Source organism: Pinus tabuliformis, chromosome 4_2 (genome assembly GCF_031772625.1).
Source record: "Pinus tabuliformis cultivar Carrire ecotype Pingquan chromosome 4_2, CPIR1, whole genome shotgun sequence".
NCBI classification, from domain to species: Eukaryota; Viridiplantae; Streptophyta; class Pinopsida; order Pinales; family Pinaceae; genus Pinus; species Pinus tabuliformis.
Genome location: NC_142304.1, coordinates 145,097,896 through 145,242,074, shown reverse-complemented (window position 1 = coordinate 145,242,074; position 144,179 = coordinate 145,097,896). Strand labels below are relative to the sequence as shown.

The following is a 144,179-nucleotide window of genomic DNA, read 5'->3' as shown; positions in this document are numbered from 1 at the left end:
GAAGCAGTCTTTTGTTGCTTTGTTGATTTCAGAAAAACGTTTGACTCGGTTCCTAGGGATGAACTTTGGCAGAAAATGGAGGAACTTGAGGTTCCTAAACATTTGAGAGCAGCTGTGCATAGGCTGTATGAAAAGGTGAAAGTCAAAATTAGAACTTCAGCAAGCATTTCTGAAAGTTTTAGAAGTGATATCGGGGTTAAGCGAGGTTGCCCACTGTCTCCTACCCTTTTTGGTTTATATATCGACAAGCTTGAGGAGTGGTTAAATTTGCAAGGGGGTGATGGTATCTATTTGTGCAAGTTTGTTATAAGGCTTCTTTTGTATGTAGATGACCTTATTCTGATTGCTAAATCGGCTCTTAGTTTGCAAGAGCACTTACTATCCCTTGAGCATTTTTGTAGAAGTGCGGGGATGCAAGTCAATAACAGTAAAACGAAAGTAGTGGTCTTCTCTAAGAAAATAAAACATAACCAACGTAAGTTTTACTTTAAGGGAAACATTCTGGAAGAAGTTGCGGATTAGAAATACCTCAGAATTGACTTCAACAAAAATCTAAGCTGAAATGGTTGTAGAAAGAAAAGAACTTTGGGGGGTTGGAAAACATTTTATGCTTTTCAAAATAGGTGTAGAGAGGCAGAGTTATGGGACTGGAAGACCACTCAAACTCTTTTCGGGCTTCTAGTGATTCTGGTGATTCTCTATGGTTGTGAACTGTGGGCTAGCAGTACCTTCGACACGCAGTGGAGACAAATTGAGAAAATTCAGAAGCGTTTGATTACAAACAAATTTAAGATTAAAATTGCAGTTTCTTATGATATCTTGTTAAGTGAAACAGGGACTGCTCCTATTGAAGCAATTGCTATGGTGCGAGTCATAAGGGATTTAAAAAAATTTGAGCAAATGGAAGAGGGTAGATGGCCTAAGGTTGTCTTTAATGATAGATTATGCAAGAGCAAAAAAACTTGGGTGTAACAAAATAACAAATGGTTTAGTAAATGGGGTATTTGCTTGAACGCGTGTCCTATAAATAGCAAAGAGATAAAATCTTTTGTTATGGAAAAGTTCCACCAACGTACTTGGGACAAGGAGCTAGAAAGAAAGAAAAATTACTATATTGAAGTGTTTAATCCCACTCATAATCATCAACCAAAAGCATACATAGAGACCAATATCTTTTGGAGAGTCAAAATTTTTATTGCTCAGTTAAGGACTAATTCTTATCAACTCCGTTGTGAAACGGGGCGCTGGAAAAGGCCAAAGGAAGTGTGGGAGGAAAAGGTATGCATTTTTTTGTTCTTCTGGAAAAGTGGAAAGAAAAAAACATTTCATTTTAGAATGTGAGGCATTCAAAGACAACAGAGAAAGTTATGCAGGTACGCTGATAGCTAGCTTTTGGGATAATCTATTTAGCGAGGGGTTTGTCGAGAAGCTGGGAGCATTTATTGCGAAGCTTCACAGAAAATGGCCGAATACATCAAGCAGATGAAGAGGAAATTTGTCCCATAGGCTATCTTTAGCCTCATGGATGTTAAAATAATTTATTTCTTTCTAAAGGCATCGGGCCATAAAAATGACATATTTTTAGATTAGTTTTCTGAATTTCGGTTTTGTTTAGGTTCAAGTTATTGTTTAAAGTTAAAATAAGTTAATTATTCACACATGTAGAGTTGGTTAAATTTAGAGAGTTAAGTCAAGTCATTGTTGAATTTAGTGTGTGGTTGCATCTCAAGTTATTTTAAGGCTACTCAAAGTAGTTTAAATACTCTTCATCAGGGTCATTGTAATAATCAAGTTCTTGTGTGATCAATAAAATAGAGATTTAAATACTTTTCATCGAATTCATTGTAATAATTAAATTTTTGTGTGAAATTTGTGTTTTGGTTCTTTTGTCTTTCCCAAATTGGTATTGGAGCGGTGGAAGAATCACAAGTCCATGGTGCCAACAAAACTAGTGAAAAATAACAACTTCAAAAATCAATGATTTTTTTGTCATATAATTAGCGTGCAAAATCATGAAATTATTAAAATACTTTTGGATCAATGCTCCTCTCCTGTCACGCCTACGTTGAATTGGGAAAACTTACAATTCTTTATTTTTTTTGTCGGATCAACTGTCACACCTTTTTTATGCAAATCAACTGTCACGCCTGCGTTGAATTGGGAAAACTTACAATTTTTTTTTTTTTTTGGTGGATCAACGCTCCACAGCCCGGTCGAAAGAAGCGTTGTCTTGGCCTAGGAAAAAGTTGAAACTTCGTAAAACAAGGACGAGTCAGTTTTTTAACGCTCAAAAAAGTCACGTGGGTTATCACAACCCGTTAAAACATTAAAGGTTTTGTATGTCACGTGGGTGGTGACATTAAAGAGTTTAACATTAAAGGTGTTAATGCATGCCACGTGGGTGGTACAAGTTTGTAAGTGTCTTTTTCGGAGTATTTTTTATAAAAACAAAAACTCTTGCTTATTAAAAAATGTCTTGAAAAGTTGTTTTTTTTGAAGCATAAAGTATTGGAAAAGATTTTAATATAGCCTTTCTTTAAAAGGTTTTTGAAAAAGGTATATTAAAGTTTTTTGAGAGGAATTTATTGATGGGTTTATAAAGTTTTCTAGTAAATTTAGGGTTTTATAAGGGATTTTTTATTTTTTATTATTTTTTTAAGAAAGATGATTTTTCAAATTTTTAATTTCAGTTCCCACCATTTACAGGGAAGAATTATGATGCGACTCATGATGTTTGGGATTATATCTAGTTTGGATTTTCAGAATCTAATAATGAAGAAGAACTAGTTTTCACTAATGCAGAGAGAACTATGGAATAAAGAAAAAGAAGAATGCACAAGCGTTGCAACTTATTCAATAGGGAGTGGATTGTGAAGTGTTCTAGAAGAGTATGATCATGTCTTCAACAAAGACAAGATGAGAGAACTTGATGACAAGCTATAAAGGTATGACCAAAGTTAATATTGTTAAATTATAGAATACTAAGAGATTTTGAAAGTCTACAAATGAAGGAGACAAAAGATATCGATTATTTCACGAATTGGGTCATGACTGTCGTAAATCAGTTAAAAAATTATGGTGAGGAAATTAAAGATCAAACAGTGGTTGAGAAGGTCCTCAAATTTTTGTTTACCAAATTAGATGTTGTGGTGGCATCCATAGAAGAAGCCAAGGATTTGACATCTGACAATTGATGAGTTGATGGGATCACTTCTATCACATGAGGCAAAGATAGAGAGGAATAAGGATTCCACTTTAGAAACCACTTTCAAAAGCCATGTTTATATTTTAAGAGATAGAGGTCGAGGCAGAACTATATCGAGAGGCAGAGGACGAAGCGGAATACATGGTTAGAGAGATGGTTGAGAAGAATCTGAACATGAAAGTGGAAGCAACAACAGAAGCTTCAACAATTATCAAAGAGTTGAAAAATTAAAGGTGAGACATTATTATTGTAATAAATTTGGTCACTATGCCCGTGATTACAGGAAGAGGTGAGCTAATCAAAGGAACTAGAGAGCTAATGTCACTGCAAAGAGTGCTAACTCCATGTTCCTAGCTTTCCATACCATGCATGAACCTTCTGATAATGTGTGGCTGTTAGACAATGGTTGCAGCAACCAGATGACAAGCAACAAGAAGTTGGTTGCAAATTTGGATCAATATGTGAAGATAGAGGTAAAGTGAGGACTGAAAAGACTATGGATGTAGATGGCAAAGGAGTGGTCAACATTCTGATCAAGTGGGGGTCGGGTGGGGGGGGCGGAAGACAATATCAGAGGTATATTATGTTCCTAGTCTCAAACATAATTTGATTAGTGTTGCTCAATTGACACAAAAAGGATACAAAGTTATGTTTCAAGGACAACAGTGTGTTATATATGACAAGCCCCCAAGCAAGCAGCTGATAAAAAAGGTGCACATGATGAGGAACAAAATCTTTTTTCTAATTATGAATTACAATGATTAGTTCAGTTTGTTTACAATTGCATGTTCTAATGGATATTGGTTATGGAAATTTTAGTTTGGACACTTGCATTTTTTTGGTTTAAGATTGTTGCAACAGAAACATATGGTCAGAGGATTACCTCCCATCAAAGAACTTGCTAGTACTTGTGAGTGTTGCATCTTGAGAAAGGAACATTGTGATTTTTTTGCAAAGGGAGTTGCATACAGAGCAAAGCAACCTCTTGAGCTAGCGCATACTGACTTGTGTGCACTTATGAGCACATAGTTGATTAGTGGAAGTTGTTACTTCCTCACTTTCGTTGATGACTATAACATAAAGACTTGGGTTTACTTCTTGAAGAAGAAGTTTGAAACTTTTGCAAAGTTCAAAGAATTCAAAGCCTCAGTAGAGAACCAAAGTGATCGACATATCAAGGTATTGTGGTCAGATCTTGGTGGAGAATACGATTCAAAGGCATTCCATGATTACTGCAAACAACATGGAATCAAAAGACAATTTACAACCAGGTACACACCGCAACAGAATGGTGTAGAAAAGAGAAAGGACAAGATAATTATGAACATGGCAAGAAGCATGTTGAAAGGAAGAAACTCATCTAATGAGTATTGGGCAGAATCAATTGCATGTGCTGTTTATGTGATAAATAGATCTCCTACAAAGGGTGTGATGAATAGGGGACCAAAAGAAGCATGGTTAGGTATGTCTTGCAGCATATCTCATCTTAGAGTATTTTGATGTGTAGCTTATGCACATGTGCCTAAAGAGCTAAGAGGAAAATTGGATGATAAAAGTGAGAAATGCATATTTACTAGTTATAGTGAGCAATCAAAAGATTACAAATTGTATAACCCTGTCACCAAGAAGACCATAATTAGCAAAGGTGTCGTGTTCAAAGAACAAGAGTCATGGAATGGGATTGTAGACAAAAAAATTGATGCGCAAGCACCATTGATGGAAGAGGATGATGTAATAGAAAATGAGTAGCATGGAACAAAAGAAAAAACACCAAACAAAGTCACACCAGCAAGGAATCCAAGATTTTTTGAGCATCATGTATCTTCAAGCAGATTAACAGATCAAGATTCTCCCAACAATCAATTAGGCGATGAATGAAGCAATGGTAAGAGAAAGATGAGAAGTCTGAAATGAATTTATGATGATTTGGATGTTAGTGAAAATTTTGCATTGTTTTCATTCCAACCTTCTTCGTTTGAAGAAGCAATCAGAGATGAAAATTGGGTGCAAACCATGGATGAAGAAATGATCCAGGTGGATATTGGTGGCCACCTGCCAAGTCCACCTAGACCCCCACCATTGTCTTTCTCAGCATTTTCAGTTTCCTTAATTGTAGCACAACTTACTATTTTTAGCAGTTTTTCGGGTCCTGAACTTCCGGAGCCGTTTTGAGGCCCTAAACGACGTTTTTTGGGAAATCTACCGCCGGCGATTTTTCTGATAAAAATCGCCTTTTCCATCGTAGTCCTCGGAGAGATCTTTCCAACGGGCTATCATGCACGTCAAACGGAGATAGTATGACCAATTCGCGACCCCGGGAAGTTGATGTACCAACTTACCCAAAAATGGGGCCCACAATTTGGCGTTTCATCTTCTAGGGTTAGGTTTTGGAATGTGAAGGGTTTTCTATTGTTTCTCAACAATAAATAGGGCTCCGAGCCTCATTGTAAGACAGTTCAGAGGCATGTAGCCATCACATCTCTTCTCAGAGATAAGCTACCATCGCCCTAGCTAGTTTATTTCCATTTCTGTTGTAAGCATATTTGAGTATTTTCCATTAATGAAATGAAGTATTATTTCCGCTGCATCTTTGTGTATATGGTTATCTCTGTAATTTGTTGCGTTCTTGTTTAAATCCGGATCAGTGGTATCAGAGCGGTCTGCTTTTTCTCTGTTTTCTTTGCATGTCCCCAACAAGGTCGGGATATAAGGAGTTAGGGCTTGAACTGGTTGAACCTTTGCAAGACCAACCTCGCAAATCCCGACGGCCTCCCATGGCGGACGAGAAGAAAGACGAGGGGGCAGGAGATCCCATCAAAATCTTGCTCGAAGAAGCCCTCGAGCGACAACGGAACGCGATGATGGACAGTTTTGCCCAGATCCTTCAGCGGCTACCGAGAAGCAACGCATCGGCTTCCAGTAGCTACTCTGGAAACGCCACACCCTTTAAGGTACAAGTTAATTTTGAAATCCCCATATTCGAAGGTCAGATAGACGTAGATGCCGTAGATAAATGGTTAAATCTGCTAGAGGGTTATTTTTCTGTTCATGAATTTTCGAGTCGGGAAAAGATTGTTTTTGCTCTCCTCAAAGCAGCCCCCCACGTCAAGGACTGGTGGGAAACCTACTGCGAGCAGAAGGATGAAAGTACTGGCTCACTATTTTCAGCCGCACCCACCTGGGATTCGTTCCGGGATGCTATCAAGGAGCAGTACTACCCTGTCGGGAGCTATGAGGATGAATACATAAAGTGGACCACGCTGCGGCAGGGAAGGGACCAAGACGTGCCGGAGTTCACCAATCTTTTCCATACCCTTCGCACAAAGTTGGGTATCAAGGATTCAGAGCAACATTTGATACTCAAATACCGTGGCTGCCTGCACAAGTACATCCAGGAAGAAATACAATTCCTAAACATCCCCTCGCTCGGCGCAGCATACCGGTATGCCGTCAAGGTCGAGCAGAAGTTTAAACAAAAGAAGCGAGACTTTGGATCTGCGAATCCAAAGCAGGGGAAAGGTGCCCCTAAACCACAGAACAAAGGACAAAGCCAAGGCGGGACAGCCCAAGACAACCAGCCGAAGCTGCAAGCAAAGAACAGCGCCGCGAAGCCGAGAAAGGACACTGGAAAATGGTGCGAGTTCCATAAGAGCTCCACTCACAACACAAGTGAGTGTCGGGCCAAGCAGTCACTGGTGGCTGAGCTAAAGGTTTCAGAATCAGATGCATGTTCCGACTCTGAGTCAGAACCCGATAAGGGGTATGAAAAAGGGAAGCAGATCATTGATGCGGACCCCAGCGCCACTGTTGCTACCGCAAAGATCCAGAAAAATGAACCCGAAGATCCAGAGGAGGAGGAGCGTCTCTTCCACTCCCAGATGTGGGTAAAGGGCTCCCCGATACAGTTCATTGTTGATAGCGGGAGTCAAAAGAACCTCATTTCGGCAGAGGTCGTGAAGCGGTTGGGCTTACCGACCACAGCACATCCACAACCATACACCATTGGGTGGCTTCACCAAGGACGAGATCTTCGCGTGAGCCAGCAGTGTCGCCTTCCATACAACATCAAGCCCTTCACGGATGAGGTATTGTGTGACATTGCTCCCCTTGAAGTTTGTGATGTATTACTAGGACAACCATACTTGTGGAAGCGACATGCTGTGTATGAATCAAGGCCCCGTGCTGTTATTATTACATTGGGAAATAAGTTGTTCAGGATACCAGAGGTAGCACCACCTGCCGCCATCTCTTTGATTACTGCAAAACAATGCAGTAAGATCATTTCCAAAACCAGGAAATTTGTTTTCCTGATGATACGCCCTCAAGGAAAGAAGAAGACAGTGGCCGCGGCCTCCAAACGGGGACAAGATTGTGGAGGAGTACGAGGACATCTTCACCTCCCCGGCAGGGGTTCCTCTGCACTGTCAAGTCAAGCACTCCATCGATCTGACCCCAGGTGCACCGCTACCCAATGGACCAATTTATCGGCGCTCCGTTCTGGAGAACGATGAAATCAAGAGGCAGATTCAGGAGCTCCTGCAGAAAGGTCACATCCGTCCGAGTTCATCGCCCTGTGGGAGCCCGATCGTGTTGGTACAGAAGAAGGATGGGACGTGGAGACTCTGTATTGACTATCGGGCGCTGAACAAGATCACTGTCCGTAATAGGTACCCGATCCCACGGATTGATGACCTCCTAGACCAACTAAAGGGGGCGAAATATTTCAGCAAGATCGATCTGAAGTCAGGATATCACCAGGTACCAATCGAACCCTCAGATGTGTGGAAGACTGCCTTCAAATCCAAGGAGGGCCTCTTCGAATGGTTGGTCATGCCTTTCGGATTGACGAATGCTCCTGCAACCTTTATGAGGCTAATGGATGACATCTTGCGGCCATTCACCAACTCCTTTGTAGTAGTATACTTGGATGACATTCTGATCTTCAGCCAGAGTTGGGAAGAGCACCTCCACCACATCCGACAGGTTCTCCAAACACTGCGGCAACACAAGCTATGTGCCAATTTGGAGAAATGCACTTTTGGCATGACCGAGGTTCAGTATCTGGGATACATCATTGATGAACAGGGGGTGCATGTCGATCCAGCCAAGGTCCAAGTCATTCGGGATTGGCCCTCTCCAACCACTCTAACAGAGCTCCGCAGCTTTCTAGGTCTTGCCAACTTCTACCGCAGGTTTGTGTTGGGGTTTTCTCATATTTCTTGGCCCTTGAGTCAAGTCACCAAGGGCGGGGCGAAAGCAAAATTCTTTTGGTCTGAATCTCAACAGAAGGCATTCAGGGAGTTGAAGGATCGCCTCTGCACGGCACCAGTGCTCGCGTTACCAGATTTACAACAACCATTTGAGGTCGAGACAGATGCCTCTGACTATGCTATTGGGGCAGTCCTTACTCAACATGGACATCCAGTGGCATATCACAGTGAAACACTTTCAGACACAGTCCGGAAGTACCCCACTTATGATAAAGAGATGTATTCCATTGTACAGGCCTGCCGACAATGGAAGCATTACATTTTGGGGAAGGAAACGGTCATCCACACAGACCACCGACCTCTGCAGTTCATACAGACCCAAGGGAAATTGCAGAATGATCGCCATCAGAAGTGGTCTACATACCTGCAACAGTTTCACTTGAATATCAAGTACAAAAAGGGCAGCACCAATAATGTTGCAGATTGCCTCAGTCGACCACCGATCATGGCGCTAACCACCGTGCTCAACTCCTGCGGGCACGAGACTTCTGATTGGCCACTTCTCTACAAAAGCGACCCAGAATTCGGCCACACATACCAGACACTCTTGGAGGGTCGGCAGGTTGCAGATTTTCACCTCCAGGATGCCCTATTATGCCACCTCGGTCACCTTTGTGTTCCTTCAAGCGAGCGTGCCAAGATGATTTGGGAAGCACACTACAGTCGGGCTGCTGGGCATTTCGGGTCGAGAAAACAGTGGCAGTACTGCAAAATTATTTCTATTGGCCGAATCTTCGACAGGATGTTGGGAAGTACATCCGATCATGTACTGCCTGTGCCATTGCCAAACCGACCATTAAGAAGCAAGGCCTCTACACCCCGTTGCCTACCCCTAGTCGACCTTGGGAATCCATCTCCATGGATTACATGTCAGGCCTTCCTTCCACTAAGCATGGAAATGACTGTGTTTTTGTGGTCGTCGACAGGTTCTCAAAGATGGCCATTATGATGGCCTGCAAGAAGAATATCACAGCAGAAGCCACTGCTAAACTCTTCTTTGAACGAGTGTGGGTGCACTTTGGCATCCCACAGTCTATCATCTCAGATCGGGACAATCGGTTTCTCAGCACATTTTGGTCCAGTCTCTGGTCAATGATGGACACCAAACTCACGAAGTCCACAGCCTTCCATCCTCAAACTGATGGCCAGACAGAGGTTGTCAATAGGATGATTGTGCACATTCTGCGCATGTATAACTCAAAGCATCCACGCACATGGGACGAGAGCCTCCCCTATGTTCAGCATAGCTACAACCGAGCTCTTCACAGCTCCACTGGCCATAGCCCTTTTCAGGTGGGTTTGGGATTCCAGCCACTATGCCCCATTGATGTGGCCATGCCACTTGCAGCTACTCACATGAATTCAGCTCATGTCCAGTCCGAAACAGATAAGGCCACCAGCTTCATTGAGCGCATCCAACATATTCGCCAGCAGGTCCATGAAATTCTTGAGAAATCAAATGCCAAGTACAAGCATCGACATGATCAACATCGGGTGCCACACAAGTTTCAGGTGGGCGACAAAGTCTGGTTGCATTTGCAAAAGGAACGCCTTACTGGAGCCTATCGGAAATTGAGACCACTCCGATATGGTCCTTACACCATTACTAAGGCTATGGGAGACAATGCATTTGAGCTCAGCATTCCCCCATTCCTTGGCCTGCACCCAGTGTTCAATGTGGACCGCCTTCGGCCATACTTTCCACCATTGCTAGACACATCCGACATTGCAGAACATCTCAAACCCACAGAATTAAATCCAGATTGCATGGAACAAGCTGCAACTGATCGGATCATGGACACACAGATCAAGAACACTCGCCAACAGAATATCCAACTGTATCGAGTTGTCAAAGCAGGCCAACTCCTTCAGCAGGGCAAGTGGCTCACCAGGGAACAAGTTCAGCAGAAGTTTCCTCATCTCATGGAGGATCTCAACGCAATGGGGACCATTGCTTCCTAAGGGGGGAGGAATGATCCAGGTGGATATTGGTGGCCACCTGCCAAGTCCACCTAGACCCCCACCATTGTCTTTCTCAGCATTTTCAGTTTCCTTAATTGTAGCACAACTTACTATTTTTAGCAGTTTTTCGGGTCCTGAACTTCCGGAGCCGTTTTGAGGCCCTAAACGACGTTTTTTGGGAAATCTACCGCCAGCGATTTTTCTGATAAAAATCGCCTTTTCCATCGTAGTCCTCGGAGAGATCTTTCCAACGGGCTATCATGCACGTCAAACGGAGATAGTATGACCAATTTGCGACCCCGGGAAGTTGATGTACCAACTTACCCAAAAATGGGGCCCACAATTTGGCGTTTCATCTTCTAGGGTTAGGTTTTGGAATGTGAAGGGTTTTCTATTGTTTCTCAACAATAAATAGGGCTCCGAGCCTCATTGTAAGACAGTTCAGAGGCATGTAGCCATCACATCTCTTCTCAGAGATAAGCTACCATCGCCCTAGCTAGTTTATTTCCATTTCTGTTGTAAGCATATTTGAGTATTTTCCATTAATGAAATGAAGTATTATTTCCGCTGCATCTTTGTGTATATAAATATCTCTGTAATTTGTTGCGTTCCTGTTTAAATCCGGATCAAGAAATTGAAGCTATAGAAAAGAATAATACATGGGATTTGGTTGATTTGCCAAAGGATAAAAATATCATTGGTGTAAAATGGCTGTACAAGATAAAGTTGAATGGGAAAGGTGAAATTGACAGATTTAAAGCAAGACTTGTAGCAAAAGGATTCTCGTAACATCCGAGAATAGATTTTGGAGAAACATTTTCTCTGATAGCTAGGTTGGATATTGTAAGAGAAGTTCTAGCCACAAAAACTCATAACAAGTGGAAAGTATATTAGATGAATGTGAAATCAACCTTTTTGAATGGAATTCTAGAAGAAGAAATCTATGTGCAACAACATCTAGGTTATGAAGTTGAAGGTAAAGAAGATAAAGTTTACAGGTTGAAGAAAGCGCTCTATGGACTCAAGCAAGCACCTAGAGCTTGGTATAGCATAATTGATAGCTACATGATCAAGAATGGATTTTGCAGAAGCAACATTGAGCCTACCTTGTACACAAAGGTAAATGAGCATGGAAAATTTTTGATTGTTTGCTTATATGTTGATGACATGATTTATACAAGTGATTTTGAATTGGATGAATTTAAAGTAGCCATGATGAAAGAATTTGAGATGACAAATCTTGGTCTCATGAAATATTTTCTTGGCATAGAAGTTGAGCAATTTGAAAAGTGAATTTTTATTTGCCAAAATAAATATGCTAGAGATTTGCTAAAAAGATTCAGGATGGAAAATTGCAAACTTGTCCCTACACGAGTTGCAATAGGTATAAAGTTAAGTAAGGATGTTGAAGGATCATATGTCAATCCAACTATATTCAAAAGATTGGTTGGCAGCCTCATGTATCTCATAGCTACAAGACCAGATATTATGTAAGGAGTAAGTTTTATTTCCAGATTTATGGAGAATCCAAGAGACACACATTGGAGAGCATGAAAAATAATTCTGAGATGTATAGCAAGAACTAGAGATTGTGGCATAATGTATGCAAGCACAGAAAAGAAGGATTTGATTGGATACACCGACGATGATTTTGTAGGTAGTTTGGAAGATAGGAAGAGAACTTCTGGTTATGTGTTCCATCTTGGTTCAGGTGTGATTTCATGGGAATCTAAGAAGCAACCTATTGTGACACTTTCATTATTAGAAGCAGAATATGTAGCAACAACATCAAAAACATTAACAATTGCACTATCCAAGAATAGTGTGTTTCATCAATAAATCAAGCATATTGATACTATATATCACTTTATTAGAGAACTTGTGAGCAATGGAGAAGTTCACTTGAAGCCTTGTAAATTTAGTGATCAATTAGCTGATATATTTTCTAAGTCATTAACAAAAGATGTGTTTGAGTTTCATAGAAGAAACTTGGGTGTTGTAAGCCCAGCTAAGACATAGACCATCAAACATGTTTGAGTTATCATGAGTCATGTCTTAGTTTAGAGGTTGTAATTAAGGGGGAGTGTTAAAATAAGCTAATTACTCATGCATGAAGAGTTGGCTGAATTTAGGGAGCCAACTTAAATCAAATCAAGTCGAGTTAAGTCATAGTCAAATTTAGTGTGTGGTTGCATGTCAAGTTATTTTAAGCGAGTCGCTAGTCGAAAAGGTATAAATACCCTTCACCAGATTCATTGTAATAATCAAGTTTTTGTGTGATCAATAGAAGAGCCGCAAATCGTGTGTTTTTTGTGAAATTTGTGTTTTGGCTCCTCCGCCTTTCCAACATTCAATGCACTAGGCTATGCTCAACGATTCTGTTCAAGCTACTGCTTGAAATCTCTGTTCCCTACACTTGCCCATGCTCGATGACACACCTGCCAATTAAGAGTGTTAAAGAACTTGATTTTTGTACTACTATGAGCTCTAATCTGGTAGCCTCCAAAAAATAGGTTAATGACGACATGAGAATGCAGATTAAAATTCTGCATATCCAATGAAATAGAGATATGCATGAACCAAATTATCGAACTCCAATCTACCCAAATGCTTAGCTGAATGGAATTCAACCATGAAAGTTTTAGCTCCATGTCTTCAACCATAGTGGCAACATGACTTGCTATTTGCAATAATACAAAATATGAGTATTCTTTGTAGGCCCTGCAAAAGAAAAATCATACAAAATGTTTTGATATAACATATAATGACTAACCAAAAAGATAATCAACATATAAACATTAAGAAATTAAGGTTAAAGGATGAGGATTATACCTAAGAAAAGCCAAAAATGTTAGTTGAAATTTTGGTTGGGTTTGTTTTGTTGGTGGTTGTTCTCAACATCCAGTATCTCATTGTTGGCATTTATAGTGAAGATACCATGGATTTTAAGAGTGTGTAACATATAAATTGTGTCTAGTTTTTTCTGTAGATACTCTTGGTAGGACATTTGAGCTAGTGTGGGTAGAAGTTGCTTTAGAACTAGTCTGTTTCTAAGGCAACATCGCACAATGTTGTTGTTAGGAGTTCTTAAAACACAATTGACACAATGTAGATAGAGGAAGGGAGATTTTTGTTTGCATTTGACACAAAAGATTGACATATCTTCTATGATTGCAGATGGTAATATTGGACAGTTGCAAAGTGCACAGATGACCTCAAATGGTGTAGAGTATGCATTTGTAGCTAGGAGTGTTCCTTCTATCTGTTAGAAAATAATACTAGTTAGCATATAAATAATGAAATATATGTGACTATAAAGAGAGTTGAAGATGTAACAATGAATGGATTATTATATGTGTGCTTACCTTCAATTGTTTGTCAATCATTTTCTTGAGATCTTGTTCTATCTCTGTGTGTAAATGTGTGATGAACGTGGATTGGGTTGTATGCAATGCTTTTCCCTTTAGTTCCCTTTTTCTTGTAATATTTTTGAAGAGCATAGTTGGCATATCACCATTTTTCAATCTTTGTTTCAGCTTCATTGTAAACAGGTGCAAAGTTTTCAAATAGTTGAAGTTGTGACATAAAAGAGCCAAAATGTTGTTGTTGTCATTGCATAAAGTAAAAAAAATTGGAAATAATAAGATTAATGGGTAAATGATGCAAGTGTGAGAATTTTACCATTGCCTTGTCATCTTCAGAATTTCCATCTCTAATGTGTAATAAATATTGCATGCCAAAGTTTTGAGTTGCTGTGACAATTGCTCCAACTGTGCCTGTTGGGAATGTTTCTGTGCTTTCTGCCAATTGCTTTATTGTTGTGTTGGGAACAAATTTGTATTATGTACATACTAGAGGAATGTTTTCAACAATACTTGTTTTATCTAACACCAAAATGTAGTCACTGTCACCATGTTCATATCTTGTTTTTGGTAGAATACGAAAACTTGTTATAATTAAAGCTAGCATCATTGTTCCAATTAGATTTTCTGATTGGATTTCAAATTTGGTCCCGGTACAAAAGAATACCGGAGAAATAAGATTGTGCATAGATTTCCAGAACCTCAACAAAGTATCTTTAAAGGATAATTAGCCACTTCCTAAGATGGACCATATTCTGCAAAGAGTAGTTGGAGCATCATGGATGTCACTACTTGATGGTTACGCAGGCTATAATCAGATCTTGGTGCATGAAAAAAACCAAGAACTGCCTTCATAAACCTTGGGGAACTTTTCAGTATGCCAAAATGCCATTTGGATTGAAGAATGCTGGAGCCACTTTGGACATATCTTTTGCTACTGAGAAGGATGTTTTATTGGTAGTTTATTTAGATGATTTGATGGTATTTTCTAGTTCTCATGATGAACATTTGCACCACTTAAGGATTGTCTTTCAAAAATGTAGGAAGTTCGAGATTTCTCTAAACCCAAAGAAGAGTCCTTTTTCCATGGACGAGGGTAAACCCCTTGGTCATATAATTTCTAAAGATGGTATCTGTATTGGTCCTTCAAGGGTGGAGGCAATTCAGCATAAAGACTTCCCGCGCAACAAAAAGGAGATTCAGGCTTTCAATGGTAAGATGAATTTCTTACGTAGATTTGTACTAAATTTGGCTGAACATTTATGTGAAATAACTAATATGTTGAAAAAGGACAGCACTGTGAAATGGATCGAGGATGCCATGAAATCATTCAACTTGGTAAAGTTTGCTTTGACCACAGCCCCAGTCTTGATTAGTCCTGATTATACTCATGATTTTATTATATTTTCATTTGCATCCGAGCACACCATGGTTGCGGTGTTGATGCAAAAGAGGGATCAGGTGGAGAAACCCATTGCTTTTTTCAGTAGGACTATTCGAGATGCTGCCTTGCGGTACAATATCATTGAAAAACAAGCATTGGCTCTTATAAAAGCATTGAAGGATTTCAGAGTATACATTCTGCATTCACATACTATAGCATATGTTCCTAACGCAGCAGTCAAAGATGTTCTCATGCAAACTGATCCGGAGGGAAGAAGAGGTAAGTGGATAGCAACAATGTTGGAGTATGATCTTGAGATTAAATCTACCAAACTGATCAAAGGACAAGGCTTGGAAAAACTGATGTCTGAATCAAATCTGCATGCTCACATCTGAGATACATCTTGTGAAAAATTCAAGTGAAAACCTATATCTTCATGATACAACTATTGAAATACATCTCTATAGTGTCAGTATCTGCATACTTCCACCAGGGATAAAAAACTTGCTCTTTGCGTTTTCATTTTAGGGGTCCCATACTGAAATTTTTGCATCATTTCATTAGGTCATGCCAAACTGATCCGTTGATGGTTGTATTATCTTCTGGAAGTCCAATTTCTCCCTCATAGAATATACTTGCTGACCCTTCTTCAGGTTGTCTTCAGTTATGGTTTCATGGTCAATTTGTAATCATGCTTTCATTAGGTCATAGGGCATGTTTTCATTAGGTCTTAGGGTTTCATCACCAAGGTCAAGAGCCTGATTTTAAAGTGTAAATAAAGGTCAGCAAGGGTATGAGGATGATAAATAAGTCAAACATGATGGCTTGTAGGTCATAGCCACTGAATAATTATCTTTTGACCTAATGTAATTTTCACCTCAAAACATGTTTTTGAGGTGAAAACAGAGTATTTTTGAGTTTATTTGTATTTCTTATGTAATTTTAAGTCACTATATGTAATAAATGATCCCAGCTGCACCAGAGCATCTCTCCTTGCTGCAAGACAAAGAAACACTGCAAAAATCAGTTCAAGTTGAGCATTTATCCACCTGCAAAGACACAAAGAAGAAAAGGCATTAAAAACGGAGTTTTGAAGAAGGACAAGAAACATTAGAAAGTGGGTTTTTAAAGTGAAAAATCAAAATCAAATCCTATTTAAGCCCTCACATTTCATTTTCATGTTCATCATTCTCATTTGGCAAGAAAAGAGTTAAAAAGTGAGAAGAAGAGGCAAGCTTGAGCGAGTTTTGGGTGAAGAAGAGTTGGCGCTGTGCTTCTAGAGGGTGGTGCTATGCTTCTGGAGTAGTAGTGGAGTGGCAATGCGCGTTGGCAGAGTTGCACTGCACATTTGAGGCATACAAGGTTGGCGCTGCGCGTTCAGAGCTTGGCGCTACGCGTTCAGAGCTTGGCGTTGCGCGTTCAGAGCTTGGCGCTGCGCGTTGAGGTCGACGCTGTGCATCTGGAAAAATTTCACAGTGTTATTTTACACTAGCGCTACGCTTCTAGGGTGGCACTGCACGTTTGTGCACCGGCGCTGCGCGTTGTGCAGGAGGGCTAGAAAAGCCTCAAATCTTCATACAAACCTCAAATTTTCCCTCTCTCACCTGCATACAAGTAAGTTGACCTCCTTTGCTGCAGTTTTGGTTTGCATATCAACATCATAAGCATCATTCTCCATGATAAATATGAAACCCTAAAAATCTCCCTAGTGATGCCTAAAACCCTAAACCCTCATTGTTCATCCTATCACCTATCCCTACAACTCTAAATCCCCTTATCCCTTTATCCCTTTACCCCTATTCCATATCATTTCCATCCCTTTATCCCTCTTCCCCAAGGGCAATTTCTCAAACAAAACAAGCCCTCCCTCTCATTTCCTACTCCCTCATTCATTTTGTAGCCTCTAAGCTCTCCCATCCCCTCACTCCTAAAACACTTTCACTCATTCCCTTCATACAACCTTAACCCTGCAAACATGGACAGAGAGGACCGAGACTATGAGGAGGAAAACACAGGCAGTGACACTTCAGCAGACAGAGCTAGGCAATAGAGAAAACCTCACAAGGGAGGCAGGATTATCAAAAAAGAGCCATCAAACCTTAGGGAATTGCAGGCCTCTCAGTTGGCTATCACATGTTTCAGATATCTTGGCTGCTATGAGTTCTGTGAGTAGGTAGAGAGAGTTCAACACCACCCTGAGCTCACTAGACTTTTTGTAGCCCATCTTCAGGACAATAGGGTGACTCTTGCTGGGGTAACCTTCACAGTTTCACCTTCCATCATTTCAGATGCCACCAGGATTCCAAATGTAGGGGAGAAGTGGTACAAGGCCCAGGACTTGGATGAACACTACTATGAGCCTTATATCAAACCCCAGCACATAAATGAGGTGAAGAGACTTTTCCTTTCAGATTTCTCGAAGACAAGTATGTCCCCATGATGAAAATCATCATGAAGTATTTCACTTGTGAGGGCAGATTCTCCAGGTTGTACACTTATCACATCAGGCTCCTCATGCATTTTACCAGGGTGAGGATGTTAAACCTCCCTTACTTCTTGTTCAGGAATATTGAGAAGATGGCTCATTTTGTGCAAAAGAAGCCATACCCTCAGTAGATGAGCAGTCTCTATCACTACTCCCTGATCAAGATCATTGTGCTTCATCATCTCAGTCTCCTCAACATCTCTTGGGAGACCTTTATTTCTCATGACATCTTCAGGGGTCCTCAAATTCCTCCACCAGTGTCTCAAGAAGCAGGAGGACCTTCTAGAAGTGCTCAGATGAAAAATGCTGAGGAAGCCAAGGAGACTAGAACCACTGAGGTGCCTATTTACATGACATATCAGAGGGGCACAAGGAGATTATTTGCAGCCGATAGGCAAGTGTTTTCTCCACGGGATGTGGAAGGGACCTTTTCTTCTTCATCAGCCCATAAGCAAATGCTAGCTCCATAGGATGTGGAAGGGGCTTTGCCTTCTTCATTGACGCAGTAGGTACAGGTGCAGCGGCTGCACAAAGGGAAGGAAAAGATGTCAAAGGAGAGTTGTGATGATGAGGAGGAAAGAGACTTTGACTCGACTGAGCATGATGAGTCGGAGCAACGTTATACTCATCATGGAGTGGAAATCATTGACTTAAAGGCTTATGACGAAGAAACCATAAAAGACATCATCATACAAGAAAAGGAGGCTCAAGTACAAGCTTTGGCGGACAATTTGGAGAGGGCCAAGAATGTCATCACATATTTGGAGCAAGAAAACAAGTAGTTGAGTGACAAGCAAGTCCTCATGGAGATGGAAATGCTCAAGGTAAAACGACAAAGTGGCAAAGAGGCACAAGTCACTTTGACTCCTATTGAGAAAGAGAGTGAAGATGATAGAGAGACTTGGCTTGAGAGAGTCAACTTGCACCTTGAGAAGTTGCTACAGAAGGAAAATATAGACAACTAGATTATCAGACACATGGCCTATCATTACAGGACCCGAAACAAGATTTGCAATATGAGGGTCAAGAAGGTGAAAGCTAGGCTAAGGCTGGCTTTGAAAGGAAAAAAGGAGGAGGATAGGCTTAGGATGTTTACTGAAGCTTCCTTGGCTCATCAAGACACTTGATGATGGTGCTTCTCACCAATTTTGGGCAAGTTTAGAAGAAATTTTGTCACTTGCAAATTTTGAAATTCTACACACAGGAAAATTGCCTGGCGCTGCGCTTTTCCTAGGGGCACTCAATGAAGAAATGGTTTGAATTTTTGGATTCAAAGTGATGAGGAAATGCACCCTAGAGATTTTCAAAGTTTTTGGGGCATAACTGGTCCACCAAAAGGTCAAGAAACACCCTAAAAATGACCTTTCTGCCACTTTTTGGACACACAGAAGCAGTCTTGGGAGACTCAAGTTTTGAGGGGACAAATGAGCATAAAATGCAGAAATTCTAGGTGTTTTGGAAAGTAGACTTGAATACCTTTCCAATTAGCTATCATGAGCTCAATTTGGATGCCGGGAAGGCCTCTAAAATGGACCTGAAAGTAGCGCTGTGGGTTGGGCCATTGGCATTGCACGTAGGGCAGTTTTGCTCAGGATGGCTAGTTTTCCAGTTTTTGACTGTGTTCTTGGATTTTCTCTCATGGAGGATGCTTTAACTTTGTAAATTATGACTTGGCATGTAACTATGATTGATAAATAGTAATAGAGGGTAGATTCATTGCTTTAGAAGTCAATTTGAGCTCAAATGAATTAGTTTTTCACTTTTAGAGGCAAGTTGTTGAGATGCCTATATTCCTGTTTCTTGTTCAGTATTAGTTATATTAGCTCCTCATATTAGGGATTCGACCCTTGAGGATGGGAGGAGGTTGAATCCATGTCTATATCTTCTTCTTCTTTCTCATTGTAAAGGGTTGGACTCAGCTGGATGCTCAGACCTTGATTGTACACCTTTTGTAAGCAGTTTAGCAGGAGATTAATAAGAATTGTAGCTATTTTTATGGGATCCATGTGGTATGGAGTTTTAGTACAGTTTCTTCTTCTGTGATCATATGTTAATGTGTTTTATGTATTCCGTTAATCATTTCATTGCTTCTAGTTGAATGTTTTCAAGTTGATAGGTAGAATTCATTACATTAGTGCTCTGCCTTGGGAAACCATTCACCATTTCATGTTTTCTGTAGTCTAGGAAGGATCCATGGTTTTCACATGCTCTTCTTAGCTTCTCACCAATCTAAAACATCTCACCCCATCAAGCCCTTGAGTGCTAAGGCCTATGCCTACCTTGCCCAATTGAACACCCTGCAATGCTAACCTAATTCCCTAGCCCTAAATTGTCCAGCTCCTCTTGATCCAGAAAAAATCCTTCAAAATCCAATCAAAGCTTCATGCTACTATACCTAGCCTAATATCCTTTACCCGATCCAGTCATCTTTGCTGAGATCCTCATGGAGAGAGCCCTCACCCGGCCTAGTAGGGCTAGCTACTTGGCTAAGCGTGGTTTGTGGTTACCTGAATAAATATAATTGCGTTGAAATTGAAATCATTGAGAGCAAAATGCTCATGTCATTGATACTATGATTCCACTTTCAATGTTCATCCTTGAATCATAAAAGTTCAATACTATCTAGCATTCTAAAGAATTAAGACATACTGTACAATCAATTCAAGTATGTACAATCAATTCATATCGTTTGTTTGAATTATTTTATAAGAAAAGTCTTCAAAACAAGAAATGTAGGTCTTCAAAACTAGTTGTGGTTAGGTATATGCAATAAGTGATGGTATTTAATCAAATATTATTATTATTATTTATTTATTTGGTTTACGAACTTCAAAGATCAATGGTCGCTATGTCCATGGAATATTTGTACTAAGCAGATTCACCTCAAGGAATCACTCCTTGCCGTTTCAACCACGAAACTTGACATCTAGGGTTTCAAGAGAATTCAATCCATGAATTCTCAATAGCAAAGGTGCTTTAATGATGGGCACTCGACCAATTAAACTAATAAGTGATTGCAATATTTATATATTTGTTTATGTAATATTTTTATCACTTTATTTTATTTTTTTTGTTGATATTGTAATTACAATTAATTATATTATTAATCCTTATGGACATGCGAATGTAAACGGGTAAAAGTTCCAAAAATATTTTAATTATAATCTAATATCAACAATATTTCCACCACTTAATTTAGTTGATTTTGTAATTGTAATTAATTATGTTATTGATCCTTATATGGACATGTAAATGTAAATGGGAAAGATCTCGAATAATAGTAATTATAATCAAATACCAATTGATAAAGAGGGGAAATATTGATACGATACAGACCGTGTGAAGACATGAGGAGAAAGGAAGGCAACAAATGAGGAATTGGAGGATTAATACTTGTCAATAGATTATTAATTGAGGCAAATGTTAATAAGGATAAATATTGTCAACCTTTCCCAAGAAAAATTCTAATGGGAATGATGAGAAGAGTGGGAATTAGTACCATAACTACTCAAAGGTATGGATTATGTATCATTGAGGAGACTTCTAGAATCTAGCCAAAATATTTTGATATGACCAACATATGCATACCCGACAATCAACTTTCCAAAGAAGAAATCCAAAGAAGTTGACTTGTGAAAGACAAGTAAAGCAAGAGAAGGAATGACTCTCGCACAAAAGAGAAGTCAACCTTGGGGAGAGAATGGAGTATTCTCTCACATAGAGAGATATCACTCGTGTATGTACAAAGTGAACAAATACACGTGTGTGTGCAAAACAAAGAAGAAGCACTAGTGTAAAGGTAGTGTAGAATAGAGACAGAGAGTGCAAAGACACAAATAAAAATAACACTTGCAAGAATATGAGCGTAGGTAGACGGAATGAAAAAAGGACTTATGGGTTAATTTGATGAAGGAGAATGGCCTTTATGACTTGAACCTATAACACTAAGTAGTACTTCCCTCATGGTTTCTTGGTCTAGCTCCGGGGTGGGCAACTGCATGAAAGAAAACAATGTAGCTGAGTCTATGGCAGGGTGAAACATAGCTCACGCTTCATCAATTCCAGGGACTATTTGCTTGTAATTAGTTAAGTGCCCCTTGATATTTGTAAATTTTGTAAGAAATATTGAGTAAATAAATAGAATAAATGTTGATGAATTGTGTATCTATGAGCCATTTAGATGAATGCCTATCATAGCTTGTGTGTTTCTTGTTTATGTTATGAATTCATAAATTGCTAGTGATGTCTATTTATGATGTGAAGTGGTGGCTTAGGATGGAATGGTTGTATAATGATCATATGCTCCATGCTCAATATTTAATGTATTCTCGTGCCATTCCTTTCATGTTATGGATAGGAAATAAATGACACCCTATGCATGGGATTGAAGGACTTTTAGTCCTAGTCATGGATGGTGTCCATGGTTTGTTATTAGACATGCTAGAGAAAATTTGGGCATGTTGAAGGTTTAGAACAACCATCATGTATATTGGTGTGGAATACTAACTAATGGGAAGATTTTCCTAGGAGGGAATGAGAGGCTGGAGACCTCAGAAGGAGAAAATTGAGTATAGCAGTTTATTTGGACTTCTTAGAAGGAAGACCCAATAATTGGTAGTAAAATGGAGGTTTTCGGTTGATGTTGTGGCATGGTGGATACCTGTGTGTCATCACGAGTCTTCTCTTTCGATCAAAGCCTTATCAAAAGTATCTCTTCATTGTTTGGGATAAGGTAAGGAATTCTCTTTGTAGTCAAGCCCTGTTTAGGAGGGAATTTGGGGTTTGAACCTTATCTTTTATACCACTGCGAAGTTTAGAGATGGAGCCTTCACATAACTTTCTATGAGAATAGGGGTTTTGAGTCCTTGGCCTTAGCCCTTGGTCACATGGATGACATAAGGGATATGCTTGTGAGTTAGTCAGAATGGGTTTTATTAGAATACCTGATCATGAAAGAATGAAAATAAATGCCTTTGGGATATGTTTGGTATGGCACATGCAATGTCTCGGACAAGGATAATTTTAGGGGCGAATGTTCGCCCTTTGGCGAAATTAAGGGGTTTTAAATTTTTAGTGGGCGAATATTTTGTATCATAGTACATTTTTACAAATCACCTCAAATAGCTCACCTTATTTTAAGGGAGAGGGTAAAAAAGGTAAATTTAGCCCTTGAAATTAGGACTTACAACCTTCCATTCGCCCATTTTCAAGAATAGGTTTTATTTAAGTGAATCCATTCGCCCATTTTCAAGAATAGGTTTTATTTAAGTGAATCCTATGGGCCAAATATCATATTTATAAAAGAGGTATGGTAAATTAATAAAAATATAAATAAATGAGAGGTATGGTAAATAAATAAAACATTTTTTATATTTACTCCATAAGTCACATTATATACATGTAACGGTGTAAACAAATAAAAATATAAGTAAAGTGGAGGTATGGTAAATAAATAAAATGTCTTTTTATACTTACTCAAACGGTATGGTAAATAAATAAAAATATAAATAAACTAGACGTATCGTAAATAAATAAAACCTCTTTTTATATTTAGTCCATAACCCTCGTTCTATTTATGAAGGCTCAAGAAAGAGGTTTTATTTAAGTGAATCCTATGGGCCAAATACCATATTTGTAAAAGAGGTATGGTAAATTAATAAAAATATAAATAAACGAGAGGTATGGTAAACAAATAAAACATTTTTTTATATTTACTCCATAAGTCACCTTATATTTACGAACACTCAAAAAATGGGTTATATTTAGGTGAAACCTATGGCCAAAATACTATGGGACAAATACCATGGACTAAATTGTTATTAATACCATGCAAAAAACCATTATTAACCCTAATATTATAATTAATAAAAATAAAAATGGAACATGGTATTGACCCATGGTATTCACCAAAATGGCACATGGTATTGACCCATGGTATTCACCTGGAATGTAGCCTATTTAAATGGGGGAATTAAACCAGCATGTAGCCTATGCTAAGATTCACTAGGACTTTACAAAGTTTTATTATTTACTGAAAGACTCGCCCAGATCTTACAAGATTTTATAATTGAGTAAAATATTCGCCATGCCTGGTGAGGGATTCGCCAAAAAATTATATATACATATTATATTATTGATAAAATCGCCTTCCATTTTTCCTATATACCATGGAGATTCGCCCATTTATTATATTTATAAATTTAGGGGGGGTTCTTAAAATTTTCCTCGGATGAGAAAAATTTGGAGCAAGATCTTCATATAAAATTATCATGCATTTACGAGAATATTGTCATGTAAAAACCAAAGCATAAATCCATAAATTACACAAGATCTCATTAAAGATCACCACAGGAGGAACAATGAGACATGCAACAACAAAATCCAGCTTTACTATAGAAATTTATGCTAATACAATAGTTGGGAATGACCCTCCAAGATATGTAATAATGCTGACACCAACCTACGAACTAAACATTAAATCAATCACTACACTTGTGGTTTCTGAATGAATCCACCAAGGGGATATGGGTGCTCACCCAATCTCTTTATATCACCAGAGGGTTTCCATCACGGGGCTACCAATGGAGTAGAGAACCATGTTATCAACCTCACATACAAGAAACAATATCAACTCCAAGGTATCTCCAAATGTCCTCCTACTCCTTTTTTAAAGATATGATGGATAGATCTTCAAGCCTCTAGAAGCATCTTATTTTATTATTATTCTAGAAGTTCCTCCATTGAATTTATCAAGTGACCTTTTAATTTAATTTTATTTTACTTAAGTCACTTTTGACCCTTTTTTTCCATTTAGTTATTTTTCCTTAATTAAATGACTAATTAAAGTCATTTTTAATTAAGGAAAATGGAAAATGACCCACCATACTTTCTTCGGCCACTAGAATTCTCTTCTCAGCATCCCATCTTGCATATCTTCTCGTTCTAGTTCCAACAAGCTATTACACTGAGGCGTTCCATCAATTAATCTCCCTGGAGTTCCACCTCGAGTATAACTAATTAAATTATGCCCAATAATAATGTTGATTTATGAAAGTTGTCGGAATGTGAAGGAATGAAAGGAAAACTGAGCGGATGATGGAATATTCCAAGTGAATGCCATCAAGTCCCATAAAAACTCCTCAAAACTCCATAGGAACCACTGATGACATAAACCTGCTTCACTAACCTGGCCATCTCTTGCCCTGGAAATCCACCCTGGTTGTACTATAAAGAAGAATAAAAATGGGGACATGACAGTGCTCCCGCCCCAAGATTTCTTGGCCTCAAGAAATCCAAATATGTGGACCAATCTGGTGGCCCAACGCAACTAAGACCCAATGCTTGGATCCCATATAAACCACTGGTCACGACTCCAAGCTATCGAAACATCACTAATCCTCCATTACCTGGATCCCATATCCATCTCCGACTCAACCTGCTACTAGTAGACCCCCCTGCATCCCAATGCCACCAAGAAGGAGCACCAATTCTCCATGGCTCCAACTATGCTATAACTCCGGTTGTGAATGTTGTCCCACCAACTTCGTCCCATCTCATCACTTCCCTTCAATCCAACCTCGGGCATAGGCTAAGGTCATCACCACTCTGCTGATGTAGGGAAAATGTTATGGAAACACTGGTGAACTGTTGATCTACCTCCCACTTCTCACTTAAACATATAGTAAGCTCCTCATCTAGGTGCCCTTGCTGTACTGTGCCCTAAGCCAAGGTTGATACTCCATCAAAAGGATACCAACTCATGATCTCTCGCCAATCCAATGCATGGACACCTATGCAAGGGATATGTCTGCTATGCTGAAACTGGTCCATGATCATCTCCTGATTATGTACATGTTGAAGAAATCCTACCTCTCTCCCTCTTAGGGGAAAAGTGGGCAAACCGTCCTACAAGCCCCGTCTATGTACTCCTAGAGAGGGTTGCTGTTGAAAATGCTGCAGCTCGTATGATCGCCCTATTTGCATCTCATCAATAGGTAGTCCCAAATATGGATGCACTTCAATCTCCCTCGCCTGGTAGGAAACTCCACGCTCCTCCAGTCCACCAATCTCCTACCAAACTGTCCTATCATACTCCAACATCTTGAGGAAAAGCGTCAGCGAATACTGTCACCTTGCCATCTATTTGTACATCTGTCTACTCCCCATCAATGGCTAACCCCAAGGGTGGATGCTCATCCTCCACCATCACGGGTTCAATACTCCAACTGGCCCTCCTTAGAAGGTTCACCATGCATACTACTCACATCATCATCCTCAACCTACTCATGATCCACCATATACTGCTCATGTTGAATCGCCACTTGCGACTCATCATCCTAAATGTCTCTCCTAGGATCCACCAAAGGCTCATAAAACGCACACCGAATATAAATATGGGTTGTCATCAGCATCTCTATAGGTCTCCTCAAGCTCCCCTATGTGCTCACCATGCTAGATTTCCACTGATAGCTCACCTCCCCGGTCTGCTCTCCACATGGGAATAATTTGCTGCTCATTAAACCAATCCACAAGATAGTTATGCATACCACGGCCGCTGCCATGATCCTATCCTCACATCCTTGCTGTCTTCAGAAGAATCCTCACTTGAATGGACATAATGAGTCTCCCCTTGTTCTACCTCTATCAGTTCTCCCTTAGCTTTACACCTGTGATCTAGTGTCCACTTTCCCTGACATGTAGAACATATCGCTGCCCTTCTCATTTGATTTCGGCTCTTCTTTGGGGGTTCTGGAGACTGCTCTTTCTTTGGCTCCTCATCTTTTCCAGATCTGAAACTTCCCAGCATTTTTCTCATAAAATTTCTCTTGGCTAGAGGATCAACACTAATGGTTGTGATTTGCCTCAATGACTCATCCAACTTCTGTTGGCCTGCCACTAATTTATTCCAATCTTTTGATAGGTTATCCATGAGAAATCTAGTGACTTCTTCCCAATCAGCCAAAAATTCTTCTTTTTCAATGGACGCTGCCACAAACAATAGTATTCCATCTTGCTATGCCTCCCAGGAAGTCACATTCTCACACAACAACAAATACTCAGATCTCAACAAACACAACTTGTTATACAAATGACTAGCTGACTTAACACCAACAAATTTAGCGGGACTCTAACTCAGCGACACTGGAGACAACACTCTTCCTAAACCATCCCTCAGTCACACTCAACAACTTATAATTTCTGTCATAACCCTCTTCCCTTAAATCTTTTTAGCATATATGAAAAGGACATCCATGTCAATTACATCAAGCTTTTTTTACTGACAGACTTCTCACATGGCATTCACCCATATCAATGGTATAGCACTAGCAATGATTACATAGCCTTGCTGACATATATTAGTAACATGAATCTGACCTCAGTTCAATAACACATAAAGGAGAGCTTGGTGGGATAACACTCAACAATTCATGCAGGATACACGCAACAGAGTGCAAGTTACTGACCCTTCTTGCTCAACATGATAGGTTATAGGGCCCTTTGGAATATTGAGGTATATTAATGGCACAAACCTTTGAGGAAGCTATGAAAAATGATTCTATCCTCTATGGAATCAAACAGAATTAAGTGTAGAGTGTTGTAGGTGACTGCCCATAATTTTTGTTTCTAGAACAGTTCATACAATATCACTACAGGATTACAGAATAACTTTCACTACCCAGAAATTTATAAATATGACTGATAAATTCTTATGACAATGGATATATGTGGGAAGAAAACATAGAGTAGATGTAGGAGAACCTCGAAAAATGTAGTCTAGTTGTACAATTAGGCTTCCTTTTCATCAAGCTGCTACAGGTACTGTCTCAAGAGAAATGAAAATTCTGGCGTACGAACATACAGGTGTCCTTCAAACTCAGAATTCTGTGCTATTTTACCAGTGATTGACCATCAGAAGGTTAGTACCCAGAACCACCCCCAACTTGTTCTACTTTCTTGACTAATTCGATTCTTCCAACTGTTTGTAGTTATTGCTTCCAAGAACAAGTGCTTTCTGGCAGAGATTACACTTCACCTTCAGATATTTAAGATATTTTTAGGAATGAGGCACAGGTGCAACAATTCGTCTAGCAGATTTCAGGAATGTCTTATTAGTAGTGAACTACGTGATCTCTTTGTTTGACACATCGTTCGCTGTTGCCCGCGCGCATTCTTGATTCCAAATCTCACACCATCGCACCACTCGACACACAACTACAGGTTGCTATGCACACAAGTCACACTGTCTAAATAATTACCAGCTATCTCTTGTTTGTCCATGCCGTCACCATCACACTAGTCTTATGGTAAGTCCTATCATAAACATCGACCAACTATGTGTTACATACTTCGTCGCACTTCTTTTTATGCTCACAGGTTTCCGTAACTGCTCGCACAACGGAGGGATCTAACCCAACCTCCAATCGGCTCCCACAACAAACACTTGATTATACGCACGGTCATTCTTATTTCAGACTCATATGCGCAACGATCATGCAACGTCACTGCTGCAATGATTCATGCAACTGCTACAACGATCCCCCTTTTTGCAACAACAACGGGTATTTAGTTATTATACCCACGAACTTGCCTCGTGCCGTAAAATTTATTCAAATGTGGCTTGAAGGTTGTCAAAAATCAAGAGCTCTGTAATATCCCCTTTTAATAATTTTGACTTCAATAAAATTACCCACAACTTTTCACAAATACGACTCCATACATCTACATGATTTCGGCTCAAAAAAATATTTCACGACTCAAAAAAATATTTCACGACTTTAGACGCTTTAATAATATCGATCCAGTAGTCAGTCGATTGAGTTTTAACTCACTTGCACCATCAAAAGGAAATCACATTGCGTGGATACCATGAACTGCTCCGCTTAGCCGACAGAGCTACCCCCTCTGTGGCCTGTACAGTATTCACTATCTCAGTTAAAACTCGACCAGGTGCTTCGATTAGTTGCTCAGGTTGTTTACTCAGAAATCACACATTGACGACTCGACCCCCGACCTAGACAGTGCACCCGTAGCCAACTGCACCTTTGCCCAGGGTCTGAGCAATGCTTCAGACAACATTTGATCTCAGCGATATTGATTTTGTTAGCTGCTCAATGTTCGATTTTTCTCCATCACATGATAACACCGACAACCCCAATATAACTTCACACAGGCTCCTCGCACGTCGCAACACCGTCCACTAGTAGACAGGGTATTTTTAGAACGAAATAGTCTATAGCGACTTTTTGAAAGCCTTTCCGGCGGGTTTTTCCGGTCGAAATCCGGCAGGAATTTATTGGAATCGCAAGTTTGATAGCTAGTTTCTGCACAATGAAAGTGTCCCAGGGGTTTTCGAGGGTGCTGAATCCAAATATGCAGTTAAAAAACCATTTTAACTGCAACAAATCAAGATTTAACCTCAATTTCTTCCGCCGGATTCCGTCACCGTAATCTCCAAAAAGTCGCATTATAGACAACTCCTTTTTAGAACGGTTCTCCAGGTAATATTTGGTACAACAATTTTCTAATCCAGGGCTTCCCTTTGGACAATTGCACATGTCACGGCCTGAATGGAAGGATATTCTCAGCCTTGGAAACCCCGATCTTAAACTCGGTTGCTCCTTTTCTTTGCATGCCAACGACCTTCAAGAGAGATTAATTTTCGACCTCTCTATTGAGATGAACTTTTGACAAATATACATGTAATCTGGCACTTGCTTCCTTAACGTTTAATCAGTGATTCAATATACCTTAAGTATCTGAAGATCCCATGCAAATGAAGATAATAAGCCTTGAGCACTAGAAAACTTATGCATATACAAAATAATTATGGCAAATGTAAATCCACAAAATGGTCTACAATAACCCTCAAGAACCAAAATAGTTGCTACTAAACACGGGAAAAAACTCGCAGGTTGAGCCAAAAACTTGGCTCTGATACCACTGCAATGTCCCAAATGAAATAAATTTGAAACAAGAAAAAACTTTCTTCATATTCTAGTTTAAAATTTCTTCAGATAAGAAGATTTCCATGTAAAATTTAAGCCAATAGAACAATGCAATCCCATAACACACTAAACAAGAAATTCTCAGCTTTACTATATTAGATAAATTGGAGTTTACATGCACATACAACCCATATAGGTGAGGTAAACGAGCCTCAAATAGATCTACAATAATGCCGCCTCCAAAACAAATTGAATAATAATACACTGCATCCTGTGAACCCTGAATGGATTCACCAAGGGAAGAGATGGGTGCTCACCTACTCTCATTGAATCACCCGAGGGTTTCCGTCTTGGGGCTACTATTGAAGTAGAGAACCAGGTTCTCAAACCTCTCCACAACAAATAAACACAAATTGAAGATCCAAGATCAAGTTCACCAAGTGGTGTGAATTACCAAGTTCACTAATAAAATGAATTGATGAAGGAATACTAATTTACAACCCGCATACTACCCGGAAAATTCTGAAATTTTAACCATGAACGCCTCTCATAAGACCTAGAAAAACCTAGAATTTTTTTGGGTAGATTCCAGAAAATACATAAAGCCCCAATTTAGTGCAAGTTTCCTACTTCGCCCAACTCTGCACACTGCAATGTCCCTTTTAATAATTTGCACAAATAATAAAAGATTTGGCCTCTAATAAATTTGATGTCTCAATGAAAAACCCTTAAATCATAATAGCTGCAATTGAAAACTGAAAGCCGAGATCGATGCTCTGATACCACTGTAATGTCCCAGATGAGAAAAATTTGGAACAAGCTCTTCATATAAAATTATCATGCATTTACCAGAAGATTTTCATGTAAAACTCAAAGCATAAATCCATAAATTACACAAAATGTCATTACATATCACCATACGAGGAACAATGAGACACACAATAACAAAATCCAGCTTTATTATAGAAATATATGCTAATACAATAGATGGGAATGGCTGTCTAAGATAGGTAATAATACTGACATCGGCCTACGAACTGAACATGAAATCAATCATTACACCTGTGGATTCTGAATAAATCCACCAAGGGTTGATGGGTGCTCACCCAATCTCTCTATATCACCCAAGGGTTTCCATCCTGGGGTTATCAATGGAGTAGAGAACCACGTTCTCAACCTCACATACAAGAAACAATATCAACTCCAAGGTATCTCCAAATGTCCTCCTTCTCCTTTTTTAAAGATCTGATGGATAGATCTCCAAGCCTCTAGAAGCATCTTATTTTATTATTTTATTATTATTCTAGAAGCTCCTTCATTAATTTTATAAAGTAACCCTTTAATTTAGTTTTACTTTACTTAATTCACTTTTGGTCCTTTTTCTCCAATTAATTATTTTTCCTTAAATTAATGATTAATTAAAGTCATTTTTAACTAAGGAAAATAGAAAATCACCCACCATACTTTCTTCGGCCATTGGAAGTCTCTTCTCAACATCCCATCTTATATATCTTCTCATTCCGGTTCCAACGAGCTATTACACTGAGGTGTTCCATCAATTAATCTCCCCGGAATGCCACCTCGCGTATAATTAATTAAGTTATGCCCAATAATAATGCTGATTTCTAAAAGTTGTCAGAATGAGACGAAACGAAAGGAAAACTGAGCAGATGATGGAATATGCCAAGCGAATTCCATAAAGTCCCATAAAAACTCCTCAAAACTTCGTAGGGACCCCTGATGACGTAAACCTACTCTATTAACCTGACCATCTCCTGCCCTGGAAATCCACCCTGGTTGTACTATGAAGAAGAATAAAATGGGGACATGACAACATGACTCTAGTAGACAGACCAAACCTTGATGGAAAAATAATTATTGATCATGAATGTCAACAAATGGCATCAAAGAACGAGAGTATTAGGAGACTCTAGAGAGTTTCATCATGATGCTGTCACAAAGGATGATGTTTTGATGCCATGTGTACAACACATGTCACTCAGATTCAACCTATTTGGAATAACAATTATGAAAATATAAGTGACACATGGCACACATTAGTAGTTCCATGTGGCATGGGACATGTCAACATTTTCCATATGTCAGGTGGTGATTGGATGTTGGAGGATGATGTGGCAAGCTAAGCTATCATATCAACATATCAAGATTTTTGTGAGGGTTATATATTGGAAAAGTATTTGATATCTCAATATTCCAATACACACATCAATAGTGCCACATGATAGAGGACATGTAGGCATTCGACATGTGTCAAGATGTGATTGATTGATAAGAAATGAAGTGGCATGTTGAGTTGGCCATCGACATATTGAGAAATTGCTAATATTTAAGGTTATAGAAGATTCACTAATACCCCTAATATTTTGGTATTCGCTTCAGCTATATTAGGCATATTGGTATATCAACATTTTGGGACACTGGTGTACATAGTTTTTGGAATCCCAGAGGAACAAACAATGTGGTTTTTATGGAAATCATCGATATGATGAGGCCCCGATATGAAAGTTAGACCAATGACATGGACTAGTGTAGGGGTGACATGTGGACAAGGGATCCACGTGTCAGCCACATGGCTTGTATGGAGGTTGATGTGCCCTTAAAAAAGAAGATTTTCAAATGGGCATAACTTTGTGCCCAAAGCTCATAATGAGATGAAATTCTTATAATTGGAAAGTTCCCGATGAACTTAAAACAATGGAAGTATCAGAATTGTGATTTGAGCTCAAGGAAGAAAGAGGAAATATGATAACTCATCTTCATATAAACCTTAAAGGTCAGGGCTAGTTATGCCTTACAACCCTAGTACGCAGGGAAAATTTTAAGGATGGAATTTTAACTTAAAGTTTAGAAACCTTTGTGAATCTTACTAGTCCCTAATATGCAAATTGTAAAAATTTTGGTGATATTTTTGTAGAAATATTTAGATTTCAAATGATTTTATATTAGTTGATATAATATTTTGGTGATTTTTAAGGTAAAATAATGGTGTACTATAAAGTTTGGGCGAATCACTTTAGAAAAAAATGTAAATTGGCGAATCTTTTTTTTGGAAAAAGCATGGAAAATTAGCCCACCCATGAATATTAGCCCCTAAAATTTTCCCTGCTAGTACGACATTAGGGACTTGGGTGTGTTACAAAGTGGTATTACAGCCATGGTTTAAACACTGGACTTAAATGGGCTAGAGATATACCACATAAATGAAATTGGAGCTAATTTCAATATTTGGACTGAATGGCTCTAAAGGTACAAAATTATCATAAATGAAATTACAGCTCGAATATAGAATGACATTAGAGTTGTGGTTCAAAAATTGAGTTTGGAGTGCTAGAGGTGCACCACAAGGATGAAAGTTCTACCATAGGGTGATCTCTACTACAAAGTAGTATCATAGTGGATGACAAAGGCACAAGTCTACTACAGAGTGGTATCTACTACTACTACACTATAGAGTGGCCAAAACAATGTAAACTATCAAACGAGTACTGTAAACTCAAAATGATAACTCTAGCCAAAAAACTCTCAAAAACATGAAAAACAACCCAAAAATGAAAAGTATGTATGTCAAAAAAATGTTTTTTTTAAGGGCACATTTTCAATATTTTTTAAAAAAATGGCAGTAAAACCATTTTTTTGTGCAAAAAGGATTAAAAAACAAATTGAAAATGCTACAATTTCAACATTTTTTAGCAATGACGTTAAAGATAAAATAATATGACCCAAAAACCTTAAAATTCCAACAATTTTCAGGCATGAGTTTAAGGATAAAATGTCACATCTTTGAAAAGCCTTAAAATTGCAACAATTTTCATCTATGTCGTTAAAGATAAAATATCATGACGCTAAAAAACCCTAAAATTCTAACTATTTTCAACCATAAAGTTAAAGATAAAATACCGTAACTCAGAAAAACCTTAAAATTTTAACAAATTTTCAACCATAAAATTAAAAACCTTAAGTTTTCAACATATTTCAACCATGACATTATGAACAAATTATATGACTACAAAAAACTTTAAAATTGAACACCCGAATGAAAGAATCATTATTCCAAAAGTGTTTTTATTTTAAAGGCTAAAAGTGTTGCTCTTTTCGAATCTTAGCCTAAGACAACTTATTCCATTGCAACAAAAACATAAAAATCAACAATCAGAATAAAATATCCCATTTTAATGATGCATCAAAATTACAACATATTTTTTTTTTTACTATGGTATATCAAACGATAAAAAGAAATAATATCATGGCAATATCATTGTATAATTTAAAAATTCAACATTAATTTCTAATAATTTTTTACTTTTAATCAAAATATAAATACTTGTAGATTGAATGAAACATAAATTATTTCTCTAAGTATTTAACATTGCATTGTGGATATTCTAAACAAATGAATTCGTAATAACTAAAACATACAATCCAACAAACATAGAAATGACTCATAACTTCATGTAAGATCATATGGAAGTTAACATATTTATTTCATGTTGGCCTACAAGCATCATTTACATAAAATTTCTTAGACAATTATTCAAAATTACTCATACGTTTTGCCAAACCATCAGAATCTATAACATCTTCAGATGAGTGACTGGATGTGTTAGCACTCCTTAGTTTTCCCAAGGCTGAGAAAGGAAACCAAAGAGGTAACCTTATACCAGCTTTTGACTTGGTACCTAGTGCTACCAAATCAAAGATGACTCTCTCTATATCAAGCTCACAACCAATGGAAGTGACTGGAGAGTATTAGGGTTTTAGGCTAATTATTTGCATAGTAGGGTTTGATTAGGGTTTTCTGGATAGAGAAGCACCAATTTAGGGAACTAAGCCAAGTATTCCAAATGATCAACTGCAGACATAGAATGAGGCAAGATAGTTGTAATCAATGGAACAAAGTGAATTTATCATTTTAGTATGGTGAGGAGGAAAGAAGAAGAAAAATGAGCATATAGGTATGAATTCATTTGCTTAGAAGAAAAAACACTTATATGAAAATCTCATACGAAACAGAGCATATTGATAATGAAATCTTCTTTAAAACTTAAGAGATAATCACCAAAAGAATATAGATGGACGCTGGAAATACTTACTCATCATATGCATAAAGAAAAATGGAGAAATACAGTGCCACAAAACACATCATAAGAATCCCATAAAAATAGCTGCAACTATATTATATTTATGCAAAAATGTCTAGTACACTAGTCCAAGAGATGAGCTTCAAGTATCCAACCCTCTCTCTGATTTATTTCTCAATACATAAATATGAATAACAAAAATTCCCCTCTAAGGGGTCAAATCCTGCTTCATAGGAACCAATTCATGAACCTATCTAACCACTACCAAATCCTAGGGGAATCAAAAACAACTTTTCTCCTTTTCAGCTAACTAAATGAGCTTATCCCTTAAGGCATTTATTACAAGATTCTTAACAACAATGAGCATTAACAAAACCATTTACATTAGATAAACTCAAAAGATAAATATTCACGTTAACCTAATTGACATTTAACATTTACCATTTAATGCAGTGAAAAAGTTTAAGGCATAGAAACGTAGCAAATAACCTAGAAACGCAACAAATTTCCTTAACAGAAGAGCAACAAATTTAGCTTGATCTTTTGATGACTTAGAAGAGGTTCTGAATGTTGTTGAAGGATTGTGAATAAAGCTTAGGATGTACACTATACCCTGGGACCATTAAGTCATCCAAAATCATCTTTTTAGCCCCCTCAAAATTGATTTTAAAACAAAGTGTCCAGAAACGCAGCGAATCTATGAAAAGGTGGCAGAAAGGTGTAGGAAAGGCCTTGTTTTATCATTTTATTCAAAATCATTACTCTAAAAACATTCTCAAGTGATTTTATGGTATCCTTATACCATTATGCATTCAACCATGCTTGAAATTTTGGATTTGGACCTTCTGAAGAAAAGCGCAACAACTAGTTGTTACGTTTCTGTAGGGTCAGATTTCTACATTTTTGTAACAATAAGGATCAAAGATGGAGTGATATATATTTAACCATAACACGTTTTACAACACTGGGATAGGTTTTTGTAGATAATGTTGTTTTGAAGAAAAACCTCTCTTATTTTTCAAAAATATTTTTCCATTTGTTCAAAATCCAAGTTTGAAGTTGGTTGCTAAAAACATAACAAATCTTGCAGAAACACAACATATTACCCATAAACGCATCAGAAGTTTGGAGTGTGATTTGTAGGCCTTCCCGAAGGAATTTTTGGCTGAAAATGATATTGTTGGAAAGATGAAGATGTATACTAAACCATGGAGTCATCAAGCACTGGAAAACTCTGCTCCAAACCCATGAAAAACTACCTTGAAGTCAAATTGTCCTATAAGCGCAACGAGTGGTTTGAAATAGTGGTAGAAAGGTAAAAAATAGGCACTATTTTGTCATTTCATGAAAATTTATGCATCTACAAGCCTCCTAAAGTACTTTTCTGATATCCTTGCATCATTATCCATCTCCACATGCTTCAAATTAGGCATTTAGATTGCCTAAGAAAAAGCATAACAAGTACTCGCTGCGCTTTTGTAGGATGATTTTTGCCAGTGCACACAAAAACTCTAAAATTTCAAAAATTTGCTTCTTTTATTTTTCTCTTTGTCCTGCATTAGACCACCAGAGATGCTTCAACCAAGAGATCAAGGTTATCCTTCTTTTTGAGTTGCCTTAAGGATCTCTTGAGCTTCTTTTCCATGTTTTTGACCCTTACTTATTCAATCATGTTTCTTTCATAGTAGTGCCTTGCCATGTTCATTTGCATAGTGATATCCCTGTTTTCCATGTTTGACATTTATTTTGACAATGAAACCTAGTTTCAAGGAAGAATGCACAAAGGGGACTTATCTGCAAAACAAGGGTAAAAGCACTGCAAGTTTGGGTGAGGAAATGAAGGGGAAGGGGGATAGGATAATTCCTGAAGAAATTATGGGGAATAGGGAAGTGTTTTAGGAAGACAATAAAATTGGAATTCCTCAATTTGAGTGAGGGAAAGGGGGTTTGTTGGCTTGATGGGCCTTGACCCAGGTTCAACGTTAAGCAACCAAGAAAATCCCTACACTACTGGCCCTTTCAGCATCAATCCGCGGAGCGCGGACTGAAGTCTCATCTGAAGCAGTATAGGGGGATGAAGGAACAAAGTTTTGCACCCTGAGATGGTTGTGTTGTCGGTTATATTCCCTAATCCTTCCTTCATGCAGAACGATAAGCACTTTAGGGCTTATGAAAGTATTTCTCTTATTCATCCCTGAAGCCTCCGTGAAAGTCTTCGATCATCCTTTGCGGTCCCTAAATGGATAGATTAGGCACTTACACACCTCTGTAATTACTCTTAATTCTGTATTTACTCAGATTCGCTTAAGTATTGGTTGACTTTAACATGCATTATGATTATCTTCACGTAAATAGACATTCTTACTTGCGTTCGTATGACAAAGTAAAATACATAGATTCATGTGTCAGTATAACATTAATTCATAACCCCAGTATTCAACATAACATAATTGCAACATTCATAACATAAGTAAAATAACGTATACACAGATAATTCTAGAATACTTGTCTTTATTGATAATCCAGATTTCCAGTACAAACTCTGAACACCCTGGTGAGCTCCAGTATTGTAGCAATAATGCTACAACCCCTGGGGCTTCCTGTCTCTTAATTTTATCAACCCGGTAGTTCGTACAAACTTGGAAGCGACGGTGCTGTATGCACAAGTACTAGCTCTTGTCGCAGGTGTCACTTGGTCAGCTGGCACAAGTCCGCTAGGGCTCAAGCCAACTTCTATAGGCTCACAGAAGAAGCTTTATCAATGATGGACGAAAGCTAGCTCAAAGAAGACTAATCTACTTGGCAAAAATGAACTAAAAGCAAATCAAAACATGGAAACCCTAATTTAACTAGTCTAACCTCTATGATGCAAAGAATGTGAAGGAAACTTCTACCAATGATGCCATTACTTCTAACAAGTGAAAATGCATGAATCTAATCTACTTGCAGCTTAAAAGACATGTTTTTGTATTTTTTCTTTAAGTGGATGGAGTGATTGTGATTTTGTGCTTATTAGGGTTTGGTTGTGCAGATGTGATGCGGAAGGAAGGAAAGCTTGGGAAAGGTTGGGGAGGCTAGGAGAGGTCCCCAGAGATCCTTAGCATCAGTCCACAGAGGTTCCTCACGTTCAGAGGCTCAGCAACCGAGTGAGTGGCCTCCTACAGGATGTCTGCAGGGGATTCTACAGGAAACGCAGGGGTTTCTACAGGAAGTCTACAAATTGCTACAGGATGACCTACCGTGGATGTTTGAAGTGATGGAGGAGTGATGGAATGGTAGGGGAAGATGTGTAAGGTAGGAATAGGGCTGGTGATGGCTCAGGAGTGGAGAAGTAGGATGGAGAACGAGTGTGTGAAGTGGGTTGATGGATGAAAGGTTATAACAACGAAATGTCTAAAGAATGAAGTTACGTGAGGAGTGGAGGAGTTTGGGAGATAACAGAGCGTAACAGAGGTCAAGAATGTGGTTGTATGCGTGATCAAGACGAAGAAGGAGGTAATAGAATGATGAAAAGCAGTGTAAATGAAACAAATGGCTTATGACTGTCACCAAGATGAAAATTCATTAACCTAAGCTACCTGAACTCAATGAATAGCAAGATAAAGCGTGTAGAGGAATGTGCATGAAGCAGTGATGAAGGTGTATGGTGCAAGAGTGAAGTGCATGGAAAGATCTATCATAAACGAGACTATGTTGCAGCATGTATAACGTGAAGAACTGCGTATTTTTGTGGCTGGTATGGGCTGCACTCCAATCTCCAAACAGAGATGGCAGTGGAGACCTTTCTCAACCTTTTTGCTGGAGCTCCAATGTATTATCAACCTGCTAATCTAACTAAACAACCGAAATCAATTCAACCATAAACTAGTCCTATCTATGCTCATGAAAACGACTAAATTACCAAACTGTGAATTCGAATTGCATGTGAAAATAAACAAACTCAAAGTGCTGGAACGAAATGCAAACACATTACAACACTGAGGAGATCTATTGCTCTCAAGTTGGGCCCTAACCTGAGAGCTATAGCTCCTTGAGAAAACTCAGAACTAGATCAAAATCTGCCTTCTTTATTCATAATCTGATGTCATGCCAAATTGGCTTACAAAAAGGAACAAAGACCGAGCTGTGCTCAAAAATTACAATAGTAATGCGAAAGTTTCAACAACCTATCAAAGGCTACGGCCTCCATACTTATGCAAAACGATCATCCAACAGGTGTCCTTGATTTTAGGAGCTCGGCTGTCCAACTGAAGTTTAAACTGCTGATCCAGTAGGACAGTCATAATTGCTGTTCTTGTAGAACAGTTATAACTGCTGTTCCTGTAGAACAGCTGGCTGCTTCTAAGCTCGGTGGGGAGATGGATTGGAGCTCGGAGTTCTTGGTGGGAATCATGAGGAAGGTCCCAAGACTGTGGACATCCTCTCCTAAGAACCAGCAGTGCCACCTCATTGTCTCCTTGTCTCCTTTTCACGTGGTCTTTTCTCCCTTTTAATGCAAAAACCTGAAATCATAATGCATTAGTCACGTAGATAAAGTGTCTACCCTTCTTCCTACAAACAACACGAATAAACTAAGAAATGCATGCATAAGCAGTAAAAAGTGAATGGTTTGAGCAAAACAAGTAGGCCAAATGAGCCCAAATTATACCAAAAATTGGGGCTCATCATCACCCCCCAGCTAAACTATTTGCTCATCCTTGAGCAACTTTGCCCTGGCTCCTCGTCTTTGGCCGAGAACTAGAGCCCGGAGCACGCTTTTCCTCCCCTGATTTTGGTGGTTCTGCCTTTTCTGCCGAGGGTGGTGCTTCTTCCTTTCCCGTTTTTGGCGGCTCTGCCTTTGCTGCCCCTGGTGGTGATGAAGGTGATGCTTCCTTCCCCTTTCCTATTTCCTTGAGCCGGGCTTCGGAAGGCGACTGGCCTATCTTTCGTGTCCAGGAAGTTATTTTTGGGCTCCCCTTTTCGGGGGTTGCTGATGTTTTAGAAGGGGTTCTTGCACTGGGTGAAGTAGGGACGTCCCCTGAAGTGGTTTGGCTGCTGGATTGGGCCTGTGGCTTGCCCGTCTTTATCCTAACACTTCTCCGAGCCTTAAAGTACAGAGGAGTCTCCCTCTTCCTCTTGTCTTTCGGCTTAGGTGGCGTATTGAGGCCAGCTAATACAGCTGCTGCCTCCCGTGCCAGAATATCCACCTCCTTTTCTTTGGTTTTTACCTTTTTGGGGCTTCCTGTAGAAGCTTGTTTCTGCAATTTCGGGCTTCCTGTAGAAGCCTGTTTCTGCAATTTCGGGCTTCCTGTAGAAGACCCTTTCTTGACTGGTTTTGGGCTCCCTGTAGGAGCCTTTTCCTTTAGCAGCTTTGGGCTTCCTGTAGGAGCCTTTTCTTGAGTCTTTGGGCTTCCTGTAGAAGCCTGTGTCTTTGTTTCCGGACTTCCTGTAGAAGTCTGTTCCTTAGTGATTTTCGGGCTTCCTGTAGAAGCCTGCTTCTGTTTTCCTGTAGGTACAGGTGTCTCCGTCTTTGCTTGCTTACCTGCCTGAATTTTGCTTTTTGCTTTGGGTGCAGGTGCTGTGGAGGTACTTGGGCTGACGTGGGCCTCCTCTGCTTTGTCCATTCTGCCTTTCATCCTCTTTTCCCTTGCTGACAGGATTGGTGTGCCACCCTTTTCTTCGTCCTTCTTTTCCTCAGCCACTGCTTCCTTGTCTTCACTGCTGGAGGAGCCACTATCTTCGATCAACATTTTAATGTCCCCATCTCGTGTTAGATTCCTAAATGACTCCCAGGAGAGGGGAACTTTATATGAGTGCAGTGCATCCTCCACAAGCAATTTTATTAACCCATGGTGGGCTATCTGATCAGGTATGCCCTCTCTTAGCTTTGTAGCACATTCCATTAGGGACTGCAGGAGATAATAAGGGATGCTCAATTTTTGCTCTACAGGAAGGTCAATTCGGTGCCTCAACTCAGTGAGTAACCGAAAGTGATATGCATACACGATGCTGAACCGGCCTTCACAAGTAATATATTTCATGATCTGCAAACTGACTTCATTCCAAGGTGGTGATAAACTCGTTCTTCTCACCCCGTTTTTATCCTCCGAGAATTCTTCCTCAGGTGGAAAGAATTCTTTCTTTGCTTGCTGGCTCTGCTTTCGCTCTTCTTTATCCCACGGCAGACCCATAGGAAGTTCTGTGATCCGACTGATATGTTCTGGGGTGAGTTTGAGGCTTAGACCTCTGAAGCTTACTGTGGCCAGTGTCTGGGATTTAGGCTTCAAAGCCTGCAAGAATTCCTCGGCTACTTCATCATCGTAGCCCTGCAGCTTATCACAAAAAGACATCCATTGTGCTCTGGTAAAGAGCTCTACCACTGCCGGGTTTCTCCTTAATTTGGTGGAATCTGTGGGTTCCCGCCTGATAAACCCACCTGGCATGATGAACACGGGGGTTTTGACTAAAGGTGACAAATGCAAAGGAGATTTGGTCTATTTTAGGCAGACCATGCATACAATTCACAAAACACAGTCTAATTATACTGCTATCCTGTAGAAGCGATAGTATAGGCACAACAATCCGATATTTTTATGACCAGACTGTGAATAATGATCTTGCCACCTTTGAAAGCCAATTGCGGAAGGAGTTTCAGGGTTACCTTTTTTCTGCCACCTTTTCTTACGTGAGGAATTCAACTTCCTGTAGAACCGCGTTCCTGTAGAGACTGCTTCCTGTAGGACTGCGTTCCTGTAGAAACTGTTCCTGTAGGAGCAGTGTGTAAACTTCGGGGAGGACTGTAGTTGGCCAGCGGTCGAGATGTGCTTCACCGGCGTTCTGGTAGCCGAAAGCTCGGCGTATCAACGTGCAGAGGAAATCAGAAGAGCCACTCGAGTTTTGAAGTGGAGGTTGATGAATACATGCGCATAATCTAGCCGATTAGATTTTGAATCGGCGCAGCTCGTGGCGTGGGGGGTGAGCTGTCCCCGCCGGACCGTTGGGCAACGTCACCCATCATTCACCTGCATATTCACTCGCTGCCGCATTCATTCCCACAGATCTGCCGCCGCCCTTTTCGGTTAAACTCGTTTCTCGGTTGACGGGACTATCCTCACGTGCGTGCTGCGTATTTTCTTTGTCGTGGCTGCCACCCAAGCATCCGACTATACCATAACTGGCCGACGTGGCCAGTCAACTGGCCATACGGCCGCTCAACCATTCATTTCTACGCCATGCAAACAAATCAAAGTAATACTCATGCGATTTGGTGGAAGGAAGGGTTGAGACACTTACCTGCGCGCGGCTGCACACGATCTTTCGGTTTTTGGATGACGGGGAGCGGATCTACCTACTGCATGCGGCTTACACAGTCCCGGAGGCTCATGGTTACAGGATGCTGGCGATGGAGTGGATGATCTGGTTGCCTGCGCCTGTGTTTTGCTTGCAGAGGGCGGTGCTGTGAATGGTATCCACTCATGCAGGTTTGACTGTTACAGGATTCCCGCGGGGTGCCTTGTAACAGTCTCGCCTCCTTGGGTGCATGCTGCACGACGATGGATGGAGTCTTCTGATCACGCTCCCGGAGCTTCTGATGCTCGACATGGATGTGGTATGAGCTCTCGGTGCTTGTTTTTCTTTGAAAAATGGCTTTACCACGAGAACTCATTGATCTGGTTTGCTGGTGCAGGGATCTTGGTTGCATGGCGACGAGGATGGTGGAGCAAGGTTACAACAATGTTCAGGGGTGCCAATTAGTGACATGCATGCATCCAACCCATTCCTCAGCCGCTAGATCTCCGTTTGAAACAAATTTTTGGCCGTCCCAAACTTCTACAGGAAGGTTCCTGTAGAACACAGAGCTTCCTGTAGAAAGTTCGGCCTTCCTGTAGGAAGTCTGCACTTTCCTGTAGAAAATCCGTGCCTTCCTGTAGAAAGACTGCGCCCTCCTGTAGAAAGACTGTGCCTTCCTGTAGAAAGACAGCAGCTTCCTGTAGAAGATTCAAACCATGATAAAATTGCACATACCTTGAAAAACATGGGTGCTCTTGGAGGAGGTACTGATGAGGTTCCTTGACAGCATGATAAGGACCCTTGGCTGTGATTGAAGAGGCTTCTTCTCCTCCATAGAACATCTGCAACCTGCATGCAATTTTCATATTGTGCTTATTATTTTTTCTTTTTTCTTCTTTTTTTTTTTTTTGAAAAGATAACAGGGGCGCCCCAAAGGGGTTTTCACCCTTGCTACCTGCCCTGAGCGCCTCAGAGAGGTTTTCACTCAAGGATCTTTTCCAACCTTTTCTCTTTTTTTTTGAAAAAGTAATAGGAGCGCCTCAATGAGGTTTTCACCCCTACTACCTGCCTTGGGCGCCTCAGAGAGGTTTTCACCCAAGGATCTTTATTTCTTTTTCTTTTTTCCTCGTTTTTTTTTTTTTTTTTTTTTTTTTTTTTTTTTTTTTTTTTCAGATCTTCTTTCAGGGTGTGCCAGAGGCAGAGGCAGAACCCTTCTCTATGACTAATACAGATTTCTCCATAGTTTTGATAAACTCTTGTCTTGAGAGAGGTCTCCTGTAGATCTTCAATCGATGCCCATTGACAAGCATGGGAATGGCTTCCTCATCAATGGTTCGAATGAGGACAGATCCATTGTCATGGCACTTCTCCACTGTATATGGTCCTAGCCATCTGGTTCTCAGCTTCCCCTTGAAATCTTTGTATCTGGAATCATACAACAAGGCCCAATCTCCCGACTGAAATTGCTTGTCATGGAGATGTTGGTCATGCCACACCTTCCTCTGAAGTTGAACCACTTCTGAGTGAAGGAGGGCCTGCATGCGGTGCTCATCCAGGCCATTCAGCTGCAGCAGCCTCTCTTGTTGTGCATGGCTGAGATCTAGGTCCAGCTGAGCTGCCATCCTCAAGGTGTTGTATTCAAACTCAATGGACAGCAAAGCTTTCTTCCCATAGACCAGCTCATATGGTGTGAAACCGGTGGTGGTCTTCCAAGTGGTGTTGTAGGCCCATGTGGCCTCAACCAGGCGATCTGCCCAATCTTTTCTGTTGCTGCTCACCACTTTGGTCAAGATCCCTTCTAATGCTCTATTGGTGACTTCCACCTGCCCATTTGCTTGAGGGTGATAAGGGGTGGAAGTCCTGTGCTTGATCTTGTGATGAGCTAGGAGATCTTCAACCAGGTTGGAGGTGAACTGGCTCCCTTGATCGGTGACCAGCTCTCTTGGATAGCCAAACTTATAGAAGATGTTCTCTCTTAAGAACTCGACCACCTTCTCTTCTGTTGCTGCTTTGATTGCTTTAGTCTCTGCCCACTTTGTCAAGTAGTTAGTACACACAATGATGTAGGATCTTTGCCTCGAAGAGGGATTGATTGGACCCACAAAGTCCATGCCCCACTTCTCAAATGGCTCAAGAGTCACTTGAGGTTGGAGAGGCATCTCATCCCTTTGGGTTGGTTTCCCCATTCTTTGGCATTGGTCACACTGACTGACATATCTTCTGACATCTTGATGAAGTGTGGGCCAATAGTAGCCTGCCTGCAGGATCTTGAAGGCAGTTCTCTTTGCTGCAAAATGCCCTCCACAAGGCCCATCATGACAAGTGAGGAGGATATCAAAGACTTCCTCCTCCCTCACACAACGCCTTAAGATCTGATCGGGGCCAAGCTTGAACATATTGCCCCCGATCCAAGTAAATGAGGCACTTTTTCTGATGATTCTGCTCTTCTCTTTTGAAGAGAGGTGCGGAGGGAACTTAGCTGAAACAAGGTAGTTTGCTATATCAGCAAACCATGGAGAGAGTACTGAGATAGCAAACAGATGCTCATCAGGCATCTGGTCATCCACCGTCCCATCTTCATCTGCAGACAAATCCAATCTAGACAAAAAGTCAGCAACAACATTTTCTCTACCTGGTTTATCAACAATGGTTAGATCAAACTGCTGCAATAAAAGTAACCATCTAATAATACGAGCATTCACATCTGGTTTATTCATCAAATATCTAATAGCAGCATGGTTAGTATGTACAAAGGTCTGGTAACCGGTAATATAATGTCGGAACTTGTTCAATGCATGGACCACAGCCAAGAATTCCTTCTCGGTTACAGTGTAATTCAGTTCAGCTTTGGACAAGTTTTTGCTAACAAAGTAAATGGCATATGGAAGTTTCTGCTCAACTTGTCCTAAAGCTGCACCTCTGGCTTTGTTCGAGGCATCAGTGTGGATGTGGAAAGGTAGGGCCCAGTTTGGACCTCTCAAGATTGGTGCTGACACCAACTTGTCCTTTAACTCATTCAAACTCTTCTGACAATCGTCAGTCCACTTAAACTCCACATCTTTTGCCAATAGGCCAAACAATGGCGAGGCTAGCTTGCTGAAATCTTTAATGAATCTCCGGTAGTATCCTGCTAATCCCAAGAAACTCCGGACATCCCTTACCTTTTGAGGAGGTGGAACCCTCTTGATGAGAGCAATTTTGTTAGGATCCACCTGCAATCCTTGGGAGGAAATGGTATGGCCTAGCACGGTCCCCTCAGTCATTAGGAATTCACATTTTTCAGGACTAAGGGACAAGTTCATCTCGGTGCATTTGGTTAGGACTTTCCCCAGGTTGGACAATGCTTCCTGGAAGTTGGCCCCATATGGAGTAAAGTCATCCATGTATATTTCCACTGCATCATGGACCAGCTCCGAGAAGATGCTCAAGACAGCTCTCTGAAAGGTAGCAGGAGAATTGCATAGCCCAAAGGGAAGGACTCGGTAGGCAAAGGTACCCCAAGGACAAGTGAAGGTGGTCTTATCTTGGTCTTCCGGGCTGATTTGGATTTGATTGTACCCGCTAAACCCATCCAGGAAAGAGAAGAACTTCTTTCCTGCCAGTCCATCCAACACTTGATCTATGAAAGGTAGAGGGAAGTGGTCCTTCTTGGTAGCTTTGTTCAGCTCACGGTAATCCACACAGATTCTCCACTTCCCATTCTTCTTGGGAACCAACACTAAAGGGGACACCCATTCACTATCTGAGATGGGGTAGATGAATCCGGCATCCAACAGTTTCTGCAATTCTTCCTTGACAATGTCCTTAAGGGCTGGATTCATTCTCCTCTGAGGTTGCCTAACCGGTTTACAATCCTCTTTGATGTATATATGATGGGTACAGACCGAAGGATGGACTCCTTTCATTTCCTTATAGCTCCAAGCAAAAGCATCTAGGTGGTTGGCCAACAGACTACACAGCTCCTTTTCCTGAGAAGGAGATAAGGAGGAGCTGATCTTCAATGCTTTCTCAGGGCCGAACTCCACATTCTTGACTCTGGGAGTAACAGGGTTGGTTGTACAGAGATCCACTAAGGTGCTAGCTTGGGCATCCTCCACCAATTCCTCTAAGGGTAGTGCACTAGAAGGTGGATTCTGGATCAAGGTCTCGATCAAGTCATCCTCGGTTGGAGGGTCTTTTCTAGTGGTATCTAAGGTGCACAGAGGTGCTGAGTACACCTCGTCTTCTTCTCCTTCTTCCAACCAGAGTGGTAAATCATGCTCTAAAGAAGGTTGGGCAGGAGGGTATAGGACTAGCTGCTTGGACATGGGACCATTTTTGATGGTCATGTTTCCTGCCCGACAACTTATGTAAGCATCTGCAGTAGCTAACCAAGGTCTTCCCAAAATGAGAGGATATCCAGTAAGCTTGGCCTTTGGTTGCAGAACCAGGAAGTCAGCAGGGTATTCCCAAGAATCGATGAAGACCATGACATCCTCCACAATCCCTTCGGGAGTCACGGTGGAGCGATCTGCTAATTGCAGTACTGTCGAGGTCTTCCTCAAGGAACCCTGTAGATTGAGTTTAAGCATGGTATCCCTGGTCATCACATTAATGGCAACCCCCAGATCAATCAAGGTGTGAGGTATGATGGTGCCATTGATGTGAACATCTACTACAGGACTTCCAGGATCTAGGTACTTTGGGCAGATGACTTGTCCTAGCATAAGGTCAGACAGTTGTCCTATGACATTGATAGTTGAAGCATCTTTCTTCCGTCTGCCTGGGTGTTTGAAACACTTCTCCTTAATCAGCTTATTATATATTGGCACATCCTTGATGGCTTGGAGAAGTGGGATTTTTACACACAACTGCTTGAGCTCACCCAAAAGCTCATCTTCTTCTGGGTTAGGTTGTGTGGTGGCTGTTAGTCTCTCAGGAAAGGATGGAATAGGCTTTGGTTCACTCTCCTGATGGTCTTCCTCATCCTCTGGGGGAGGAGGCTGGCGATCTGGAAGAGTCTTTCCAGATCTAAGATTGATCTCCTGGATCTCCACAGCATAGGTAGGGCATGAGGTTTCCCCAGTGTATACCTGCTGGGCCTGTCTATTGTTGGGGTTCGGGTTCGGTTGAGCAGGCATTTTAGGTTGCCTTGGAGGAGCAGGAGGTAATGGTTGAGGTTGCACTGGTGGTGGAGGCAAAATGGCGGGAGGAGTGTTGTATTGGGGCCTCCACCCCGACTGAGGTGCATTCCATTGAGGCTGTGGCTGGGTATGTGAGTGATATGGATGAGAAGTAGGTTGAGTGGGGTACTGAGGTGGATAAGACCATGGAGGAGGCATGGACCATGAAGGATGAGCAGGGGGACCCCAGGAAGGCATAGGAGTTGACTGGTTGGGGTTGTAATAAGCTTGAGATGCCCCTTGCATCCCCTGCTGATAAGGTCTAGATCCTTGTGGCCTCCTTTGGTTGAGGTAATAGAGAGGCTCTGTGGGAGCTTCGGTCCCTTGGTACATGGCTTTAAACCCTGGTAAGGTTGGACACTGATTTGTGGGATGGTCCTCCTCACAAACGAAACACACTTCAACCGAATGCAATGGACATTCGTTCTTAGGGTGCCTCCTTGTGCACCTAGGACAGAAGACAGCCAAGGCTCTCTCAGCCTCTTCTTTCTTTTGCTGAATCCTGAATGTATCAAGCTGCATGGCAATGGTTTGTCTCACCTCACTCTTAAGATCTTCTAATTGGTTTGCAAGCTCATGTTTGGAGAAAGGGACACTAGTTGAGAGGTGGTTTCCTCTACCTCGTTTCCGAGCTGCCCTGGAGTGGTTTCTAAACACAGTCTTGATGTCCTCATAAGGCAGTTGGTAAATGTCCCCCCCAGCTAACATGTGAAGGGTATCTAAGAGGTCCTCAGGGGCTCCTCGGAGTAGGACCAACTTGAGGGATTCAGGGTCAAGTGTGCACCTGGCCCGCTTATAGCTTAGTTGGAACCTCTCCTCATAATCCTCTAAGGACTCATCAGTCCCCATGGACATCCGAAAGATTTCCCCCTTTGTTTCCTTGGACCTACAGTAATCCCGGTACTTGGTGTTGAAAGCTTGCTGCATCTGAGCCCAAGTAGTGATACTATTCCCAGGTAAACCCATGAACCAGCGTAGTGCTGCATCCTTGAGAGTGGAAGGGAAAAGTTTCAACTTTTGCTCATCTTCAGTATAGTCATAGGTTCTACAAAGGACAACAAACTCAAACAGGAAGGTATCTGGATCTTCAGTGGTCAACCCATGGAAGTGAGGTAAGGCGGAGGGGCTAATGTTTTTCATTTTCATCTCTCCATTGGTCTCTCGGATGGGGAAGGCACCTTCTATTCTCTCATCTTCTCTTCTATTGTCAGCCATAGCTTCAGATGGATTGGTCTCTAACTCTTCTTCTACTATAGGGTCTTTGGATATCTCAGGTTGTTCACCTATAGGTTCCTCTGGTTCACTGTCACCAAAGAAGAGAGAAGGGTGACTCAGTGATGTGGTGGGGGTGTTTGGTAGGAATTTGCCTGATCTATCTCGGTTCCTACGAGGCATGAAATGGAAAAGACTTTCTTTTTTCTTTTTGCTTGCTTTTGCTTTTCTTTTCTTTTGGTACCTGCAAAACTGAGATAGATTGATCTACAACTAACTATGAAAGATGTAAAATTACTGAAAGCAGGAAAGAACTAATCTACTTTGCTCAAATGAAATTGCAGAAAGGAAATGCTAGTCTATGAAAGCAGGAAATGCTAATCTATGAAAGCAGGAAAAGCTAATCTATGAAAGAAGGAAATGTCTATGCTACTTTTGCAGAATGGAAATGAAGTAAACTACTAGCAGAAGGTAAGAGTAAGAAAGTAGAAGAAAAGCAACAATTACTAATACTCTGACGCTTCCCCGGCAACGGTGCCAAAAAGATGGTGAGCTCCAGTATTGTAGCAATAATGCTACAACTCCTGGGGCTTCCTGTCTCTTAATTTTATCAACCCGGTAGTTCGTACAAACTTGGAAGCGACGGTGCTGTATGCACAAGTACTAGCTCTTGTCGCAGGTGTCACTTGGTCAGCTGGCACAAGTCCGCTAGGGCTCAAGCCAACTTCTATAGGCTCACAGAAGAAGCTTTATCAATGATGGACGAAAGCTAGCTCAAAGAAGACTAATCTACTTGGCAAAAATGAACTGAAAGCAAATCAAAACATGGAAACCCTAATTTAACTAGTCTAACCTCTATGATGCAAAGAATGTGAAGGAAACTTCTACCAATGATGCCATTACTTCTAACAAGTGAAAATGCATGAATCTAATCTACTTGCAGCTTAAAAGACATGTTTTTGTATTTTTTCTTTAAGTGGATGGAGTGATTGTGATTTTGTGCTTATTAGGGTTTGGTTGTGCAGATGTGATGCGGAAGGAAGGAAAGCTTGGGAAAGGTTAGGGAGGCTAGGAGAGGTCCCCAGAGATCCTTAGCATCAGTCCACAGAGGTTCCTCACGTTCAGAGGCTCAGCAACCGAGTGAGTGGCCTCCTACAGGATGTCTGCAGGGGATTCTACAGGAAACGCAGGGGTTTCTACAGGAAGTCTACAAATTGCTACAGGATGACCTACCATGGATGTTTGAAGTGATGGAGGAGTGATGGAATGGTAGGGGAAGATGTGTAAGGTAGGAATAGGGCTGGTGATGGCTCAGGAGTGGAGAAGTAGGATGGAGAACGAGTGTGTGAAGTGGGTTGATGGATGAAAGGTTATAACAACGAAATGTCTAAAGAATGAAGTTACGTGAGGAGTGGAGGAGTTTGGGAGATAACAGAGCGTAACAGAGGTCAAGAATGTGGTTGTATGCGTGATCAAGACGAAGAAGGAGGTAATAGAATGATGAAAAGCAGTGTAAATGAAACAAATGGCTTATGACTGTCACCAAGATGAAAATTCATTAACCTAAGCTACCTGAACTCAATGAACAGCAAGATAAAGCGTGTAGAGGAATGTGCATGAAGCAGTGATGAAGGTGTATGGTGCAAGAGTGAAGTGCATGGAAAGATCTATCATAAACGAGACTATGTTGCAGCATGTATAACGTGAAGGACTGCGTATTTTTGTGGCTAGTATGGGCTGCACTCCAATCTCCAAACAGAGATGGCAGTGGAGACCTTTCTCAACCTTTTTGCTGGAGCTCCAATGTATTATCAACCTGCTAATCTAACTAAACAACCGAAATCAATTCAACCATAAACTAGTCCTATCTATGCTCATGAAAACGACTAAATTACCAAACTGTGAATTCGAATTTCATGTGAAAATAAACAAACTCAAAGTGCTGGAACGAAATGCAAACACATTACAACACTGAGGAGATCTATTGCTCTCAGGTTGGGCCCTAACCTGAGAGCTATAGCTCCTTGAGAAAACTCAGAACTAGATCAAAATCTGCCTTCTTTATTCATAATCTGATGTCATGCCAAATTGGCTTACAAAAAGGAACAAAGACCGAGCTGTGCTCAAAAATTACAATAGTAATGCGAAAGTTTCAACAACCTATCAAAGGCTACGGCCTCCATACTTATGCAAAACGATCATCCAACAGGTGTCCTTGATTTTAGGAGCTCGGCTGTCCAACTGAAGTTTAAACTGCTGATCCTGTAGGACAGTCATAATTGCTGTTCCTGTAGAACAGTTATAACTGCTGTTCCTGTAGAACAACTGGCTTCTTCTAAGCTCGGTGGGGAGATGGATTGGAGCTCGGAGTTCTTGGTGGGAATCACGAGGAAGGTCCCAAGACTGTGGACATCCTCTCCTAAGAACCAGCAGTGCCACCTCATTGTCTCCTTGTCTCCTTTTCACGTGGTCTTTTCTCCCTTTTAATGCAAAAACCTGAAATCATAATGCATTAGTCACGTAGATAAAGTGTCTACCCTTCTTCCTACAAACAACACGAATAAACTAAGAAATGCATGCATAAGCAGTAAAAAGTGAATGGTTTGAGCAAAACAAGTAGGCCAAATGAGCCCAAATTATACCAAAAATTGGGGCTCATCACACCCTGCACACACAACTGCAGGGGTCCGCGCACTCAGCTGTAGAATTCTACCCTAGGCCTCTGCGCACTCAGCTTCAGAGCTTCTTCCTACACTAAGGCTCTTCACTCTTAGCTCTCACAGACCCATAAAATTACTTAGAACTCTACTAAAACTTATGAACTACCTTAGAATCTTCTAAGACTCCCTTTTTATACAATCCCATGGTCCGCGGACCAAGTGCGGATCTCATCAAGTCGACACAAAATATCTAAACTAAGGGCAGAAACCCTTTTTGATTGTTTACATCTTCACACTCTATGACCACAAAATGTGGAGACTTTACATTCTTTACACAAAACTTGGGCCTTTAGCCCCAAAACTTGGGCTTTTAACCCCAAAATTGACCCCAGGGGACCCATTCCCAATAGGTCCCCAACAAAATCTGGTGACTTTCCCTCAAGTCACTATGCTGGTGCAAATATCTTGTCTCAAAGACCTCCCAGCTCTACCTGTACCACTGTGACTTCGACGATGCACTGTGTTGCCGCCTGCTTCACCTGCTCGACCAGTTGCTCTGTCGCTAACTCTTCCCTGTCTGCTTGTATTTTCTGCTGTGTCGCCTGCAGAATCACCAATTTCCCTTCAATGGAGGCAGTGAGTACATAGGCCTCCTCTAGCTAAGGCCCCAATCTAGCCTTGAGTATTGTCTCCTTGCACTGAGCTGCATCCACCTATTCTTTCAGTGCCTTTGCTTCCTGCAGCTTCACTAACCTTTGTGTAATGGCGACGGTGCACACCGTCACTTTAACCTCATCATATTTCTGCTATAGCTCTTGTGCCTCTGTTTCCAACCTCTGCACATTGGGATCCTCCTATAGGCTGGTGACTACTTTTAGCGATTGCTCAAAGAGTACAATGCACTCCTTCACGACAACATCTACAACTGCTACTGCATCTTTGACAGCGGCCGTGTGTTGCTCTTTAATCTTGGGTGGAGTCGAAGGCTGGGCCCTCAATCCGAGCTCTGTAGTTTTAAGGTTAAGTTCAAACTGAACCTTAGCCAGTTCTGTTCTTGCTTCATGCACTTTGGCAGCGAGCTTCCAAATTCTCACATCCACTGGCGCATCTTCAGGAATATCCAGCTTTGGCGCAGTCCTGCATGCCCCAGCCACCACCTTGGTCATGTGCTCATTCTTGTTCATGGTGGCCTTAAGAAGATCAATAGAAGAATTCTTATGGGCAAACAACTGAGCATTGTTCACCTTCTTCTCACTGATAATGTTCAGGGCACACTGTTCGCGAGCCCAAAGTTCCGTGATCACACCATCTTGCAAGGCGTGAAGGGCTTCATTTGGAAGCACGACCAAATTTAGCCCAACCCACTTGAGGGCGCTGACAGTGGCCATGTCAACTTCTGCTTCTACAGTCACCGCTCCATTCGGTAGCAGTATGATCTGGGGATCCAGTGTGCGTACCATTTCTAGTACCTCCAACGTTCTAAGGACCAAACTAGTTGACACAACGCTACTTCGCCCCAAACTGGTTTGTACCTGTGATGCCTAGATCTACAGCTCGCGCAAACCCATTTGAATGACACCTAAGGCCTGTTGCTGCTGCTGCTTGAACTGCTGCAGTAGTTCCATAGTCACATCCCTCACCGCATAACTAATGTCGTTCAAATCACCCTCTGTCAAGGTGACTGGGTCAAGGGATGTTTTGCTGGCCTTGGACTTCGTCCATGTCCCTACTTTCTCCTGCTCCCTGTTGTGCTTAACTCGAAATAAATTAGTCTCCAGGTCTGCTCCTCCCTGGTCGGATAGCTGCTCTTCCTCTTCTATCTTTGGGGAAGGAAATTTCTGACTCCTCTCGGAGTCACACTCCTCCTCTTCTTCCTCCCCTTCTGTCTGCTTTTTGGCAGTGCGCTCTGCTTTGGCTTTATCCTCAGCCTCTTTATTCCTCTTCTCAGCCAACTGTTCCATCTTTAGTCTGGCCTCTTCCTTCTTACGCTTCGCTTCAGACTTGCTAGACCTAGATGTCAAGTTTGAGGCTGTGCGCCACTTGTTAGCCAGCGATCGAGGACCACCATGATCGTGTCATCTATGGTGAAGTATGGAAGGTCATACCACTTTTTCTCAGGGTCCTTTCGCGCTCGCATGGAAACCAAGTGGAAGTCTGCCTTAAACTCCACATACTCTGCCAACTGGTCGAAGACAGTCAGTGACAACCGCGATTTGCAGTTGATGGCCATGTTGATACTCATCTCCATCAAGATCCAAAAGATCTTGCTATCCTTGACCCTTTGGGGGTCCTTGGTGGCCCAAAGCGAAGCGAACTTCGCTGCTTCTAGTAAATCCTACATGATCGGAGGAAACTGACTATCCTCCCGTAACTCCCATGCGACCAGTACTATGGATAATAGCAACCGTTCATAGTGAAAGGTTTTGCTGTGGTCCTACGCCTCTCTGCAGTTCGTGAGGAACTCGCTGCAGAGGTAGTGCACCCAGTTGAATTATATGCCCTCTATGCACTGGGCCGCTAATGATACAACCGGTGTTGGGACTTCATCTGCGTGACACTTCCTCATAATTTTCCCAGCCAGGATCTGGGTGGCTACTTTGATCGCGAGGTCAGTTATACTGGAAATGGAGTAGCCACGCGGCTTCTTGACGAGCTTAAATTTGTCCTTCATTTACTCGGTGAGGTCGTGCTCACCTGTATTTCCACCAAATTCCATGGTCGAATTTATCCTTGAATGCAGTAGCTGAGTGATCCTATGGATCAGCATGTCAGTGATCGGTATTGGCTCTTCCAACCACAGACACCCATCGTGCACCAAGCATAGCATTTTTTTGATCACTATCATAGTTATGGGCGCGCTTTTTTAATGAGGCACCCATAGCATGTTTAGCAGTCCTGCCTTGTCCACCCCTTTTATCAACTTCCTTGGATCCAACGTAGTCACACCAGTGTCCTTATAGAAGACACGATGCATGAACTGATCAGTTTCTAAGTGGGGAAAGTGCTCTGTATTGGGCAAATCCCAATCCTCCAGCTTTAAAAGGGGGACGCGTGCTAGGCACAGTCTGTGAAATGTGATATTTTCCGGTAGCAATGGTGTATGCAGCGTGACTTTGCTCTCGTCAATGTCCTTGGGGACCTTTGCCTTGCCTCGGTGCAGAGCAATGTATTCAGGTAGTTTAGAGATAGTGTCAGACCCTTCAATGTCAACGTACTTGGACCCCATGTCGATGTCATCCCCACCCATATTGATTTCTTCACTGTCTTCTTCAGGTTCCAGGTCAACTACCTTGCCCTTCTCCTATGCAGTGGGATTTTCCTTCTACGAGTGTTTTCTGGGTGACGCTCACACCGGCGGTGTCGCTTTCTGCTTATATTTATTCGTTTTCGGACCCTCTTTGGTTAGCGTAGGCCTTGGCTTGGGCGACCTCGGCGATTTGGGTACCCCTGCAGGTACTTCAACACTTGCTATCTTCAGGGCAGTTCCCTCAGCTGCCATTGATTCTGCAGGACTCACGGTTTCTTCGGGGGCCGACATGATACTAGACAACAACTCCTGTATTTCCTTTGGCAACTTCTAAAATGCTGAACTTGCTATCAAAGCTTCAAAGTACTCACGGTTCATACGCGTATGAGAGCTCAACACCTCAATTCTCAAAATGCTAAGTGTTTTCCATTAGGTAGCCACCTGTGATTTATAGGCATTTTCGAATTCAAATTTGACTGTTCCCCCCGAAATTCGTTCATAAATGCTGGATTGGCAGCAGATTTTCAAATATCTTGCCCTTAAATTTTGACTTAAATGCCGCGCCTCCCACTCCATTTAGCCATTTTCCCACTGTCAAGTCATGAACAATGACCATAACAGTCACTTTCTAGCTTCCCTGCGTGGTCCCTTCTTCGATAGCATAGCTCCCCGCGCGTTTCTGTTGATACTGTGACATTCCTTCATTCTGTGTAGTTTCCCAATCACACAGCTCCACAACATGGGCAGTGTAGTTTATAGTCCTGTGCCTCATTTCAGCTGCCTATAGCACTAAGACTGTGCTTCTGTCATGTAGTCATCTAGCCGGATTGCTGGTGTGTGGCATCAATCGGCTGCCATTCACCCTCCCTGGGAATGAATCTCCATTCAACTTTACCAATTGAACTACTCCACCATCGATAATGTCCTTGATGACATATGGCCCCACCCAATGCATCTTGTATTTTCTTGGAAATTTATCAAACTTGCTGTCATATAATAGAACTAAATCATTTACCTTAAAGGTGCGCAATTTGATGTGTTGATCATGCCATGCCTTTTCGCGCTCCTTTTGAACTTGTTGATGGAATCCAACTAGAAATCCATCCTCTTCAAGCTCTGTTAGCTGCGCGAGCCCCTCCTCTAGGGCTTCGTGATCCGCCATTCCTATGAATGCCGCTATGCGTAGACTAGGTACAATGTACTCCATCGACATCACAACTTCTACGCCATAAACCAGTCTAAACGACGTTTGTCCAGTCAACTTCTTGCAAGTCGTTCTATAATCCCATAACACTGTGAGCATGTGCACATCCCAGTCATTTCTTTTAGCATTACAAACCTTTTTTAGCATGCTCTCCAATATTTTATTAAATGCTTCCACTGTCCCATTAGCCTGCGGATGATATGGCATGCTCTTCTGATGGTAAACCTGAAATTCCTCCGTCATTGCGCTAATCTTGTCATTAAGAAAATGTGTATTGCGATCGCTCATTAAAATTTTTGGATAGCCAAACCTTGTCAACATGTATTCAAATATGAATTTTGCTTCTGTCGCACTTGTACAATCCTTCATAGGCTGTGCCTTTACACATCTGGTTAAGTACTCAGTCACGGTGATGATGTATTGCACACTTGTCTTCTTTCCTGGAGGCTGAATTGGTCCCACAAAGTTAATCGCCCACTTCTTGAAGGGTTGTAACGATATCTGCGGATTCAGCGGAAGCTCATCCCTGCACGAGGGTCTGCCAGTCCTTTGGCATGCGTCGCATGCCCTACAATACGCTTTTGAATCCTTATGCAAGGTCGACCACCACAACCCAACGCGTAGAATCTTCTACGCTGTTGCTTTTCCTGCATAATGACCTCCCGCGGCTCCGCCATGAGCCTTAGAGAGGATGTTGTTTCATTCAAACTATGGCACATAACGTCGCAATACCCATTTTGTACAAGTTCCCTACAATGACAGAAAATTATGTCGTGTGCACCACCAATTCCTTCTTCTGTTGGCATGTATATCCTTCCAGAGTCGTACCTGTCGTCAGGAAGTGTATAATATCTTCAAAGTGGCTATCCACGATGCACACTGCAAAGAGCTGCGTGTCAAGCAGTCCTTCCTCAAAATTAGTAGGCTCTTCTCTAGTTTCAATGAGTGACAGATGATTTGGTCCTGCATTCATTCGTCCTGGTTTCACAATGACTTCAAAATCATATTCCTGGAACAACAACAGTCAACTGCATATCTCCCCCCCCAACACAGGCTTGTTGACCAAGTATTTCAATGCAGAATGGTCTGTATACATCTTAAAATGTCTGCCCAATAGATAATGCCTAAACTTCTGGAGCACGTACACCATAGCTAATCCTTCGCGCTCTGTCGTGGAATAATTTTTCTCAGCTTTGGATAACTTCCTAATTTTGAACGATATAGGGTGATCCAAGTACCCTTCACTGGCCTATGTCAATACTGCTCCCAACGCAATACATGACGCATCCACATGCACATGAAATTCCTTCTTCCAATCCGAGAAGACTAGGATCGACGCGATGACCATTTTCTCCTTTAGCACATCCAATCTCTTCTGGCATTCTTCATTCCAACAGAATGTAACATCCTTCTTTAACAATTTTTCCATCAGCACGGTGATCTGGGCATAGCTCTTGATGAATTTCCTATAGTATCCTGTATGCCCCAACGTTGCGTGCAATTGTTTCACACTCCTTGGCACCTCCAAATTGATTATGACCGCAATCTTCGCAGGGTCTACCATCAAGCCTTGTCTGCATACCACATGACCCAGCAAGATCCCAAAAGGGACAGAAAAAAATATTTCTTTAGATTGAGCACGATATGGTACCTCTAGTATGTATCTAGCATCAAGTGCAGACTTTCCAAATAGCGCTTTACCAATCCAAACACTGTCCAATCGTCAAAGTATACCTCTAGAAATTTGTGAATGAAATCATTGAACACTACGATGACTATGCGTGAAAAGATCGTCGGTGTGTTCTTCAGCGCAAAAGGCATCACCGTATAATGGAAGCATCCCCATTCAATCGTGAAGGTCGTATTACTTCTATCCTCTGGTGTGATCTTGATCTGATGGTACCCAGAGAACCCATCAGTGAACGAATATGCTTCTTGGCCGCCAACATTATCCAAGACCTCATCGGTGAATGGAGTTGGGAAGGGATCATGCACGCAGGCATCATTCAACTTCCTGAGATCTATGCATATCCTTATTTCTTCCTTCTGCTTCTTTTCCTGAACTACTATTGGGCTCACCCAATCAGATTCTTCCACCGGTTCAATAATACCTGCCGCAAGCATCTTATCTAACTCTAAGCAGACCCTTTCTTTATACTTCGCATTGAGGCAGTAAGGTATTTTCTTCACAGGTTTCGCATCCAGTTTTAGGGTGATCTTCATGACACCCAGGTCCCCTATTATCCCTTTCAGATCTGAAAACTTCATGGGAAACAGATCCTAATATTCATGGAGTAGTTTAGTGACCTTATCTACTGTTGCGTCGTCCCAGTAGTCCCCAATCTTTGCAAACTTCGGCTCTACCTCCATGTTCACTGATGCAGGAGCATCCGACACTCTTCATTAAAGGAAGAATCCAAAGCGGAGCAAGGAGGACATGGACCATCAGAGCAAAACAGGGGACAAATTCTGTTTAAAATAGAGCTAGTTTGATGGAACTGATAAGTCTCTAGAAGACTGTTGTGCTGTACAACCCCCCCATTTCTATAAAACTTTTACATAATTTTTTTAATAAGAAATGGGTCCCTTTTTAAATAAACTTATTTAGATTTGTGAGTTGATAAATAAAACTGGTATTGACCTCTTTACAAGAAAAATATTTATCAAAAGGCCCGATGTAAATAATTCATTTTATAAAGCCTTTTGAAAAGAACAAAGTGTTCCTTTAAAAGATATCAAATATTCTACATTGTGATAAAGCGATCAGAGATCACATATCGCAATGACAAAGGGACACACACAAACAAGGCCTCATCAAATCCTCCGATCCGATGAAGGAAATCACAATCGGCAATCAGAGATATCATATGACAAAGGGATAAAAGCGCAAGCCAAACCCCGATTGCGATCAATCAATTGGGCGTGCATCTCAAGAAGAAAACATACATTAAAATGGTTTGCATGCATAATACTCCGCTTTATTATAATATCACTTTTCGGCAATCAGAGATATTCGTTGCAAGTAATAAATCCTCTCCCTTTGAAACTCCTGATCATGATTTGCGATTTATCGCTCATCGACGATCAGGGAAATCTGAAGACACGATTAAGATATATGATTGATGAGACGGGTATTTATGGTATTTATTCATCACAATTGGTGGCTTGAACGACTATTAAATTTTCCAGTTAAGAGTACATCCTTCAATAGATTTCATTCGTGGTAATTCTTAACTACATCCGATTTATCGTATGACAATCACCCTAATTCTGTTCATTTTTCATATTAGCTTCTAGCGGCATATCCCTGTATTACGGTTTGAAATTGTCTGTGCAGAGTTTCTTCGAACCCATGAATCTAGAGAAAATGGGAAGAAATCTAAGAAGGCCAAAGCAACTCCTGTAGCCAAAGAACCAGGACCGAGCAAGAAGGGATTAATATCAGATACAACATGTCTCAGTCTAGGAAATGCTAGCTGGGAAAGCATTTATAATTTGATAGAAGCAGAGGAGCCCGAAGAATTAGAAGAGGAAGCCACAGCCGATTCAACCAACAAGTCAGAGGGAACTCTCAAAGAATTGGCCTGTTCATACCTTCACAGGATAGCAGCGCGGGCCAAAATTTTTCCATACACTGATGTGGTTAGATGGGTTGTCGAGAAAATCCCAACTTTAGATAGAACATTTTCTACAGCTAATGGAAGGATATTTAGGTCATTCAAACCTGAAGATCTCAGGCAAATGTACCATCTACCTTTGCCCGAGAAGTGCTATAACAAGGCATTCCTGGAAGCATTTGCAAAGGAAAACAACTTGGAATCAGACCCGATCAAGCACTGGAGGCATTTCCTGGAGAAACATAAGCACGAGTCATCGGGTAAGTATTCTGTCGACTCATTAGCTTCTCCTTATTGCTATGCTAGAGCTATGATGTGTAGACTATGGGGACAACATGATTCTGCAAAATTTTCTATAGATATGGTCCCGTTAATGGAAGCTGCGATTAATGGTTATGTTATGGATTGGGCAAATATTTTATCTGATAGACTAGCCACTGAGATATTAGAATACAAAAGGAAAGCATATACAACTTCCCAGATCATTCCTCCTTTCTACTACAGTGCATATATTCTGGATATTATTTGTTTTAATTATGAATACCCGGTACTCGGATGGAAGTGGACTTCCCAAGATCCTAACGCTATTCATATCTGTCACAAACAGTTGTGGAAGGCACACTATAAAAATCACCTGTACAGAATTTGCAATCGTTTTTTTTTACCTGTATATTATTCTATTTTCAATAAGCTTGCCCCCAGAATATCTCAGGAAGCAACAATTGACCTGATAGCAGTAGATAGCTGGTTCGGAGAGGAGAAATTTACCTATGTGAGGCTTTTTGGCAGTCTCGCTAAACCCCATGTTCTTCCTCTATATGTTCCTGATAAATTGTTAGCCCGAGAATTGGCATATTAGATAACAATGGGAGGAACATCAAGAACCCTTAAGGATTCCAAGAAACATATGTGGCCTATATTCCCCCTACGATGTGGCATTTTTACCTTACATGATTACAAGCATTCAGAGAAAGAGGCAGACAAGATTCAGATGCTGAATTTTGCCACCATTCCGAATAGGAAATATGACCTAAGGAAAGCTGCCTATAATGTTACCGCTGAAGCTAAACTTGCCAAATACGATCATGAAGAAGATGACTTTGATGATTTATTTGCTTTAGCTGAAATATTTTTTCAGGTTAAAGGATTGGGTAGGATCAGGTATGGAGAAGAGGGGTTAGAAACATTCAATAGGATCAGAGCCCAGAGGTTGCAAACTCTGCCTTTGGACCTATTAGCTACAACCCCGATAGATCAGCCACAGAGTCAAAGTGAACATAAAACTGCCGAAAAGACTCCTGTAGTGGAGAAGATTCCCGAAAAAGAAAAATTGCCTGAGTAGGAGCAGGGACAAGGAAAAAGTAGTGAACTCATTGATTCAAGCATTTATGTTGATCCTAAACTGATCAAGGAATGACAACAATTTTATTCCATTATTAATAATATTGAGAGCCTTCAAGGATTTAGCACAACTGAGGTGACAACTGGTCAGAAATCAGTAACCAATACAGTTCTGACTAAAGGAACTAGTGACCCATCCATAACTCACAAGGATGTAGAAATAATCCCCGAAAATCCCTCCGATGAAATTGTTTTACATGTAGAAGAAATACCACCATTGGATGTCTTCTATAGCCCTAAGCATAGGGTTGTAATAAAAATACAAAGGAAAAAGAGAAAATTTGATCAATCTCCTCTTTTGACTTCACAAATGGAGATAACAAATGTGGTATGGAGAGAAGAAGTTAATCCTTTTGAAGATCTAACTAAACTTTCTCAGTATGCTGGAGCATACACAGCAGCCACAATGGGCAAAGCATCAGAGGTTAGTAACTTACTCAAAGAAAAATACCAAGAAATCATTTTGCTGGAAGCATAGGCACAAGAGAAACAACAAAAGATAGAGCAATTGGAACAATAGTTAGCAGTCCAGAGGCAGTTAAATGACCAATTGAACGAGCAATTTCTCAAAGAAAAACAAAGGATTGATCAACATGCAATTCAGAAGCAACAAGAATTATCCCAAGCATTGAGCAAGTTGTAATCATTAAATGAACAATTGAGTAAATCAAAGGAAGAACAGATCGCTCAACTATCACTCCAGATAGAAAGATTCAAAGAATATCCCCAAGTGGGAGAATTCAGATCGGAGGCTCTACAAATTACCAAGGCATTGTCTAGTTAGTTGAGCCTATTGTGTCATAATATCTCACTCGCTCTTCCTCTGTGTGAAATTTCATCATCCATGATTGATAAATTAGTTGATGCGAGACTAAACTTGGAGCAAGCAGATGAAAGATTAACAAATTTTCTCTCTTGGCAAGAAACCGAAGAAGGAAAAGCTACTAATCTACCACAAATTCTGGAATTGCATAAAGAAATCCTATTCACTGAATGGCAATCTCAACTAATGAAGGCAGAAAGAGCGACATCAAGATGCAGATCGGCAACAAACAATCTGGTTGAATTGATTAATGATACTCTTTATTTATCAAATTTAATTACAGAGTGTTCTCCAGGGAAACTTCCATCAGTAAAAGCATTAGAACAGACATGGAAACAGGAGTTGGAGTAGAGGGAAAGATTGATTGCAGGTATTCAAACTTTAACATGGGAAACCTTTTGGTTTTTCCTTGTTAAACCACATAGTCAGCGGATAGCGATGAAATGCCTCATCGATGCAATCGGCCATATGATTCTCGAACTTACTGATGCCACATACACTGCTCAGTTACACTCACGCATGAGTCATCCACCAGAACTTCAACCGATGCTTGCCATTTGTCAGCTCAAGTCACAAGATAAGCAGCCAATATAGTGAACCATTTTGACCGACTGCAGCATGCCTATTTCAAGAAGATTTTCACATATTTGTGATTTGTTTATACCAATGCATAGCATATTTATTTCATAGTTTGTTAATCTAAATAGTATTTATAGACCCTTTCATGTTTTTAGAAAGGGTCGTCAAATTTTTGTATTAAGACTTGGATCAGAAGTTGCACTACTGTACTTCCAATATATTTATTTTTATAAAAACTGAACCTGAATTCTGAGTTTTGATGGAGAATGTTTTTATATGATATGCACTATTGCTTCTTGTGAAAGCATTTCCAAGTTAAAAGGTGGTATCTGAATGCGATTTATATCAGGGGAGACTCAAATGCACATGGTACTACTATCTATGTTTTTGTTTCATGTTTTTATGTGAATCAACATTTATTTAATTTTGGTATTATTGATATATGTATATGCTCTTACATACATTCTTTCACTTATCACTATTGAATGTTTAAGAGTTGTTATTTTTCATATGTATGTGTATCAGTAATATATAAAGATTAGTGTGATAAACTTTTAATTATTACTTTGTTCAACTACTTGAACAAAGTAATTATCATATGAATGAATATTTTTGTTTATAAGTAGAGTCATCTACATGCCTATTTGTCAATAAGAACCATAAAAAATTTCACTAAGGGAAAGACTTCCTGGGATAGATTAGTTATTTATATTTTTGCATTTTAGAATAAATCATCCATCATTCCCATTAGATATTAGAAATTGATTACTTATCCATCCCATTTTAAATCATTGGGAAATTGGTCCCATTATATCCAGTCGGAGCCACCACACCAAACGGAAAATGAGCTGCTGTTAAGGTCTGGACTGGGTGGTTTTCTCCGATGTTGATGCAACGATTTTCGAGGCATCATTATTTTTGGCACTAGAAGGAGGGAATGAATTGTGAATGGTGAGAAAACCGAAATCTATAATCCATTTTGAGAGTGAATCACCCTCCACCTCACCTCTGACTTCTCCCTTGCATGCTAAAACTCAAGTTTTCAAGGGAGAAGTTGAGGAAACAACAGCCATTGCTCAACTCCAAAAAATCTCAGATAAATCAATTCTAGAATCTCCTGAAGTACAGTCTCTAATTCACAAACTTCAAGGATTCTCAATATCACCACAGAAGTCTGAGTTATCTCAAGGCAGTGTGACTTCGTAATTCGTTCCTTCTCACCCCGTCACAATGAATATCTTGGTATTGAACCGAGTTACCTTTGCCTAAAAGGAAAAGAGTAAGGAAGACAACTAAAGGGTCTGATAGTGAAACTTTCTCATCATCATCATCCATTTCATCTTCTCCATTGCGAAGTCAACCATCCACTCCTCCACTCCAGATTGTCATTCAACAGGGTACTGGAACTTCAACATCTGTTTCCCAGCCATCTCAAACTTCAATATCTGCCCCTTCCCAACCATCTGGAACTTCATCTGCGCTATCATCCATTAGTAGCTCGACAATGGCACAAAACCCATGGAGTAATCCTGGTGCAGTTGCAATGCCTGCACCTTTGAATGCATTGCCAGCTCATCCTGAAAAATGGTTGCCAAAATTCAATCCAGATGCAGGCATACAGGTAGACGAACACATAAACAACTTTATGTTGTCAGTCAACTTAAAAGGAGTTACTGAGGAAGATGTGGTTGTCAGACTTTTCCCTTATACCCTACAAGGATCAGTTGGGTCTTGGTACTTTTCCCTACCATCAGGATCCATTACTAGTTGGAATATTTTTCAAGAACAATTCTTAACTAAATACGGTGATGAAATATCTGTAGCAACGTTAATCAATGATCTTTCAAATCTTAAAACTGAATCTAGGGAACCTATTAAAGAGTTCAATTCACGATTTAATAAGCTCTTAAATAAGATTCCTACTACCTCTAAACCTACTGAACAAGTTATAAGTGAATGGTATATAACAACTTTACTTTCAAACATAGCTATCTTTGTAGATAGAGTTTCAAAACCTACTCTAGCAGAAAATATGAAAGAGGCAATTCCTTTGGAAAAACTTATCATCGCCATAGAAATGAAAGCTTCTATTGAAGATAGAAAATCTAAAAAAGTCACCTTTAAAGATGATTAAAAGAAGAAAATGGCTAAAGATCCATACGATATGGAAGGTCTCCAAAAAGTTCTAAAGATTATGTCAATTGAAATGATAGAAATCAAGAAACAAGTAGTTGAAACTTCAACTAAAAATCGATTTAGAAAATTTAAGAAACCAGAATCAAACCCCCTAATGCTATATCCAACGCAAAGTCAGACCCCAAAGATGATGAATAAGAATATGTAGTCTTATCATCTGAAGAAACCGAAGAAGAGGTAATTGTAGAATGTCATGGGATGTGGGACTTCATTTTACCCAATTCTGATACTGAAAATGAACAGGAAGCTTTCCTAGTAAGTACCAGGAGTAAAGGACCTCCTGAACCTATTCAAACAACTCAAAAGAAAAGGAACATGGGTACTACCACTAAAGAAAAGGCTCCCACAAAGAAGTCTACAACCATGCCTACTCAAAATAAGCCATCAACTTCCAATCCACCCTCGACATCTAAAACATTAGTAGTTGCAGACTCTATGGATTATAACATCATTGAAGACATGAAGAAAACGAAAGAAAATATCACTATGTTTGAGCTTAGTAAACTAAAATATCAACAAAAATTGCTGCTTAAGGAATTAGGTGCAATACCTTCTTCTCCGCTTCCAAATGCTGTATTGTCCAAAACTGCTAATGAGACAGGTAAACCACTAGCTGGTAGAGTAGAAGCTACTGATTTCGTTTTAATCGGAGATAGATCAAATTCCCATACCCCTCATTTTCTCTTGACCTACGAGATTTATAATAGAAATCTGCATAATTGCTTGATAGACTCAGGGGATTCATCGAATATAATGCTGGCCTCAGTTTGTTCTAAATTGAATATTGAACCCAAAAAGTCTGCAATGCATATTGTCCAGTTGGATAGAACTAAGGTCCAATTATTAGGAGAAATCAACTCACTTATCATTAAGTTATCAGCTGATTCAAGAGTGGTTCAGAGAATTGACATATTAATTGCTGATATTCCTGAGTTCTATGGTTTGATTTTAAGTAGATACTGGTCTGAGAAATTTCATGGTTACATTTCTACCGATTGGTCTCACATGTGGCTGCCCTATAAAGGAAAGCCAAATCAGATCAAGATTGATCGGGAGAAACATATGAATCATACTATAACGGAGTTTGAACAAGAGAATCAACCTATAGCATTCAACAATAATATTCTTGGTAACTACTCTTCTGAATCATTCTTTGGCAATTTTAGTGCTCAATCATCACCTTTCTCAGTTAATAATTTCACATCTCAGATTGAAATTTTTTCCCAAACAGATACATCAAGATGTGTTAAAATTGCTGAGGAAATTGTAAATAAAATTGTAGATAAACCCTTATTTTGGTCATTATATTTTGATGGGTTTAAATCTAATGAAGGTGCAGGAGCAGGATGTATTTTAGTTAGTCTTGACGGAGAAAAGACTATGCTTCCATGTAGATTAGAATTTGAGTGCACAAACAATACTGATGAATACGAAGCCTTGATTCAAGGACTTTATAAAGCAATTGGTCTTAAGGTACAATATTTGAAAGTGTTTGGTGACTCTAAAATTGTTATAAAACAAGTCAGAAATACTATACATTGCCTTTCTAGTCACCTTAAACATTATCAATCCTTGGTGTAAGACCTTCTATCTCATTTTCTAGCATTTAATATTTCTCCCATTCCTAGATCTCAGAATGCAGCAGCGGATTTACTAGCCAATGTTGCTTCTAAGCTCCTTCCATATGAAGATTACAGTCTCGATAGATTTTCAACAGAATTAATTTTCAGACCATTGGTTCTCGATAATGTCACTAGCTGGCGAGTATTCAATCATGACGATGACATTTTAAATTTCTTAACTTCTGATAAGTCCTATGATGATCAAATTATTGATGAAAGTGAGCATGATCTTCAAATGAAGGAAAACCTTGAAGAAAATTCAATACCAAAACCAATGGTTAAACTTGAATACCTTTATGACATCAAAGATAGGTTTAAATAGGTTACTAATTCAAAGCTTCAAAGTTCAACTTTGAGATTTGAATTAGTAAATCTAGGGGCAGAGGATAAGCCACAAAATATCAATCTGGGATTAGGACTTACTTCAGAAGAAAGATTTGCATTTATCAGATTATTGAATAGATATAAAAATATCTGCGCTTGGAATTATGATAACTTGAAAACATATGATACTTCTATCATACAACATACAATTCCAATGATATCTAAAGAAAAACCAGTTCAACAGAAATTAAGGAAGATCCATTCGAACCTTGAAAGTCAGATAAAAGCTGAGTTAAACAAACTCTTGAAGGCTAAGATAATTTTCCTTGTTAGACATTCAAAATGGGTATCTAACATGGTGTCTGTGAGAAAAAATAATGGTGACATTTGAATTTGCATTGATTTCAGAAATTTAAATAAGACGAGTCAAAAGGATAACTTCCCACTACTAACAATGGATCAAACTCTGCATTCAGTAGTTGGTTCTGAATTAATGTCTTTCTTAGATGGTTTTTTAGGGTATAACCAAATCTTGGTACACCCTAATGACAGACTCAAGACTACTTTCAGAACTAAGTGGGGAATTTATGCCTATCAAAAAATGCATTTCGGATTAATTAATGCTAGAGCTACATTCCAAAGAGCAATAGATATAGCATTCAAAGGTCTAATCAATAAATCAGTAGTTGTTTATTTGGATGACATTACTGTCTTCTCTAAGAAAAGAGAAAATCATTTACATGATTTGAAACAAATATTTGAACACTGTAAAAGGTATGGCATTTCACTCAATCCCAAGAAGTCATTTTTTGCTCTTCACCAAGGTAAACTCTTGGGATTCATTGTTTCGAAAGATGGTATTTATATCGATCCTGATAGAATCAAAGAAATTTATGATATTCTATTTCCACATAATAAAAAATCAATGCAATCATTCTTAGGTCAAATAAATTTTGTAAAAATATTTGTTCTAATTTTTTCACAGATTGTTTTACCATTACAAGTCATGATAAAGAAAAATTCAGTGTTTAAATGGGGGCCTATAGAAAGGGAGGCTTTTGATTCAATCAAGCAGTCAATCATAAATGCTCATGCTTTAAACACTCCCAATTTTTTGAATCATTTTATTTTATATACTCTAGCGTTAGATTCATCTTACGCAGCAGTGTTGACACAAATCAATGATCAAAACTTGGAAGCACCAATATCATTTTATAGTTAAAATATTCAAGGTGCAAGCTTAATTACTCTGAAGTTGAAAAGCAAGCCTTTGCTGTATTCAAAGCTATCAAACACTTTAGGCCCTTTCTCTTAAAGGCTCACACAAAAGTTATAGTCCATTTTTCAATAGTAAGACAGTTACTAGTTCAAAGGGAATTGGGAGAAAAAAGGGAAAATTGGGTCACGACATTACAAGAGTATGATTTGGACATTAGACCAGCAAAGATTGTTAAAGGCCAAGGTTTTTGCAGGTTGTTAGTAGGAGCTTCCAATATTCAGGAAAATGAAAGTATCAGGAATACTGAAGAAATCAATGAGATAAGTACCATCAATCCTAAATCACAATATGCAGATTTGATATTCTATTTGAAGAATGGATATGCTCCTCCTAATCTTTCTTATAAAAATAAACGTGCCATAATACTGAAAGCAAAAAACTTCATGATTGTTGATCATGTGTTGTTTAAACGAAATTATGATTCAATTTTGTTAAGATGCTTAGAAAAACCTGAAGCGCAAAAGGTCTTGCAGGAATTACATGATGGTCCAGCAGGAGGACATTTTGGAGCTGATACAACAACCCACAAAATTATTCATGCTGGGTATTGTTGGCCCACCTTATTTAAAGATATTCATGAGTATGTAGAGAAATGCAGAACACATCAAACTACCAGTGGAAGACAAAGGAAGCCTTTCCTTTGCAACCAGTCAACATTGAACAACCCTTTGAACAATGGGGTTTGGATATCATTGGAGAAATTATTCCACATTCATCCAAACAACACAGGTATATCCTTACAGCTATTGATTACTTTACTAAATGGGTAGAAACAATTCCTTTGAAGATAGCAAACTCTGAGGCTATCATTGAATTCATAGACCAGTTCATCATTATCAGGTTTGGTGTCCCAAACGCTCTCATTTTTGATAATGAATCTTATTTCTCTGGTAATTTCATACTTGAATTTGCTATTAAAAGAGGATTCAAATTGTAATATTATGCAAACTACTACCCTCAGGGTAATGGTTTAGCAGAATACACCAATAAAAATCTTATCAAAATCATTAAGAGAACTATTGATCAGAATCATAAGAATTGGCACAAGTATTTGATATTTGCATTATGGGTAGACCGTATAACATAGAAGGCCTCAATAGGCACTTTTCCATTTAATCTAGTGTATGGAAAGGAGGCCGTCATACCAACAAACTTAGTTCTTCCATCACTAGCCTTAGTGCAGTTTATTGAAGAAAATCCTTCATCTTCTATTCAATTGAGACAAAATCAGATCCTGAAACTAGACGAAGAAAGGGAGAAAGGCAGAATTACACATGCGAAGCATCAACAAATTATTAAGTCTTCCTTTGATACAACTTCAATCGGCTCAAAAAATTTACAAGTTGGTGATCTTGTTTTGAAATGGGACAAAGCCCATGAGGATAAAGGAAAACACACTAAATTTCAGAAAATGTGGCTCGGACCATTTCAAATCAGTGAGAAGATAGGCCCATCAACATTCATATTTCAAGATCTATTAGGAAAGAGAGATTCTCTTCCTGTCAATGGGATTATTTTGAAAAAATTCTTCAATTGAGGAGGTAACCCCTTCTCACTTTGTAAATATTCAATTTTCAGCTATATTTGTGTGAATAATTAGTTTATTTTCTTTCTTGAAAAATAAAGTTGTAAATAGCCCTCTATTGGTGTTTACTATTTTGAAAAGGTTACTTAAAAGAAAAATAGTGTTAATATTTACTTTTGATAGATGGAAGCCTTGAAGGAAAATGAAAGTTCTAGGAAATTAGGTATAAGTAAACTCTGAAAACCCTTTTTATTTTTGTGGAATCTTCTCAAAACTTGAAAATACTGTAAATCATTCTGAGTTTTAAAGCCTAAAAAAGGTTATCAATACAAAGCAAAGACTAATCCAATATTAGCATCTTCAACTCTTAAAATTTTCATCCATGTTCTCTTAAGGAGAAAATTATTCACCCCATCCATCAAAGTTTATGATTTTTCAGAGTGTAATTCTAAAATATATTTGATATGAAAGATAAGAGGTCTCATCATGAGCCTACTTACCATAATCATAGGGGACTAGTTCAACTGACATTACCAACACTGCATACCAAAACAGGGTAATGACTTATAATTACAAGACAAGGGGTCTCATCACGAGCCATCTTTTTCAGTTAAATTACAACCAGTGAATGGAATTGTCAACAACTGGCCACCAAACTAGGACAATGACTTTTTATCTTACAAAATAAAGAAATAGGGAAAAAAGAAAAATGCAATACAAAAAGTGTGGAAACATATCTTTTGGATTCATTCTTTTAAATTATACTCTGAAATGGATGGGATAATGAATGATCAAATGGTTAAAAGGTAACCCTGCCGAGACTATAAACGTTTGCTGGCAGCAGTGGCTCTACCTGTGACAAAGGAGTCATTGAACAAGCTAAGTTGGAAAAGTCTCTTGTTTTATTATTATCGCCAATTAAGGTTTGCTTAAACTTAGAATGTATTTAATTTTGAGATGAGAAAGAGAAAGAAAAAATAGTTTCCATTATATTCAGAATTTATGGTTACCTAGTTATATTATATTTTCTCTATCCACTAAGGTTTTCAGATAAAGAAGGTTACAATATTATATTACTTTCTCAGAGATAACTGTTTCTTCCAGTGAATCGCCAATTGTTGTGCTATACAACAACCCCCCTGTTTCTATAAAACTTTTACATAAATTTTTTAATAAGAAATGGGTCCCTTTTTATATAAACTTAGTTAGATTTGTGAGTTGATAAATAAAACTAGTATTGACCTCTTTACAAGAAAAATCTTTATCAAAAGGCCTGATGTAAATAATTCATTTTATAAAGCCTTTTGAAAAGAACAAAGTGTTCCTTTAAAAGATATCAAATAATTCTACATTGCGATAAAGCGATCAGAGATCGCATATCACAATGACAAAGGGACACACACAAACAAGGCCTCATCAAATCCTCTGATCCGATGAAGGAAATCACAATCAACAATTAGAGATATCATATGACAAAGATATAAAAACGCAAGCCAAACCCCAATTGCAATCAATCAATTGGGCGCGCATCTCAAGAGGAAAACATACATTAAAACAGTTTGCATGCATAATACTCTACTTTATTATAATGTCACCTTTTGGCAATCGGAGATATTCGTTGCAAGTGATAAAGCCTCTCCCTTTGAAACTCCCAATCGCGATTTGCGATTTATCGCTCATTGCCGATCGAGGAAATCCGAAGACACTCTTGAGATATATGATCGATGAAATGGGTATTTATGGTATTTATTCATCATGATTGGTGGCTCGAATAACTATCAAATTTTACAGTTAAGAGTACATCCTTCAATAGATTTCATTCGTGGTAATTCTTAACTACATCCGATTTATCGTATGACAATCACCTTAGTTATGTTCATTTTTCATATTTGCTTTTAGCGGCATATCCTTGTATTACGGTTTGAAATTGTTTATGAAGAGTTTCTTCGAACCCATGAATCTAGAGAAGATGGGGAAGAAATCTAAGAAGGCCAAAGCAACTCGTGTAGCCAAAGAACTGGGACTGAGCAAGAAGGGATTAATATCAGATACAACATGTCTCGATCTGGGAAGTGTTCGCTGGGAAAGCATTTATAATTTGATAGAAGTAGAGGAGCTCGAAGAATTAGAAGAGGAAGCCACATCCGATTAAACCAACAAGTCATAGGGAACTCTCAAAGAATTGGCCTGTTCATACCTTCACAAGATAGCAACGTGGGCCAAAATTTTGCCATACACTGATGTGGTTAGATGGGTTGTTGAAAAAATCCCAACTTCAGATAAAACATTTTCCACGGCTGATGGAAAGATATTCAGGTCATTCAAACTTGAAGATCTCAGGCAAATGTACCATCTACCTCTGCCTGAGAAGCACTATAACAAGGCATTCCTGGAAGCATTTGCAAAGGAAAATGACTTGGAATCAGACCTGATCAAGCACTGGAGGCATTTCCCGGAGAAACATAAGCATGAGTCATTGGGTAAGTATTTTGTCGACTCATTAGCTTCTCCTTATTGCTATGCTGGAGCTATGATGTGTAGACTATGGGAACAAAATGATTATGATAAATTTTCTATAGATATAGTCCTGTTAATGGAAGCTACGATTAATGGTTATGTTATGGATTGGACAAATATTTTATCTGATAGAATAGCCACTGAGATATTAGAATACAGAAGGAAATCATATACAACTTCCTGGATCATTCCTCCTTTCTAGTACAGTGTATATATTCTGGATATTATTTGTTTTAATTCTGAATACCCGATACTCGGATGGAAGTGGACTTCCCAAGATCCTAACCCTATTCATATCTATCACAAACAGTTGTGGAAGGGACACTATAAAAATCACATGTACAAAATTTTCAATGGTTTTGTTTTACCTGTATATTATTCTATTTTCAATAAGCCTGCTCCTAGGATATCTCAAGAAGCAGCAATTGACCTGACAGCAGTAGGTAGCTGGTTCGAAGAGGAGAAATTTACCTATGTGAGGCTTTTTGGTAGTCTCGCTAAACCCATGTTCTTCCTCTATATGTTCCTGATAAATTGTTAGCCCGAGAATTGGCGTATCAGATAAAAATGGGAGGAACATCAAGAACCTTTAAGGATTCCAAGAAACATATGTGGCCTATATTCCCCCTACGATGTGGCATTTTTACCTTACATGATTACAAACATGCAGAGAAAGAGGCAGAGAAGATTCAGATGTTGAATCTTGCCACCATTCCGAATAGGCAATATGACCCAAGGAAGGTTGCCTATAATGTTACCGTTCAAGCTAAACTTTCCAAATTCGATCATGAAGCAGATGACTTTGATGATTTTTTTTTTCAGGTTAAAGGATTGGCTAGGATCAGGTATGGAGAAGAGGGGTTAGAAACATTCAATAGGATCAGAGCCTAGAGGTTTCAAAATCTACCTTTGGACCTATTAACTACAGCCTCGACAGATCGGCCACAGAATCAAAGTGAACAAAAAACTGCCGACAAGACTCTTGTAGTGGAGAAGATTCCCGAAAAAGAAAAATTGCTAGAGCAGGAGCAGGGACAAGGAAAAAGTAGTGAACTCATTGATTCAAGCATTTATGTTGATCCTAAACTGATCAAGGAATGGTAGCAATTTGATTCCATTATTAGTAATATTGAGAGCCTTCAAGGATTCAGCACAACTGAGGTGACAACTGGTCAGAAACCAGTAACCAATACAGTTCCAACTGAAGGAACTAGCGACCCACCCATGACTCACAAGGATGTAGAAATAATCCCCAAAAATCCCTCCGATGAAATTCTTTTGCATGTAGAAGAAATACCACCATTGGATGTCTTCTACAGCCCTAAGCATAGGGCTGTAATCAAAAGACAAAGGAAAAAGAGGAAAGTTGATCAATATCCTCTTTTGACTTCACAAATGGAGATAACAAACGTGGTATGGAGAGAAGAATTTAATCCTTCTGAAGATCTCACTAAACTTTCTCAGTATGCTGGAGCATACATAACGGCCACAATGGACAAAGCATCGGAAGTCAGTAACTTACTCAAAGAAAAATACCAAGCAATCATTTTGCTGGAAACACAAGAACAAGAGAAACAACAAAAGATAGAGCAATTGGAATAACAATTAGCAGTCCAGAGGTAGTAAAATGACCAATTGAACGAGCAATTGCTCAAATAAAAACAAAGGATTGATCAACATGCAATTCAGAAGCAACAAGAATTATCCCAAGCATTGAGCAAGTTGCAATCATTAAATGAACAATTGAGTAAATCAAAGGAAGAACAAATCGCTTAACTATTACTCTAGATAGAAAGATTCAAAGAATATCTCCAAGTGGGAGAATTCAGATCGGAGGCTCTACAAATTACCAAGGCATTGTGTAGTTAGTTGAGCTTATTGTGTCACAATATCTCACTCGCTCTTCCTCTGTGTGAAATTTCATCATCCATGATTGATAAATCAGTGGATGCGAGACTAAACTTGGAGCAAGCAGATGAAAGATTAACAAATTTTCTCTCTTGGCAAGAAACCGAAGAAGGAAAAGCTGCTAATATATCACAAATTCTGGAATCACATAAAAAAATCCTATTCACTGAATGGAAATCTCAACTAATGAAGGCAGAAAGAGAGACATCAAGATGCAGGTCGACAACAAACAATCTGGTTGAATTGATTAATGATACTCTTTATTATCAAATTTAATTACAGAGTGTTCTCCAGGGAAACTTTCATCAGTAAAAGTATTAGAATAGACATGGAAACAGGAGCTGGAGCAAAGGGAAATATTGATTGTAGGTATTCAAACTTTAACATGAGAGATCTTTTAGTTTTTCCTTGTTAAACCACATAGTCAGTGGACAGCGATGAAATGCCTCATCGATGCAATCGGCCATATGATTCTCAAACTTACTGATGCCACATACACTGCTCAGTTACACTCGCGCATGAGTCATCCACCAGAACTTCAACTGATGCTTGTCATTTGTCAGCTCAAGTCACAAGATAAGTAGCCAATATAGTGAACCATTCTGATCGACTGCAGCATGCCTATTTCAAGAAGATTTTCACATATTTGTGATTTGGTTATACCAGCGCATAGCATATTTATTTCATAGTTTGTTAATATAAATAGTATTTATAGACCCTTTCGTGTTTTTAGAAAGGGTCCTCATATTTTTGTATTAAGACTTGGATCAGAAGTTGCACTACTGTACTTCTGATATATTTATTTTTATAAAAACTGGACCTGAATTCTGAGTTTTGATGAAGAATGCTATTACATGATATGCACTATTGCTTCTTGTGAAAGCATTTCCAAGTTAAAAGGTGGGATCTGAATGCGATTTATATTGGGGGAGACTCAAATGCATATGGTACTACTATATATGTTTTTGTTTCATGCTTTTATGTGAATCAGCATTTATTTAATTTTGCTATTATTGATATATGTATATGCTCTTACAACTATTCTTTCACTTATCACTATTGAGCGTTTAAGAGTTGTTATTTTTCATATGTATGTGTATCAGTAATATATAAAGATTAGTGTGATAGCGTTTTAATTATTAATTTGTTCAACTACTTGAACAAAGTAATTATGATATAAATGAATTTTTTTGTTTATAAATAGAGTCATCTACATGCCTACTTGTCAATAAGAACCATAAAAAATTGCACTAAGAGAAAGACTTCTCGGGATAGATTAGTTATTTTTATTGTTTCGTTTTAGAATAAATCATCCATCATTCCCATTAGATATTAGAAAATTGATCACTGATCCATCCCATTTTAAATCATTGGGAAACTGGTCCCATTATATCCAGTTGGAGCCACCACACCAAACGGAAAAGGAGCTGCTTTTAAGGTTCGGACCGAATAGTTTTCCCCGATGTTGATGTAGCATTTTTCGAGGCATCAACAAAGACTTAATTAAATGTAATTTGCCATGTATGCATTTAGTTGAGATATTTGAGGAAAGGATGTGATCGGATCCTTCACAGTGATCCGATCCAATGTTTCCTTTGATATATATATATATATATATATATATATATATATATATATATATATGATGAACCTGCATGTTCAAAGAGACATAAAGCGAATAGTAGAACTTGTGTAAGCCGAGAGTAATCAAAATGTAATCGATAGGGAACTTGTTCTCAAGGTTGAAATGCCTTAGATATGTAACTGTTCTGTATATAATAGAAAATGTGTGTTCAATGTTAATTGTGCGTCTGTGTGTGACTATATAGATAATCTGAATATTCCAGTGTTGCAGGTTTGATCGACCATCGATCGCTGAAGGATCGCTGGTGATCCATTAATTAATGAAAATATTGTTATGTATGGTGTGTCGTGAGAACAGAGATGGCATAGCGGAACTGGATTAAGGCGTAAAATCCATCAAATGGCGAACGAATGAGAGAATGCACTAATGAGAGAAAACTAAAGAAGAGGTGGTTTCTTGAACCATAAGTGGATTTTGGGCAGAAGAAATTCCGTAAGTAGTATTTTCCAATTGGCTCTGATTCCTTTCAGTGGCGGACACGTGGCAGCGAGGAGCAGAGAGGAAACCACTTTTCGGGTGGTCAATCCTCGCACTAGTTGTGCACCCAAAATCCCTGACAGTTGTCGAATCTAGAGTGAGGTGAACGATGGTGGAGGATTGCCATGCAAGTTTGTTGATTGGTTAAATCAACAACTGTCAGATCAGGATTCAAATCGACGGTCAAGATTTAGTCACAAATCGCATTAGACAAAGGTCAAGGGACAACATGGTGGAATGCCGATATGCGATTAAGCAATGCGTCGATAGCCGTTGGATCGACAAATGAAATGGACGACAGAGATCGGAGAAAGGAAAGTGCAGCGGAAAGGCGATGGGCTGAGAACGAACTCGGCGATAATTATAGTCGCGGGTGTATTATTTTTGAAGTCTGGCTGATGGTTTAGCTGTGGGTTTTTCCTGTGTAATCCATGTATTCCGATAGTTGAATGGTCCCGAGTTTTTGAGGCTTAAGCGAAAGATAAACGCTTCCGATAGGTAATGGACTCATAACCCCTATGCCTTAGGATCAAATTTTCTAAATGAAAGGGGAAATTGGTATACCCCAAAATCTCCTTTCATCATTTTATATCAGAGAAAGGAAAGGTTAAGGGAAAGTTTTCCTACGAGAAGGAAGAAGAGTGCAAGAAGAAGGAGAAGAGGTACAGTTGTGTTGAAGACTGGAGAGTTATGGTTTTTACTGTCGTGCATAGAATGACATTGGAAGGTGAGAAGACTTGCAGCAACCTAGAGCAAGGAGTGCTCAAGTGGTTCCAAAGAAGAGAGAACCAAAAGGATGCCAAAAAACTAAAGCTCAGAGGAGAAAGCTGTGAGGTATCATGTAGCAGAGAAAGACTGTTACTACAGAGGTTGGTTGCAGCCCACAGAAGATCATCAAGGCAGTTCCACTGAGAAGTGGGTAGAATTGCTAAGGGATAAGGAGAAGCATATGACCAGGAGGTCATATATTTTTGTGCCTCGGAGTTTGATGCAGGAGCATCCAGCACTCTTCATTAAAGGAGGAATCCAAAGCGGAGCAAGGAGGACGTGGACCATCGGAGCAAAACAGAGGACAAATTCTGTTTAAAATAGAGATAGTTTGATGGAACGGATAAGTCTATAGAATACTTAATTAAATGTAATTTTCCATGTATGCATTTAGTTGAGTGATTTGAGGAAAGGATGTGATCGTATACTTCACAGTGATCCAGTCCAATGTTTCCTTATATATATATGATGAACCTGCATGTTCAAATAGACAGAGAGTGAATAGTAGAACATGTGTAAGCCAAGACTAATCAAAATGTAATCGATAGGGAACTTTTTCCTAAGGATTAAATTCCTTAGATCTGTAACTATTCCGTATATAATAAAAAATGTGTGTTTAGTGTTAATTGTGCGTCTGTGTGTGCTATATAGATAATATGAATATTCCAGTGTTGCAGGTTTGATCGACCATCGATCACTAAAGGATCGATGGCGATCCATTAATTAACGAAAATATTGTTATGTATGGTGTGTCGTGAGAACAGAGATGGTAGAGTGGAACTGGATTAAGGTGCAAAATCCATCAAATTGCGGACGAATGAGAGAATGCACGAATGAGAGAAAACCAATGAAGAGGTGTTTTCTCAAACCATAAGTGGATTTTGGGTGGAAGAAATGGCATAAATGATATTTTCCGATTGACTCCGATTCCATTCAGTGGTGGACATGTGGTAGCGAGGAGGAGAGAGGAAACTGATTTTCAGGTGGTTATTCCTCGCGCTTGTTGTGCACCCGAAATCTCTGACAACCATCAGATCTAGAGCGACGTGATCGACAGTGGAGGATTGCCGTGCAAGTTTGTTGATCGATTGAATCAACAACCGTCGGATCGGGATTCAGATCGATGGTCAAGATTTAGTCGTAAATTGCATTAGACAGAGGTCAAGGGACGATGTGGTGGAATGCCTATTGGAAATAATACTGAGAGGGGGGGTGAATCAGTATTATCAGATCAATAATTTATTTTTCAAAACAGTTTTGTATACGCTACTTCAGTTAAGTGAACTGGCGTGTATATGCGACTGTACTTAAGGCAACCAACGTATATGTAGAGATCCTTTGATTTACCCAAATTATCATGCATTTAACTTTAATCAGTATATCAAGAATTAATTATACAGTGAATTAAAAGCATAATAAAGCATCACACATAAGCAACACACATGAACACCAAGATATAAGATGGAAACCCAATGTGGGTGAAAACCGCCTGCTACTGTCGTCTCTGTCTTCTTTTAATAATAAGAAAATATATTTACAATTTTTGTATTAGTGCAGATTTATACCAGTATGTAGGCTTCTACTTGTAGAAGATTACAACCTTCTCTCGTTCTCTAGCTTCTCCTAGAAGGGAGCTACAACCCCCTAGCTCTTGTACTAGCGAATATGTTTGCTAGTACGTAGGTGCCAACCTACAGAAGGCTATGACTTCTCTCTTCCTCCAGGGACCACGTTTCATAAATTTTCAGACTGGATCCATCAACAACGTCATTCAATCATCAAATACATCTGCATCAACCAATCACCTTTTGAACCAACCACAACTGAATCAATCATTCACTTAGACAATGCATCAATTTGATCATTCAGAATGCTGTCACCAAAATATAGTAACTAGAACTCAAACTAGAACCCAAAACTCTGCAAGAGTAAAGAGAAACAACTGAAACATATTTTATAAGGTATATGCTAATTCCATGTGTCGAACCTGCGTGTATACGTGCTTTTCTCAAATCCAACTAGCATATATATCTGCAAATATAAATTCAGAGTTCTGCAGCTATTCCAGACTTTAGTTATACCCAGATCATATCATTTACAGAATAATATAAGCGTCAGTATTCAGATCTAGAATATACATGAGCAAAAACACATAATGATAGTTCATTTTACGCCTTGAGATCCTGATCCATCATTAGATCTAATCCCTTATCATCTGCTAAGGTTCATCCTTGGTTCAGATCCAACAATGCACCATAAAACAATAACTTGCATACAAGATCTCACACTTCATTAGATATTCGATACTTGCACACCTTAGCCTAATGATCTTCTCCTCCTTTTATATTTCTTAGGCCTTTCTCAATACCATGGACCAAAACCACTTAGGACCAATACCTTGGACCAAATACCTAGGGTCAATACCTTAGACCAGATACCTTGGACCAATACCATGGATCAAAATACCTCAGACCAAAAACTTATATTTCCAAGGTATACATGATTTTCCTCTGTGAAAGTGTGTGTGTACGTATACACGACTTGTATATAGTGAACCTGCGTGTATATGCAGCTTGGTCAACGGTGAACCTGCGTATACCTCTCTTTCTTCATTCTGTGAAGACTGATCTATAATTCTTTGTTGTTTACTTGCTACACTGTGATATTTCGTCTGAGTGAGTTGCCATCAAGGACAATACCTGTATCATAATGCCAATAATGCCGATATGCGCTTAAGTGATGCGCCGATAGCCATTGGATTTGTGAATGAAATGGACGGTGGAGATCGGTTTGATCAACGAACGGAGAAAGGAAAGCACAATGGAAAGGCGATGGGCCGAGAACGGACTTGACGATAATTATAGTCGCAGGTGTATACTTTTTGAAGTCCGGCCTTATGGTTCGGCGGTAGGTTTTTCCTGTGTAATCCATGTATTTCGATAGTTGAATGGTCCCGAGTTTTTGAGGCTTAAGCGAAAGATAAACGCTTTCGATAGGTGTTACACTAAAAAATGTCACCTTGACTACTTACAGTTAGTATGGCTCAAATCAACAGTCATGCTACCCTCTTAGGCAAGTCTCATGCCTCTGTTATCCATCTCAAACTCAAAGAAGAGAGAAAGTCTTGTAAAAACTATGTTTATCTCTGGGGTCGCAGGTTCTCTCTAGCCTTACCTGCGGGGACGCTGACCATGTTCACAAAATCTGCGTCCATGGACGCTCTGTATGTTAAGGGACAGGTGCGTCCCTCTGTAAAAGGCAAAATGCGCGAGTTTTATCTTGAAAAAGTTACTTGTGGTTACTTCTAGAACATTCTAGAGGTCGGTTTGATGAAATGGATGCGCCTCCAGTTGGTTCATGTATCTCTATTAAGGGGGAACTTATCCCATCAATAAGGGAGCTATCCCACCCATAGAGGGGGATGATGCCATTGATAGTGGACCTGAATAACCTCTTTACAGCACTATAAATAAAGGCATTGGGCCAGAAGGAGAGGAGGTTGGAGCTATACATTTTCTTTGGGTAAATGCTGCAGGATTTAGGTCTTCCATTAGAGCCTTTGTGAGGAGAGATTGTCTTCACTTGATTCTACTTGGGAGAGGGTGAGCTTTGTCAAAGTAGAGGAAAACCCTTGATGGACCCTGGGAGGAACTTGCACAACACCAAGGCCAGGTTGTAAGAGTTTCTTTGTTTCGTTATTAATACAAACTGGTTTATTTTTCTCAATAGCTTGTGTTAATGAGTTATTTCATGTGTTCCTTGGTCTGCATGTTGAATATATGTTTTATTATATGAAATGCAAGTGCTTGGTAATTGTTTGATTGTTTGTGGTTGCAGGAATTGACTTGAAGGAGGAGCTCATCCGGATCGTCAAGAACGGACTTCAACAACAGCGTTTTGGAATAAGGTAAGCCTAAACACTTGTAGTTTTCATGTTGTAAAAGGTGTATTTAGAGAAAGATCATTCCATTTTGTCTTGTTTGTCATTAGAATGTCTTAGACTTCTAGGAAGGTCAGTCGTGTCCGCACCCTTGACAGATTCCGTGTGACAAATTGGCGACTCCGCTGGGGAATCCATTAATGAGAGAGTCTTTTCCTTTATATGAACTTTGCTTTGAGAAAATCATTTTTATTTTCTGGTTTTTGACTGTGAGAATTAGTATTTGGGTGGCTTAGCTTTAGATTTAGTTAGATTGGTTTTTCTTCATTTTCCCAGAAGGACGCAGTCTCTGAGTACTGCACAGTGCGTCTTTGGACGCGCTGTTGCCGTCTGCACAGAGCGGGGCCGCACCTGTGACAACGGGTTGCCTGCGTCTTCCTGTAAAACTTAAGAAAATTCCATTTTTGCTTCAAATTACTTTTAGATTTTGTTTTTCCTTAATGTTTTCTGCCCAGATCCTTTAGTACCCTGTCAAGAATTTTCACCTAAACTTGTTTTGTGAGCTTTGAGTGTTTTAGTGGTTTTCAACGAAGTTTCGACCTAGGGTTTGATTTTTGGAAAGGCTTTGTAGTGACTTTGATAGTAGAAAGTTGTCCAGCCTTAGATCTCTCTGGTTAGTCAACCTTCTTAGAAGTTGGGCCTGTCGTAAAGTCTCCTTTTGTGAGCAACTTGCCATTTGAGTTGTTTTGGGTCAAATTTCGAATTACTTGTTTATAAAGTATTGATTTCCATTTTACAAAAAGAACAAAAAGATTAGAGTTTTGTTTTGGCTAGTTTTTGATTCTGCAATAAGCTAGTCCTTGATTTGATTGTGATCAAGTAAAACACCTTAGAAATAATCATTGTTAGTTTTGGCCTCGTTAAGATTGCTTAGAGTAAATTTGCCTTTAGTTTGCTTATGAGTGCATTTTCATAGATTTTAAGAGTTGTTAAGATTGATTTTTTTGGTTACATTAGATTTACTTGTTTTATTAAAAGAAAAATACAAAAACATCTTCTTAAAAAGTCTTGTTTCAAGTAGCTTTTTGTTTTCAAAAGAAGAAAAGAGTTTTTTCGTGCATGTAAAGAGAAGTTATGTTTTTATGCTTGGAAAAGAAAAACGAATTGTTTCTTTGATTGTCTTCAATTAAGAAGTTGCTTTTACAAAGATTGCATTCTCTCAACTTTTTAGTTAAGCAATTCATCGAAAAAGTAAAGTAGTGGATAAATCATTCTAGGTGCATTTTGTAGTGGTTTCGAGTCGAGTCAACACACCACTGGTTTCACTTCCATCACCTTTTGACTTAAGAAACAACCTTAAAAGTAACGCTTAAATTAAAATCAATCTAGTAATCTTTATTTTTCTAGGGCTCTGAAGCACCAACATAGCTTAGGCTAGGGTCTTGGAGTAGGTGAGTACTTAACTCTCCAAGACTACAAAACCAAACAGATAGTCTATCTTGAGTAGAAGAAATCCAATTGTTTCAGTTACATTCTGGGAAAGCTCCTCTTAAAGGAGAAGCACGAGCTCGTGTCCGAACCAGTGAGGGGATCATTCCTCCCTCGTTGGGAACGACGCCAGGCAGTACGTATTACAAACGGTAAACCTCGGATTAACCATTGTCGAGGAGCCAGGGGTCACTTATCGGTAAACCTTGGATTATTGTCAAGGAGCCGGTAAGGGGATTGGAGCTTGCTACTCTGCCCTTGCGTGCTGTCGGAGTTTAGACTGTTCCCCCAGGTGTAATTGTTGTGATTGGTAACCTTAGTGGCCATAATATCTAGGATTCTACCCAAGGTGACGGTGGAGGGAAGGTCCCACTGTACCTGGAGCAGACGTCGGTTATACTCACTTGGATTTTCTGGGGGGTTCGCTTCACTTCGAGACGGTTAAAGTGGAGGAACTTGGTCCAGTCTATTCATTAAGCAGGTTGCCGGGGTAACTGTTCCACCCACTATTTCTGTACTGAATCCTGCGAGGTTGGGCCTAATCACCAACTAGCGTTTTTGGTCCGGAAGACTACTGTTTGTGTGTGGTTTGACGCTCTAGATTATTTAGGCGTGTGCTTCAAATTTGATTGGTTCTTTAGAAGACTTTAGGTGGTTTGATTTGAAATTTTTTACCTTGTTTTCGTGTGTTGTAGTTAAAATCTTTAATTGTGGCGGAATTACCGAGAAGGTCCCGTCGAATTGCGGGCCAGTCTCCTGAAGTTGTTTCTGTGGCCGAATTGTTGAGAAGATCCCGTAGACTTAGGGGATCCCCTCCTCGAGACGACCCAGGTAATTTAGAAGGGTTAAAGGTCCTTGTAACTCCTCCTAGTGGCAGTAGAGTAGGATCACCTGAAGAAGGAGAATTTTCCTTGGTAGTCCATCCAGATTACCAAGGTTTAGAAACAGGTTACAATCCCGAAGCTGTTACAGTTTCCGAGCTTGCTGGTAGTTTTTCATCTGCCAGTGAAACAGGCGAAGAACCTGAAATTTCAGAACCTGTTACTCCAACTCCTAGTGTTCCTGATTCACCAAGAATAGAAAGAATTATCACCGAAAATCTTCCTGTTGGATTAATTGCTATAGAAGAACTTGTTCCAGAGGAAGAAATAGGCATTTCTGATTCTGAAGATCTAATTACCCTTGATCTAAGGGAGCGTGAATCCATCTTTTACAGTCCTCCTAGGAGTGAATCTTGGTACCTTGCATTAACCAATTTTTTAGACAACTCAGTAGGTTTTTCTACACCTCGTACTCCGGTTCCACCTAGAGGAATTCATTCTCCTGTAAATATGTCTGGTCAGTCATCTGTGTTTTCACAAAGTCCTGAATCATTTTTACATGGCGGTCCTTCTGTTCCTACTGGGTATCAATCACTTTCTGGTACCTTTGCGGGAGCATCTCCTCAACCTGTTGATCATGGGTTATTAGTTGGAAACAGTGGTAATGTACCATTAAGTATAGGTGAAGTTTATATGATGTCAGGTTCAACTCCCATTAACCAACCTCAAGGTGGCCAATTACCGCCTGGGGGGCAACCTTCGTTAATGCCTGGGGGGCAACCTCAAGGTACTTCATTCGTGACTAGGGGGCAACCTCAAGGGTATCAACCCCAAGGGTATCAACCCCAGCCTCAATATGTACCCCAAAGTCAACCTCAGTATCAGTATCAACCTCAAGGATGGCAACCTCAAGGATGGCAACCCCAAGGGTATCAACCCCAAGGGTATCAACCTCAAGGATACCAACCTCAAGGTCAAGGTCAACCCCAGTATTCGTATTTACCTCAAGGTTATCAACCTACGGGTCAATACCCTGGTCAAGGTTATCAACCACCTCAAGGGCAATCATATGGGACTGCACCTTACAGTTATCAACCCTATCCTCAATACGGCTATGGATCTCAGTATCCTCAACCTGTTACGAGTCAATACCCTGGAATGTTAACATGGGATCCGTCACAGGGTCAACAGATGTCGCAACCAAGTCTACAGTCGGTACCTCAAGCAGGACAACTTGCAGTTCCTGGTCCACCCCAGCAACCGCAACCTGTCCAGTCAAGTGTTCAGACCCCTGTAACTTCTGTAGTTACTCAGCCGCCAATTGCACCTAGTACTCCACCTCACACGGCTGCAGCAACTACCGCTTCATCTACCATGCTTACATCTGGAGTATCGGCAGCTCCGGTTTCTACTGTCCCTGTAACCACTCCTCAGACATCTGTACCGTTGTCTGGACCCACGGTTCAAACCACAGTCCAGATGCCTGCAGGCCAACCTGGTACAAGTACGGTTGTTACTACTCAACCTCAATTTGTTCAACCTCCGTACCAGGGACAGTATCAACCTGGGCAAGCTGCCCAACAACCGGCTTACCAGTATCAACCGTATCCTGGGTACACTTATCAACCACCTCAGCAACCCCAGTACGGTCCGGTTAATCCTGGTTTTCCAGGAGGATATAATATCCCCAATGCGACTCCTGTTCCTAGTTATCCTGGATATCCTCCTCCTGGGGCTGGTATTGTGACTCAGAGTTTTAGAGATCCTAACCGGCAGTTACCGTTTATTGCAACTTTAGATTTACCCGACTTGACGCGCCTAACGAACGATCCAATTCAATATCTTCCGTTCTGGCCGCCAATGCCAAATAAGTTGCCCAGCGATATACCCAAGTTCGAAGGTAAGTCTGGAGAGGATCTGTCTAATCACGTGATGACTTACCACCTCTGGTGTGCATCAAATTCCATCTCAGATGATTCCATCCGCTTACGTCTTTTCCAGCGTACACTCATTGGTCTCGCAGCCAAGTGGTACATTGAGTTACCACGGGCCTCTTTTTACAACTTCAGCCAGTTAGCTACCTCGTTCTTAACTCATTTTCAGTTACCAGTCAGATACGATAATGGTACAGAGTTATTAACTTCGCTAAAACAATCGACATCCACGTACATTTCTGATCACATCCATGAGTGGAGACGTCGAAGAAGATTAGTGAAAGTTTTTATCCTGGACCAAATCTTAGCTGAATGGTTTGTCAAATCATTATTACCAAGAATTACTGAAGATGTCGCTAAGGCCGGAGTAGTTACTGAGGACAATTATTTTCTTGGACAAGAATTTCTACTAAATCTCTAGGCCAATTACCACAGTCTAGGAGTAAATCTGTAAACATGTCATTTGAGCTTGGGTTCAGGGTGAATTGCACTAGCTGTTGCCATCACCGGGGAGTAGTCTAAAATCCATATCATAGTCTTTCTCATCCATATGGAATTGTGTTTTATCTGAAGTGTTTGGGGCTACAAAAGCAGTCGTGTTTGGGGCTACAGAAGCAGTCAAGGTGGGCCTGGCATATAATAGAGAAGGTTTTTTTTACCGGTGTCGAACGTTGACAAGCAATCCAGGTATTTTTCATCGTTTTCATTTTGGGGGCTAAAAATTAATTATTCTGGTGCTTTAGATAATGATTAGGATTTTGTTGTTTTGTGCTTTAGATAATGATTAGGGTTTTGTTGTTTTCGGATGAACAAGGCTTTGTTGATGAAAATTCTTGCATATGGTGGAGAAGGTTTTGTTTACTCTTTTCCTTTGTGAATGACTGGTCAAATTTTATGAATCCATCAATTGGTGTTTCACAAGCAACAAGATGGGACCTTTCATTCTCTTCCCCACGACCGTCTTCTAAAGATAGAATCCCATTTGGCATCAAGAGATCTATTAGAGTTTGACCTACCAGATATCCATGAATCCTCTCTTTCGAGATGAACTACCACCTATGAAAGGGTTAAGCACCTCTTCTGTCAGATCCAAAACTTCACCGTTGCACTAGCTCTAGCCATGGAAAATCCAGATCCACTAAGTTTCTAGTGTTAAGCATAACGTTATTTGTTATTTGAATAGATACTCATTTAATACTAGGAATTCTCACCCTAAATTATGGGTATTCTCTGCTTTGTATGAAGAAAATGATGTAAGTCACATTTGTAGAGTATGCTTAATCACCTTTAGAGAGAGTTTCTTGCCTCCTAATAGGCATGGTGACAGAAAATAGATCTCGTGATCAGGAAATCCATAGGTAATCCATAGGCTAGAGTTGTCTAAACTGTCAAATCTGATGAGTGATTTCGATTTGAAATTCCTACCCTGCTCTTGAGTCAAGGCTTTCAACCAAAGAGAAAAACAAGTCTTCTGGATAATATTCAGGAAAGGGGAGTAGGCTTCTATTTCCTTGAGCTTATGGCATGGATTTTTTACAAAACATACCTTGTGCTTCTCCCATTCCCAGTGGTCATATCAAGAGGTTTTTTGACATGCAAATTGTAAACTCTTTGACAGTTGTATGGCTATATAAACACTGTTTGTTCAGCGTCGGAACTGTGATCTGAAATCAAAAGTTTATCCTTATACATATTAAGTCCACTAGAATTAGGTGAGAATCTCTCCACATATTTGTCATTAGAGAAATATTTAGGTCCATTGTTCATGTCAGTGTTGGAATCTGAAGATAAAAGTTACTCTAAAATGCCCTCTTCGATGACAGCCTTAGCATCCTCAAAAGTACAATTATCATGATCATCAAAATGTAATCCTAGGACCTATTATAGATTTGCTTCACTTCTGAATGCAAATTAAGGCTACCAAATATGTTGTGCACAATCTTCTTATAGTCATGTTTCAAAATAGCATGGTCATTGTAAGACTGGATTTCTTCCCAAAGAAAATGATTAGGAAATGCCTAGCCAACATGATGCTCAGTTCTCAGTTGAGTGTTTTCCCTACAGTTCTCTCTATCCATGTAATAATGAGGGTCTTCCTTAAAAGAGGCAAAGAAAGGGCCTCTTCTCAAATTATACACAATAAACTCATCCAAATCACATTTTTTTGGAGATCATTTGTTTATCAAGATCCAGACCTTGTGATGAAACGAGTTTGGTTTTTCATATTCTTTATCATCTTCATAATTTTCACCTTTACACCCAGATAAACAATGATCATAAGACCATGCAGGTTGGTTTAGATAATCAATAAATCTCCTTTCATTCATAATCACAAAGCTGCCACCTATATTTGGTGCTTTTCAGTGTTTTGAAGAAGGAAAATGGAGTTGAAAATGTCAATCATACTACTGGAATCCTTTCGCTGGAGAAGCAAATATTTTATGTCTAATTCAAACATTTCCTTGGAGAAGATGAAGGATTTATTCATGTCTGAAAAGTCTTTCTTATTTCCATACTTAATTTTTATAGCAACACAAATCGAATTCATCTCTACTTTGTGCATTTTAGCAAGTTCCAAGACAAGCACATTTGTAGGGTCAATTTGATAAGTTGGGAAGACAATGTCAAATTCCTTTCTTCTTTCAATACAAAGCCCAATCAATAAATTCATTGCACAAGTCTTCGACCAATCGCTCACAAAGCCTCATGTCTTTGCTCTCTTGAATTTCTTGATAGCTTTCTTCATCAAGAACCTCATTATCTTCTTGATCATGACAAGGGGAGGATCAAACATGGATTCTTCTTGTAGGACTATCATCAAGACTTGATAGGTATCTTCATTCCTTTGAAATTTGAGACTCTAGTGCTTGAGAAATTCTTCAATGAAAACTAGAATAGAGGGTATACTCCTTAATTTGCAAGAATATACTAGCCACTCCTTTTTTGTTTGTTCCCCACCAAAATGGGTATCCTTAGAGGAGAAAATTTTCTCCTATTTCTTCACATCCAATCAGCCAGCCATGTAGTCACCACTAGATGATGACATGCCATTATATCTCTACCACCTACATCAGTCATATGCTTCTCACCCATTCGGAAAGAGCACATGGACGAAGGTGGGCTTCCGATCAAAATGTGCTTTATTTATTTTGTAATTAGGTACTTATGTTTGTTTTTATTTGATAATTTGATATGGATTATGGGGTTAACTGAGAGAAGGAGGCTTTTTAACCTTGATCTTGTTCCCTCACCTTAAATGGGGGTTAATATTTGATCCTAGTCCAGTGGGATCTCCGTTAATGGCCTAGTGGGTAAAGGAGGGGCACTACTTGGGAAGCCCTGATTGAGATAGTGTAGTTCCATCTATCCTTATTCCATACTTACCACTTTCCATCGTACATTATAAGCCCTTATCTCACATCCATTCTCAGGTTCAACTAACCATTGGTTCTTTAGGATTTGGGACCCATACATCCTCATACCTAGGTGGGACCTGAAACTTTTCCCTGGGAGGTTGATGCAACTAAAAGAAAACAACTTTGCCACCCTTGGACACAAAAATCAGTAGTGGGAAGCTTCAATCTTAAATTGCAACTGTAAAATAACATCCTAAAAGAAATAGACTGCTTTCTTGTTAGATATATACAAAGAGGTATACAAGCAGTGTTCAAGGTGACATTACTTAGTTTCCCTACATGGGCATATGATCAAAATTCCATATTGTTGGAATATTTACTTTCTCAGGAAAATAATTTCCAATTGATATCAACGCATCCAGTTGATTGATGAGTCTCACATTCAAAATCTAAAGATTGAATTATCTGCTAGCTACTGGGTAGAAATATGCCATTAATGTTTAGGATATACCTATGCTTATACCTCAAGATAGAGTTTAAAGTGTTTCTTCCCTGCTCCAATCGAGGTTGCAATCAAGGCAATGTTCTCTTGTATTCGTTATATAACAGTCGTTTTGGAAGCAATTGAGTGTTGCTGCTATTTTGGATTTTGCAAAATTGTGTGTGATACCTATAGGTGGAAATCCTGTAGAAATATGCAAACTTATCCTGTACAAGAACTCTTAAAATAATATGGATAGTCTAATGTCACTTGGATCAACCCCCTGCACTTAAAACCTACTTGATCTGTTGCATCTTCCTCAGAGTTATCAGCTTCCTAGAATCTCCTGTTTAGGAATGATTCCATAATTAGATTTAATATTGAGAATATTCACCCTAACAATATCAAATTTCCTTACATGAAGACAGGGATGTTGTCATTTCTCAGCTAGATTACTCATCATAGAGAATTATTGTCTAATAAGTTCCTTAGTAGCATTGACCATCTCAAAATGATGCGTTTTCTCACACACAAAAAATATGTGCCGATGTGCCTTGGCCAGTTCTCTATAAGGGAAAAGAAAATAGGAATTCATGACTTTTGAGATCATCCCTACAAGGAGACAAGTCTCTGAGAATAAGTTAAAGACAACCTTCAACAAGGTTTATGGACCCTACAGAATTAGAACAAATGTGGTTGATGTGGGTAATTCCTTAGACATTTTGAACAAAAGAAGACTCCATGAGATCTTCCACAACTCCTATTGAGAAAAGAAATGAGGTAGTAAGGTTGTTACTCAAATATAGGTCCCTCCCACAAATGAAGAGCGCAAGCTCATACTGTTGGGATCATAGGACATTTTGGAGGTGAATGTTCAAGGGTACCGATATTCAACTCCATCTTAATGGGCACAATAGTTCCTCACCCACTACATAATCAATCCAACCGTAGCTCAACTTCATTATAACTAATTGAAAAGTACTTTCTAAAATAAAACAGCTTGGATTTCAAATTTGATATATTGATTTCCACGTAGCATTCTATTTTTGTTGCCTCATTAGTTGCAATAGTAGTTCCATCTTGGGTAACAAAAATTGCATCAAAAGAGAAAGTGTTACCCCATAGCTATCAAAGTTTTCAAAGATAGACTCACAACAACCATCGATGCCTCTCACACTAGCAAGACAATGAAATCCATTAATTGACTTAACAGAGATTAATTAAAAATACAAATCCTTAGCTTTTTCTTGTGGAACCTATGGGTCCTGTTCATCATCACTCACATCACAAAGATCTGTGACAACTCCTCTTCTCTACGTGGCTTCCTTGATGTCCATCCTCGCTAACATGGCCCTAAACAACTTGGTAATCTGATTAACAACACCTCTTCATTGTCCTCAACCCTAGACTTGGTATTCCTTTGTATAATACAGTACAATATAAATATGAAATTGTACACTGTAATTCGTAAAAAGCATAGGTATGTGTTATACACCACACAAGTTCTCATCAACATGATAGCTTAAACAAAAAAAGGTTAGAGTTCAATCTGGCCTTTCAAAAACTAGGTCTTAATCAATATATAACATGAAAATACCATGCAATGAGGAAAATTATTGAACAGTCGAAGCACAAAATATAGCTTCCAAAACTGATACGTGGAAAGCAACATCACCACTTTTGTGTTTTAATTGTTTCTTTGCTCACTAAAATATTCCAAGTCTGAATCATAGAGATGATATGACAGTTAAAGCTAAGTTTATTTTCTCCATGAAAAATAATCCAGTTTTGGACATGACACAGAGAAAAATCCAATGAAAGAAGGATATAAAGCCAACGTAATGCACTTTCTCCCCTGTTTCTTGTTTATAATTTTTATTGGAACAAGACTGGAATTTTAATAACTCAAATGAGTGCTTCAATATAAGTAAATAAACTTTCTCTAATGTACTTCTAGACCACAGTCTAACTGACAATTCTTCCAGTCTACAACTAGACCACATCCCTTCGGAAAACAGGGAAATGCAGCATGCAGGCCACTAAGCAGGTCAAGCTTGGTATAAGCAACACAATTTTTTATTGACCAACGGCTGGAATATTAGCTTAACTGAGAATTGTACCATTTTACAAATGTACCACAGCCCATCAGAAAACTGGAGCAACTTAAGTGTGTCGGGCACTAACCAACTCAATCCTAGCATAAGATATCTTTTTGGTTATTTTTAATAAATTGATGAGAACATGCACAAGTCTAACTTAACAATGTCAATTGGATTGTCCTGATTATTCGAGGCAAGACTAAGGGCCATGCACTCTTCCAATGATTGGTATATAAGTTGAATTGATTGTCCTGATTATTTCAGTGAAGAACAAAGGCCATGCACACTTCCAATTTTTGGTATATAAGTTGAGATTTATAGGTTCATTCCAATGTGAAGTATGTATATATCCTATGTTTTATACTAATCATGGATCTTTGCAATCTCAATTGATGAAGTACAGTGAAAAAGCACATCGATGAAAAAACACATGGTGCTTGACCAAGTTTTATTTCTACTAAACTTCCAGTGATCTACTGCTAGAGCACAACCTGACTGACAATTTCGTTGGATCCAAAAATAGGAACAACCAGTGTGCAGGCCACTGAGAAACCCAAGTTTGGTATCTATATATTTTTTAACTATTTATTGCTACACAAATAGACTGCACCTTCTTAATGAATTGATGACCAGGTCTAGCTAAAAATATTGGATCATTTCAATCAATGAAGTACAGTGAAAAAACACATTGATGAAGTTTAGTGGTACAGGTAAAAACCAGATTGATGAATTTCAGCTTAAGTAAATGGATAAACCAGCTTGATGTAGTTAAGAGGAAGTACCATATTGAGTCCATGGAGAAACATGGTGTAATTAAGATGAAGTACTAGATCCAGTTCATGGAGCAACAATTTATGTAATTGAGACGAGGTACTAGATCCTAAGGCATTTTAGGTTTTGTTGTTGGATGAGGTTATCACTGTTACATCCACTTACACAAATTAAAACACCTTGGGTAGAGTGCAAAAACCTTCCCTCCAAATTGAACGCTGAAGTTCAGAGGAAGTACAGTGAAAAACACAGATTGAGGATGTTCAAGGTAGATGGAAAAACTTGAGAGAATTGAGGACTGGCTATGGTAGTATTATATTTGAAAAAGTCATTTTCAACTTTCCAAAGAAGATATTGGCCAATTTCCATGGATAAAGTCCCAATCTAGTTGAAACTTATACACAATTTTCCTGACTTGTAAGTAATAAATCACCATACATTGATGTCCTTGTCCAATACTCATATTTGTTTACTGTGAAAAATTGCAATATACATAACCAAAATAATCTGAGATACAAAGGGAAAATCAAGGTCTTAGTTTACAAGGCATTAATGAACAACTCAAAACATGAGTTTGGTAAGATGGGTTTCTTGTAGTTTAACTATGCCCTTTTCAGCAACAACATTACAGCAAGTGAAGCCTGCATATCAACAAACCAAGAAATACAACATCTCAAAATCTGATCTGCCTGGTTATCACTCTTGGTCTTCTAATTTTGGGAGTCATCTTGGCTTTTACACATTGTACATGGGTTTCCAAGAGTTATTCAAGTCCGATTATTCATCCACAAGGACCCTATGATATGCGATGTGCTGAGAGAGTAGACAAGAATGATGGGTGAATCTTCCTTCATTAGAACTCCTAGAAAATGAACCATCATTTTTAGAGGATACAATTGTTTAGGGACCTATTGATGCCTCGAAAATCATTGCATCAACATCGGGGGATAACCACCCATCCGGACCTTAATACAGCTCCTTTTCCGTTTCGGATGGTGGCTCCGACTGGATATAATGGGACCAGTTTCCCAGTGATGAATAAAAAGGGATGGATGAGTGATTGGTTTTCTAATGAGTGATAATGAATGGATGACTTAATCTAAAAGCAAAAATACAAATGATTATTCTATCGCGGGAAGCTTCTATTCATTAAGTGCAACGTTTGATGATCTCTGTTCATCAATAGGCATATAGATGACTCTATTCAATAAACATAGACATTCATTCATATAATAATTGCTTTGTTCAAATAGTTGAAAAAAGTAATTAATAAAACATTATTACACTTATCTTTATATATTACTGATACATGTATGAAAAGAAGAAAAGCACGCTGTAAACATCCAATAGTGGAAAGTATAAAGAATGTTGTTAAAACACATGCATATATTCAATAATAGCATGAATGATCAAATAAAAATTCACATAAAAAGAATGAACTCAGACATAGATAGTAGTACCATATGAGCTGCAAATCATTCCCAACATCAATCACAATTCGAATTCCTTCTTTCGACTCAGAAATACTTTTAAATAAAGGCAGTAGTGCACATCCACATAAAAGCTTCGTTATCAAAATTGGAATAATTGGTCCAGTCTTTATAAAAAATATACCAGAAGTACAATAGTGCAACTTCAGGTTTAAGTCATATACAAAAACTTACGACCCTTTCCAATGCATTGAAAGGGTCTATAAATACTTAATTAAACTAACTAACTACAAAATTAAAATGCTACTAAATTGGTACAACTTGATCTTGAATATCTCCCCCATAGCAATCTGGTAGTCGGTAGCATGATTCATCACCCTGGCTGTTTGCCTTTCGACCTGAGTTGGCATATCGCTAGCATCGGTTCCACTTTTTGAGGGCGGCTGAGACGAGAATTGAGTTGAGAAGCATAGGTGGCATCGTGTATATCATGAATGATACACTTGATTACATCTGTTAGGCACTTGAGGGTGGCTCTCTGGCTGTATGGTTTTACTAGGAACAACCAATAAGTGTCCCAAGTTAAACTTTTAATACCTGTGATCAATCTCCCATTCTTTTCCAGCTCTTGATAACATGATTTCTCCAATGTTTTGGCCGATAGTAATTTACCTGGTGTACACTGAGAGATAATATTAGATAAATAGAGAGTATCATTAATTAATTCAATCAAATTACCCGTGGATAATTTGCATCTAGAAACTGCTCTCTCTACCTTCATTAACTGGGATTGCCACTCCATAAATAAAATTTCTTTATGGGATTCTAGGATTTTAGGCAAATTTGCTGCCTGTCCCTCATTAGTGTCCTGCCAATTAAGAAAATTTGTGAAAGTCTCATCGGCCTGCTCAAAGTCTTGTCTAGCATCGACTGATTTATCAATTATTGATGCTGTTATGTCACACAGGGGTTCAACTTGAGCAATATTATGACACAATAATCTTATTTGTGTTACCAGTGCCTTATTAATCTGTAGTGCTTCTGCTCTGAAATCGGCAGGCTGCGGAAGATTCTTGAACTTCTCTATTTGACCTGATAATTGAGCAATTTGCTCATCTTTTGTCTTTACCATTTGTTCATTCATTGTTTTCAATTTTGCTAATGCCTCCGATAGTTCTTTCTGCTTTTGAATCGCACTCGAATCGATCCTTTGTTTCTCTTCATGCAACTGCTTGTTCAATTGATTATTTATCTATTGCTGCGTGGACAATTGCTGTTCTAATTGTTCTGCTTTCTGTTGTGCCTCCGATAGCTGTGCTTGTAACGAAGCGATTGCCTGGTCTTTTTCTTTTAACAAATTACTCACTTCTGATGCCTTGTCCATGGTGGCCGCCGAATAGGCTCCAGCATATTGGGACAATTTTGTTAGGTCATCAGAAGGATCAAACTCCTCCTTCCAAACTACGTTGGCTGTCATTGTTTGTTCAGGGAATAGGGAAGGTTGATCAATCCTTCTCCTTTTCCTCTGTCGCTTTACTACGGCCCTGTGCTTTGGGCTGTAAAAGACATCCAATGGAGGTATATCCTCCACTTGCAAAATGATTTGATCCGAAGGATCTTTGGGGATTACTTCTAAGTCTGTAGTAGGGGGTAGACCACTGGTTCCTTTGCTTGGAACCTCTTTTGATGTTGTATCCTATGTATTAGCCACTTTGGATGTATGGCTTCTCTTGAGCTTTCTAGATTTCTTATGATTGAATCGAATTGCTGCCATTCCTGGAGCAACCTTGGGTCAATCTGGGTATCGACATTCACATCCTTGCTGCTCTGCTCCTGCTGCCTTTTCTGTTCCTCTTCACATATCCTCTCTTGTTCTTTCCTCTGCGCTTCCTCTTGTTCTTTCCTCTGGAGTTCCTCCTGCTCTCTTGTTTGGACTTCTCCAACAATTTCTGATGTAGCAGGAGGTTCATTGGTAAGTCGCTGTTCAGGCTCGCTTGACTGTGTCATCAGGGCAATGGCTAACAAATCTAGAGGTAGAGTTTGCAACTCTGCTCTCTAAGTTTGTTAAATTCGACTAACCCGTCATCGTGATATCTCATTTTAGCTATCTATTGAATATGAAATAATGACTCGGCCCAGGAGAATAGGTCCTCAAACTCATCTTCTTAATGTTCAAATTTAGTGAGTTTTACCTGTTCTAGTGCATTATAGATGACTTTGTTTGGATCAAATCGTCTGTTAGGAAGAGTGGCGAGATTCAGTGTATTTATCTTTTCTGCTTCTTTCTCTGCATGCTTGTAGTCATGCAGAGTGTAAACGCCACACCTTAGAGGAAAAGGAGGCCAAACTTGCTTCTTTTTATTCCTCAGAGTCTTTGTAACTCCTTCGGATGTAAGCTGATATGCTATTTCTCGAGCCAATAGTTTGTCGGGTATATACAAGGGGAGGACGTGAGGCCTGGCATGACTGCCGAAAACTCTTATATATGTAATTTTTTCTTCTCCGAACCAAGTTCCTACGGCTGTCAAGTCAATCTGTGCTTGTGAGGAAATCTTAGGAGAAGGTTTGTCAAAAATTGCATAGTAAATAGGTAACAGAAATCCATTGCAAACTTGATATAGGTGGTGTTTATAATGGGATTTCCACAACTTCTAGTGATAGATATGAATGGGCATGGGGTCCTGTGGAGTCAATCTCCACCAGGGAAAATTTTAAGAACCCCCCCTAAATTTACATGTATAATAAATGGGCGAATCTCCATGGTATATAGGAAAAATGGAAGGCGATTTTATCAATAATATGATATGTATATATAATTTTTTGGCGAATCTCTCACCAGGCATGGCGAATATTTTACTCAATTATAAAATCTTGTGTTTATTGAATACACAAATGAAATCATTGCATTTCTTTAAAATATCTTTTGAAATCAAAATTACCGAAATTACATATCGATAACGTGTGGGTGTAGGATAAAATTCACCCATGCCATTCACAGAAAGCATGAGAAAAAACCTAATACTATATATAAATCCAAGAAAAATTCAAATTCATCATTTCTAGGGACCTCGTAACCACCCTATCAATACACAAGTATGTTCCTGTTTGCAATTAGAAAAATTACCCAAATTACTATCTGTTTACTCCAGAATATGTTGGAAAGTTATAGAAGGATGACTAGTGCAATCAATCCATTCCTTTTAGCCCTGGATTTGAAAATTACCCAAATTGCTATCTGTTTACTCCAGCATATGTTGGAAAGTTATAGAAGGATGACTAGTGCAATCAATCCATTCCTTTTATCCCTGGATTTGTTTCAGTTTAAAACAGAAGTATACAAATATACTTGTCCAATGTCTATGCTTTAACCATTCACCTTAAGATGTTTTTACAATATAATTTCCTAAGTCTATTTAATATCTTCATTTTCATAAAAACCAACCTATATCCATCTTAACTCCACATCTACCAGTCTTAGGGGGATGAAATCTATTTATCCCTCTGAGCACTTGGTAGACCCAGAATTAAGATGGATCTAAGATGATAGAATTTCCCCTTTAAATAGTCTATGCTCACATGAATACCACGGTATTACCATGGGTCAATACCATGGGTTATCATAAACCTGGAGCTTAAAAATTACTATTAGTAATTTATAAAAATTAATAAAATTAATAGTTGATTTTTATTTTATTTTTTATTTTAACCAAGCTAAAATGTTTAACATACATTAAATTACAACATCCATTTTTACTCTTGATCGGATCAAATATTTTTTCACTCTATGCTAGTTTGCATATCACGATATTTGATACCTCTCGCGGGTTAGTAGATCCATAGTAAAGATGGATCTATGTTGGTTTAATTCCCCCATTTAAATAGGCTACATTCCAGGTGAATACCATGGGTCAATACCATGTGCCATTTTTATTTTTATTAATACTAATATTAGGGTTAATAATGTTTTTTTGCATGGTATTAATAACAATCTAGTCCATGGTATTTGTCCCATAGTATTTTGCCCATAGGTTTCACCTAAATATAAGGCATTTTTTGAGTGTTCGTAAATATAAGGTGACTTATGGAGTAAATATAAAAAAATGTTTTATTTGTTTACCATACCTCTCGTTCATTTATATTTTTATTAATTTACCATACCTCTTTTACAAATATGGTATTTGGCCCATAGCATTCACTTAAATGAAACCTCTTTCCTGAGCCTTTATAAATAGAACGAGGGTTATGGACTAAATATAAAAAGAGGTTTTATTTATTTACCATGTGTCTAGTTTATTTATATTTTTATTTATTTACCATAACTTTTGAGTAAGTATAAAAAGACGTTTTATTTATTTACCATACCTCCACTTTACTTATATTTTTATTTGTTTACACCCTTGCATGTATATAAGGTGACTTATGGAGTAAATATAAAAAATGTTTTATTTATTTACCAAACCTCTCATTTATTTATATTTTTATTAATTTACCATACCTCTTTTATAAATATGGTATTTGGGCCTTTGATCCATAGGATTCACTTAAATAAAACCTATTATTGAAAATGGGCAAATGGATTCACTTAAATAAAACCTATTATTGAAAATGGGCAAATGGATTCACTTAAATAAAACCTATTCTTGAAAATGGGCGAATGGAAGGTTGTAACTCCTAATTTCAAGGGCTAAATTTACCTTTTTTACCCTCTCCCTTAAAATAAGGTGGGCTATTTGAGGTGATTTGTAAAAATGTACTATTATACAAAATATTCGCCCACTAAAAATTTAAACCCCTTAATTTCGCCAAAGGGCGAACATTCACCCCTAAAATTTTCTATGATCTCCACCCCAGCATAGGAAATTCGGAGTTAAAATAGAGAGTATCTAAGATGTAGGCACTAAAGTAAAATGGAGGAATGAACCTTTCAGTAATGCGGGATTTGTTTATGAACTCAAGAATAGCTATTGCTAACTTATCAGATAATATATTCCCCCAATCCATTATTTCGCTATTGCATGATGCTTCCATTAAAGGTACCATCTCTATGGTGAAGTTTGAGGAATCATGCAACCCCCAAATCCTACACATCATCACTCCGGCATAAAAATAAGGAGAACACAAGGAATCGACAGAGTACTTACTCGAGGACTCATGCTTGTGTTTCGCTGGGTTTTGTCTCCATTCCCGTATAGGTGCTGATTCAATCTCATTTTCATCTCTGAACTTCTCCAGAAACGCTTTGTTATACTTCTTCTCTGGTTTGGGCAAATGGTACATTTGTCTCAAATCATCGAGTTGAAATGAACCGAATACTCTCCCGTCGATAGTGCAAAACGTTCTGTTTGTAATTGGGATTTCCTCAACTGCCCATCTTACCACATCTGTGTATGGAAGAATTTGCTCTCGAGCCGCTATCCGGTGTAGGTAAGAATCGGCCAAATCCTTTAGGGTCGCCTCAGACTTCTGGGTCGAGTTTGCTGTAGCTTGTACTGATGTTTCCTGAGGCTCTTCGGCCTCAACCAGATTATAGATGCTCTGCCAAGTAGTATTACCGAGACTAAGACATGTGGTGTCTGAGATTAATACTTTTTTACTTGGTCCCGGATCGGCAGGGTGTTGTCCTGTTACTGCGGAAGCTAAAGCTGTTCCAGATTTCTTAGACTTCTTCCCATTTGGCTTAAATTTGATGCTTTGGAGGAGCTCTGCACAGGAGATAAAATGAACGTAATGCGAAGAATAGGTGGTGCAAACCAAACATGAAAGAGTTATATCAATCAATGAATAATGTAGGATTAACATAAGGTGGCCGCGGGTACAATATCTAAAGAGATTTTGGCATTACTGCTCCATTAATTGGCCGTTTAAACCTGTCAATCATTTAAATGCTCATCATATCGTTTATTGGCCGAATAATTCATTTAAGCGTGGCTTTGATGTTTTGGCGGTTGGGCGTAAGTGAATCACTATCGGGAAGAGAAAGGCCTTTAATAATAATTCAACACAATATATCCAGGCCTTATCAATCCTTTTTGAAAGTCGCGCTTAACTTTATCGCAATTGGGGATCGGAGGAATGCTTAAGTTGTTATATCGGTGTTATTACGGGATCCTCGATCGCCGATAGCGATATCGCCAATTCGCATCGGGAGTTTTTAAAAGAGGGCTTTTAGTTGCATGCATGTTACATTCCCCGATCGCCGATAGCGATATCGCATTGGAGCAAAGAGAGGGGCCTTTTGTTATGCATCCTTACCTTCCCTATATCTGATAGTTATTCGCACTTGTTGCATCGGGGAAAACCAATGGGCCTTTTGTTATGCATCCTTTGTTATTGCGATATGCGATCTTGCGATCGCTTTATCGCAATGATAAAGAATTATTCATTTTTTATTATAGGACCGATTATATATTGTATCAAAAGGTTTACAATGTTTTGTTTCTTTTCGGACCTTTTGAGGAATGATAATTTGATACCAATTTAATCTAAAAGGGACCCATTTCATATTATAGTTTTGAAAGTAAAATTTTATGAAATGGGGGGTTGTTGTACAGCACAACAATTGGCGATTCGCTGGGAGAAACAATTATCTCTAAGAAATATTGAAATACTTAGACTTTCTTTGTATAGAAATCTTATCAAAGAGGAAAATTCTAATATAACTAGGTATACATACATTCTGAATATAATAAGAGCTATTTTTGCTAATTTCTTCTCTTGTTAAAATTAGATACATTCTAAGTTTTAAATTGGCCGTTATTGGTTGATAATGATAAAAAAAAAACCTTTCCAACTTAGCCTTTTTAATTGACTCCTTTGTCATAGGTAGAGCCTCTGCTGCCAGCAAACATTCATAGTTTCGACAGGGATACCTTTTAACCATTTGACTGTCCATTTTCCCATCCATTTCAGAGTATGATTAAAAGAATGAATTCAAAATATGCTTTCATATTTTGTATTTCTTTTTTCCTTTTCTATTATTTTGTAAGATAAAAAGCCATTGTCCTGGTTTGGTGGCCAGCTGTTTGACAATGCCATTCACTGGTTGTAATCTAACCAAAAAAGCTGGCTCGTGATGAGACCCCTTGTCTTATGATTATAAGCCATTACCCTGTTTTGGTATGCAGTGTTGGTAATGTCGGTTAAACTATTTCCCAATGATCATGGTAAGCAGGCTTGTAATAAGACCCCTTATCTTTTATATCAAATATTTTAGAATTACACTCTGAGTAATCATAAACTTGGATGAATGGGATGGACAATTTTCTCCTTAAGAGAGAATGGATGACAGGGTAAGAGTTGAAGATGCTAAGATTGAATTAGTTTCTGTTTTGATATTGATAACCTTTTTGTGGCCAGTTTGAAAACCATAAAATGATTTACAGCAGTTCTAAATCTTGAGAAGATTTCAGAAAAAAGAAATGGGGTTTCAGGATGTGAATATACCTAATTTCCTAGAAATTGTCCTTTTTGTTTAAGGCTTCTATTTTAAAAGTAAATATCAAAACTACTTCTTTTGAGCAACTTTTCAATATAGCAAAGGCCAATGGAAGATATCTTACAACTTTATTTCCTAATGGTCCTAAAAACTACAAATTCTACTAAACTTAAAAAAAGGGAGAAGGGGTTACCTCCTCAATTGAAGAATTTCTTTAAGATGAGGCCATTAACAGGAATAGAATCTCTCTTTCCTGATAAATCTTGTAATATGAATTTCGAATGGCCTATCTTCTCGTAGATATGAAATGGTCCAAGCCACATTTTCTGGAACTTGGTGTGTTTTACTTTATCCTCATGGGCTTTGTCCCATTTCAGAACTAGATCACCAACCTGTAACTGTTTTGAACTGGATGAAGTTGAATCAAAAGATGACTTGATAATTTGTTGATGTTTTGCATGAGTAGTTTTGGCCTTTTCTCTTTCTTCTTCTAATTTTAAGATTTGATCATGTCTAAGTTGAATAGAAGAAGAGGGGATTTCTTCAATAAACTGAACTAGGGCTAGAGAAGGAAGCACTAGATTGGTTGGTAGCACTGCTTCTTTCCCATATACAAGGTTGAATGGAGAAGTACCTATGGAAGCCTTCTACGTTATTCTATCAGCCCATAGTGCGAATATTAAAGATTTGTGCCAGTTTTTATGATTCTGTTCAATAGTTCGCTTAATAATTTTAACTAGATTTTTATTGGTAGACTCTGCTAAACCATTACCCTGGGGATAGTAATTTGCAGAATATTTCAATTTAAATCCTCTTTTAATAGCGAACTCAAACATAGAATTTCCAGAGAAATAAGATGCATTATAAAAAACAAGAGCATTTGGGACACCAAACCTGGTAATGATGAATTGATCGATGAATTCCATAATTGCCTCAAAATTTGTTGTCTTTAAAGGAATCGCTTCAACCCACTTAGTAAAGTAATCAGTGGCAGTAAGGATATACTTATGCTGTTTGGATGAATGTGGAGTGATTTCTCCAATGATTTCCAATCCCCATTGCTTGAAAGGTTGTTCAATGTTGACTGGTTGCAAAGGGAAAGCTGGCTTTCTTTGTCTTCCACTGGAGGTTTGACAACTTCGGCATTTCCTTACATATTCATGAGTATCTCTGAATAGGGTGGGCCAATAATATCCAGCATGAATGATTTTGTGGGCTGTTGTGTCAGCTCCAAAATGTCCTCCTACTGGTCCATCATGTAGTTCCTGCAAAACCTTTTGTGCTTCAGGTTTTTCTAGGCATCTTAATAAAATTGAATCATAATTTTTCCTAAAAAGTACATCATCAATGATTATGAAGTTTTTTGCTTTTAATCTAATGGCCCGTTTTTTTTTATAAGAAAGGTTAGGAGGTGCATATCCATTTTTCAAAGAAAAGATCAAGTCTGCATATTGCGATTCAGAATCAGTGATACTTACCTGGTTGATTTCTTCAATATGTTATGTATCACCTGGTTCTTGAATGTTGGATGCTCTTGCTAATAACATGCAAAAACCTTGGCCTCTAACAATATTTGCTGGCTTGATTTCCAAGTCATATTCTTGAAGTCCTGTAACCCAGTTTGCCCTTTTTTCACCTAATTCCCTTTGGATAAGAAATTGCCTTACTGCAGGAAAAGGAACTATAACTTTTGTATGGGCTTTTAGAAGGAAGGGTCTGTAATGTTTGACAGCTTTATACACGGCAAAGGCTTGTTTTTCAACTTCAGAATAATTTAGTTCAGCACCCTGCAGATTTGAACTATAAAATGAAATCGATGCTTCCAAGTTGTGATCATTAATCTGAGTGAGTACTACTGCATAAGATGAATCGGATGCGATAGTGTACAATATGAAATGATTAGAAAAATTAGGTGTGTTTAAAGTGGGGGCATTGATTATTGATTGTTTGATTGAATCAAATGCTTCCTTTTCTGTAGATCCCCATCTAAACACTGAATTTTTCTTAATCATAGTTTGTAATGGTAAAATGATGTGAGAAAAATCGGGAACATTCCCCTTGACAAAGTTAATTTGACCTAAAAATTACTGCATGGATTTTTTGTTATGAGGAAATGGAATTTCAGAATTTCTTTAATCCTATCCGGATCAATGTAAATACCATCTTTGGAAACAATAAAGCCTAAGAGCTTTCTCTGATTAAGAGCAAAGAATGATTTTTTGGGATTGAGTGAAATACCATACCTTTGGCAACGTTCAAAGATTTGATTTAAATCATGCAAATGATTGGATCTCTTCTTGGAAACTACAGTAATATCATCTAAATATATAACTACTGTTTTGTTGATCAATCCTTTGAAGGCTATATCCATCGCTCTTTGGAACGTAGCTCCTGCGTTAATAAGTCCAAAAGGCATTTTCTGATAAGCGTAAGTTCCCCGTTTTGTTCTGAAGGTAGATTTGAGTCTGTCATCAGGATGGACCAAAATTTGGTTATATCCTGAAAAACCATCTAAAAAGGACATTAACTCAGAACCTGCTACTGAATGGAGTATCGGCTCCATGGTAGGTAATGGGAAATTATCTTTTTGGCTAGCCTTATTCAGATTTCTGAAATCTATACAAATCCTGATGTCGCCATTTTTATTTCTAACAGGCACCATATTGGAAACCCAGTTTGAGTGCCGAACGGGAAAAATAATCTTAGCTTTCAAGAGTTTATTGAGTTCTGATTTTATTTGACTCTCTAAGTTTGTATGTATTTTTCTCAACTTTTGTTGAATTGGTTTTTGTTCAGAAAGCATTGGAATGGTATGCTGGATGATGGATGTATCGTATGTTTTTAAATCATCATATTTCCAGGCGAAGACATGTTTATTTTTTCTTAATAATCTAATGAATGCTATCTTTTCTTCCACAGAAAGTCCTAATCCCAAATTAATGTTTTGAGGGTTATGCTCAGTACCAAGGTTTATCAATTCAAATATTAAGGTGGAACTTTGGAGCTTAGAATTGGTTACCTGTTTAAACCTGTCTTTCATATCGTAGAGATCCTCAAGTTTAACCACAGGTTTTGGTATTGAGTTTTCCTCATGCTTTTCTTTCATCTGGAGATCATGCTCTCTTTCCTCAATGATCTGATCATCGTAGGACTTGTCGAAAGTCAAAAAATGTAAGATGTCTTCATCGTGATTGAACACTTGCCAATTAGTAACATTGTCAGGAATCGATGGTCTAAAAATTAACTCTACTGAAAATCTATCTGGGCTATAAGCTTCGGAAGGTAGGAGTTTGGAAGCAACATTGGCTAGCAAGTCGGCTGCTGAATTCTGAGACCTAGGGATGGAAGAAATATTGAATGCTAAAAATTGAGAGGTGAGCTCCTGTACCAGAGACTGATAGTGTTTGAGATGACTAGAAAGACAATGAATTGTGTTTCTAACCTGTTTTATGACAATCTCTGAATCACCAAACACTTTCAAATATTGAACATTAAGGCCAATAGCTTTCTATAGTCCTTGAACTAAGGCCTCATACTCAACTGTATTATTCGTGCATTCAAATTCCAACCTACAAGACAACATTGTTTTTTCTCCCTAAGGGCTAACCAAAATACATCCTGCTCCCGAGCCTTCACTAGACTTAGACCCATCAAAATATAGTGACCAAAATAAAGAATTATCAACAATTTTATTTACAGTCTCCTCAGTAACATTAAAACATCTTGACCTATCTGTTTATGAAATTTTTTTGATCTGAGATGTGAGATTATTAACTGGGAAAGGAGATGGTTGGGCGGTGAAGTTGCCAAAGAATGATTCAGATGAATAATTCCCCAAGATATTGTTATTAAATGCTATTGGTTGATTCTCCTGTTTCAGCTACTTGTTTTTTGATTTAAACCATTTCATTTGACAGAGTCTTGAGGACCTTTTGTAGACCCTCCATATCATATGGATCTTTAGGGGTTTTCTTCTTTGAATCATCCTTAAAAGAAACTTTTTTGGATTTTCTATCTTCAAGAGCAGCTTTCTTTTCTAGAGCATTAATATGTTTCTCCACAGCAAGTGATTCTTTCATGTTTTAAGCTAAAGTTGGTTTTGTGGCCCTGTCTACGAAGATAGCTATATTGGCAGGTAGGGCAGTTATATACCATTCGCTTCTGATTTTCTGACTTGGTTTGGAGGTCGTTGGAATCTTATTCAAGAGTTTATTGAATTGCGAGTTGAATTCTTTAATCGGTTCCTTATGCTCTATCCTAAGATTGGAGAGATGATTGATTAATGTGGTTAAAGATCTATCATCACCATACTTAGTAAGAAACTATTCTTGGCAAATGTTCCAATTGGTAATGGATCCAGAGGGTAGGGAAAAATACCAAGATCCCGCTGATCCTTGCAAAGTATAAGGGAAAAGCCTAACGACAACATATTCCTCTGTTACTCCTTTCAGATTAACTGATAACATGAAGTTATTAATATGTTCTTCGGCTTGTGTTCCAGCATCTGGATTAAACTTGGGCAACCATTTTTCAGGAGAATCAGGCAGTGCATGTAATGGTGTAGGCATATTGACCACACCAGGACTATTCCATGGATCTTCCATTGAAACACCGGTAGTGGATGAGATTGCTGATGAAATTCCAGATGTTTGGGAAGGAATTGATATTGAGGATTGAGCAGGTTGGGATGTTGAAGTTCCTAATCCCTGATGAACAACAATATGTAATGAGGGAGTGGATGGCTGACTTCGCACTGGGGAAGATGAGATGGAGGATGTGGATGAAAATGCTTCACTGTCAGATCCTTCAGTGTTCTTCTTTGCCCTTTTCCTTTTAGGTAAAGGCAACCCAATAGGTTCAATACCAAGCTTTCCGCTCTGAAGTCTGGTGAGAGGATGAGGTAGATTGAATTGCGAAGTCTCACTGCCGTGAGATACCTCAGATTTCTGTGTTGATATCGAGAAGTCTTGAAGTTTATGGATGAGAGACTGAACTTCAGGAGATTCAGGACTTAATCGTTCTGGAGTATTGTGGGTTTGAGCAGTGGTAGTTGATTCCTATTCTTCTCGCTTGGATGCTGGAGAACCAGCATGCAATTGGGAAGTACGAGGTGATGTGGAGGGAGATTTACTCTCAGAATGGACTGTAGATTTGGGTTTTCTCACCATTCACAGTTTATGCCCTCCTTCTAGCGCCAAAAATGTTGATGCCTTGAAAATCGTTGCATCAACATCGGGGGATAACCACCCGGTCCGGACCTTAATACAGCTCCTTTTCTGTTTGGGATGGTGGCTCTGACTGGATATAATGGGACCAGTTTCCTAGTGATGAATAAAAAGGGATGGATGAGTGATTGGTTTTCTAATGAGTGATAATGAATGGAGGACTTAATCTAAAAGCGAAAATACAAATGACTATTCTATCCCGGGAAGCTTCTATTCATTAAGTGCAATGTTTGATGATCTCTGTTCATCAATAGGCATATAGATGACTCTATTCAATAAACATAGACATTCATTCAAATAATAATTGCATTGTTCAAATAGTTGAACAAAGTAATTAATAAAACATTATTACACTTATCTTTATATATTATTGATACATGTATGATTAGAAGAAAAGCACGCTGTAAACATCCAATAATGGAAAGTATAAAGAATGCTGTTAAAACACATGCATATATTCAATAATAGCAAGAATGATCAAATAACAATTCACATAAAAAGAATGAACTCAGACATAGATAGTAGTACCATATGAGCTGCAAATCATTCCCAACATCAATCGCAATTCGAATTCCTTCTTCCGACTCATAAATACTTTTAAATAAAGGCAGTAGTGCACATCCACATAAAAGCTTCATTATCAAAATTGGAATAATTGGCCCAGTCTTTATAAAAAATATACCTAAAGTACAATAGTGCAACTTCAGGTTTAAGTCATATACAAAAAATTACGACCCTTTCCAATGCATTGAAAGGGTCTATAAATACTTAATTAAACTAACTAACTACAAACTTAAAATGCTACTAAATTGGTACAACTTGATCTTGAATATCTCCCCCATAGCAATCTGGTAGTCGACAACATGATTCATCACTCTAGCTGTTTGCCTTTCGACCTGAGTTGGCATATCGCTAGCATCGGTTCCACTTCTTTAGGGCGGTTGAGACGAGAATTGAGTTGAGCAGCATAGGTGGCATCGTGTATATTGGGAATGATACACTCGATTGCATTTGTTAGGCACTTGAGGGTGGCTCTCTGGCTGTATGGTTTTACTAGGAACAACCAATAGGTGTCCCAAGTTAAACTTTTAATACCTGTGATCAATCTCCCATTCTTTTCCAGCTCTTGCTAAGATGATTGCTCCAATGTTTTGGCCAATAGTAATTTACTTGGTGTACACTGAGAGATCATATTAGATAAATAGAGAGTATCATTAATTAATTCAATCAAATTACCCGTGGATAATCTGCATCTAGAAACTGTTCTCTCTGCCTTCATTAACTGGGACTGCCACTCCATAAATAAAATTTCTTTATGGGATTCTAGGATTTTAGGCAAATTTGTTGCCTGTCCCTCATTAGTGTCCTGCCAATTAAGGAAATTTGTGAAAGTCTCATCGGCCTGCTCAAAGTCTTGTCTAGCATCGACTTATTTATCGATTATTGATGCTGTTATGTCACACAGGGGTTCAACTTGAGCAATCTTATGACACAATAATCTTATTTGTGTTACCAGTGCCTTATTAATCTGTAGTGCTTCTGCTCTGAAATCGGCAGGCTGCGGAAGATTCTTGAACTTCTCTATTTGACCTGATAATTGAGCAATTTGCTCATCTTTTGTCTTTACCATCTATTCATTCATTGTTTTCAATTTTGCTAATGCCTCCGATAGTTCTTTCTTCTTTTGAATCACACTCGAATTGATCCTTTGTTTCTCTTCATGCAACTGCTTGTTCAATTGATTATTTATCTGTTGCTGCGTGGACAATTGCTGTTCTAATTGTTCTGCTTTCTGCTGTGCCTCCGATAGCTGTGCTTGTAACGAAGCAATTGCCTGGTCTTTTTCTTTTAACAAATTACTCACTTCTGATGCCTTGTCCATGGTGGCCGCCGAATAGGCTCCAGTATATTGGGACAATTTTGTTAGGTCATCAGAAGTATCAAACTCCTCCTTTCAAACTATGTTGGCTGTCACTGTTTGTTCAGGGAACAGGGAATGTTGATCAATCCTTCTCCTTTTCCTCTATCGCTTTACTATGGCCCTGTGCTTTGGGCTGTAAAAGACATCCAATGGAGGTATATCCTCCACTTGCAAAATGATTTGATCCGAAGGATCTTTGGGGATTACTTCTAAGTCTGTAGTACAGGGTAGACCGCTGGTTCCTTTGCTTGGAACCTCTTTTGATGCTGTATCCTGTGTATTAGCCGCTTTGGATGTATCGGCTTGTCTTAAGCTTTATAGATTGCTTATGATTGAATCGAATTGCTGCCATTCCTGGAGCAACCTTGGGTCAATCTGGGTATCGACATTCACATCCTTGCTGCTCTGCTCCTGCTGCCTTTTCTATTCCTCTTCACATATCCTCTCTTGTTCTTTCCTCTGCGCTTCCTCTTGTTCTTTCCTCTGGAGTTCCTCCCGCTCTCTTGTTTGGACTTCTCCAACAATTTCTGATGTAGCAGGAGGTTCGTTGGTAAGTCGCTTTTCAGGCTCGCTTGACTGTGTCATCGGGGTAGTGGCTAACAAATCTAGAGGTAGAGTTTGCAACCTCTGCTCTCTAAGTTTGTTAAATTCGACTAACCCGTCGTCGTGATATCTCATTTTAGCTATCGATTGAATATGAAATAATGACTCAGCCCAAGAGAATAGGTCCTCAAAGTCATCTTCTTGATGTTCAAATTTAGTGAGTTTTGCCTGTTCTAGTGCATTATAGATGACTTTGTTTGGATCAAATCGTCTATTAGGAAGAGTGGCGAGATTCAGTGTATTTATCTTTTTTGCTTTTTTATCTACATGCTTGTAGTCATGCAGAGTGTAAATGCCACACCTTAGAGGAAAAGGAGGCCAGACTTGCTTCTTTTTATTCCTCAGAGTCTTTGTAACTCCTTCAGATGTAAGCTGATATGCTATTTCTCGAGCCAATAGTTTGTCGGGTATATACAAGGGGAGGACGTGAGGCCTGGCATGACTGCTGAAAACTCTTATATATGTAAATTTTTCTTCTCCGAACCAGGTTCCTACGGCTGTCAAGTCAATCTGTGCTTGTGAGGAAATCTTAGGAGCAGGTTTGTAAAAAATTGCATAGTAAATGGGTAACATAAATCCATTGCAAACTTGATATAGGTGGTGTTTATAATGGGCTTTCCACAACTTCTGGTGATAGATATGAATGGGCATGGGGTCCTGTGGAGTCCATCTCCACCCCAACACAGGAAATTCACAGTTAAAACAAAGAGTGTCTAATATGTAGGCACTAAAGTAAAATGGAGGAATGAACCTTTCAGTAATGCGGGATTTGCTTCTGAACTCAAGAATAGTTGTTGCTAACTTATCAGATAATATATTCCCCCAATCCATTATTTCGCTATTGCATGCTGCTTCCATTAAATGTACCATCTCTATGGTGAAGTTTGAGGAATCATTCAACCCCCAAATCCTACACATCATCACTCCGGCATAACAATAAGGAGAACACAAGGAATCGACAGAGTACTTACCCGAGGACTCATGCTTGTGTTTCGCTGGGTTTTGTCTCCATTCCCGTATAGGCGCTGATTCAATCTCATTTTCATCTCTGAACTTCTCCAGAAATGCTTCGTTATACTTCTTCTCTGGTTTGGGCAAATGGTACATTTGTCTCAAATCATCGGGTCGAAATGAACCGAATACTCTCCCGTCGATAGTGCAAAACGTTCTGCTTGTAATTGGGATTTCCTCAACTGCCCATCTTACCACATCTGTGTATGGAATAATTTTCTCTCGAGCCTCTATTCGGTGTAGGTAAGAATCGGCCAAATCCTTTAGGGTCACCTCGGACTTCCGGGTCGAGTCTGCTGTATCTTGTACTGATGTTTCCTGAGGCTCTTTGGCCTCAACCAGATTATAGATGCTCTTCCAAGTAGTATTATAGAGACCAAGACATGTGGTGTCTGAGATTAATCCTTTTTTACTTGGTCCCGGATCGGAAGGGTGTTGTCCTGTTACTGCGGAAGCTAAAGCTGTTCCAGATTTCTTAGACTTCTTCCCCATTTGGCCTAAATTTGCTGCTTCGGAGGAGCTCTGCACAGGAGATAAAATGAACGTAATGCGGAGAATAGGTGGCACAAACCAAATATGAATGAGTTATATCAATCAATGAATAATGGAGGATTACCATAAGGTGGCCGCGGGTACAATCTCTGAAGAGATTTTGGCATTACTACTCCATTAATTGGTCGTTTAAACCCGTCAATCATTTAAATGCTCATCATATCGTTTATTGGCCGAATAATTCATTTAAGCGTTGCTTTGATATTTTGGCGGTTGGGAGTAAGTATATCACTATCAGGAAGAGAAAGGCCTTTAATAATAATTCAACACAATATATCTAGGCCTTATCAATCCTTTTTGAAAGTCACGCTTAATTTTATCGCAATCGGGGATCAGAGGAATGCTTAAGTTGTTATATCGGTGTTATTACGGGATCCCCGATCGCCGATAGCGATATCGCCAATTCGCATCGGGAGTTTTTAAAAGAGGGCTTTTAGTTGCATGCATGTTACATTCCCCGATCGCTGATAGCGATGTCGCATCGGAGCAAAGAGAGGGGCCTTTTGTTATGCATCCTTACCTTCCCGATATCCGATAGTTATTCGCACTTGTTGCATCGGGGAAAAACAATGGGCCTTTTGTTATACATCCTTTGTTATTGCGATATGCGATCTTGCGATCGCTTTATCGCAATAATAAAGAATTATTCATTTTTTATTATAAGCCCGATTATATATTGTATCAAAAGGTTTATAATGTTTTGTTTCTTTTCGAACCTTTTGAGGAATGATAAGTTGATACCAATTTAATCTAAAAGGGACCCATTTCATATTATAGTTTTGAAAGTAAAATTTTATGAAATGGGGGGTTGTTGTACAACACAATAGGACCATAAACTGGAGGTAGAGTCTCTAACAAAAATAAACCAAAGCACATAATCTCCACTCTCCATGGTCCTAACAAAATTGAAAACCCTTTTTTACGAAAATGCCATCAAAAATCCATCAAATTTTGATGGTGCTTTTTATACTGAAATGCTCAGTAACTTGGGCATTTCAAGGCCTCCTCCTTGTCTAGATAGTGACTCGTTTATCAAACTAGTTCTATGGAACTTATGCGATCTCACTGGATCCTGACATGGAGTGTAATCGATATTATAGAACTCAAATGTCTTGTCCTTTGAAGTCACTTTGCCCCAAACTGCATAATGCGCTTCAAAATAAGAAATTATCATAGTTGAAGAATTACAAACCACATTGGCCTTGCTCAATCTAGATGCTTTAAATGGTGGATAACATATATTCTAACATACCCAAGAGGCTGAAAAGAGTTTTGGTGCAAAAATAAATCAACTCTCAAATTTGTTTTAGTAATATGTTTTATTTCTGGTTTCAGTTCCATTTCAGGAATCCACCGATAGTACATTTTGAATCAAGGTGTTTCATCCAAACAATAATATTTCTTCATGATTTTTGGAGCTTTGAATTGAAATTTCATACTTTGCTTCCATGCTCTTTTTTTTATAATAACCAATATGCTTGTGGAATTTTACTTACCTTTTCATTTATTTATGTGCAAAAACAGATGGAGTTGTTTTATAAAATTGCTACTGGTGAAGAAAATTTAATCATTGGTGTGGTCAAGTGCCGAGAAGGTTGTACATTTGCTGAAATTCATGATGAAATTGTGGATGATGAAATTGTTGGATACCCTTTTGATTTTATCCAAGATGGAATAGGTTTAAATCCAAAGAAAGAGAAAAAATGGAAAGTTTGTACAACACTTGTAGGCATCAAGAGGAAACTATGCACATTTGATGTGGAAGAAGAGTGTTCAAATGTAGTGGAAACAATACCAATATTTGAAAACATTGAAGTGAATGTGGAGGGACCTATGCATAAAAAACAAAGAGCTGAAAATATGTCTTTGTCAATGGAATAAGCCATAGTTGTTGATCCTAGTGTATTGGCATCTTGGGAAAAAAAAGTTAAAAGTTTAATGGAAGAGTTTGTCAATGAGAAAATTACTCTCAAAGTATATTAAGAAAAGGGAGAATCTAAAATAAAGATCCATTGTGAAATTTGTGGCATTGATTATGGAACATGTGATCTATCCTTGGTAGTGCGAACAACACGCAACTTCAAAAACCATCATATGAAAACAGGGGCCCATCAACAATGCCTATCAATGCCAAGTGGTAGTGAAATTCGTTCATGTAACGAAGTACAATAGACAGTGATGGTTGGAGATCAATTTCATACTGGTCAAGCAATCAAACTTCTAGATGATTTCAACAAGACACAAGAGCCTAATTTGTTCAAGGTGGTGGAAGCAACACTTGTAGACTATAAGGACATGAAAAAAGTGAGAGTGGAATGTACATGATGCAATAAATGGTTTTGTTTAGTGCTGACAAGTGGTAATATTGTCAGTTATCTAAATGAACACATGAAATCAAAGAAGCATGTTGCTACTACTACAACTGAGGGTTCACATGAGGAGATTGGGTTGAGGAGTGGCACGGTTGGGAGACCCAAAAATCCTACCAATGATAAGTCCCAACAAAGTTTGACTAGATTCTTGGTCCCATTATCACAATCAATATTACATAGGGGTTCTACAAGTGTAGATCCTTCTACTTTAGGTGTGTTAATTAACAACTTAGAGTAAACTTGAATATGAATTTGTATATTATTTTATTTATCTTACTTCAAATTTATTTGTTTGTTGTCATCTTATTACAGCTCAATTATCTCCCTTGTTACTACAATGTTGGGGGTATTGATATCCTTATATTGATAGAAATGGGGAGAGATTGGAAACAAAGGTCTTAATGGATGATCAAAGGGGTGGAAAATTATGGGCCATAGAGAAACATACCAAGATCATGTTATGTTATGAGGGTATTGAATGTCTTATTGATGGTACATATAGGCATATTCATTGCCAGAGGGCTTCTGAAACAAGGGTCCCATTTGATTCATTAACATGCAAATTTTGTAAGTTGGTTCTAGAATGTGATGACTTCAGGATGCGATTATATCGTGAATCAATGTGAACTAATAAAAGAAGTGAAAGAGATACAGGAAAAGGTAGAAGACTCAACTATTTGACTCACAATGAATTGAAGAATGATGCAAGGGTTACAAATTCTAACTATAGATCAAGAATGTGATATCTTTGGTGGGAGAGGAAAAAGGTTGCTACACTCTCTATTAGAATGAGATCCCTAAAGGAAAATTTGTTTGAATCGACAGAAAGGAAGGATGTCTTTAGGTTTTGTAAGGATGTGTGTGAGGCACATAAGCAAGGAAAATTACAAGGTAAAGGTGCAGTTTGGGAAATTGTCAAGGATATTTTTCATAACTTGATGCATGCAAAAGCAGGGAGAAGGTATAGTGCATCCACAAAATCCCTTTATGATATGATCAAGTTATGGTGACGCCCTAGATTACATAGCTTTATTAGCTTGAATATAGATGGTCCTTCAATATCTATGACTTTAAGGCAACTTAGAAAGTCATTAGCATATATCCCAGGGGACCATGAGCATATTTTTGAGGCAGTCAGAAAAGTTTATGCTTCTTATAAAGCCAAGCATGGTATAAATGACCCAATTCCTGTACTGCTCGTTGAAGATGAAACAGTTGTGAAAACATATGTTAGGTGGGTAGCAAAAAGTGATACACTGGTGGGGTTTTGTGGTACAAAAGAATAACATCAATGCCAATCACATTTCTTGGTGAGAGTTGGTGACAAAGCTGTAGGCTATGAGATTATAATACATTCTTTTAAGAACAATGTTATTGGCCATTATGCATGTGTTATTATTGCAAACCATTTACATGAAAGGCTTCCTCTTCTGGTTGTGGTTGTTCATCCAACATGCAATGGGTTCAATGCAAATTTTGTTTATCAATAATGAGATAAGGTAGAATCTATGTGGAAGAAACACTTGGAAAATAATTTGGGACCTATTGTTGGTCATTCCTCAGATGGGGATAGCAGAAGAAGACAACTTATGTTGAAGGATTATTCTTCAACATCATGTCTTCGATATCACATTCCCTGGGAAGGGTGGAGGCTAAGCGGGTTGTAAAATGGTTGCAATGTAACAGGATTGCATGAACAAGATTACATCCACAACAACAAAAAGCTACTGAATCCTTTGTTTTGCGGTCGATGAGAATTGGTTTTAGGAAATGATTACATAAGTTTTGGTCATGTCAAAATGGTTTATTACACTTTTAAAGTGGTGATCACAAGCTTAAGGGTGAAGATATAGAGAGGATGGATTGAAAAAATTAGGGATCCACACAATGCATTTCTTCAAGGCATGTTCAGAGTTGTTTGAAATAGTTGAGAAGTACACCAAGTGGAAAGTTAGAGAGGACACTAGCTACAGAGACTTATCTAATGATTGTTGCTGACTACATTGCCATGTTTATGTCTCATAGTTTGAGTCTTTGGGAAAGGGTGCGAAATGCTTCATGAGTTCATCATTTCTTCACATTATGGTTATGTTGGGGACAGAAACAATCTCATACTAATGTCAACATAAATTCCATCAGCAGAGAAGCATATCAAGATTTGAAAATTTCTTGCCATTTTGCAGTTTTGTTAATGAGGCTTTTTCGAGATCATTACTCTAGCTTTCCATGCGTTTTGCACTTTATTGGGTCAGATGTATGTGATAACTTCTTTAGTAAATTTGGTGGGATGGTTGGAGTGGAGAGGGTTGTTATAGACATATTTGGGCACTGCAACTCCAAACTAATATTTCCATAAACTAAGGGATCCTTAAGTCCCTAAAAGTGTTGTTTCACACCCTAAAGGATCATGGTCAACTGATTACATCATTTCCTAGAAGTTCCACCTGAAAAACTACTTAGAACTGGCCAAAACTGGACCATACAGACTGCTCCATGGGCAAGGTGCGATGCATACTGATTGCCTAACTAGGTGCGATGCATACTGAAATGGCCTTCTATGAGGTGTGATGAGTGAGAATAGACAAATGGAAGAGACAGTTTGCTAGGTGGATGATCATGGAATCTTCCAGAAACTTCTCCTGTGACACTTACCTCTTTGAATTCGCCCAGGGATTAGTAAGAGATCATTGAAATCTCCAAGTGGAACCAAGAACTATCAGTGGAATGACACTAATAAAAAACCCAGACCCGACTCACCCCCTTGCAAGACATCTATAAATGGATCCCTCATCTGAGAGATCTAGAGGTTGGAATTTTGTATTTTGTAAGGAAGTGATGTTGGTTTGTTGGTGAGAAGAGACATTGCATTGTTGGTTGATTTGCTTGTTCATGAGGTGAAGAGGGCTTCTACAACTGGGAAGATGATGCTGGATGAGACAGCTGGGTACTCTTTGAAGAGGGACACGTAGGAGAGGAGTGGCAAATTCTATCAAGGAAAGGAGAAATCAAGCTAGGATCAAAGTGGAAGATCCAGGTTGGTCCTATCTTCTACTCTTCCATCTATCACACTTAAAGAAACTCTTGAAAATCTTTCATTATTTGTTTCTAAGATAGCTACCCGTCTTAGTGGGACTAGCAGTTCAAATCGACACTAGTTTTCCTGAAACAAAATGGTGACTTCGCTGGGGAACGAATAGTTTGTTTTGTTTGTTTATTGTTTTCTTTATAAACTATAGATGGAGCTTGAAGTTAGCCAGCTAGCCTTCAAAACACCTTTGCTATGCAATTGCAAAGTAGATAAACACTGCTTCAGTCAATCTCCGGGTTGGTTTATGAACTGAACATCTGACTTACAAAGCATTCTAGGTGACCTTGTGGTAGCTCATAACCTCATCAGATCTTACCCTTATGCTTTGTTTTTACTGTCCATCATTACTCAGCCTAAATCACTGAACTTAGCCACAATTTTTGAGCAAAAACCAATCTTAGTTTCGCTCCCTAGCCCATCGCACTGTCTGTAACTGTGCAACTTGGATGCATTGCACCTCCCGTGTGTTGTAGGTGATATGCATCCCTGTTTCCCTGTGTTGCAGGTGCGATGATTGAGTGATACTGTTTTTATTCTTTGAAATTTGGTTTTTCCTCCTTGCTTTCAGCTTTATTTAGTAGTTTTTCTGTTCATGATCAGTACCTTCTTACTGAAACCTTCTTCCTTCACATTATTTTAGCCTCCATCAGTTAGGAATTGTAAATGTTTTTGTGTATTTTTCAATCATTTATAGTCTTCCTTTGTCAAAAGTAGCCTAATCGAACTGTCATTTTTGATGAAAGTGTCGTAATTGTCAATTTAAATCAAAAGAAGAGTGTTGTAAAGTCTTACTCTTCTAGATAGTTGATTGTACTTTTGTCATTGTTCTTGATTTGAAATTATTAGTATTTGAAGTGTCAAAAACAGTTTTCAATTCGAAATCGATAAGTGTCGTCTTAGTCTTCCTTTCATTTTGAAAAGAAAATTGTTAGTATTGTCGCTTTGAAAGAAAATAGTTCACATTTGTACTTAGCTTTCTTTTTTGGCACTCACACATTAAAGAAGTAGAAAACAAATACATGCATGTGCATTTGCATTTTGACTACATGCGAAATTTGATTTAGGAAAGTGCATTTAGTGTGTGCTCTATGCTCTCTGCTGAAAGAAAATCATCATCTTCTTTCCTTTGTAGCTAGGATTTTCATTGCTAAAAGAACATAAATGACTGTTTATCATTTTGGATTGCATATTTAGGAATTTCACATCCACATCACGCGGTGAACCTTGAAAGACAAACTTCTAAGCAAGATAAACTCTAAAATAAACCTCAATGAACATAAAAACGCTTTGGAACCTAACACAACACGTCTAGAAGTCTAGGCTAGAGATGTGTTCTGACGTCGTAAAACCTGGTAACTATCGTTTTCATCGAAGGTTGGGTGATTCCTCCTCTTTGATACGACAAGTGCCAGTACGGACTTGTGCTCCCTGTATTGTTGAGTATATATTGGGAGACCACAATAGGCTGATATCCTTTATCCTTAGGAAGCCATGTTTGCCGCCCTATCGATCGTAATGCACTGAACACAACATTCGGGAAGATTGACTTCCGTACATAAGTCCTTGGTAATTTGTCTATAATTTATCACCAAGGTGTATTTTGCAGTTTTATGACCGGTTTGGTAAACCCTCTGTCTAGACTTCCAGAGCAGTCACTTTCGTTCCTTTTCGACTCCTTAAAAGAAAAGGTCCATCTGAGCACTTGTCACTTCAGGATCATTAAAAATTGAAGGCGACTAGAGTCACATTTAGCTTTCTCTCGACTCGTAAAATTGAAAAAGCAAGTTGCGTCAAAGTGTCTTTAAAATTTATTTTAATCAGAATAACATCCCTGTTCCTTCGTTGATCTGAGGTTGAGATAATGGAGTCTACCAATCAAGGAATCCCTCAAGGAGGGAATCCTATTGCTTTCTCCTCTTGGGGAGATATTGGTTCTCCATGTATGGCTACATTGTCCCTTCCAGGAATCACAATCGGCCTGCCAGTATGGCTTTTCTCGACCTCTGTCATTCAAAACACCGTAATTCCTCAACAATCTAAACAGCAACCAGATGATACTGAAGTTACCCCTTCACCTTTTACTTCGTTTGTTTCTCCTTCCCCTTCTTCCTCTTCACTTGGTGAAACTAGTGACACTAAAAACCAAGTAGCTGAGAAGAGAAAGAAAGGGAAGGAGAAGAAGAAGAAGCCAGCTAAACAAGGGAACGACTAGACATCATGTGGCGAAAATCTATACACTAAAAATTCCAAACAAAAAACTCCATGTGCAATTTGCAAGGAGAAACATTACCATCAAGATTTCCCTTGCATCCCGTGGATCTTGAGAGAATGGTCTCCCTGGTTGCACCATTCACTGTTATCAACCCCTGACAGTTAGGTTGACAGCGCACCATCAACTAGTGAAAATGAAGTGAACAGACAGAAAGGAAAAGTCAGAGTTCCTTGTAGGTTATGTGAAGGTGATCATACTCTTCACCGTTGTCCTTTTCTGGATGAAGCCAAAAGCATTTTGGATAACCGGCCTGCTTTACTGCAGCAACTTCCACCTGGATACAAGAAACTCTTGCCAAGTCCTTTGCTAGTTGAAAACTCGATTCTCAATTGTCGATCGAATTGCCTATCATTGAAAGTGAACCTTATGAGTCCATACCAGATCAATATCAACTGGTCGAGATGGCAGTCAACCCAGTCTTGCCTTTAAAAAATCCACCTTCAGATGATATAGTTTCCAAAGAGGATGAGAAAGACACCGTTCAAATTCCTTTTGTCAATACAGAGTCAAATGAAATTTGGGGTAATCCACCCATTCCTTCACAATAGGAAGAGACCCCCCCAGTTCATGAAACTTATCTTGACATTTATGTGGTACCTCCTCTGAGCAGTATAGTTGTTTTCTTTGATTGGAATCAACTAGTGAAACCTCGCCTTCCATCTAATGTACCATTCCGAACCATAGTACAAGTTTACAAAATGATTGTGTCTGGCACTATTATAGATGAAGGGGCTTCAGTGAGTATCCTTTCCTCAACTGCTTGGAAAGCGCTTGGTTCGCAATCACTTTTTCCTGAAAAACAAAATTTGTCAGGCTTCAACAAAGGAACCAATCGACCATCAAGGATCCTTCCAAAGTTGCTGATAACTTGAGAAAGAAAACCGTTCATTTGAACGTGATGGTAGTCCAAGGTCCACAAGATTACAATCTAATCCTTGGACGTGACTATATATATAACATGGAAGCTATTGTTTCCACATTCTTTCGAGTGATGTGTTTTCCACATGAAGGCAGACTGGTACAACTTATCAACCAGCTTTCATTTCCAGGCTCAAACACAGCTATGAACCAACCATCATCCCTAAATGGTCTCTTCACATCAACAATGTCCCTTCAACCTTCATTCCATCCATCTAATTATAGTGAGTAGTTCGGTGAGTGTTTTGAAGGTTAGGGGGCATGCACCCTAGTCTGCTTCGACAGAAGAACCCAGAGGAAAAGAGAGATTTTCTTGAAAGGTCATAATACTTGGACCGAATAACATTCCCGTATAGGTTATGTAATCAGTCTGACACAATTATTTCCTTTGTACAATTGTGAATGGAAGCTCACAGCATTCACCTTCGTATGTTACGTGATTGGAAGCTCACAACAATCACCTTCGTCTATTTCGATGGACAAAGCAAAGGAAGAGTTTTTGTCGGCCAATAGAAACAATCCTGCCTAACCGCAGGGACTTCCATTTGGTAACCTGGAAACTCTCCTTTTACTGAAAGACCTGGGGGCATGCAAACCTTTGCATGTAAGTGAAAAATGACCTTTGATTTTCTTAGTTTGTAGGTTCTCAACCCTTTAACCTCGTAGCTCGGTCGTTTCTAGCTTGCATAAAAAGGTCATGAGCACATGTTATAGTAGTGTTCAAGCTCATTAAAAAATAAATCTACCAAGAGACATTATCAAAAGACTGGTATGAGCAATGTTCCCGCAAGGTTCAGGTTCGTTAAAAAATCAACCTACACTAAGCACATGTTGGCACAAGGTTCAAGCTCATTAAAAAATAAACCCGCCTTTGGTAAATAACCTTTGTGATCGCTTTGGTATCTGCCTTTTGAACTTTGGTTGTGTTCCTTCCGTCACCTCCATTCGTTTGGCTGACCATACACTTCCACTTGATTGTTTACCCTTTTGAGGAACATCTGCGATGAGTGATTCTGATTGCCACCCTCTTCAACTGCCATGTTTTGAGAAGTTCCAAACTTACTTGGAACCAACTGCTACCCAAAAATACCACTTGTTCTAAAAATGAGTCTCTTTTAAAATCTTTTTAGACTCGTTAAATATAAAAAGATTGTCATGCTATTGGCCTTCCCAACTCGTTAAAGTGAGGGGAATGCCATCCCTCTCATATATTTTAATATTTTTTGACTTGAGGGATTATTAAAAAAAAGATCGAGCGCTTGTCTTTTTTGGATCATTAAAACTATCGAAAAGTCATCCCTTTCGTATTATTTTACACTTTTTCAGACTTAAGGGATTATGCCACAAAAAATCACTGTTGGAGTCTCCTTTTCGTCCATTTTCAAACTCTATAAACATGAAAAGGACCGAGTCATCTTTGTCGTTAAACTCGTTAAAACAATAGCGAAAAACTTGTCCACCCAGACACGAACGAGTCTCACTGACGCTAGGCTCACTAAACACAAAGCGACAGGTTTGCCTGAAAGGAAAATTATAGACCAAGCATATGTTATTCTCCTCAAGCTTGTCAAAAATAAATAGGTACTGGTTAGAAATGACTGGGGAAAAATGGGAAGAAAACTTGAAGAACTCTATTGGTAGCAGGTTGCTCTTGAACATGACACTTTCACTCCATCACCGTGATTGAGTTGGGTTGGGTTTTTTTGTTCACCGTCACCATTGGTCCGCCATGCCATCCATGGGGTTAACGCTACCAGTCCATATCAGTGTCGCCAATATGTTCAAGAGAAGTCATTCAGATAATTCACCATCCAGAAAATGTCTCATCCATTGCATTACATCCACTCTTCATTTTTCATGGCTGCCATTCCTGAACCTTATATCATCAGATCGTTTTCACCTCCACAAAAATCATTTGCTCCATTTCGCATCGTATATGTGGGAGACATCAAGGCCCTCCTACGACAGGTCACTTCTTGTCGAAATCAGCTCATTATCCAAGAAGTTGACTTAGAAACAACCCTTTCAGTACTTTGAAGCTTGCATGCCTCAATGGCAAGTTTCTCACTTCCGGCGACAGGTTTACATCAATGACCTTCGACCGAAAGACATTGTGTGGTGTTCAACATTGGCTCATATATTCACACCATGTGAATTGTACTGTAGTACCTTGAGGGTCATCATCATTATTGGTGACTCCTCTCGCGTCTGTTAACAGCTTACATCATTGGCTGGTAATTAGGCGATGTCTTTCCATGTTCAACTTCAGAACATCTTTTCACATGGATCGACTTGTACATCGGGTGAAGATTGGAAAAGTTTTGAAGACCCCGGATCTAGTTTCATCCATCCAAGTTGCGATATATTCAGGAAAATAAAGACATCAATTGTACATAGAAGCTTCACAGATATTCATCTAAGCCAGGGAAGATGACTCTTCATGCAAAGAATCACCAGAGTGCAACAACAGACGATTGTCTGTCCTATGTACATGAAAATGAATTTATAAAGCTCAGCATGGGAATGCTCGCCTCAGCTAGATCATGAAAATAATATGATGATGATGTATTATATTGTATCTTATACAGGTCACCTTCTAGTACGAATACCTTGGACCCTCATGAATAAAGCATTTTACCCGACATCAGAAGATTTACGATCTCATGCTTTAGGGGGCAGCTGTTATAGACATATTTGGGCATTGCAACCCCAAACTCATATGTCCATAAAATAAGGGATCCTTAAGTCCCTAAAAGTGTTGTTTCACACCCTAAAGGATCATGGTCAACTGATTACATCATTGCCCAGAAGTTCCACTTAAAAAACTACTCAGAACTGGCCAAAAATGGACCATACAGACTGCTCCATGGGCAAGGTGTGATGCATACTGACTGCCTAACTGGCCAGGTGTGATGCATACTGAAATGGCCTTCTATGGGGTGCGATGAGCTAGAATAGACAAATGGCAGAGATAGTTTGCTAGGCGGATGATCATGGAATATTCCAGAAACTTCTCATGTGACACTTGCCTCTCTGAATTCGCCCAGGGATGAGTAAGAGATCAATAAAATCTCCAAGTGGAACCAAGAACTATCAGTGGAATGACACTAATAAAAAACCCAGAGCTGACTCACCCCCTTGTAATACATCTATAAATGGATCCCTCATCTGAGAGATTTAGAGGCTGGAATTTTGTATTTTGTAAGGAAGTGCTGTTGGTTTGTTGGTGAGAAGAGACATTGCATTGTTGGGTGATTTGCTTGTTCATGAGGTGAAGCGGGCTTCTACAACTGGGAGGATGATGCTGGATCAGACAACTGGGTACTCTTTGAAGCGGGACAAGTAGGAGAGAAGTGGCAAATTCTATCAAGGAAAGGAGAAATCAAGCTAGGATCAAAGCGGAAGATCCAGGTTGGTCCTCTCTTCTTCTCTTCCATCTATCACACTTAAAGGAACTCTTGAAAAGCTTTCATTGTTTGTTTCTAAGATAGCTACCTGTCTTAGTGAGACTAGAAGTTTGAATCGAAACTAGTTTTCCCTGAAACAAGGGTCTATGATTTCACTGATTTTCTTCATGCTGTTGGAACCCTTAATAGAGTTGCTGAAGAAGAATCAAATCCCCAAGGGCTTCATTTTAATAAATATCATAAGAAGCAAGAAATCATTTGGAATAGATTGCACCAAGAAACAATACAAAACATTGATCTATTGTCTCAATATGATTCAATATCCACAGACGCTAAAATTGTAAAAGCCCTTAAGATTGGATTGAAGGATGCACAAGACATTTTATCAACTCTTGGAATGCAACCAAAAAATTACGCTCAGTCTTCTTGGTGGGTTAAACCATGGACAGGGGATCAAAATTATCCAACATTCCAAATTGTGGATGAAGTAGTTGACTCTTCTCCACCGAGTTGTTCCAACTCTATATTCCAATGTTCATCATCATTGGTACACAATGAAAGTGAATTGCAAATAATGGAAAGTGAGTGGAGACACGAGTTGGATGAAATTTTAGATTCCATTGATGAAAATGGAGCAAAACGATAAAGCTAGTGGTGGATCTTGATGGTAAGGATATGTTTAAAGCATTTTTGGTTAGTCAGTTGAATGGAAATTTGACGTTATCCAAAGATAGGTTGATAAAAGTGAGAACTTGGGTATACTTTAGGCGAGATGGGGAGGCTCTACAAAAGGGTGTTTCAATTGGCTTTGGAATTGGATCAGAGTGTGGGGTGTTGTTTGAAAGCAACTCAATTCCCCCCACTGAATGTATTGCAAGAAAAGGTGTTTCTAGAAGTACAAAACAAGGTTTTTCTTGTGGAACGTGGTAGATTAGAAGGGTTCAAAGAATAAGGAAGATGGATGGTAATAGGGTGTTTGATTACCATAATGACATTGACCTTTTGGATAGATTAGAAGGCATCGAGTTTCAATTATGTTGGTATAGTAGAATAAAGGGGCAACACATGTATAAGTATGATTTGACAAATCATGCTTTTGTACAACTTGAATCTGTTATAGCAATCACAAACTTATCATACAATGCTAGGAATGATACATACAAATTAGAAGAATGTGATTACAAAGTTTTTTCAGATTTTGTGAAAAATTTGAACAAGGTAGATTTTCAAAACATTCTACTTTCTCTTTCCTTATGTATTTCCATATGTTTGATCATTTATAAATAATTATTGGTTGTATTTTTGTTGATTTGTTCATATGAATCTGATGTTAATTTTGTACTTTTTGGTTTTAGGTCTAGTGAATAGTTCAAATGGTGAATGTTCGAGATAACTCAACCTTTTTTTGCTACCTTCTTTTTGGTGTAAGTTTCTTTCACTAGTCATTCATCCTTTTGTAGTTGTGTTTCATTCAAATGTTAATTTGGTCCCTCTGAAGTTGGTCCATTTAATCATGAAAAACAAGAAGAGGTGGTTCCTTTTTCATGAATATGTTTTGTGGATAAGTATGTGGTTCTTCTCACTAATGTTAACATTTTCCTTGAATTTTTAGATTAATGGTTCACTTGCTAGAAAGGATATCAAGGATTTGATGGCACGAGCTTCAGTCATGATGGTTTTTGCTCACTCAAGTCAACAAATTTACACCAGAGCAACGTCTAGCACATGAAGTGAATTTTATTTTGAATGTTTATGTGGTAGTTGACTTTCCTATTTTTTAAATTGGACATATAAATTAGAGTCTATAGTTCAAATGTGTCATCAAAGTCTTTTTGGAAGTATTTATGTTTTGGCCATGTGCATGGGGTCTACAACAGTTAAATTGCACTTGGTTATTATTGTCAATTGAATCCGCAATCATATTTTGGACATTTCCTTTTAGTGCTTTCACTAAATGACATTAACATTAATTACTATTTGTAAAAGATTTTGGACATGTGATGGTAGTTTTTTTTTAAATTATTTGCAACTTTATTGAGATATCTGCTTCTGGTAGATTGTTTGGGTGATGGCACTTTGCTTTCTTATTTTTGCCTACATTTATATATATTTGTTTGATGGGCCTTGCAATGTGTGCGTATGATGCAAGGGCTATTTTAAGGTGAATGGTATCTGATCTTTTGCAACTTTTGGATTGACAAGAATTTGATAGGGTGAATGGTATGCAAATTTTAATTGATTTCATTTTTCCAAAGAAAGAATGCATATATTTCTATTTCATGGTTTGGAAAAGGAAAATACATAGAAAAGTGCTTATAGCATGACATATCACCTCCAAAAAATGAAATAAGGCCACTTGGTGGCCACTTTTCACAAACTTTCATACAAAACATACCTATGATCTCTCCCGGGAACACAACTAGAAGAAAAAATATGCGTTGTTGAGTCAGGTAGGTTGTCAATGGGAGGTGATGTAGAGCTAGTTCCCAGTTTTGTGTTGCTTATTGGTCTCTCCATTATCCCAGAATCTCCAAGATGCCTGGTAAGGTTTTAGAATTCTTGAATTTATGTTTAAGGTCAGGATCACGCTCAGTTATAGCTTCCTTATCAGTTTTGGAGGGGTTTGATTGTTCAATAGTTACTGAATGCTTCGTGTTTGTCTTTTCAGCAAACCAAAATTGGAATTGAAAATAGGGTGGCGAAGCCCAATAGGCCCATGGCTAGAAAAGGTATTTTACAGTATTCTGCTGTCCAAACCCCATACCAAAACCTAATATCAGCAAATATGTAGTACATCTTTATTAGTGTTTATATGAATATCAATGGCTCTATATGACTAGTGTAAAGCAAAGATTGATTTTATAGAGATTATATGCATGCTCTGTGATGTAGTGGTGACGCAGGCCGAAACGAGGCCTAGAAGGGTTTTATCAGACATTGGGAACCTAGGGTTCCATGCTTCAAAACCCAATGGGGGTGATGAGATCAAGCTATAGTAAGCAAGATTTTTCATTCCTAGAACATATGTATTTTTTTTTTTAAATTTTCAAAACCCTTATGTAGTACTCATGTTTTATCAGCACATAGTGGAAACTTCAGTTTTATAAAGAAGTTTTGATTGTGAGCTTAGCCTCTTTGGTTAAACAATTTTCTCTAGCCATATTCTTATTCAGGAATTTTAAACCCTCTTCTGGCAGGGACTGATTAAGAAAAATGTGTATGTGATGATTTCGGTGTGTAATTCTATGTCCACAGGAAATCTAGGAAGCAGAATCAGCTTGTTGATAAGAAAATTCCAAGGTAGAGTCAACTTCCCAATATGATGCTTTGGTCTTTTGCAAATATTTTTGGGTTTTTACCAATTAGAGTTAACAATTAGAATTGGGTGTGTAGGAGGTTTGGTGTCAATGTCAAGAATACGAGTGCTACAACAAAGTCATCGTCCATGGTATGTACATCATCCATGGTTGTATAAATTGTCTGTGATTAAACAACTGTCTAATTTATTTATCATATATCAATCCCCAGATGTTAGTATGCAGCATGAGGTGAATGATATGAGTTCACTACTACTGGGATTTTTATGTTGGCCTCTGTTTCAAATCGGTAACTGCGTGTGGATATATTGAGGTCAATAATAGGGCTCTTTTCTTGTTTGTTTAGTTGGGATGGTTTACATGTATTTATTTTACTTCCGTTGGTTTTGTTTTGCTGCCATTCAACCACTGGGGCCACAGAGGAACAAAGATGAAAAGGGAAGCATTAGATCAACTTTGGTTTCAAAATTCAAGCATCTAGTAGGTTCAAGAAAAGCACCTAGGATTTCCAATGTTGGACCCTTACATACACGTGAATCAGTTTTAGGAAATCTTCCAAGGGTTTAGAATGTTGAGGTATCAAGTAATGATCCATCGAGTTTAAGGATACAACGCAGGCCTTATACTAATGTCTCTTTGGTAAAAACATTTCAACTTCAGGGAGGTCTTTTACTACTGGCCTCTCAGGTAAACACGCTTCAGCTTCAGGGAGGCCTTCTACTACTAGCCTCTCTAGCAAATGTACTTTATCTTTAGGGAGACCACCAAGGCCTTAAAATGTTAAGATCTCAGGCAAAGCTGCTTCAAATGCATCCAAGTCTAGGTTCTGCCCACCTGTAGCTAAAGGTTTCTTAAGAAGAATGCCAATGACTGATGCACCAAAAAGGAAGACAAGGCTTCCATGAGCTTTTACATCAACACTAATTGACAAAAGTGAGGTTAGGAGAATTTGGTCCACTGCTCTTATTTTAGCATGTGTAGATGGTGGTTCTTATTCACTGAGTTTCACTCTGTTCGTTTGCAAAATCAAGTGAAGGGTTTATCTAATCCATAGCTCCAATTTCCATCCAATGGTTTTTATTAAACAACTTGCATCTAGATCCATTGAGCAGGATGTCATGGAAGAGGAAGGGGACTTGCCCAACATTGACAAAGTAGATAATGAAAATCAACTTGCTATAGTTGAATATGTTCAAGATATTTACCATTTATATTGGTATACATAGGTATGTCCATTTTGTCATGGGAGCCTTGCAAACTATTTTTGTTCTATTCAAAATAACAACATCTTGTCTTGGAAGAATACACTTCATTTAAACAATTTAATCATACCTCATAAGATGACTATGTCCAAATTAACAACATCTCCATCTTATCAAACCTTTTAATCTTAGAGCCCTTCATCTTGACCCCTTAAGAAAAATCTCCCTCTTACTTTGATAAATCAGAGGGTTATCGTTTGTAGGACATATGCCATCAATAACTGAATCATATCTCCCTCATAATCAAATTGTTTTCATAGGTTCATCTTCAACCTGCTATTAATCCAAAGATTTTATAGTAGAACCTTGCTATGTTTAATTTCCTGAGCTTCTCGTATGGGCTTCAAGGAAGCTCCAGACCAAGGAGGAACTTTCTGAATAATTGACAAGGTTCTTCTTTAATCAGGAGAAGACATCTTTCTTGGGATGGTTTCAACAAAGGCCATTCTTTTCCTCGCTGATCTTCAAGAATAAAAGCTTCAAAAGATTCATTTGACTGGTTTACAACTTGATTGTGAACTATCTTGTAACACAGGCATCAACATATAGGGCCTACATTATATCACCACCTCTACTAGACTTGTAGCGATATCATACAAAATGGTGGGCTAAAAATAGAGCATAAATGATGTTGTGGTGCATGTACAGGGATGTCATTCATAGAAAGTGCCACTGATATTGTATCTTTACTGCACAGGATACTATCCTTGATAATTACAGATCTTCATACTTTCAGGACGACCCCATCATTACTCAATATACCAATATGGTCCATAAGAGCATTGTTTTATTAACAAGGCTTCTTAGTTTTATTCCAGAGATAATAGTAATACATGTCCAACAGTAACTAATCTCAACATTTCCTTATACATATTCATCAACGAAAACAAGCTGTGTCCTCGATCTGAATGTTTCAGCCTCTGATAGGTTCACCGCAACATTCAGCCGATGATGTGTATTAGTGATACAACTTAACAACAAGAGAAAAACCATTTTACACTTATTAATGATTCGACGACAACTTTTGCACGCAGTTAATTTTCAACTTGAATCTTAGACATATCTTCATAAAATTGTCCTAATTCAGTTGTCACTTATATGATTTCAAAATGACTTTCCATCAAGCTGATACCTTTTCTCTTGGAGATGTTCCATTCTTAGCTTTTAATGCTTTCAATAATTCAAGAGCGAGAAGGTCAAGTAGATTTGACAACCAAGAGACACAATTCACAATATGATAAGGCATTTGACTTTGAAGAAAATGATACTATAATTTTATATCAAGGTCAAAGATAGGATAAGGTTGTCAAGGCATCAAATATGAGATGTAATAGAATTCCTTACATTTTTGTTTGCTTCGACTTCAATCTTCAAATATGAACCTCTTAGCACAAAATATGGATGCCTTACTTACCAACAAGAAAACTTAATAGGTCAGGATTTTAAGCATAGCCCAAAATTCTTGTGGGGAAGTTAATTGTTGATTTCAATGAGCCAAGATACCTTCAAGAAAAGCATCAATCAAATGTTTCTAGGATTACATCATCATTAGATATTAAGATTCTTAAATCAAGTTCAGAGCAAGGTCACTTAGAACCTTAGAGTTGGTATTAAGAAGAAAGGACGTATTGCCTTGAGATATCAAGTGATCAATACATATCCCATAATGACTTCACAGACCTGATGGATTATGTTGATAACATATATATACATATATCCCCAAAAAAACTACTACAAAAGTTAGAGTAATACAATCATTGATTATCTAATATTGCTATTTGATCTGAAAAATTTCCCAAGAAGTATGCCACATAGGATAATCAAGGTTGATCCTTATATTCAAAATTGTCAACAAACTCTCAGCAAAGATCCAGTACTCATGCTCAAACTCGGTTGTCTTCAATATACCCTTTAACAACTCGGCTTTAAAAGCTCAGAGATATGCAATGAAAAAAAAGGGATGAGATGGATGTGAAACCATAGCTGTCATCTGAAACGTTCCAGGTATCTGAGAATCTCAAAGAGAAATTATTATTTTAAGAATGATACAATCCTCTAAAATGAGGGTTGTAATACTTCAATCAAGCATCTACAGAGGTTCGACCCTATGTCCAAGGATCACAGAAGATTTCAATCTTTAAGTATATCCTCCTATATGTTGGAGATTTCTATACTGCAATTATGAATACTAGTTAGGGCACAAACACAGTTAGCTTCATGTGTTGATGGTAATCCTGGTCACTGGGTAGGGCTGTCAGCTTCAATCTTCATTCTCCTCTCCCTAAATTACTGTGATTATCCATAGAAGACACCCAATCACTGATTTAGAGCTTGGTAGCTCCTCCTCAACGAATCTTGAAATAGTCCCAAACTACATGGAAGAATTCTGACCTGTCTACACTCAAGCCTAGGAATATGCGTCCTAGAGAGGACTTATGCATGCCTTTATACCCACTGAATAGTCTTAGCAACAAGCTACTGTAGCAACTTTATTCCTACAGTCTGTAACAAAGATAAACCTCACCAAACAACACAGAAAAACATCCAACATGTATTCTCTGACAATGGCTATATTCAACAAGAAATCTGTACCCAAAATTAAGTGATATGCTTCCTAGACAAACCTCCTATCCTCCACGCATGGAGCCACATACTTGCGGTTCTTTCTCCTAAGAAAACTATAGAATGCAATTGTTAATAGTTTATTCCGCCATATAAACTAATTTTTTTCTCATTGGCGTATATTCTTCTACCTATCTCCTTTCCTTGTGTGTCTGTCATATCCATCCTTGATGAGTATTCCTTCTAACCCTGCACATTTCTCCTATACAATGATTGGTGGCATTGTCAAGATTGTTCACATAAATGAGATAAGTTGGAAATGTAGGTGCAAGCATAGAGGAGAATGTGGGTGCCTAATAAATAGGGACTCAGTGCTTAATAAGCATGAAGTGAGGTTTTGAGCCCCATGTTTCACCAAATCAATTTCAGACACCAACTCAAATACTTAAATTTTCTTTTGTGTCATTCCCAAAGGAAGATATTGCTTTCCTGTCACAATGCAAATCGAAATTTTGAGTGGAAAATTTAAAAGATTAAGCCCTAACTAGCTGTCAAATAAATTCATGTCCTAAATATTATTTATTGCTCAGTTGTTTAAGAATTTTTATAATGTAGATGCAGTGTGCATAGTACAAGTTTTGGATTCATATATGAGCTGATCTTATGAATTTCTAAATTGATTATAGAGATTAAATGGTATATCTTGTATTGTGTTGAAATTCTGGAAATTCTTTTTCCAACTTGTTCCAAAGAAGGGTGGGACACCCAAAAAATATGAAGTTGTTTTTATCACCCCAATAGGTGAAGAATTCAAGACAAAAAAGGAAATAGAGTGGTACTTGAAGGCAAATCCAGGAGGGCCTTCTATCTTTGAATTTGATTGGAGCACAGGTAAAGTTTGTTATTTTATTGGTTTTTCCTGATCTGAACTTGTGTTCTTACATGTCTTTGTTTTTTTTGCTGTTTGAAATCCATACCCTTTTTGTGAGGATATTGGCATGTATCTTTTAGAAAATATAATTTGACATTTTCTTTCTACCATAGGTGAGGTAACACCAACAAGGATATCTTCAAGGATAAGTGAAAAAGTAAAGGAATCACCAATCAAAACACCAGAAAGTGAATCGAAGAAAAAACCAAAGAGATCCAAAAAATCAAAAGGAGATTCAGAAGATGCATAGAAACAATAATCATAAGTAGAAGCTAGTAAGGAAGAGGAAATGCATGATACCCATCATGGGGAAGATATGGCTGAAACAGGGGAAGATGATGATCACAAAAAGGAAGAAGAAGGGAAGGGAAAAGATGATCTTTATAAGAAGAAAGAAGCAGAAGAAGAGAGAGATGAAAAAAGGGAAATAGAAAACAAAGAAAAAATACATGGGTCCAAAAATGAAGAAATAAATAAAATGGATGAGAAGGCAGAAGAGATGGCACCACAAGGGGCAGAAGGTGACATAAAGAAAGATCCTGTGCTAGAGAATGAAGAAAAGCGCAAGGATTTGGAGAGTAAGGACCGCCTCAGGAACCCAAGCAAGATTCAATTGATGTAACAAAGGAGAATTGTTTTGATGGTACATGTACACTGGAGAACTGTGCCCAGGTCAAACATGCAGAGCCAGTGAAGGAAATGCAGAAAAAATACTTGAAGGTCAAGAAGGACAAATGGAAAACGAGATTGGTTCACTTTCCAACCACACTGCAGTAAAACAAACCCCTGAACCCCCACTTAATGCATCCAGATGAACTTCTATGGTAATTTGTGCATTGTTGGAGGTTAGCTTCTTAATTTAAACATTATTCATTGGGATTTCTACCCCAGGTTTAGAGTTTGAAGAGAGGAGGAAAACTCTAAGAGTTTTTCTTTAATATTGCAATGATAGATTACTACTATCCTACATATCATAGCGAAAATGGAACCTGGCTTTTTCAGCGACTCTTGCTATAGTTGCATAGTCATCGATTAGTTGCCATGGTTTTGGTTCTTTGACTTGCATTTCTTATCAATTTACTTTTTGTAAATTTAACTTATCTAGTTCCTTTTATAAATGTTCACTACAATTTTTAGCTTCTTGCATATGATTTTATTAGTCTTTTCTTTATGATGTAACAAATTATCCATGAATTGTTATGTAGCTATATTTAGTTCTCAATATATTCAATTTATCAGTAGTATGGAAAATGGTTAGGTTTAGATGCTTTATAGTTCTTATTGCCTGTTATACATTCTCTGAAGCAAGGAGATGCAAAATGTTATTTCTCAGAGTCCATTATATCTGTAGCTTTGAAATCCTAGAGGTGTTTGGTTATACCCCCAATATTCTAATTTTCTTGTTCAAGATTGTGTTGATTTTAGCTTTTTAACCTAGACGAGGTCTCTATCTTGTTGCATCTCATGAAGCTTGAGACCTAAACAGAGCAGGATTTAGGAGCAAATCTCAAATGTAACACCAACGCAGAATATGTTTGGGGTGAGTCTTTCTGGGAGTTATGTGTTGCTAATACCTTCTTGATTATGTTCCATTTGTCTTTCTTATTCTACAAAGAAAGGCCTCATTATATTCGTTTTAGTATTAGTTTCAAGTTGTTGGATCATGTTCTTTGTTATAATGAGATAGCTGATTTATAGGCATTTTATTGGGAACCCTTAGAGAATATTAAAAATTAAAAATAAACAATTCCCACATTTTTTATATCTATTTTACTGTTGGAGTGGGTTCTAAAGCTATTTTTTGTGTGTTTAACCTTGAATGATTTTGATTTAGTGGTGCATGATTTGTTGATTTGAAGTGTCAGATTTATCTTCCACAAGGCTTTCTTTGCGTTCTTCATGTATTATAACATATGTAACTTATGTAGACCATGAAACATTTTTTGTGATGGAGTAAGGACACAATAAGGATAACATTCTATTGAATTGAATGTGATAACCTATAGGAATTGAGGTGGGAATGGAAGGGAACAATACTTCTTTAGTTGGTGGTATAATTTTTGTATATAATTATGTTAATAATGTTTATGGGCTATTGTAGTTTTTATAGCTACTTATCAATGTTTTGGTACTTATGTGAATTGTATCTCCTCTCTTTATAAAATCTGGTCATGGAAAATAGAAAGGGCTTCACTGTATTAGTGGCAAGAACCAACGTCCTTGTAGAGTTTAGAGGAAGCGTGGATTTACTTTTTTCTTAACGGCACAAAACTGTATGACTTCTGTTTCGTTGAAATTTTAGACCTTAAATTTGATCTTGCATACGTTGCTTTGTTATAGGGCGATAAGGCTCTTGGTTCTTGGTGTTCAAGACATTACTTTAATATTGTTTAGCTTATATTTTCAAGAGATTATTTGATTATAGAAATGCTAGGGTCATTCCTATTTCAAGGAAGTGATATTAGTTCTTAATATTGTTTCCAAGGTCATTTCTATTTCCTATATGATGTTAGTTCCAATGTGGTTTCAATGTAATCACTAATTCTGTAAAAGAGACCTTAAAGAGAAATCCACTATATCTAGATTGAGTGGGCCTAATGGTTAAGAGCATGTGTTTCCTCCTAAGAGGTCACAGGTTCAAAACTAGAGGGGGTAGAGTATGTATGCCTTCATTGACTTAGCGGTCAAATCACTGTGCGGAGGTGGGTCCCTTGTCCCACAAGTAAGGGGTCTCATACACCATTATGGGGTCTGGCTAGGTTGTGACCTTTAGAATTGTATTTAAAAGGTATGAGAGTGCAAGGAAGCCTTGTCTTTAGTGAGGTGAATGATAAGGTAATGCTTGCCTTCAACATGTAGAAAATATTGTAGACATTTGGAGGTTTATTTTGGAATACACCATTGTTTTGAGCTAGCCAAATGGAGCAGATCACCTCTACAACCAAAATTTTGTCTTATGTTCTAGTTGTAGTCCATTCATTTAATGCCTCTGTGTTATCTCCAATACATTGTTGCATTTTACATAGTCTATGAGTGATAGGCCATATCTCAATGGTGAGATGACAGTGAATCAAAAGGTGATTTCATGCTTTCGTGTTATTCCCTTAAGAGTGCATGTGTTGGTACTTTTCCATCCTCTTCTTCTAAGCATGTTTAGGTTGGGATTTCGCCATTGATTTGAGATTTGGGGCCCCAACCTTGGTTGTAGATAGTTTTCTTTCATCTAGGTGGCATCTAAAGGGTATATAATTGTGCTTGAACACCTTATTTGGTGCAAACCTATTCACAAAGATTCATCAATTGTTTTTTCATCATCATATAGATCAATTTATATGTATTTTATATACATGCACATAATCAGTCTTCCTAAAACATGGTTGATCTTTGTGTGCCTTAGCCAACAATCTTTCTCTAGGTGGGAGGGAAAGCAATGCTTCTATATCTGGAATCAAAGAAAGTCCATCCTATCAGAATCAAAGAAAGTCCATCCTATCATGTTCACTGGTCCTGCCTCCCCAACTTCCATTGAATAGTACTCTTCCTTTATAAAGATTGAAATTATTTCTTTGCTTCGGTCTTGTGTTCATTCTTTCTATTATCTATCATAGATTATCCACCCCCATGATACCTTCCAACTATGAAATAACCATGGAAAACAAAATAATGGGGTTCTTGTCAAACGACAAAACAATGACATAGCTCAATGAAGAAGGGAAGGGGAACAGAAAAGACCCAGAGAGAGCATTACAACAAGAATAACAAGCCCAACACTAATCAATAGGACAGGGAAAGCACCTTGTAGGATCAACGATGGTGATATGGCTATGGCGATGGCTAGATTTCTTGGATGGGTCATTCAGTAGAATCAGTCTAGCTTGTTCACTGCCCCTTGAAACCTAATGAAACCTAATCTCCCATAAGGGTTAACTGCCTTATGTTACCTCTCTGTCCCTAAAATAAGAGCTTGAGCTTGAGGTTACACTTCCCTCAAACTAAAAGAAGAGCTTGACCTTAAGGCAAGGCCTTTCATTACCAGTTCTTGTTCCTCAAAGAAATAATAATAACCTTACTTTCATTCTAAGCCCGAACTTCCCTTCGGCAAAGCGACAAGTATTATCAATGAGAAGGCAGTGTGCCTAACCCTCAAAGTGTGTATCATTTGGTGCCATATTGTGTCGTAGTACTGTACCATGCATGTTGGGTGGATGTGTCAAGTTGTGATGGTATCTTCTCTCATGGCCTAGCGGTGTGACTTCCCTCTTTTCTGGCGGTGCAGACTTCTCTTCTTTCTCTCGAGTATGCTGGAAACCAGGGGGCCTTCTCCTCTCTCACGTATGGTGGCTCAATAGGGTACATATCCTCTCGGCCATTAAATGCCACAAGTCATAGTGAGATGTACTTGAGTGTGGGTTAAGTAATTGCATTGTGGGAGAACTAATATGCATTTACAATGCCTATCAAAAGAAGAAAGGTGCAACTAATATGCATTTACAGTGTATATCAAAAGAAGAAAGGTGCATTGTAGAATGCATGTATGGCCATAAGAGAGGCATCATGTCACTATACCAAGGATATAAAAATAAAAGGGCATAAAAAATGTGAATCAAAAAATGGATACATATAATATTTAGTGAAAATAGGGGTTTTATAAATTGGGAAGGTGTATTGGATTTATATTGGTAGGGGGTTAAATAATGTTATTTTTAGAGATATTTTCCAATATGTAGTCAAATTAAGGGTATTGTTTAGTATGCCACGAACACACATGCTATGTCAGAGGTTCAGTGAGTGAATCCCCCATGATTTGTGGCATACCACTGTACTTCAACACCTTTAACATCTTGTTATAGACAATTTTGTGCCTGGCAGCATCAGGCATGAATTGTCAATAATCCAAGGGATCCAAAGTCCCTAGACATGATGTTCCTACCCCTAGAGGAACGAGGTCAGCAAACCAACAGCTCTCAGATCAGTTCTCCACCTGAAAACACTCAAAAACAAGCAATCCTGAAATCAAAGCAGGTGCTCCACTAGGCTTCTGCGCTGAAACTCAACTCCTCCATGGTGTACCTGCGTTGCAAAGCAGGTAGAACAAAGGCCACCTGCGCTGAGCGAGATGGGACAAGTGGCACACTGAGTCATTGCTCTGGAATCTTCCAAAAATGACACTTGGATCAGGGATTTCGCCTTGTGATGAGTCAGAGGCTCTGTTTCTCCAAGTGGAAGCAAGGTTCTCCAAGTGGACTCAAGAACTGAAGATCAACTGAAGAGAGAGAGGACACAAGGCAGCTACACATCAGTTGCAAGCTGACTCATCCTTTCTCAATTCATCTATATATTGAGCTCTCTCCTATGAGCTCAGGAGGCTGGAATTTTGTGCAAAGTAATGATATGCTGTTGGTTTCACTATAGAACTATTGGGTGATTGCTTGAAGGAGGTGAAGAGGAGAAATTCTTTCTGCTGGGAGGTGTTGCTGGATTGGGGCCTTCAATGGTTGTAACACTCTCAGAACTTTACTTCTTCCATTAATAAAAGCTATTGAGGTTCTTCTATATGCACTTGTTTCAATGATGTGTTGTGATAATTGTATATTTGATTTATGCTAATCCTTGAATCAGTTATGATTGCATGCTTCTTGTAGTTTCCTTCTTTGTTATTTTGCAGGATCTCATTGTAGCTGGGCCAACAAAAGAGCAAGGAGCTGGGAGCAAGCAAGAAAAGAGAAGAGTTTGGATTCGACATTAAGCGCAAGGCAAACGGTTAGTGCATTTCTTCATTCTCTCTTGCTTTCATAAAGAAGTAAACCTTAAGTAGTTTTCTTTACAGTTGTTGCTGAGGTACTATCACCCTTAGAGTGGGATAGGGTCATCCGAGTCGGATACTTTTCCCTACAACAAACTGGCGACTCCGCTGGGGATCGTATCTGTTTGATTGTTTGTAGTATTTTGCTATTCGTTTCCTGAACAAAAGAGTACCAAATCGAAAAGCTTTTGACTATATCAAAAGCGAAGTAGAGGGCAGCTACTCTAGCTCATTTCTGAGCGTGTTCATGATTTGAAGAGCTGATCTACAAGGATCCTTGTAAGCTCTTAGTGATAGCTTTTCATCTTCCTTGTCATCCCTTAGTGTGTGCTTGACTGATAGCTTCTGATTTGAGCAAAAACTGTGAATTTTTGAGAAAATTGTGACCCGGAAACTGAGAAAACGCAACTTTCGTTTTCCAAAGCAGGTAGTACACAGGCTACCTGCTTTGCAACGCAGGTCCCGAAGGGGCTACCTGCGCTGAGAGCCAGACTGGTTGTGCAGCACCTGCATTGGCCCAATTTTGCCTTGTGCATTTGGGGTTTCCTCCCTTTTTCTTGCCTGTTTTCACTATAGATTTTGCAGCCAGTTACCAGTCTTGTACCTGTCCTGAAACCAACCTTACTTGCCATCATTCTGCCTCTGTTATATAACGAAATTGTACTTGTTCTTTTGTATTTCTTACATCATTTACAATTTCCCATAACGAAAGTGAACTAGTCTTTCTTTGGCCTCTTAGATCTGAACCTGTGTTAGGCATTTTGCTGGTCTAAAGAGTCAGCTTGTTTGCTGTCCATAGCTGATTAGTCTTTTTACTTTCGTCATTATGGTTTGATTTCATGTATTTCCAGTGATTAAACAAGTAAATCTTAAGGTGTCTTTTGATTTTGGACAAGCTTGTTTGTTTTCGCTTTAAATCGAAATCAAAGTTATATAACAACTTTCTTTTTGTAATACATCAACATTAAGAAAGAGAAAAGAAAATACATGCATTGTGCATTTTGCATTTGACTGTTTGCATGCTGATTTAGGAAATTTTGCATTAGTGTGTGCTCTATGATCTGTGTGAAAAGATTTGCCTTTCTTCTCCTCAGTAGTTAAGATTTTCAAAGTTGAAAGATTGAAAAGTTTGCTTCTCATCTTAGACTGCATTCAGGAATTTGTTACATACATCTCGTGGTGATCCTTAAAGGCAAACTGCTAAGCAAGATCAACATTAAAATAAATCCAATTTACTTAACAACGCTTTGAAACATAACGCAAACACATAGAGGTCTAGGTAGAGACGTGTTCCGGCGTCGTTAAACGTAGTGACTGTCGATCTCTACGAAGGTGGGTGATTCCTCCTGAGAGTCGGTGGCACTAATACGGACTTGTGCTCCCACGTACCGTCGCGTATATATTGGGAGACCCCTATAGGAACAAAGCCTTTATCCATAGGAAGCCGTGTCGGCCGCCCTACTGATCGCGATGCAGTGAACACAGCATTCACGAAGATCGACCACCCGTACCGTAAAACGTATTCTGTGGTTTCGCGAAAAGTTTGGCACACCCTCTGCCTAGAACTCCAGAGTAGTTTCTTTTGGCCTTTTTCAAACTCTATAACTGAAAAAGTCCATCCGAGCATTTGTCACTTCGGGCTCGTTAATACATCGAAGGAGACTAGAGTCATCTTTAGCTTTTTCTCGACTCTTAAAACATGAAAAAGCAAAGTTGTGTCTAAAGCGTCGTTAATAAAATTTATTTTAATCGGAACATAATCACCTGTTATTCCCACGTTGATCTTTCAGTTGAAAAGTATGGAGCCCACCAACCAAGGAAGTCACCTTGGCGGAAGTCCCAATCCCTTCTCCTCTTGGGGAGATGTTGGTGCGCCTCATATGGCCACATTGTCACTTCCAGGATTGACAATTGGCCTACCTATATGGCTCTTTTCAACTAATGTAGTTCAAATCGCCACTAATCCTGAGTAGTCGAATCAACACTCAGACCAGTCTCGAGCTACCCACCAGCCTTCCACCTCTTACAATTCTTCCTCTGATCCTTCATCTTCGCAGGGTAGAGCCGGCAAAAGTCAGCCTCCCATGGAGAAGAAGGAAAAGAAGAAGAGAGAAAAGAAGCAGAAGGGGCCTATGGCGAAGGCAACTGGGGGCAAGCAAAAGACATCTGACAAAAATCCACACACTGCACCGACCGGGCCTAAATCGCCATGTGTCATTTGCAAAGGGACCCACTTCCATCGTGATTGTCCTTGTATTCCCCGGATACTAAGGGACTGGTCCCCCAGGTTGCACAATCCGGTAGCATCAACCTCTGGTAGTCATGTTGATTGCAGTCCATCAACTAGCGAGAGTGAAGGACGAAAAGGGAGACCAAGATCACCCTGTATGTTGTGTGAAGGCGATCACGCCATCCACCGATGTCCATTCTTAGATGAGGCGAAGAGAGTTTTGGAAGATCGTCCGGTATCACCGTTACGACTTCCTCCTGGATACCAAAAACTCGTGCCTAATCCCTCAATAGTTGAAAATCCAGCTGGCCCGCTCAAGTGGTCAGTTGAAGTGTCCGTCATTGAGAATGAACCTGTTGAATCCAGACCAGACAAAAGTCTAAAGGTCGAAACGGCAGTTGACCCGGTTCTTCCTTCAGAGGTTTCATCCTCAAATGACACCGTCGTTGAAGATTCATCTTCAAATGACACCCTCACTGAAGAGAATAAGGATGACACCATCCAGATTCTTTTCATCAACACAGACTCTGATGAGCATCAGGGCAATGCGCCCATTCCTTTATTGCAGGAAGGAACATCGTCAGGGTCGTATCCGGCCGTGTATTCGGTCCCACCACCAAGCAACCTAGTTGTATCCTTTGATTGGAATCAACTAGGCAGACCCCGGTTACCAGCCAGTATACCATTCAGAATCATTGTCCAAATCTACAGAATGGTAATGGCTGGAACCATCATTGATGAAGGGGCATATGTGAGTATCCTTTCCTCTATTGCTTGGAAAGCACTGGGTTCCCCGACGCTTTTACCTGAGATGAGAAATCTATCAGGTTTTGATAAAGGAACCAGTCACCCGTTAGGGATTCTCCCCAATGTTCCCATTACATTGAAGGGGAAGACAGTTCATATGAACGTCATGGTCGTCCAGGGACCCTTGGTTTATAACTTACTCCTTGGACGAGACTATATATATTGCATGGAGGCAATAGTGTCCTCACTCTTCAGAGTTATGTGTTTTCCGCACGAAGGAAGAATGGTCAAGCTCGTAGACCAACTTTCATTTCCAGGATCACGCATCGCAAATAGTCAAATACCATCCCTTAACGGTTTATTCACTCAAGAAATGCCTCCACCCCCGGTTCTACTTCCCGATGAGTGCGAGTGATTTGGAAAGATATAACTGGGACCCAGGGGGCATGCACCCTGGCCTGCCTTGGGCAGAGGAAACCTTGGGTATAAAGTTGATTTCCGCAGAAAAATATGACTAGTCCGTACCCCGTCCGAAAGAAGGAAGAGAGGGTTGTTCTAGAATAAGATTCTTTTGTCAAAGTTATGTGAGTGAGATAATCAGCTTCTCGCTCCCCTTGTCTAGGTAAGTAGGCTCTCCCGAGGAAGGAGATCCATTTGTGGCAGCAAGTAGCCACCATCTTTGAAGGCAAGCCTCACCCATTAAAACATATGTTTTGAAGGATAAGTAGGGGTAGCCTCCAAAGAAAGAGATGAAATTGCTGCAACAAGTAGTCACCATCCTTAGCAACCTAATGATAGACATCGCCGAAAAGAGAGTTCAGTTTGCGGCAGCAAATAAAACCATTTTTCGGATAATAAGAAAGAGGCAGCGCCTTGAAATTATACTTTATACCTGGGGGCATGCAAACCTTTTGGAGTGCAAGCATGGGACGACTATTTATTTTTTTTAAATTTTTAGGTCCTCCCTTTAAACCTGTAGGTCTAACCCTTTAAACTCGTAGGATTAGCCGTTTCCAGCTTGCATAAAGAAAGGATGTGGGGCAAAAGTCAAAAATTGCCAAATAGGAGCATAGCTTCGTGAGATAAAGCTCCTTAAAAAATAGCTATCTCACCTGAGGCGTTCCTTGTATTATGACTGGTATATCGAGCAGTTTTAGCACACAGTTCATGCTCGTTAAAAAATAAATGCAAGATCCGAGCAGTTTTAGCACATAGTTCATGCTCGTTAAAAAATAAACATAAGTTGTGAGCAATCTTCCCCTAGAGTTCAAGCTCACCCAGAAAAAATGAACCAGTAAATAACCTTGGTAAATGTAACCTTTGACAGCCATACTAAAGCCCTTGGTCGTTTTCTTGCAGTCTCACCTCCATCCGTTCATTTGGCCAATCGTTCATCTCCATATGTTTGTTTACCCATTTTGAGGAACAGCTGCGAAGAGTGATTTCACTTAGCCATCCTTGTGACACTGCCGTGATTGGGAAATTCCAACCTGTACCTGGAATCTGCTGCTATCCCTGTTTATCACTCGTTCCTCAAAAGACGAGTCTCCTTTGAGCTCTTTTCTCCTGACTCGTAAAATATGAAAAGTTTGCCGAGTTTTTGGCCTTCCAGCTCGTTAAACGACCGGAAGAGCTATCCCTCCTCTAGATTTTAATCTTTTTGGACCTGAGGGATTATTGCACAAAAAGATCGAGCGCTTGTTTTGTTCGGCTCGTTAAAAGTACCGAAACTCATCCCTTCTGTATTGTTTTATACTTTTTCGGACTTAAGGGATTAGATGACGAAAAAGGAATTCTGGAGTTGACTTTACGTACCTTTTCAGACTCTCTAAAAATGAAAAGGACCGAGTTATCCTTGTCGTTAGACTCGTTAAATTCATTAAATAGCGACAAACTTGTCTTTAGACGAGAACGAGTTTCCCTATCGCTAGGCTCGTTAAAACATAGCGATGGGCTTGCCCGAAGGGCAGGTTATAGAACAAGCATATGTTATCCTCCTCAAGCTTGACAAAAATAAAGAGGTACTGGTCAGCAATGACTGGGGAAAAATTGGGAGAACCTCACAGATTTAATGGTAGCAAGTCGCTCTTGAACATGACACTTTGTCCTCCGTATCACATCGGGTTGGGTTGTTTCATTCACCGGTCTCATCACCATGGTCCTCGCCACACCATCCATAGTTGGGGTAATGCTACCGATCCATCACATCAGTGTCGTTATATGTTCAAGAGATGTCGTTCTGCAAAGAGTCAATCGTGTCCCATCCACTGCCATACATTGTCCTTCATCCATTTCATGACCGCCACCCTGAATCATACATCACAGTTTGTTTTCACCTCATCACAATCACTAGCTCCATTCCGTGTCAATGATGTGGGATTCATTAAGGCCCTCCTTTGACGGATCGCTCCTTGTCGACATCAGCTCATTATCCAAGGAGTTGATCTAGGAACAACCCCTTCAGTACTTTGAAGCTTGCATGCCTCAATGGCAAGTTTCTCACTTCCGGCGACAGGTATACATCAATGACCTTCGACCAGAGGATTTTGCATGGTGGTCGACGCCAAGTCCTTTATTCCCACCATGTGAATTGTACTGCTGTACCTTGAGGGTCATCATCCTTATCGGTGATCCCTCTCGCGCTTGTTAACGGTTTACATCATTGACCGGTAATCAAGCGATGTCTTTCCATGTTCGACTTCAAGAAATTCTCACATGGATCGACTTGTACATCGAGTGAAGATCGGAAGAGATTGAAGACCCCGGATCTAGTTTCATCCATCCGGGCTGCGATATATATTCAGGATATAAAGACATTTGATGTGTACATCATCGCAGCAGATGACCATCCTTCTCGAAGGATGATAATTTCAGCAGAGAATTATCAGTCTACCATCAGACGATCGTCTGTTCTATGTACCAAAATGAATTTATAAAGCTGAGCATGGGAATGCCCGCCTCAGCTAGATCATGAAAAAGTATGAAAAATAATGTATTGTATTGTATCTTATTACAGGACACTTCTCAGCAGATTGAATGAACTTCGGATCCTCCTAATAAAGCATTTCACCCGATAAACGACCTCATACTTTAGGGGGCATCTGTTATAGACAATTTTGTGCCTGGCAGCATCAGGCATGAATTGTCATTAATCCAAGGGATCCAAAGTCCCTAAACATGATGTTCCTACCCCTAAAGGAACAAGGTCAGCAAACCAACAGCTCTCAGATCAGTTCTCCACCTGAAAACACTCAAAAACAAGCAATCCTGAAATCAAAGCAGGTGCTCCACTAGGCTTCTACGCTGAAACTCAACTCCTCCATGGTGTACCTGCGTTGCAAAGCAGGTAGAACAAAGGCCACCTGCGCTGAGCGAGATGGGACAAGTGGCACACTGAGTCATTGCTCTGGAATCTTCCAAAAATGACACTTGGATCAGGGATTTCGCCTTGTGATGAGTCAGAGGCTCTGTTTCTCCAAGTGGAAGCAAGGTTCTCCAAGTGGACTCAAGAACTGAAGATCAACTGAAGAGAGAGAGGACACAAGGCAGCTACACATCAATTGCAAGCTGACTCATCCTTTCTCAATTCATCTATATATTGAGCTCTCTCCTATGAGCTCAGGAGGCTGGAATTTTGTGCAAAGTAATGATATGCTGTTGGTTTCACTATAGAACTATTGGGTGATTGCTTGAAGGAGGTGAAGAGGAGAAATTCTTTCTGCTGGGAGGTGTTGCTGGATTGGGGCCTTCAATGGTTGTAACACTCTCAGAACTTTACTTCTTCCATTAATAAAAGCTATTGAGGTTCTTCTATATGCACTTGTTTCAATGATGTGTTGTGATAATTGTATATTTGATTTATGCTAATCCTTGAATCAGTTATGATTGCATGCTTCTTGTAGTTTCCTTCTTTGTTATTTTGCAGGATCTCATTGTAGCTGGGCCAGCAAAAGAGCAAGGAGCTGGGAGCAAGCAAGCAAAGAGAAGAGTTTGGATTCGACATTAAGCGCAAGGCAAACGGTTAGTGCATTTCTTCATTCTCTCTTGCTTTCATAAAGAAGTAAACCTTAAGTAGTTTTCTTTACAGTTGTTGCTGAGGTACTATCACCCTTAGAGTGGGATAGGGTCATCCGAGTCGGATACTTTTCCCTACAACACATCTTCAGTTTCTTTAATGACCTTTATTGCCTTGACAACCCATAATGGATACCCATGTGGATCTCCATCTGCTAACATTGCGATCATGCAACCCTCCTTAATGTCTTGTAAAAAACCCCTGTAAAGGTATTCCATGGCTTCATGTTGTGCACATGATCTTATATAACCAATATACATTTCTCTTTCCTCTACTTGTGAATAATTAATAATACCTTGAGATTGTTGCTGTTCAATAATGTTTCTTTCCTCATGTTTATTTGACACATTTTGTGGCCAAATAAATGGAGTCTTCATAAGTATATCTTCCTTTCTTGATGTTGAAATAATATAACTTTGATTATTGAAAAAGACTCCCATCAAACAAAATCACCAACATCAAAGTACTCATATGTATATCCAATAGATTTTTTAGTTTCTTCCAATCATTCAGAATAATTTATATCTCTCTTATGCCTTTGTGCATTATGGATTTTAGTAACTGATTGTAATAAAAATATATTTGATGCAAATATTGGATGATCTGGAATGAACTTCAAAAATTCCAAACCCGATGACAACCCACATTCTGCAGTAGTTGAATACTTCTTGCCCCATATAAGTGTTCTTCCATCAAATGTTTTGATACGAAATTGATGTTGGAAGATAATTTCATTAAGTTGTTCAATGCATTTCTTCCAACCATGCAATCCCAAAATAAACCATCCCATGTCAATAGTGTCTTCCAACACATGAAAAATAAGCTCTTGAATGTATGCTTTCTTAATACATTCAATTAATGATGGCATGCTCGCAACATCTTTCCTCCTCAATGTTACTGAAAAATGATTGAACATCTGATCAATATGGTCATGAGTGTGCCCAACAAGAAGTAAACCAACCTTTACCTTCTGAAAAATTCCCAATTTAACAAGGATGTTTAGATATCCAAAAATAATTTTATTTTTGTTTTCACAACAAGCGTTGTCCAATTACAGATACAAAACTTTAGGAATATTTCCAGACCAATGAGAAAGCATGTCATGAATTATGGTTATGGTCGTATTTGCATCATTATGAATATTTGGAGCTGTGAAGTAAACCCTTGGCAAAATTTTCCCATTAAATACAATACAACCGCCCAAGTGAAACTGAATAAAATTTTCCTCCTATAATTTTTTTAGTGTGCAAACAAAATGTGGTAGAAGTGTTTTCTTTTGATCCATACCATCAATTATCAAACCCAAATATCTATTTGGATTATCATAAAACTTATTTCGATGCTTATACAACTTTTTCCTAATTCATTTCTTTGATTATTGTGATGCTCTTGAAGTGCTTTGATAATGGAATCTACACATGACATAAAAGAAACCTATTAATAAATCCATTTTCATAGTTGATAACTATACAACTTTTTTTTTTAAATGTTATGAATGCATACCTCTTTTTGCCCCTTGAAATTTATCCCTTTTAGCCCATGTACTACAAACCCCATCCTTTGTCTTCTTAGGAATACATATATTGTTGAATTCTTTCCTCCATATATTCACACAATATTGATATGTAATAAAATTACCATCTCCTTCAACACCTTCTGCATATTCTTTGTATAAGTTATAGATTTCTCATCTTGAGAAATTATCTGGAATATGTATTGTGTCTTTACTTGGCATACACTCTATATGCTTTAAAAATAAGTCTCACATCCATGACATTACAATATTTGATAATGGCCCAAACTCTCGTCTATGACGTACTTATGAATAAAATGTGGGAACTTTTTCCAACTTTTTTTGGATTCATGACAAACGAAAATTACCAATTGAATGAAACATTTTGAAAGCCTTTCTACAAAGAAATAAATTCCCAATATGATAATCATAACATGCCAATGTAGATTTCATGCACCCTGCTAAATATGAATTTTGCATGCTTTTTTTCATTGACAGATATCTCTTCCTTTTCTCCAATGCAAACTT

At 38.9% G+C, this 144,179-nt stretch overlaps 1 pseudogene; it reads left to right on the top strand.

The window, feature by feature from the left end:
• Positions 1 to 63,390: 63,390 nt before the first annotated feature.
• LOC149168624 (uncharacterized) lies at positions 63,391 to 130,098 on the top strand (annotated as a pseudogene).
• The last annotated feature ends 14,081 nt before the right edge of the window (positions 130,099 to 144,179 follow it).